We start from the raw sequence: 143,823 nt of genomic DNA, 5'->3' as shown, positions 1-143,823 counted from the left end.
TGACATGCCCCACATACCCCCCAAGCCGCGCGCACACATACACACACACACACACACACACACACACACACAGTACATCCATATATCCATGTTGCACACATGTCTCATGCTCATACAGCACACATATACTCAATTCCATACACAGTAAATCTGTACACCCACCACACCACAATACCACAGGCTACAGTTCCCTATATGTGTACACGCAACCACATACATAGAACATTCATGCACACTCTACATGTCCTAACCCCACTCCACTCCCAGCCACAGGATACTGGGCAGACTGTATAGGAGACTCCTCCGGGGAACTCAGACCCTGAAAAACATAATGGATAAACACTTCCCGGGGCTTCCCTACCTGGGTCCATGCAGACACCCCTGGGACAGGACTGCTGGGCATATTCCTTCCCAGGGGTTGTCCTGTCACAACAGCACAAGAAGAGTGTCTGAAACCTCAGGGAAGTGTCGCTGGACTGTCCTGACCCTAGGAGAGCAGCGCTGAGTTGCTGTCAGGAGCTGTGAGGGGATCCCTGGCTTCTGTGGGCTGCAGGCATCCCCTGGAAGTGTTGCCGCAGTCTCTGCCTTCACCTTCATGTGGTGTTTTCCTTGTGTGCCGGTCTCTGTGTTCCAATCCCTCCTCCCTGTGCTGACATCATCACACTGGGTTAAAGGCTCCTTCTTCCTGTGTATGCCTCCGTGCCAACACAGCTGCCAGATGCTATCTGCACATAAGGCCATCACCCTCTGGGGTCCTGGCAGTTATAATTTCAACATAGAGATGGAAGGCATACAGTCCAACCCCTAAAACAGGGCCATGCTCCCATTTCTGGGCTCTGTTGCCTTGTTGGATCTTGGAATCTGTGCTTTGGAGTAGATCTTTGTGACCAGGACTTATGAGCAGGTCAGGGGCTCAGCTATCAGGAGGCTAAAGACAAGCTGGTCCCAGGCTCCCGAGTAACACAGAAGTGAGTCACAATACAGCTTTCTAATAGCCAGAGTACCATGGGTCCCAGACACGTTCATGTTTATGGCTCCTTGCAGCCTCAGAGGTGGCCACGTTGAGAGTCAGGACTTCAGGACTTCTTATCCTCTTATCCAAGAACTAACTTGTGCATTCTGTGAAGGTGGCTGTCACTAAAGGGCCCTTGGCCAAGAACAGACTTTCGATCAACCTGGCATGGTCAGATGCATTTGAAGGGGATGGTTTGATGTCTTGGTGGGTGTTATCTATCACACAGTGATGGAACTAGGGTGGGAGGTGTAGCTCCCATGACATACCCGGGATGGTTTTCCTGTAGTAAGAAATGTCCCCGCCTTTTAAACATTTTGCTACACAGGGCATAGTTAACCATAGTCACCCCTCTGGGAAGTAGAACATCAGAACTATTCTTCCCATCTGTGATGTTTATCTATTGAACAAACCCCATGTCTTCCTTTTTGCCTTTCCACTCTTTGAGAATAACTCTCCTGTACTTCTAGAAGACCTTATAAGTCTGCCTCTGTCTCTCTGTCTCTCTGTCTCTCTCTCCCCAGGGTGTGTGTGTGTGTGTGTGTGTGTGTGTTATTGGTTATTGAACCCAGGCCTTGGCATTTGTCTTTCTGAGTCTGACTTACCTTAGTTAACACAAAGTGCCTTCCAGGTTAATCTGTGATGTCCAAAATGACGGGATTCCATTATTTTTCTGGCTGAATAGTATTCTATTGGGTAAGTGAACCTGATTTCTTTTACCCAGTGATTTATTGTTGGGCCCACATCTAGGGTATTGTGAAGAGTGTGGCAACAAGTGTGGCTAGGAAGGTGTGTGCACAGGGTGGAAACCACAGTGTCCTAAAGCTGTACAGTTCCACTTAAAATGGATGAAACAGATTCTCATCTGTGTCTCACCCACTGTAACCAGTGTTACTGCATCTGTTCAAAATCAGGGTCTCATAGTTGAGCTACTGTCGACGAGTTTAGGATACTCACTCCCTCGGGCGCTGACGGGTCCTAGTGCTCAGGTTCTGTGCAGTGTGGAAGAATCAGTCTCCTCCTGGCTGCCTTCAGATCAGGATGTAGATCAGTTCCTTCTCCAGCACTGTGTCTGCCTGCACACTGCCATGCTTCCCGCCATGATGATATGGACTGACCCTCTGAACCTGTAAGCCAGCCCCAATTAAATGTTGTCCTTTATAAGAGTTGCCTTGGTCATGGTGTCTCTTCACAGCAGTGAAACCCTAAGACATAAAGCTTAAAGAAAGCGTCTTCCCCTTGTCTGAACCCCTGTTTCCCAGGAGCTAGTTTGGTGCTAGAATCAACATCTTGGCCAAGTCTGAGGCCTCTTGGTCCAGCAGGGCCTTAGCCAGGCTATGTACTGAGTCTTGTCTATAGATCTATGTGCTCCGCCTGCTTCTGACTCAGCTTTTCAAATATGCCTTAGTGTAAAGAGTGTACAAGAGCAATGTAAATACCTCCGTAACGTGAGCTGTTTGGCATGATGAGCACGGATGAAGTCATTTGGCTTTGTTACAAGTTGACCTATGAGGATAGAGAGATGGCTTCATGGTGAAGGACATTTGTTGTTTTTCTAGAGGATCCAAGTTCAATTCCCAGCACCCCACAGTGCCTCCACAGGTTGATCTATGGCCTTCCACACTCATATTTTGAAGTACTGTCTCTTGGAGCTCAGAATGCACCTACACTCAGACAGGGGCTTATAAAGAGGTGGCTAAGTTAAAATCATTCTGTTTAGCTGGCCCTGATCCAACTCTATTGTCGATCTTGGATATGAAAATTGGGAGACATCAGCGATGTGTGTACAGAGGAAAGATCTCGTGAAGACACCTTGGGCAGGAAGCTGTCCACAAGCCATGGAAAGAGGTCTTAGATGAAGGCCACCAAACCACTGGCCTCATCCTGAACTTCCTGAATCTCTGAACTTAGAAGGAATATATCTCTGTTGTCTGTGTCACCCAGTCTGTGGTATTTCACTGTAAAAGCTCAAGCCAGCTGAGAGTCAACAAAAGAGGCGATCAACTTGTGAAGACTGCCGACCCTCTGTCCCACTGTGGCCCCTGTGGCCAGCTCAACGCTACTTGGCATTAATACTCGAGAGTACTGAGATGCTCGCCATTGGTTGGTGTATTTTTTTTGCAGAGATCACAACTGACCATCAGCCACCCACTCTGCCCTGCCTCTAAGTGTGGGCGCCACAGCTTCTTCAGCTGATGCGATCTTTTGTCTCATGATGAACAGGTCCTGAGTTGGAATCCAGGATGCCACCTCTGATTGGCTAGGATGTTAGAACCTGTGCCGGATAGTTTTAACTTAGAACCATCTGGAAAGAGAGTCTAGCTTGAGAAACTTCCTAGATACAGTTGACTTGTGAGCATGTCTGAGGGGGACTGTCTTGACTGTTAATTGAGGTGGGAAGACCCACCCTGAATGTGGGTGGCCCACTTCAAGGGCTGGCCTTGAACGATGCGGGTGAGGAGAGTTAGCTGAACACATGCAGACAGGCGGCATGGGTGAGTTCATCTCTCTCTCCTCTCACTGGGGACGGGATGTGAGCAGCTTCTTCAGTTCTTGCCTTGCTTCTTCTCAACAGTGGACTCTGACCTGGAAGAAGCTGACTAAACCCTCTCCTCCCTGTGGTGCTTCTTCTGCTCAGGCTGTTTTCTCACAGCAACAGAAATGAAATCAGAGCAGAGCCTGAAAGCAATGCCGGGCTTACGTGCTTGGCTTCAGTGAGATGCCGTGCTCTGCTGCCCACAATATACTCCATCAGATGGACCCTGAGTATATGGAGCATAGATGCGCGGCAGCCAAAATACCCACAAAGTCCCTCTTCAGGACTGGGAGGGAGAGAGCAGAGCTGGAAATGAACTCAGAAGAGCAGAAAAGTAAGAGAATGGACTTGGGTGTTAAACAGTGGGTTTGGGTCAGGGCAGCTTTCAGCACTGGGAATCATGACCTTTCTGAGCCTCAGTTTATTCCTATGTAACCCTGGGATGTCAAGCCCATTTCACACGACAAGAGGATAATAATAATAAATAATAATTATTATAATGATGATGATGATAAATAGTACATCACCCTTCTTTTTCTTCAGAACTGTTCCTAGCACTGTTATGGCAGCCATATATGACTCCCCGCCCAGATGTGGTCTGGCCAGACTGACCTTCCCACTTCTCACTTTGTAGTACAGACATGAAGCCAGCTTTTGACACATGCATCCTGATGGAGTTCTCAAGACGCCGGTGCTTTTAAAAGGCTTCTCTGCTCCAAGCTTACGCTTCTAACTGTTGTCTTCTCCACAAGTGTGCTGTCTCTCCAGCATTCAAAATAAACATAAAAGCTGTGCCTTGTTGTGTGAACACAAAGTCCTTCCTAGCGCTAGGCCCCAGAAATACATGTGAGGAAAGAAGTTAGGAAGCAGGTAAAGGGGCTGGAGAGGTGGCTCAGCAGTTAAGAGCACTGACTGCTCTTCTGAAGGTCCTGAGTTCAAATCCCAGCAACCACATGGTGGCTCACAACCATCCATAAGAAGATCTGACCCCTTGTTCTGGAGTATCTGAAGACAGCTACAGTGTACTTATATTAAGTAAACAAACAAACAAACAAATCTTTAAAAAAAAGAAGCAGGTAAAGTGAAAGAGTTGGGGTTTGCACTGGGGTTTGAGGGAGATGGAGTGGGGGTTAGGGATGGTTCAGGCCCCCATTTGACTAGTTATAGGCCAGTGATGAGCTTGTTCCGGGATTTACTGCTGTGTAAGTGATACTGGATGGGAAACAGCCCAGTGCGCCCCAGGGTGTGAGCAATGTGGACCCTAGGCAGCAGGCCAGGCTCTTCTGTAAGGTCACACACTGCTTCTCTGCCTGTCATAGAGAAACTCTGATGTTTGTAGTGACCCTGAGGTCACAGAACTCCATCAACCATCAGGCAAAGGTTGGATGCCATTAACAGATTTGCATTGTAAAGAATGTTTTGTTGTGTTCTAATTCTTGGAAACATAGGGATGGATGAAGGACAGAAATTGTTTATCAGCCACGATTTTAAGAGTGAAATGCAGGGCTGGAGAGATAACTCAGAGGTTAGGAGCACTGACTGCTCGTCCGGAGGACCCGAGTTCAAATCCCAGCACCCACATGGCAACTCACAACTGTCTAACTCCAGTTCCAGGAGTTCTGAAAACCCTCCTAGAGACTTACATGCAGGCAAGATATCAATGCACATAAAATAACAAAAATAAATCATGTTTTTTTTTAAAGTGACATTCTCTGTTCCTAGATCTACCAGAGCAGCCTCCTGCTACCTGTTAACACAGGCTAGTGTGGTTGGAAAGTATAACCCATATCTTTCCCTCCCTTCCTTCCTTCCTTCCTTCCTTCCTTCCTTCCTTCCTTCCTTCCTTCCTTCCTCCCTCCCTCCCTCCCTCCCTCCCTCCCTCCCTTCCTTCCTTCCTTCCTCCCTCCCTCCCTTCCTTCATCCTTTTCTCCCTTGCTCTGTCTTCTTCCCCACCCTCTACCTCCCTTCTCTTTCTCCCTTGTTATTTCTCTTCTCCCTCTTTCTTCTTTATCTCTTCCTTCCTCCCTTTTCTGTCTCTCTTCATCTGCGTTCTTCCTTCTCTTTTTCTCTACCCATTCCCCCCTTTTCCTCTGTCCCTTCTCCCCACTCCAGATAGGATACAAATAAGTGTACAGACAGTTTTGGAAAACACTGCTTTTTGCATAAACACAAAGACTGCAGATGAACCCAGGAGAGTGTGAAGAGTAGAAATTCCCAGAAGGCAGGTTTCCCTCCAGCTGCCTCCTTGTTGTTACATCATCTGGATCCCATAGGTTACGGATCACATCTGCTCTGGGGCAGGATGCTCCTAAAATGACTCATTTTCCTAGGCAAGGTTTTTGTGTGACCTGTTGATGCGCTTGAGTTAGTTACATGAGTGGTGTGGAGACAAGAGGAGGGGAGGGCTGGTGGGAGCAGTCCTTTGGGAAATGGAGAGAGGTGGGCTTCGACTGCTGGACCCCTGCTATTTATCAGACATGGATCGAGAGAGGAAGACCCAGTGGAACAGAGTGGACACGGGCTCATGTCTCATGGTGTCAATATAGCATGTGATTTCTGAGACCGTTCTAGGTCAAAATAGCAAACATTTGGAGAAATGTAAAGGTTAGTTAAAGCACAAGCTATGTGGAGAACTACTTCCTTAATCCCATACCTATTCATTGCCTCAATATTTGCTGGTCACTTACCTTGGGCAGCTTATGAGACTTGGGCTAAAGACACAGCCAAGCCTCATCTCTTCCCCTGAGAGGTTTAAGTCTAGGCTGTGGACGCAGACATTGCAGGTCATGTGTCTGATCTCCTAGATGCAGGCAGGCTCAGGGGAAGAAGAGACATGCTTAGGTAGAGGGGCAGGCAGGCTCAGGGGAAGAAGAGACATGCTCAGGTAGAGGGTCTGTGTAAGGATTACAGAGAAGGGGGTATTGACATCATCCAAGAAGAACAAATGGAAAGTCACTAGAAGACACAGGGGAGCGGGGAGCTCAGGCCAGAAGGGAAGAGAGGACACGCAGAGCCGGAGATGCAGGTAGGAGGTGGCTGCTGAGTGAGGGAGGCCTGATGGGAAGCGCTCCCTGGCATGCATTGCCTGCAGAGCTGTGCTTTAATCCAGTCTGAGCTACAATGGGGGCCATGTTCAGAAAATAGCTGACTAAAATTTACATTTGAGGTTCCTGGCCTTTGTGTGTTACCTCAGAGCATCACAGGGATGCCCATTAGCTGAACAATGGGGCCTCTTTCAGGGCATGCCCAGAATGTGTCAGGTTTCAGGAGTCTCAGATTAGAGTGTTCTGGCCTCTAAATGGATTGATTTTGGATTTGCCAATAAAGCCAAGAGCCTGAACTCCACTCATAAAAGCGAAATGAAAAACTTTAAAACGCAAACACGTGGTAAGGCAGTGAGGCCTATAGAAGCCAGAGGGCTCCTGTCCACAAACCATCCTGGTTGACAACAACAGACTAAATATTAATCTAATGAGCAGGGAGATTTGTAACGGTTGCTCTTTTAAAGATATTACTTTTAGTCTCCATGGAGAAAAGAGAAACAGAAAGGATTTGCTTGTAGCGCTCTTTCTTTCTTTAACATGTTCTGTTCTCCTATTCTCTTTTCAAATTGGTAACCTGGATAACCATGCTCAGGTGGGCCAAAGAAGTGGAGCAGAGAAACCCAAGAGACAGATGAAGAGGACAAAACAACGGGTGTGTGTGTGTGTGTGTGTGTGTGTGTAACTGTCTGTATTGTGTATTCTAAAAATATTTATTTTTACTTTATAGTTGTGAGTATTTTGTCTATGTGTATTTAAGTGTACCATGTGGTGCATGCATGCAGTGCCCACAGAGGCCAGAAGAGGGTGTCAGATCTCTTGGAATTGGGGTTACAGATGGTTGTGAGCTGCCATGTGGGCGCTGGGAATGGAACCTGGGTCCTACAAGAACAACATGCTCTTAATTGCTGAGCCGTTTCTCCAGGGTGGGAAGGCAGGAGAAGGAGGTGGAGATGCAGGGAGAGGGAGAAGAACAGGGAGGCAAACAGACAGAGAGGAAGAGACTCTCATGTAGATCATACTGGCCTGGTAGTTACTGTGTAACTAAAGATGACGTTGAACTCCCAATTCTCTTTGATTCCATTTCCCAAGAATTTCACAGGTAGTATAGGTGTCTGTCACTGTAGTCCTGGTCTATCCTTGCAATGGTTTGACCTGTAAACCTTACAGCCTTAGTCTTGAATTTGGCAGTGTCAGATTTCCTTGAAGAAATGTTTGAAAACGGCACATTCTCAGCTCCACCTAGAGCCATCTCTGGATACTCTATTTACCAAGGTGTAAGATGGAAACACAAAGGCGTTTCCTAGAGTTGTGGAGGGGACCTGGGTGCTCCGCTTGGCTGAAGCACTGACTTGGTTGGCTTTCACTTGTATTCCCAAGGACCCTCCCTGTTCAGTGCTAATCCTGGCTCTGGACTCCGTGTGGCCCTGGAGAGCTGATTGTGTTATTTCCTTGGCTGCTGCTGCTGTTTGGTGTGGGAGTTGGAGCTTAGGGGAGGGGCTTAGAAAGAATTTCTGTCTTGATCCCCAGCACTCAGGAGGCAGTCAGGCAGATCTCTGTGAATTTGAGGCCAGGCTGGTCTAAATAGACAATCATGGTATAATGTGTCTTAAAAAAGAAGAAAAGAAAAGAAAAGAAAAATGAAAAAAAAGAATGTTGTGGAAGGAATTTGGAGATGGCGGCACTCTCGGTGGCTCAGTAGAGTCTTTGCTGAGCAGCCCTTGGACCACAGAGCTCATGTCTCTCCAGCCTTACTGCCCTCTCCCCCCTCCGTGCCCCCCCAAGATGCATGAAGCATACAGAAGGCGTAGGAACCACTTAGAAGGGAGCTGCAATGCAACTTTAACCCTGGTACTTTTCCACTCCACTCCATCCTTCTGTCTGTACTTCTGGAACTCCAAGCATCTGCTTCCACGTGATTTCCCCGAATGTTGGTCCTCTCTGCAGGGGCTCTAAGGCATCAGCAGCAGACAGCGTGCATGCGACACTGTAGACTGTAGAGATCACGGCAAAGATGCTTTTCTCTCTGAGTCATCCCTATCTCCCGTTCTCATGTTGCCGGCCTTCAGTGACTGGTGATGATGCCCAAACCTGCTGCCTGCCTCTCAGTCTTCCTGTCGCCTGCAGAAACTAGTTATTTGTTTTACAATGGTGTTCTCCCCTTCCAATCTGATTTTAAAACAAAGATGGCTCTGGCACAAGAAGCTATCCCGCCTCCCTAAGGTACTGGCTGCTGTTTGAGCAGAGCTGTGCTTCTGCTTCCTCTGCCCCTGCTCTCCTGCAGGGGCGGGGCGGGGCGGGGCGGAGGGGACTTCTTCTATCTGGTCACTCTTTCAGAACTGACTTGCTGAACTCTTCCAGTCAAGTTCAAAGTCTCTTCAAAGTCTCCACCAGTGTATTTAAGGTTTACCTGTGAGACCAAGGCAGGCTCTGCATCTCTTCCAGTCTTGTCAGGATCTTTTATTTCTGGGGCTACTCTGGGGTGCAGATATCTGATACCCACTCTGTGTTAGGGCTAAAGGACACGATACATTTGTTTTGTTCTGCTGATACATTTATTTGGTTCTCTTGAAACAATTCGTGACTAAGCCTTGGAATGAACCTCAGCCTGGGACCCTTAGCTCTATCTATCTAACTGCTTTACTATCTCTGGGGTGTATCACGTCTCCACCTTTTGGCTAAGATCAAGTGTACTATCTCCAGGGTGTGAATCTCTTTCCCATGATTTCAGGTGTTTCTTCGCCGTTTCTTTTCTTTCTTTCTTTCTTTCTTTCTTTCTTTCTTTCTTTCTTTCTTTCTTTCTTTCTTTCTTTCTTTCTTCCTTCCTTCCTTCCTTTCTTTCTTTCTTTCTTTCTTTCTTTTTTTTTTTTTTTTTTTTTTGAGTCAGGGTTTCTCTGTGTAGTCCTGGCTGTCCTGGTACTCACTCTGTAGACCAGGCTGGCCTCGAACTCAGAAATCCGCCTGCCTCTGCCTCCCAAGTGCTGGGATTACAGGTGTGCGCCACCACTGCCCGGCTCTTCGCCGTTTCTTGATCCAGGCAGTAGGAGTCCCTTTGAGGCTGCACATGTCTCTCACTCACCTCCTGTTTGCTCACTCTTCCTTGGTCCATACAACTTTCTGTTATTACCTTTAACGGGGAGAGATGATCCCACTGATATGGGATATGATCCTCATATATTTCTATATGTCCTTTTACATTTTCTGTCTGTTCTGCAATTCCTCTTGTTTGGATGCTGGTATTTCCATTGTTTTCTTAAAAAATTTCTCTCTCTCTCTCTCTCTCTCTCTCTCTCTCTCTCTCTCTCTGTGTGTGTGTGTGTGTGTGTGTGTGTGTGTGATATGTGCAGGTGCCAGCAGAGGCCAGAACAGAGTGTCAGATCCCCCTGGAACTGGAGTTACAGGCAGTTGTGAGCTACCCAAAGTGGGCGCTGGGATCCACACTCAGGTCCTCGGCAAGAACACTGAGCCACACCTCATCAATATCTACATGTCACTGAGAATCCCCCTGTGCGCTTTCTTCATGGGTTCTCAAATCTCACCTTTTTTGTGACTCATTATAAACTCTTATACTTTTATTTCTCCCCCAACTCTACTTTTATATTATTAGGCTCAACTGAATAAAGAGAAGAAAGGTGGTGAGCCTCAACAGGGTGTGTCCATTTAGTCTCAGCGACCAGTACCCCTTGAGGATGAAGCACCCTCCCTTAGATGATGCTGAGGGTGCACATGGACTGTGTCACCCACCAACCCCAGAGCCGGGCAGAGCTGGGCAGAGCTTGCAGAAACTACTCAGTCCCTTCTTATGCTCTTCAAGGCACCACTGCAAGGGGGATCCTGGGATTCCTTGATTTTACCACCACACCAATCGTATGGGGTATTATTGCAGAATTCTGAAGGGAAGGAATGCTGTTCCTTGTCTCAGTGGGCTGGCTGGGAAAGGGACGAAGCTCAAGCTGATATCTCTACTCTGTTCTCCAAAGCAGCTCCACATGCTGCCCCCCCTGCCCCCACCCACTGCCACCTTCACCATCTCCACAGGCCCAGCTGCTCATCTAGGGCCTGCAGGGTCCCCTTTGGTTGCTGGAATTTGATGGAGAGGGTATCGGTTTGTATAAACCATACAACTTAGCAGGAACTGGAACACCAGTGCATACTTAGCAACCCTGTTGCGTTGGTTAAGGTCCTGTGAAGAGACGGAACTTAAATGTGTTTGTCTGTGTGCTCTTAGAAGCTGGCAGGCCTGAAGGTGGCAGAGGGAGGCACAGCCAGGGATCTCAGGAGAGCCAACAGTTTGAGTTTAATCTTCTGTCGCACCAAGAAGACTCAACAACACAAGAGAAATCTGAACATAGTCTGCTAGAAAATTCTCTCTCAGTAACGGGAAGAAGTTAAGGCCTCTGACTATTTGGATACCGTCCATCATGAAGGTTAGTGAGCTTTGCTCAAAGCCTGCCAATCTACATGCTAATTGCACCCCGTAACCACCCAGAACAGTATTTGACCACACATCTGGACACGCTGTAGCCCACCCAGGTCAATGCATCAAATTAAGAGCCATCACACCTGCTATTTCAGGTATTGTCTGAGGTCCAACCCCGACCTCCCCTGAGAACTCATTAGAAATGCAGAATCTTGGGACCACTCCAGAACCCTCAGTTAAACAAGGCTTACATATTACAGTAAGCCAAGTCCTTCATCTCACGGAGCCAGGGAGTCACGGTGCTCAAATGAAGACTTTGGATCACTCCAGCCTGAATCCTTAAAAAAAACCAATAAACACCGTCTGCGTCCATCCCAGCTGATTGAAACCGAGTCCTCAGGATGGGCGTGGCCCAAGGCATCCATAAACACGCTCAAAAGAACTCCCCTGTGGGTCCATGGTCCCCTGGACATCTGGTAGAGTGTTTCTCAAATGGTATCCCATGTCCACATCATATGGAAGGCTGGCGAAAGCTCAGGGACTGGTTCTGGCTGGGCACTCTATTTCTAACATACATCACTGAAGCCGTTGTTCCAGAATCCCTCTTGGTTTTGCTTGGTGAGAGGCTACTGGGGCAGGAGATGGGGAAAGTCCTTGGTGGTAGTTCTGAGTTTCCCAGATCCCTGCAAACTGGGAGGACGTCTCCAGCTTGCTCTGACCAGGGTAAAGGGTAAATCTGTTAGTGTGGAACCAAAACATGATACTGTTTCAACCTTTTGCCACTATGCTGAAGTATCTGAAGTATCGGACTCAGACCACTGACAAAGAAAATGAGGTTTAAGTTACAGTGGTAGTGTGTTCTGGGCATGGCCTGACCATGCTGTCTTGCATTAAAGCAACTGTGACCACTCTCACAGGGTAGGGCCTCCTAACATTACCTGTGGAAGGAGGAGGATGGGAGGAGAGTGGACTCTCGATTGGGACTCTAACCACTGCTCCTTCCTGCCCCAGCTGCATGTGGTCTTGGGGAAAGCTGCAGTGTGGAAGCTTGGGCAGGGTTGGGACATTAATGCTGCTGATTTTACCCAGACTGGGGTGCCACATGCTCCCTCCCCTCCCGTCCCCTCCCCCATTTGGTCCTGGAGCGGAAGGATGGGAAGGATGGGAATGGAATGTTGAGCACAGACATGAGTACAGAGAAGCTGGGGTCGGGGGAGTGTGGAGCTCGGATGGGGCCCACACCCACCATCGCAGAAACCTGCAGCCGAGCGGGCTATGTATGCGCTATCTCGGGCTGTAAACATCTGTGAGGAGGAAGCGATGCTTTCGTCCAGTGATAAAAACGTCTGTAAATACTCATGCTTGGAAGACTTTCCTAATATCAAAATCGACCCAACTCAGGAAAGGCTTTGCCGATTTCCCACGGGTCCGTGGTCATGGCTGTACCCACGCCTAGAATGCACATTCCCTCACTCACTGTGCCTTCTCTGATTCCCTACACTCGGGCGGTTTCTTTTCACTGTTGTAGCTGCCTGAGAGTCACCCACGCTCCTGTAAGAAAGCCTGTCAAACTCTTTGGTCCTCTGGTTTAATTTCTTTTCCTGCTGTTGTGATACCATGCTTTGGCAAGAGTAACCTAGGGGAGACGGGGTTAGTCTCACTCAGAGTTTAACATCGAGGTGGGGAGGTCAGGACAGCAGGGGCTGGAAGCAGCGCTGACGTCACATCCACACAGTCAGAGAACGCGCGCGCGCGCACTAGTGCTCAGTTCTACACTCTGTAAAGATGGCCCTTCCCACACCAGAACATAACTGCAATAATGCTTCACAATTCTAGATTCTGTCAAGCTGATACTTGACACTGACCATGCCAGTTCATCAAGCAGGGCTTAGAAGGAATCTCTTTTTATCAGAAGGTGTGCTATGTCGGTGAGTAGCCATCTCAGTGTATCTGCCCTGGATAAAGAAATGGAACAGAGGTTCAAGGACAGGGTACCTGCCTGAATCAGCCTAGCCCCGTGAAGGGCCTCAGGGAAGAGGGCAGAAGTTCATGGCTGTTTTATTGCAGGCTGGGAAGCTAGGTGAGAAGTAGGGAGAGAGGAAGAGCAGAGGCAGCTGGGGCGGGCGGGGCTTGCTCCGGGAGGGAGCAGGGACGTTCAGCGTCATTACGTCATTACCATTACGTCATTACGGATATGTCCATATCCTGTTGGCTGATGCTCCCATCAAGTTTTCCGTGGCTCCGAACTCCCGAACTCCCGTTAATGCTCTCACAGCATCTCCTCCCCTTCCCCTGTTGCTTCCTCCGACCATGCTGGCCGCCTCCTTTTCATTCATCTCACAGCCTATAAGTTGTCTCTCCCCGAAAGGAGCTCCTCCCAGCTTTGCCAGTAGAGTCTCTGTCCCAAAGCCTTTAATGTTTTCCCAGCGGTGGTGACTCTGAGGGGTATCTATCATACTGATGTCTGTCCCCTCGGGCCCACCATGAAGTTATACTCTACAAGAGCCAATCCTTCAGTCACTCGATTTTCTGTGGCGCGCAGACCTTTGATCTGCGAGCACAGGAAGCAAAGGACATCACTTTCTCCGGACTTCGCTCCGTTTGTTCATTTACCGAAGCGCTTCTCGTTCCTCTCTTCCAACCAAAATGTACCTGGAAACAAACATAACACGGAGAAACATAAAAAATCAAGACACCTTTGACAGAAATAGCAAGGGCTCGGCGGGATTCTGGTTTTACCTTTGTAGGGCAGCTATGAGACCCTGAGCTGGGAATATTCACCCATCAGATATAAGGGCTCTGGGCATGCTCAGAAGTCCTTCAGTGGCAAGATGGAGAGAGGCAGCGGCTGAGCTTGTGGATCAGGGAGCTCCTGGCCTGGTCTGCCTTCTCCCTTCATTACCATACCTCCAGGGTTCCCACTAGGTGTTGGCAGAGTTACTCACGTTACAGGCTGCCACACAGGGAGATCTGAGACCTTCAGCAGAGCAGGTCAGGGCCGATGGGCATCGAAGAGAGCCAGGGACCAAGCAGGTTGTGCCAGGGAAGGTTGAGAACAAGGTGGCCCTCCACTGAGTTTCCAAGCCATTCTGTGACAGTGCTGCTGAAGGATCGGATGGCCTCCCAGATGCAGGGCTGCCTGACGCGACTCATCACAGCGAGCACCGTGGAGGGTCAGCGTCACGCACCCTGTGCAGTCAGCTGTGTTATTAGCACTCAGTCCTCACCAGGTGAGCCACGGGCTCCTCCAGGTGGTCTTGCCGTGGGTGGGGGCAGAGGTTGGCATCTGCATGGCATCATTTGGAACATACATTCAGGCTCTGCTTTTCACCAGAGATGTAAATTTCCACTCAAAAGTATAGAATATGCACTGTAGCAGAGCCATGGTCGAGGCTTTTTGATGGGAAAAGGGTCTTACAATATTTTTGTGCATTCTAGGAAGAGGAGAACACCAAAGACAGACAAGGATTGTTTGGTACAGTGTGTGTGTGTGTGTGTGTGTGTATGTATGTATGTGTGTTTGTGTGTGTGTATTGTGATTTTGGCTTTACAAGAGGGTCCCAGTATGGACTGGTTTGGAGTTTGATGGGAGGGTATCGGGCATGCATCATTCTTTTCTCTGGGTTGATTTGATTCAGTAGGTGGGAGTTGTATGTCTGTTCTACACCAGCTGCTGTGTCAGGTTCTGAGGCGCTGTAGTGGACAGCACGCAGATCTGGTCCTTACTTATCTGGTAAAGGACACAGAGCAGAGCCCTTTCACTGCACCTGGAGAGCAGTGAGAGGCAGCCAGCTCTTTCCTAGCCAGGGATTTGGAGTTCAGAGACCATGCTCAGCTTTCCTTTCTTCTTTTTTAAATAAATCAATCTCTCTTTCTTTCTTCCTTTTATGTATATGAGTACATTGTAGCTGAACAGATGGTTTTGAGCCTTCATGTGGTTGCTGGGGATTGAGTTTAGGACCTCTGCTCGCTCTGGTCAACCCTGCTCGCTCTGGTCAACCCTGCTCACTCAGTCCTTGCTTGTTCCTGCTCAAAGATTTATGTATTATTATAACTAAGCACACTGTAGCTGTCTTCAGACACACCAGAAGAGGGCATCAGATCTCATTACCTGATGGTTGTGAGCCACCATGTCGTTGCTGGGATTTGAACCCAGGACGTTTGGAAGAGCAGTCAGTGCTCTTAACCGCCGAGCCACCTCTCCGGCCCCATGTTCAGCTTTCTAAGCTACCTACCAGCTTTCTCACAGACATTTGACTTGTAGACAATGAATTCAGTTTTCTTTTTGGTGCTGTAGTCTAAGCCCAGGACCTCAAGCATGCGCACCATCCCCAAGTGGTCCCCACCACCTGCTCCAGCTACTCACGCCATTTTCCTTGTAGGCATATGTCTGCACGCGTGTTCTTATACGTACGGGCATGTAAGTGCACTTGTATGCTGGGGCTACAGGACGTCTCCAGCTGTCATTCGGCAGGTTCCTTCCGCCTTACTGTTTAAGACAGCGTCTCTCATTAGATTACTAATTAGGCTATCCTGGCCTGGCCAGTGCACCCAGGGCTCTACCTGTCCTCACTTCCTAAGCACTAGGATTCCAGGTGAGCACCAGCATCCTTGACTTTTTATGTGGATCCTGAGGATCTAACTCTGGTCCTCTGCTTCCCAAATGTATTTCCAGTTGCACCATCTTCTCAGCCCCAGTTACTCATCTTTAAGCCTTAGTTTCCTCATCTCACACACGACGGAATGATCCCTACCCTGTCTGTGTCATAGACAAGGATTCGGTGAAAGGTGTTATCTGAAAGCCTCTTCTGAGCTTGCAAGGAGACTTGCGAGTTGCTATGGGTGTACGTACCACCAACAGCTTGGCTTTTGGGTTTCTATCAATGACATCCCGAGAGTCAGTATAACCTCGTGACGTTAGTTGTCATCAACAGAACCTTGTGACATTAGTTGTCATCAACAGAACGTGGAAATCTGAAGAAAGAAACCAACAGACATGGCTGGGGTAGGTGGTGGGGATGATCACTCAGAGATGAGAATTTCCCAAGCAGGCTCAAGGTCCTGGGCTCAGTCTCCACACCCAAAAGAAAACTGAATTAATTGTCTACAAGCTAAATGTCTGTGTGAAAGCTGGTGGGCTGGAAATCTGAACTTGGTCTCTGAACTTCAAATTCCTTGTCCTAGCTAGGAAACAGCTGGCTGCCTCTCAACTGGCCTCGAGACGCCACAGAAGAGGTTCTTATTTACACCCTTTACCAGATGATTAAGGTCCAGATCTGCATCCTTAGCTACCTATGTGTTTATAATGTATGGTCCCTCTCCAGTTGGTCTCTGTAATCTGTAGTCTATATATGATGGAAATGGGCTCACACAGTGTGGGGCTGGTCTCCCTGCACTCTGATCTACCTGCAAGCTGAGGACCTGGAAAACTTTCTCCAGATCCAGAGGCCTTTGATATGTGCTGGGGAGGATGGTAGTGTAAGTTGCAGAGTTTGAAGGTTTGAGAACCAGGAGCTAAATGTCCAAGAGTAGATGCAGCAGGACTGAGCACGAGAGGAGAGTACAGTCTCCCCTTTCCTCTGCACTGTGTCCTGTCCAGGCCCTCAGCACTGGACCACACTGTCCACACAGAGAATGATCTGCTAAATCTGGTCTATAGATTCTATTTCTCCCCTCTCTCTCTCCCCCTAGATCCACCCCTCCCTTGAAAACACCCTCTCAAAGCAATCTAGGAATAATGTTTTACCAGCCAACTGGGCTTCCCTTGGCTGAGTCATATTGATCCCGTGAACTTAATCACCACAGGGAGATTCCCAGTGGTTCCTCAGAGGCCATGTTTTTATTGCAGAATGTTAGATATTTTTCTTTCTTTCTTTCTTTCTTTCTTTCTTTCTTTCTTTCTTTCTTTCTTTCTCTCTCTCTCTCTCTCTCTCTCTCTCTCTCTCTCTCTCTTTTCTTTCTTTCTTTCTTTCTTTCTGTTTTTTGAAAAGAGAAAGGGTTTCTCTGTGTAGTTCCTACTGTCCTGGAACTCACTCTGTACACCAGGCTGGCCTCGAACTCAGAAATCTGCCTGCCTCTGCCTCCCAAATGCTGGGATTAAAGGCGTGCACCACCAATGCCAGGCAGAATGTTAGATATTTGATACAAAAAAACAGCAGAAACATAAAAACACAGCCTATAGAATTTGTGCAGGGTTGTGGTAAATCTCCAACCCAAATATGCCCCAGCAAGGAAAAGACAACTCAAATATGAACACGAGCTGTTCGCCTAGATTGGGCAGATCTCCCACTACACTGCCGTCTTTCCCATCTATGAGGCCCTTTATAACAAGCCACGGGCTTCCCTTTCTCCTCTCTCCCTGTCCCCAAACCTTCTTCTCCTCCTGCCCATCCTCTCTCTCTCTCCTTCTCACTCTAAACCCTCCCCTGCCCAGTCACCTGCTCTGGCCGTTATTTATGAATTTAGGTGGGAAGCGGGTTTACAGGAATTCACCTGAGTGCTGGTTCACTTTGCTCCTTATTCGAAGCCCCTCACAGGAGAACGGAATTAGCATCAAATACAATTAGCCCCAGGCTATCCGCAACAGTGCAGCTTGGATTATATGTTTAAGGTCCCACCAAGGGAGGCTCTAGCAGGGCTGAGCATGGCTCTGGAAGGTCGTGGCTTTCCCCTCTGCCTTGCTATAAAATCCTTAGCTAAAGTCCCTGAAGCTAGTCCCCAAGTTCTCTTCCCTTATTTGGCCTCTTCCTCCTCCTGAGGCTGACTACCACGGTCCAGCGTCTAGCAATCAAAAGTCCACTTTGGCTCACCTAATTAACATGCACAATTAAAATTAAACACCTCGCTGGGCAGTGGTGGCGCACGTCTGTGATCCCAGCACTCTGGGAGGCAGAGGCAGATGGATTTCTGAGTTCGAGGCCAGCTTGGTCTTACAGAGTGAGCTCCAGGACAGCCAGGGCTACACAGAGAAACCCTGTCTCGAAAAAAAAAAATGCAAAACAAACAAACAAACAAAAAAATTAAACACCTCATCCTAATGTGGGGTTTCCTCTTTTTTTTTTGTTATAAACCACAATTTTTGGGGGGCTGGAGAGATGGCTCAGGGGTTAAGAGCACTGACTGCTCTTCTGAAGGTTCTGAGTTCAAATCCCAGCAACCACATGGTGGCTCAGAACCATCTGATTAATCTGATGGAATCTGATGTCTTCTTCTGGGGTGTCTGCAGTGTGTGCACATACATAAAATAAATCAATAAATCTTTTAAAAACCCACAATTTTTCTATGCACCATGCCTATCTCCTCTCTATTCAGAGGCCGTCTGTTGTTCCTCAGGGGTAGATGTCCTTTATCCCGATCCCCTCCCCTTCTCCCTCATCCTCTGTCTCCTGTCTTTGTCTCTTACTCCCTGCCCTTTGTTCCTCTGGGGTCAATAAATCTCCATTGTACTGAGGACTTGGTCTTGGGGTGTCCTGTGCCAACTCCGAGGCCCTTACAACCACTCGGATTAATGCCTGAGAGATTCAACTCAAACGGGAGAAAGGGTTATTTCAGTCCATGGTTTCTGACAATGGCTACCTGACCTGTTTCTTTGGGTCTAGAGCATGACAGTGCAGCACACTGGGGGTACATGGTAGATGAAGCTGTGGTGGGGTGGAGACGAGGACGAGGAGAAGGTAGGATTCCAATAATCTCTTCAGGGGCATATTTCCAAAGGCCTGGTTTCTTCCCACTAGGCCCCTCCTCATCAAGGGTCTACTACTTGGTAGAAACCACAGGCTGGGAACTTTGACATACTTTGGAGGATATTCAAGATTGAAACTAGCAGGTTGGCTGTGGTTCCCTTCCTAGAGGGTCTAGTGGGATGGTCTGCCATCACGCCAGGGAGACAGACACAGTGTCTGATCTAATTTTTCATATGTTGCTGTTGAAGACTTCTGTGCTGCCTATGACCTGGGATTGGTCAATTCGGGAGTTTTACTAGTTGGCCCATACCGAGGCAGGCCCGACAGTTACTACCCCGATTCTACAAGTGGGGTTGCCAGTGACAATATAAAAGACAGACAAAGAAGCCTTTCTTTCTCCAAGTGTGTCTGCGCAGTGAGGTCATACCGTCCAGGAGTGACACAAACTGGCCTTTTCATTTAGCAAAATAAAATGTCCGCCTGCTTCCACCGCGCTGGGCAAGTCTAAGCCAGAATCTTGTTTATAAAGGTTTTTGTTTGATTTGCCACCCCCAAGACTTCCCCCGCCCCTGCTATGCCTGGCGTCAGGCTGGACAAGAAGAAAGGAGAGAGTGGCCAGGCAGATATGGCCACGTGACGGGCCCTGCAGAGCTGCATCCACGGCATTTATATTAAATAACCCTAGGAAGAGGTGAAATTTAGATGACAGCAGGCATCTGTACCTCTGGGGAGTTTGTTCCTGTTTTCATGAATACAAACAATGCACGGTCATCTCTCTTTTCAGGGCTGTGTTTTCTCGTTAAACACTACTGCACCACACTCGACCAGGACTAGATATTCCGGACAGGATTTGGCAGACCTCAATCACAAGTGCTTCAATATTGGCTTCCAGAAACCCATGCCACACTTGGCTCTGACTTTCGAACCTTGTCCAGGCACCAAGCAGGAAGATGCCTCTGGCTGAGGCCCGGGGCAGGGTGCCACACTTTGGAAAACTCTTAAAGGATCTCTTCAGGAGCCTGGTTGGAGAGGCAGAGTAATTCCGATGACCTTCCCTCCTGGGACGAGGGCACAAGGTCAAAGGGCAAGAGGGGTTTCAGGTGTCCTGATAGTGTCACACAAGCAGAGGCACCAAGGGACCTTTGTGCACAGACCAGGGATGGGGTGGCTTTGGTTTTGTCCTACCAACCTCCCCCTTCTCTCTAACCAGGTCCACTAACTACTGTATAACTTGCAACACTCCTTACATTCAATGGAACATTTGCTTTAAGGTAAAAAATATACTCATGACCACAGGTTGGACCCTGTCTCACTTGGCATGTCACAAAACATGGTTCAGAAACTCCTCATCCCTCAACCAGAAACTGGGAAATCCATTTCCACGGGAGATTCTGGACACATACACAGGTACCAGACTTAACGGTGGGCGCTATTATTACACTTCCAGCAAAGCCCAGTACACCCCCCCCCCCACCCCGACCATGAGCTACTAGATATAGAAAGTCCACACGTACATGTAAGTTGTCTTAGCAGTTATGATGACAAATAAGGTGATGGTTTGTATATGCTTGGCCCAGAGCTTGGCACCATTAGGAGGTGTGGCCTTGTTGGAGTAGGTGTGGCTGTGTTAGAGTAGGTGTGGCCTTGTTGGAGTAGGTGTGGCCTTGTTGGAGTAGGTGTGGCCTTGTTGGAGTAGGTGCATCACTGTGGGCATGGGCTTTAAGACCCTCATCCTAGCTCCTGGAAGCCAGTCTTTCTCCTAGTGGCCTTCAGATGAGGATGTAGAACTCTCAGCTCCTCCTGCACCATGCCTTTCTGAATGCCTCCATGCTCCTGCCTTGATGATAATGGACTGACCCTCTGAACTTGTAAGCCAGCCCCAGTTAAATGTTCTTTATAAGAGTTGCCTTGGTCATGGTGTCTGCTCACAGCAGTAAAGCCCGTCTAAGACAGCTGGTGTGCTTGGCAACATGTTTAACTGTGTGCCACTTTAGGAAAACCTTGAACCATGAAAGGTAAGGAGTGTGCTGGACCTTTGCTTCTTGATGTGGCTATCTTGCCTCTTTGGAGTTGTGAGTTATTTGCTCAAGAACAGCATTCCTAAGAAGTTCCGTGTGTCTTCGGTGGGAAGAATTTGTCCTTTCATGAGAGTTATTCCAACCTGCTGATAAAAAGAAAAGGAACAAAGCTATAAAAAGAAAATAACATGAAACTGGAGACGTGTGTGTGTGTGTGTGTGTGTGTGTGTGTGTGTGTGTGTGAGCACGCATGCATGTGTGTATATGTGTATAGGTCAGATGTCAGCTGTCAGCTTCTGCTTCCTCGTTGTTCCTCAGGATACCTTCAACCCTGTTTTTTTGTTTTGTTTTGTTTTTTTTTTGTTTGTTTTTGGTTTTGGTTTTTTGGATTTGGTTTTTTTAAGACAGGGTTTCTCTGTGTAGCCCTGGCTGTCCTGGAACTCACTCTGTAGACCAGGCTGGCCTCGAACACAGAAATCCACCTGCCTCTGCCTCCTAGAGTGCTGGGATTACAGGTGTGCGCCACCACTGCCCGGCTCAACCCTGTTTTTGAGACAGGATCTCTACTCACCTGGAATTTGGCTGGCTGGACAGTTATCCCCAGGGATCTTTCTGTCTCTGTCTCTGCCTCTGCATTGCTGGGTTGATAAATATATACCGCCGGGCCGGCTTTGTTTTTACGAGGGGTTCTGGGGAGTACACTGAGCATCCATGCTTGTAGAGTGAGCAATTTGCTGACTGAGGCATCACCTTAACTGTTGTAAGGTATTTCCTATCCATTCACATTGAGGCAGCGAGAGGCCAATGATTGGAGGGGAGAGAGGAGGGGGAGCTAGGGAGAGAGAGGGACAGAGGGCCTCAGGAGGAGAGAGGGAGAGACACAGACATCCAGATGGCTTCAGACATATTTCTGGTGTTTTGGAGAGGTTAGAAATATTGGGATAAAAGTTTATCATTGTAAATTGGCATTATGTAATTGGGAGTTTTATGTACATAAATATATTTGGTTAACTAATCAAGTTTGAGAGTCATGCTTTACCGGGTACTTGGAAGGAGTGGGTGCTGGGCAGAAGTGTGGGACTCCCACCCTTTACAGAGTCTATGGCGGAGACAGGAAACACAGCTGGGATGCTGTGAGAGCTAGCTGGGAGAGATTGGCTCAGCGGCGACAGTGAGAGCAGCCCTGAGTGGGGCCCGCTGGGACTTGGTGCGGAGGCCTGGCGGGGCGGTACTATTATATTACATAATTGCCGCTGTATTAACCCCTTTACACAAAGCAACGCCTCCCCCCAAACCACTTCATACACGAATCCTGGGTGACGAGACCAGTGTGCTGAAGATTATGCTCACTGTTATGCTACAGTGTGCAAACAGCTTTGCCCCGCACACTCCTGTTAGTAAGTAAGGAGATCTGAGTCCCTGCTCCTCAAAGAACACGTTTTCTAGGATTTACAAGATATGTCAATCTAAAATGATGTTTCTTTTCTTTTTCCTTTTTTCCTTTTTTTTTTTTTTTTTTTTTTTTTTTGAGACAGGGTTTCTCTGTGTAGCCCTGGCTGTCCTGGAACTTTCTCTGTAGACCAGGCTGGCCTCGAACTTAGAAATGCACCAGCCTCTGCCTCCCAAGTGCTGGGATTAAAGGTATGAGCCACCCCTGCCCAGAGCATTGATGTTAGAGCTACATTGGAAAGACCTGTACAGAATGCTAATGGTTTTCTGTTAAACTTGGGTGGGGCAAACTCCTTATGCTAAGATGAAGTGAAATTTTTATTTTTATATTACTTTTATATATTTTTTGAGAATTTCATACATGAATATTATATTTATATCATTTTTGTTCTTCTCTCTCCTCGTCCAACTCCTCCTATGCCCCTGCTCCCTCTCAAAGTCATGACCTGGTTTTTGATTATTATTCATATACACCACATACACACACACACACACACACACACACACACATCCCCTCCCCCATACACCCTGCTGACTCATTTCTCAAATGTACCCGTGTTTAAGGCTGGCTCTTGGGGGCGGCCTGGATAGCCTGCCGTTGGGCTCATCCCTGAAGAAGACTGATTCTCCATCTCTTAGAAGCCTGCAGCTCTTTATCTAGGGGTGAGGCCTTGTGAGCTTTTCCTCACTCTGCCGTGTCGACAGGCATTGTCACATTGTCACTGTGTAGGTGTCCTTTAGGACAGCATTGTCTTTAGAGATTGGCAAGCTTTCAGGTTCTGCTAGTTCTCTGGGGTCCAGTGGCCGAGGCACAGGAGTCCCTGTCAGTCTAGGGCTGTCCTTCTCACCTCTTTTCACAGTAGCCACCTTGAGAACAGGCAGCTTGCACCCAGGTGCACAGACTCGTGCTTCCTCTCTCCGGTGTTCAGTCCACAGCAAGGGCGCCCCTTACTCAACAGCAGGCACATTCTGCCGTGGGTCAAGACACCTTGCTTCACGGGGAGACATCTTGTGTTGTTTCCAGCACTGACTGGGATCACATAGCCCCTCCCCTCCTCACCCAGGGTGTCAGTGGCTACTCCCGTGGCCATGGCGTCTCTTGGGCAGCACGGAGCATGTGCTCTTCGCCATTACAGTGAGTTTCTGACAGGTGGTGGCTGGGAAAGAGATATTCAGTGTCATCTTGACATAGCAGCCTGCCTAGAAGGTGCCATAAAAGAACTAATTTTTTATTTTCTAACTAAAATATAATTGCAAAATTTCCCCCTTCCCTTTCTTCCCTTTTCTACCCTTCTCATACCCCAACTCCCACACACCCTGTGGCCTCTTGAATTCATGCCCTCCTTTCCTTAATTGTCATTGAGGAATGAAGTATTTAGAGAAATCTAAATCTGTGTTCTGGGCCATGGTCACTCATATCATTGGGTATAAACTCCAGAATAAACTTTCATTCTTTCTTCAAGTTCAATATTAAATAGTCTGAGATAAAAATATACGTTGAATGAAAGAATTTTAAAATGCTTAAGGGGCTAAAACACCAAAACAAACAAAACCAGATGATATAAAAGCCTCAATATGCCAAAAAACTAGGATGTGTGGAACAGCTGGAACATGGAACCCTGGAGTGTGAAACACTGGAATGTGAAGCAACTGAAATGTGGAACACTGGAATATGGAACCCTGGAGTGTGGAACACTGGAATGTGGAACACCTGGCATGTGGGACACTGGAATGTGGGACACTGGAATGTGGGACACTGGAATGTGGGACACTGGCATGTGGGACACTGGAATGTGGGACACTGGAATGTGGGACACTGGCATGTGGGACACTGGCATGTGGAACACTGGAATGTGGGACACTGGCATGTGGGACACTGAAATGTGGGACACTGGAATGTGGAACACTGGAGTGTGGGACACTGGCATGTGGGACACTGGCATGTGGGACACTGGAATGTGGGACACTGGAGTGTGGAACACTGGCATGTGGGACACTGGAATGTGGGACACTGGCATGTGGGACACTGGCATGTGGGACACTGGCATGTGGGACACTGGAATGTGGGACACTGGCATGTGGGACACTGGAATGTGGGACACTGGAATGTGGGACACTGGAATGTGGGACACTGGCATGTGGGACACTGGCATGTGGGACACTGGAATGTGGGACACTGAAATGTGGAACACTGGCATGTGGAACACTGGCATGTGGGACATTGGCATGTGGAACATTGGAATGTGGAACACCTGGCATGTGGGACACTGGAATGTGGAACACTGGCATGTGGGACACTGGAATGTGGGACACTGAAATGTGGAACACTGGAATGTGGAACACTGGCATGTGGGACACTGGCATGTGGGACACTGGAATGTGGGACACTGGAATGTGGGACACTGGCATGTGGGACACTGGCATGTGGGACACTGGAATGTGGGACACTGGAATGTGGGACACTGGCATGTGGGACACTGGCATGTGGAACACTGGAATGTGGGACACTGGAATGTGGGACACTGGCATGTGGGAGACTGGCATGTGGGACACTGGAATGTGGGTCACTGGAATGTGGGACACTGGCATGTGGGACACTGGCATGTGGAACACTGGAATGTGGGACACTGGAATGTGGGACACTGGCATGTGGGAGACTGGCATGTGGGACACTGGAATGTGGGACACTGGAATGTGGGACACTGGCATGTGGGACACTGGAATGTGGGACACTGGCATGTGGGACACTGGAATGTGGAACACTGGAATGTGGGACACTGGAATGTGGGACACTGGAATGTGGAACACTGGCGTGTGGGACACTGGAATGTGGGACACTGGAATGTGGGACACTGGCATGTGGGACACTGGAATGTGGAACACTGGCGTGTGGGACACTGGAATGTGGGACACTGGAATGTGGGACACTGGCATGTGGGACACTGGCATGTGGGACACTGGCATGTGGGAGACTGAAATGTGGAACACTGGAATGTGGAACACTGGAATGTGGAACACTGGAATGTGGGACACTGGCATGTGGGACACTGGAATGTGGGACACTGGCATGTGGGACACTGGAATAGGGAACCCTGGAGTGTGGGACACTGGCATGTGGGAGACTGGAATGTGGAACACTGGAGTGTGGAACACTGGAATGTGGGACACTGGCATGTGGGAGACTGAAATGTGGAACACTGGAGTGTGGAACACTGGAATGTGGAACACTGGAATGTGGGACACTGGCATGTGGGACACTGGAATGTGGGACACTGGCATGTGGGACACTGGAGTGTGGAACACTGGAATGTGGAACACTGGAATGTGGGACACTGGCATGTGGGACACTGGAGTGTGGTACACTGGCATGTGGGACACTGGAGTGTGGGACACTGGCATGTGGGAGACTGGAATGTGGAACACTGGAATGTGGGACACTGGCATGTGGGAGACTGAAATGTGGAACACTGGAATGTGGGACACTGGAATGTGGGACACTGGCATGTGGGACACTGGAATGTGGGACACTGGCATGTGGGACACTGGAGTGTGGAACACTGGAATGTGGGACACTGGAATGTGGGACACTGGCATGTGGGACACTGGAATGTGGGACACTGGCATGTGGGACACTGGAATGTGGGACACTGGCATGTGGAACACTGGAATAGGGAACCCTGGAGTGTGGGACACTGGAATGTGGGACACTGGCATGTGGAACACTGGAATGTGGAACAACTACCACAATGGAAAGATGTTTGATAGCTTCTTATAAAGTCTCCCCACAGAACCCAGCTACATGCACCTATAAGTTTGCCCAGATGAACCAAAAAATGCTTAAATAGGCTCATGAATATTTAGAACGGCTTTATTCCTCACTTCTAAAATGCTTTCCAGCAGATGACTGGGTAAATGAACAGTAGTACACGTAATATTATTCAATGATAAACAACAACAACAAAGACTATCAAGTCACAGAAGGACACAGAGGAGCCATGAATATACATCGTCAAGTGAAAGAAGTCAGTGAGAAAGGCTACGAGCTGTGTGCTCCAACCATGTGATGCTCTGCAGAAAAGAAAGCTATTGGTACTTGATAAAGATCTGCGGGCGCTGGAGAGGTGCTCAGGGGCTATGAGCACGTGTTCCTGCCATGGACCCAGGTTTGATTCCCAGCACCCACATGGTAACTAACAACCATTTGTAACTCCAGTTCCAGGAGATCCAAAATCCTCTTATGGCCTCCCCAGTCACCAAGCATGCATGTGGCATGTGTACATACATGCAGGCAAAATACTTATACACATAAGACAATAAAACAAATAAAAGTAAACAAAACAGTGATTGCCAAGGGTTCAGGAGAAAAGAGGGTAAGATAAATAGGCATGTCCATATGATATGATACCCTGTCCATATGATATGATACCATGTTCATGTGATATGATACCCTGTCCATGTGATATGATACCATGTCCATGTGATATGATACTATGTCCATGTGATATGATACCCTATCCATATGATATGATACCCTGTATGTGATATGATACCATGTCCATGTGATATGATACCCTGTCCATATGATATGATACCCTGTATGTGATATGATACCATGTCCATATGATATGATGCCATGTCCATGTGATATGATGCCATGTCCATGTGATATGATACCCTGTCCATATGATATGATACCCTGTATGTGATATGATACCATGTCCATGTGATATGATACCCTGTCCATATGATATGATACCCTGTATGTGATATGATACCATGTCCATATGATATGATACCATGTCCATGTAATATGATGCCATGTCCATATGATATGATACCCTGTCCATGTGATATGATACCCTGTCCATGTGATATGACACCATGTCCATGTGATATGATACTATGTCCATGTGATATGATACCCTATCATATGATATGATACCCTGTCTGTGATATGATACCATGTTCATGCGATGTAATACCATGTCCATGATATGACACCCTTTCCATATGATATGATACCCTGTCCATGTGATATGATACCATGTCCATGTGATATGACACCATGAGAGTGGACACATGCCATTGAACATTTGTCAAAGACCACAGGAGGTACAACACCAGAATGAGCTCTGATGTAAACTGTAGACTTCATACTAAAATATCAGTGTTGGTTCCTTGATGCTAACACAGGTTCCATATCCACACAAAGGATTAATAATGGAGAGGAATAATGAAGGCAACAGGGGGAGCTGATGGGGACATTCTAGACTTTCTGCAAACCTAAAATTGCTCTAGACAAATAACTCACTAAAAAATGGGAGTGGTTAAGGTCCTTGTTCCCTGACGAATGGCCACTGTCTGGGCCTTTGGGTTACTAGCCAAAGAGAAGGCAGTCTAGAGGGGCCCAGTCCCCAGGGAAGGTCAGACCTGGTCACCCTTGATGTTAACTGTCTGCCTTCCCACAGCATCTCCGCCATAGCACACCAGGTGGCTCTTGGGCTTGTGTAGGCAATGGCCAGGAACATCTTGTTCTGTTAGCAACTGCAGTGTTTACTTTCCTCTCTGCTGTGACAAAATACTTGGTGGGAAGCAACTTAAGGGAAGAATATTATTTTGTCTTACAGTAAGGGAGTTCAGTACAATATGGGTGTGGAAGGGGAAGGCATGGCTGCAGGAACTTTGGGCTACTTGTCCACGTCTGGGTGGATGAAGGTGCAGGTGCTCCCCTTCCTGCATTGTGCTGTCTTGGCCCCCAGCCCATCCGGATGACTTGGGTCTTCCATCCTTAGTAAATCTGTCTGGAAATATACTCATAGACACACCCAAAACCATACCTCATTGATACTTGTGTTTTCCTTAATTCAATCCAATTGCCAGTTGAAATTAACAACCATGCCAAGTGTAAATTCTATCCTCTTCCATGGCAAGAGGAAGGCACACCATGTCCTAACAGAACTGGGAATCCCAGGCTCTTGAGGAGTGCTTTGGGCCACAGTAGGATGGGCCCCGCACCGAGCCTTGCTCTAACGGGGTAAATCTGTCATGGGGGGGGGGTGTTTCTCTTCAGATGACAATGAGGCCTTCATTTCTGTGTGGTGTTGATATACTTCCGACTCCTATCCGCTCCTCTTCTCTTCCTGCTTCTCCCCCTGCGCCCCCCTCCCCCGGACTCTTTATTTTTCTTTTGTAATTCTGAAGACTAAACTCAGGGCCTGGTGTGTATTAGGTGAGGGCTTGTCATGAGGCTATATTCCAGGCCAGCAGTTCTTCCAGTCTTAAAACTTGCCTACTGGTTCATCGATGATGCTACAGGGTTGCCTGAAGCACAACACACCTAATGTTAGATTTTGTGCAATGGTTATGAAGTTGGTTCTGGGCTCCCCTTACAGCCAGATGTGACTCTGTGGTTCTGACCAATGAGAGGAAAGCAGGTATTGCTGGAAGTGGTTTCCAAGAAAACTCCTTAAGAGGGGGATGGGCATGAGGAGGGAGGTGGGAGTGTGTGTTAGGGAGGAGAGGTGTTTATGTAGGGGATTGTGTGTTAGGAGGGAGGGTTGTGTTAGGAGAGCATGGAGGAATGTGTTAGGGAGGAGGGAAGGGATTAGCAGATACCCCTTTGCATTAGTCAGGGTTCTCTAGAGTCACAGAACATATGGGTAGTCTCTATATAGTTAAGGAATTTGTTGATGACTTACAGTCTGTAGTTTAACTCCCCAACAATGGTCAGCAGCAATTGTGGATGGAAGTCCAAGGATCTAGCCTTTGCTCAGTCCCATGAGGCAAGCAGGCAAGGAAGAATGAGTGAGTCTTCTTTCTTCCCATGTCCTTATGTAGGTCTCCAGCAGAGAGTGTGGGCCAGATTAAAGGCGTGTGACACTGTGCCTTTAATCCCAGATGATCTTGAACTTGGAGATTTCCTTATCTTAATCTTCTGGATTTCACAGCCACTATGCTTCAAGATCTCCACGCCAAGATCCAGGTTAGAAACTTATATCTTAGCCTCCAGATTAGGATCATAAGTGAGCCTTTCAATTCTGGATTGTAATTCATTCCAGATATAGTCAAGTTGACAACTAGGAATGGCCACTACACCCTTGTTGTCTGTCCTTCATCTTCTGACCAGACTGTTGACTCCATGCTGGAGGTAGAGACTGTTTTATAGTCACGAGATGACTGTCAGCAGGAAGGGTTGCACATGAAGAGTTGGGAAGCAGATGCTGGAAGAAATACAGCGTCCTGCGGCCACTGCACGGATCTCCATGGCTCACCACTAGACTTCTTTAGATGAGAAAAATGAAGCCCCTCATTTGCTGATGTCTGTGCTTGAAGTGCTTCTGTTGCCCGAGTCAAAGCCAGAGTCGGACTTCACCAGAGGCATTTTATGTGTATGCTAAGCGTCAAGACCTGAGCTGCAAGTTCTGGAAACACAGTGGTGTACTGTGCTACGTGTTCTGAACCTATCCTTTCGCCTGCCTTGCCTTTAGATGCTACAGCTGTGACATGGAGTGAATAAGAACACCAACCACTGTTCTTTGAGGAGAACTTGAGGGAATATGTTCTCAGTGCCAACAGCACAGCACCTGCCACACACTAAGGACTAGGTGGGTGACAACACAGCACTGACCAGCCTTCCCCAGAGGCGTCCGTGCGTAGGCATGCTCAGGGGCTGAAGACTGCTGTCTTGGACACTGAGTATCGTAAAACTGCAACTTCTTTGTCACCAAAAAATGAAGGCCAAAATCAAGTGGATCTGCACAGGGCCAACTTAGATTGTCAACCCCTTATTAGAGATCTATAACCACTGTAGGAAAACCACCCCATCTAACATATAGATGCTTATGGGGAAGGGGAACCAGACAGATGGGTGGAGGACTTAGGAAACTTTGGATTTTTGTTGCTAAGGTATCCTGCACCAGTTGACACACCAGAATCTCACCTGAAAATCTCTAGACAGGCCAGACTATGAAACTTTCCTGTCCCCCAAGATGCCCATTTCAAATGTCCTCGCCTCTCCTCAGAACGTCCCCTCCTCATTCCCAGTTGATGACATCATTTCTGGGTTTAGTGAGGAAACAGGAACATTCTGAAGAGAATGGTTTCATTTCCCCACACCACCCCTTTGATCTGTCTTCCTTTTCCTGAGGAGGGCATTGTCTCTGCTGGTCCCTGGGACCCACATCCTTTGCCTCTCTGGAATGTCACTTCTCTTTCTTCTCGATCGTTCTTCATGCCCTGGCATCCTAAAACTGCTGCCAGCTCCACCCTTCTGCCTCTCCAGTTCCGTGCCCCTGCCTTGAACCCCTCTGCCTTACCATTTCCCCTCCCTCCCTGCCCTTGCACTGGCTTTCCCTGCTCTGGCCTGCTTTGTCCCATAGAAACTGTTCCCATCAAGGCCACCAACAACTTATTTGTTGCCACACACAATAGCTAACTCTTTGTTTTTGGCCTACTCCGACTTCTAGCTGTGTGCCACCCAGATAATTGCTTTCTTTAAAATTGTTTCCAATTTGCTTCTGCAGTGTGGGAACTGACAAGCATCCTGATGGCGTGGGAGCTTCGTGAGGATCGGGGCTTTATTTTGTTGGTAGCTAGAATACTGCCTGCCACACACTGAAATCCCAGGATATGTTTATCTAATAAATGGAATCGGCATCACGTATGATGGGAAGTTGTGAGCTTCAGATTCGTGGGATTTATAATCACCAAGGAGACATATCCCTGGTGTGTCTGACATTTCAAAAAAGGATTAGCCTCAGGGGAAGACTCTCCCTTAGAATGGGCAGGACATTCTAATTGCTGGCCCAAGCACAAAAAGGACCAAGGAAAGAGCAACTGTGCGCTGCCCACCTTCACTTCCGGGTACACAGCCTTTACTTCCGGGTGCGCCACCTTCACTTCCGGGTACACCGCCTTTACTTCTGGGTGCGCCACCTTCACTTCCTGTGCATCCATTGCTGTAGCTACTATCCTCTGCAGCCGTCAGTCTTCAGCTTCTTCAGCCTTCCAACATGGACTCAGTTCCCAGGGAGCTCCAGACCCTTCAGTGCCAGGCTGCAACTACAGAACCACCAGCCCTGTAAGCTGAGCGCGCCCGGATATGTAGATAGACAGGTGGATGGACAGACAGTTCTATAGACTTTATTGGTTCTGTTCCTCTGGAATATGCTGCCTAATACATCAAAAACCCAGCAAAGAACAGCCCACAGACTAAATCTGGCCCCTGTCTATATTGTAAATAAAGCTTTATTGGAACACAACTATGCTCACTAGTTCATAGAATGTTTGAGGCCGACGTTACAGCAGAGTTCAGCAGCACATCAGAGACTGTATGACTCACAAAGTTTAAAATAGCTGCTACCTGGACTTCTACATAAAGAGTCAGAAAACCCCTGATTTAGAAAATTGCTTTGACTTTGAACCTGTGCTGTGTATGTCAGACTCTTCCTGGCCCCAGGAGAGATGCTCAAGTTTCTAGCACCTTTCTCTTGAGCCTGAGAACTGACCCGTGTGACCGGATAGAGTGAGAGTCACATGACTATCTGGAGTCCACATGAACATGAGTTCCCATTGAAGGTCTTGAGCTTCACGACCTTGAAAACTCGAGGGAAACATGGCTGTACAGCCACCAACTGCTTTTCTAGGTGTTCCATGTGATAATAGTGGTGGTCTCCTTCCAACTGGCTGAAAGGTGTCTCACAAATATTTTACTTGCTTTTAAATTCATCATAACCACACTCCTCACAGCACAGATACCAAAGTCCAAGAATGTGCAAGTCCTTCTTATAAAATGAAGTCATAATTTGCATGTAACCTAGATACCCCTCCATGTATTTTAAATTGCCTTTACATTGTTTTTAATATCTAAAGCTATGTGGGTGGTCATAATATTATACTGTTTAGAGAAGAATAACAAGAAAAAATTTGTACATGTTCGGTACGGGTGCAGTTTTTGGAGTGTGTGCATTAATTAGGTCTGTGTGTATGGGTATGGTGTGCGAATGCCACACTGTGCAGATCAGAGGACAGTGTAGGTGGTGGTCCTCACCTTCTGCCTTGTTTGAGGCAGGGTGTGCCACTTAGGGCTCAGTGTTATGTGAACCAGGATAGTTCAGGGCTTCTCCTGTCTCTCCTCCTACCTTCCTGTGTGGGTACAGTAGTTTCAGATGTGTCCTACTGCAGCCAGCCTTCATGGGACCTGGAAACTTGAACTTGGGACCTGGGGACTTGAACTTGAGTTCTCAGGCCTGCACAGCAAGCTTCTCAGCACCAGATACAGCTCAAGTTGATTTTTAAAGATTCAGTGTATGTGTGAGTGTGTGCGTGCGTGCGTGCGTGCGTGCGTGTGTGCATATGTGCATGTATGCCTACATGTGTGTGAGTGCGTGTGTGCATGTGAGTGCATGTGCGTGTGTGTGTGTGTGTGTGCGCGCGCGTGTGCGTGTGCGTGTGTGTGTGTGTGTGTGTGTGTATGTGCCCTGGAGCTGGAGTTACATGAAGCCGTGAGCCACCCAGTGTGGGTGCTGGGAACCGAACTCTGGCCCTCTGCAAGAGCACTCCATGCTTTTCCTGACTGAGCCAGCTCTCCAGCCCCATCACTGATGCAACTTCACAAACAAAACCAAAAGTCTTTTAAGCCGTGGTCGGTTGGATCCATGGACATGGAGGGCTGACTACATATAGCCTCATTTGACAGATGAGAGAGAAGCTGGAAGCATTAGGAAGAACTAGGAAAGGCTCCTCTTCCTATCTGAGTCAAGCACTAACACCAAGGCAGGCTCTGGCCACACCCCTTGCTCCCCACCTGATGAGGAAGCACACAGTTCCCTACACTTGGGTCCATGATCACCCGAAAGGATGGTTCAGCACAGCCCTCTGGGTTAGCCTCCAGGAAACAAGTTACTTCCTGGAGTTCTTTACTCACATTTGGTTTTTGTTGTTGTTGTTTTGTTTTTTTTCTTTTGTTTTGTTTTTTTTTTGCTTGTGACACTGAGGCCAAGGGGATACCTTTCTGGGAAGTACACACCTAACCTAAAAAATTTTGCTTTTATTAGGTGCTATGGTGGCACACGCCTTTAATTCTAGCACTTGGGGAGCAGAAGTAGGCAGCTGGCTGGGAGTTTGTGAACAGCTTGTTTTATAGAGTTTTATAGCCAGGGTTAGGTGGAGAGACCCTGCCTCAATTGTCCCCCCAGAGACATTTCTGAAAAGGAGCAGTAGTGTGCCATTTCCCCTTCTGAAGTTTGTTTTCCAGGGTGTCTGTCTTTCATCTTGTTGAGTATATCTTAAGAAAACTATCTAGCTTTTATTTCTAAGTGAAAATTTTCTATATTTCTCAAAAACAGAAAGGAAAAACTACCGCAGAAAATGTTTCTTTTCTCTGTTCTGTATTGCAAGTAATTGTCATGGATAAAGTCCCCACCTCCTAAAGGTGCCCAAGCATTCGCGTTCTTTGAATCAGAGGAATGGAGGGAAATGGACGTTTCTAGGGCCCGGTGAGACTGGAGCGGGGATGCAGGCTGCGCATATCGCGAGGAGCAGTAGTGAGATGCAGGAGTTCCTAACTCCCTGAGAAAACTTCTTCCCCGCAAGAAAAACAAGTCTATTTTGTTTATTTTTTGTCTCTCCTTTCAGGATAGAGAGCCACTGAAGGGCGCAAAGCGTCCAAACTGACTTTTGCTGTCTGTGCATCCATTCCACAAACTGCTTTCATCCAAATAGTTAACTCTGCCTTACTGTCTCTCCCTGCCTGAGGACCCGGGGTGGAGGTCGGAAGCAAGCCACCGACACAAAAGCCACAGAGCAGCAGTTCCGCTTGCTCGGAGGTGCTTATGGAGACAGAAACTCGAGAAAACAAAGGGACCAAGTATGTGAACTCGCAAACCCTCCTCACGTGCTGTTTGGTTGGTGGGCGGCAAGAGCAGCATTTAGTTCCGCAGTGGGCGTTTTTTTATGGCGCCCAGTGACAAAGAGCCAAAGAGTTTAAGAACCCATGAGCCCAAAGTGGAAAACTACCAAGTTCTGTCCAGATACTCCTGCCGCCAGCCCAGCGTCACCTCACTGAGTGAGCACAGCCACAGCCGGGCTCAAGCCGGCAATGCTCGGCAATGCTCGCAGCACCCGGCAGCTCTGGTGGGGTCATCCATCTGCTCGCCCTGTGACCCAGCCCGGCGCCACACAAGGTAGCATTTGTTCCTCAGTTTTCACATACTTGGCTCCTTTTGTTTCAGCTGACTGACAAATTATCAAGTGTGGGTTCGCCAGTGGATGGAGATTTCAATTATTGCTAAAAGCCCTCAGCTTCCAGGAACCCCACATTGTAAAATTAGCATATGGAGGGGTTAACACCAGCTCCCAGCACCAGAGAAGAAAGCCATTCAATTGATCTCGGCTCTGTGATTGTCTGAGAGGATCAGCTAAATGTGTGCTGGCGCTCGCTCGGAGGAGAGCATCAAATGTCTTGAAAAAAAGCTTCAAAATGCTGGCGAACTGTGGACCAGCTGCATCAGACCTTCTAAAAGGCCTCACCTGGGGCTCAATTGGTCACCACTTTCTGCAGTGATGAATCCATACAACCCAGGGTGGAGCAGTTAAAACCTAACACACACAGAGACACACACAGACACACACAGACATACACACACACACACAGACACACAGACACACACAGAGACACACACACACACAGACACACACACACAGACACACACACACAGACACACACACACACACAGACACACACACAGACACACACACAGACACACACACATACAGACACACACACACACACACAGACAGACACACACACACACACACACACAGACACACACACACACACACACACACACACACACACGGCAGCCAGAATAGCAGTGGCTTACACATCGGTGAAGGAAGGCAGGAGAGCTCTCTGGAAAGCTTACTGCTTGTGGAGATGTGAGAACCAGGGTTGAAAGTCTGTCAGTGACCAACCTGACTGAGGAGGCCTTGAGGTCGATGAGCTTGCCTCTCTCAGGCAGGACAGTGGGGGAGAGCGAGCCTCATGAAGCACATCACCGTCTCTGTAGGCACCATACAGTTTTATATGTCAAATGACCTAAGTTGCCAATGGATGTGTTTGCTCAACAAACATACACTAAGCATCCCAAAGGAGCAGGACGTATTTAGTGACAGACCACGTTCCTCCCCCCCCCCCCCAAACTTACAGTTTATACTGACAACAGGAAAGTTTCTCCGTTGCATGGTAAATGGTAGTGAGGGTAGGTAGAGGCCTCATAAAAGTTCAGAGGATTGTTCTGACCCTGGGCTTGGGAAATTCTCCCAAGATGTCTTGGAAGGTGTAATTTTCTATCGACTTCTGCTCAGTGAGGTCTCCCAGGCTCCCCTTACAGAGGCTCCACCCTCCTCTGCAATCCACCTTTCCTTCTAATGCAGTGTATATAGTATGTATCACTTGCCCTACATATTGGCTTGTTTGTACATCGTGTTTGTCTCCCTCAACCAAAACCTTAGCTCAGAAGGTTAGGAGACATCTTTTTCTGTTTCTTTTCTTCAGTTTCTTCAGTGGCTGCCATGTTCCCTGGTACAGAGTAGAAGGCACTCAACATATCTGTCAGATGAACGGGTATGAAATGCAAGTTTGATTGACAGGCGGGAGGACAGGAAGGAAGGTTCTAAAGGAAGAGGATCATAGACAAAGGTCAGGAGTCAAAGTGTAAGTGGGTGGTGGCCTTGGCTAGGGTGGTGACGCGTGGGTGGAACATGGAGCGATGGACGGAGGAGGCTGCGTGCATCCTGAAGGGGCGTAAAGGCTACGTTGGCACATCTGACTTTTATTCTGAGGTCATAAGGACATTCAAATAACCAACTATGGAAGGGAAGGCAAGACCTGGTTTCTTCACAAAAGGGGAAGTTGTGTTCATGTCCAGGTGAGCAGACAGTCCTCGATAGTGATTGGCAGGGAGGACGAGGAAGAGACAAGGCTCTGTGAGGCAGAGGCAGATTCAAGGAGCATCATGGGTAATGGTGCAGTTCATGAAGGTGAGCCCGTGGGGATAAGAATGTCGAGTGTTTAGTTGGACCGTCCCGTCTGTCCCGTGTTAATTCCTTTCCTCATCCCTGAAACACAATAACCGACCAAAGCAACTGGAGGACGGGGGTGGGTGGGGGGGTGGGGGGTGGGGTTGCTCTAGCTCAAGGCCGGAGGGAAGCCCTCATGGCGGGGCGTGACGACAGCTGAGAGGTTGCTCATCAGATTTCACACATAGTCAGAAGGCCAAGGGATGCGTGCTTCCCCTCAGTTACCATTTTCCTTTTGTTCAAGCTAAGACCCCAGTGCGTCAAGTCAAACAACACAGATTAAGGAAGGTCTTCCCACCCCAGTTAATCTAGATTAAGTAGTCTAGATAATCTCTTACAGATATGCCCAGAGATTTGTCTCTTACAGTGCTATTAAATCCTATCGACTTAACAATCAAAATAAACCATCACATAACCAAATGTTTTGTGAGTGTGTAGGTGGGTCAGCCTGGTACATGAAGCCACAGGAACATGTAGCTTTCCAGAAAACACTACTGCCTTCTTGTACCGATGTTTTGTCTTCCTGCGATAAAACGCCAGAGGCAGCCGCCTCAGCAGAGGGGAGAGGTGATTCCGACCCACATCCCTGGCAGTTCAAAGGCATGGTGTGGGTTCAGTTCTGGTGCCGATCTCATCGCAGCTGGTGGAGCCTAGATCACAGAGGGCACCAAGCCGAGCCAGATGGCGCTGAGCTCGCTTCCCTCTGAGAACACCCTACAATAGCCCAAAGACCTGCCCTAGCCCCTCCCACCATCTTAAAATGCCTACTGCCTTTCCTTTGGCCCCCTGGAAACCAAGCCTCCAATCATCATGGACTCTTGGGAGATACCCAACCACAACTGGGTGCTTTGGAATTGTCCAGATAATTGAGAAAAGGGTATGCCCGGGAAAACCCCATTAAAAACTTTTGATAGATGCATAAGCAAGACGGAGGGAAGACTAAGGAAGAAAATAGGCAAGTTTTAGAGCTATCGAGGAAGACCAGGGTAGCTCAAGAAGAAAGGGGCGTGCCAGGGCCCTTCATTAAAACAGCTATGCTGAGTGCAGGTTATCTCCCCCGAGGACTGGTCTATGTCATGCTCTTGGCTGTCTGTGAGGGTGTCCCTAACTGGAAAAAGGTCGCTACAGATATAGCCAGGTGTACAGGAGGCCATGATGAGCCCATATGATGACTCACGCTCTTATAGGAAGTTGGACACAGCTTCATACACAGAGGCTAGGGCTGGGGCTCAGGTGGAAAGGTGACATGCATATATGTGCATATATTTTATATATAGTGTGTAATGTGTATAAGTATAATGTATATGTGCGTGTACAAAGGTTTTAAAGATAAATGGAAGAGCCGAGTGAAGAGAGGCAGAGACTGAAGCTCTAACACCAAGTCTAGGATTGCCAAGTCAAGGAGACTGGCAACATCCGAGAAACGGTCTTAGTCTCGGCCCATGCAGGGAGCCTCGTCCTTCAGGCTGTGCCCAGACTTCTGCAACCCTCTCCCCCAGCCCCAAGCTGTGCCACAATGACTGTTGATGGTTTCGAGCCACCTAGTTTGGGGTCATTTATTATCATAGCCCCAAGAAACTAATCCAGGAAGATAAAGTGTTCACAGATTTTGCAACAAGGAAGTCACAAGAGGCCCTGTTGAAAGGAGCCTCAGTTTCACTGCGCCCCAGGCAGGAGAGGGCAAAGGGCTGAGGAGGGAAAGGAGGTGGAGCTCAGGCAGCGCTCCCAAGCCAGAGAAGATCCAGAACTGTGCCGAGTAGGTGCGGTCGATTTACAAAAGCTAATTAACGCGTTCACCACCTGGCGAGGTTATGGTTTCTTGTGCATGGCTGGCGAGGACGCTGAGGTCAGCTCCTTTAACAAATTTAGAGTTCATTATACAGTTTTATTAGGCAGCCACCATGCTGGGCGTGCTCCGGGAGCCGGGAGCCGGGAGCCGTTTATCAAGTTTGACTGAAATGTTGTCTCTACTGATCATGTCTTTCCATCACAGTCTCCTCCTTCCCCTCCCCAAGATTCTAAGAACTGCTCTTCCGCTCTCTGCTTCTCTGACCACATATCTAAGTGAGATCACTCATTGCTTATCTGGGCTGGCTTACCTCACTTAGCACACCGGGTCCATCCATATTGTCCGAAATGTCAGGATCCCTTCTTTTAAAAAGCCTGAACAGCATTCTATAGACACACGTAAGCATACACATATGTTCTCTCTCTCTCTCTCTCTCTCTCTCTCTCTCACACACACACACACACACACACACACATGTATACACTGTTGTGTTCATCCCTTTATCTGTCAGTTGATGTTGTATTCGTTATTTCCTGCTGTGATAAAATACTCTGGCAGAAAGCAACTCAAGGAAGGAAAGGTTGATTTTGGCTCACAGCTGAGGTACAGCTTGTCATGGTGGGGAAGCACGGCTGCAGGAGCGTGGGGCAGCTGGTCTCAGTGTATGGACTGTCAGGAGTGGGAATGCTACCCACAGGTCTCTTCCCACCTCAGGTAACCTCATCTACATAGTCTCTCCCAGACAGTCCAGTCCCAGGCTGGTCTCCAAGGTAGGTGAATCTAGAACCTGTCAAGTGGATGGCCACAGACATTGGGGTTAATTCCGCAGCTTGGCTATATCAGATGTTGTCACACCAGAGCACAGATATCTTTTACACAGTGATCTCATTTCTCTTGAATATATGCCCAGGAATATGGGATTTCTGGATCACACAGTAGTTCCATTTTTGGTGTTTAGATGATTCTCCACTCATTCAGAAATCACAAGCTTAACACCTTTCCCCCCTCAACTACTCATCTCACGTAGACATTTTATTTTAGGTAGAAAGATAGGAAAATATCTGGTTTCTTGCCTGAGTTTCAGAAAATCCAACTTGTTTGATGCCCCACCCCAGGAAGTTGTAGTTGTGCTGGTTAGTTTTAACTGCTGACTTGCTCCAAGCTAGAATTAGCCTGGAAGAGAGTCTTTTTTAAAAAAGATTTATTTATTTTTATTTATATGAGTACACTGTCGCTGTCCTCAGACACTCCAGAAGAGTGCATTGGACCCCATTACAGATGGTTGTGAGTCACCATGTGGTTGCTGGGAATTGAACTAAGGACCTCTGGCAGAGCAGCAGTCTTAACCACTGAGCCATCTCTCCAGTCCTGGAAGAGAGTCTTAATGAGGAATTATCTAGATCAAATTGGCCTGTACGCTCATCCATAGGAAGTTGTCTTGACTGTTAATTGGTGGAGAGAGAGAGAGACGCTTCACAGAGTGGGCAGCGCCATCCCCTGAACAAGATTTCTGAACAGTAGCAGACAGGAGGAAGCCAGCGGAGCCTAGGAAGCTCTTGACTGTCGATTGAGAAGACAAGCTGCTCAAGTCCCAGACTTGATTTCCCTGAAATAATAGACTATAATTTGGACTTAAGCCAAATAAATCATTTTTTGCAAGGAGGGGATCGGGTTATTTGTCATAGCAACAGAAATGAAACTAGGACAGGAATCAAGAGACGTTTTGTCCCAGAGTTAGGGTGAGGCCAAATATTTGCAAAAAAAGTTTACCTTCTGTAAGGAACAGCTCAGAATATCCCTGTGCTGATTCACATCAGTCAGCCATGACTGACGACAGTCCTAAGGCCTTATCAATACTTCACCTATCATGATGCTTTACACCCTAACTGATCAATACTCACACAGAGCCTTCACCCACAAGCTTGTGCCCTCCGCAGGAGATGTTATAACCTACTCAGGAACAGTGGGAGACAGTTGTCTTTATTTTCAACCACACTGTATTCAATACACAGGTGGGACAGCAGTGAGTGAGTTCTCAGCACTGGAGAGAAAAAAGAAAGAAAACCAGGAGTTCAAAGCTATCCTTAACAACATAGCAAGATTTCAGGTGGGCCTGGGCTGCACACGATACTATTAGTAAAACAAAAATAAAAAGAGTAACAAAAAATGACAACCCCCCTAAACAAACGGTCAGTTCACTTCCTGTCTATAACAGGCACATGTTAAGTGGCAGATTCCTGTCGTAGATTATGCAGACCAGGCCATACCTTAGGCTCTAACTGGTGGACATGTGAATACCCAAGTCTTACGGTAAGCACACTTAGGAAGGTGAATCCACTGCCAGTAAATTGTGCAATGCACACCGTAAACTATATTTGGATCCGTCCGTTTTGTTAAGCTCATGGAGGGACTCCTTCTGTTAGGATAGGCAGATCAGAACCTATCTCTTCCAGTGTGACTCGCACACACTTGAAGCATACAGACCCACAGATGCAAAGAAAGATACGTTCCTCCATGTTGCAGATGAAGTAACTCTTTTCAGTTATACTGGAGGGTGGCTTGAAACTTAACCTTACTCTAAGCTAATACACCAGTCTTGTCATGACCAACTCTCTTTCTAGTCTAGGTAACCTCTCTTACAGTTGACCTGGGAGGCCCAATTTCCAAACAAGGCAACACAGGACAATGTACTCCCGTGAAAACAGGGTTTCTGTGGGACTTAAGGACTCTTGCTCTCAGATGAAGCCCTGTGTCTGACTTTCGGGTTTGGGACTTAAAACCACTCCAAACATACCCTGGCCTCAGGTTCCTCGTTTGTACAAATGGAGCAGACGGGAAGGTTCTGAGGAGGGTCTGGGCTCTGGATTCTATGCCATGGATGTTTTGTCTCTGCCCTTCTCTCTGTCTTGATTACGTGTTGCAGTATTCTCTTCCTAAATAACTCAAGAAAGAGCAAAGGTGTGTGTGAAGATGGTTAGTACTCCACTATTTCCCCCTGCTGTCCTAGCTTTAACTGTCAACTCCACATAGAGTCATCTGAGAAGAGAGTCTCCACTGGGGCATCACCCAGATCAGGTTGAATTGTGGGCATGCCTGTGAGAGAATTGCCTTGATTGTTAACGGATGCAAGAGGGCCCAGCCCACTGTGGGTGGCACCATTCCCTAGGCAGATGGTCTGGGCCATAAGAAAGGTAGGTGACCATGAACCTGGGAGACTACCTAGTCAGCTGCCTAGCAAGCCTGCTTTCCAGTTCTTTGAGTTTTTGGCCAGCTTCTCTCAGTGATGGGCTGTGATCTGGAAACGCAAGGCAACCCAGTCCTTTCTTCCCCAAGCCGCTTTTGGTCAGAACATACTTTATCAAAGCATAGTGACAGAACTGAAGCTAGAACTCATGGTGAGGTATACTGAGGGTGGAAACAGATCAAATGTCCAAGGGGAAGGAGGGGCTTAGTAAATTATGGTAAATCAGTTATCTCAGTCAAATGTTATTCAGAAACCAAGGGGGATGTTTATGAAGACTCTCTGGCAAATTGGAAACAGTTTTCTTAATGGAAAAGACAGAAGATAAAGGATCTTTTTATTGTGATCATATCTACACAGAAAATATTGAAGAACACGTACAAATTTAGAAGGGGTGACTGAGATGGAAACAGTCGATACAAAAACACGTGGGGATTTTCTTCCTTCTGGAGACAAGGTCATGGGTTTCTCATTGCGTGCTTCATCTTGTAAATTATCCAAGGTAGGCTAATGGCTTTGGGGTCTGTAAATGCCACAAAGAGCAGGGACAGTTGACTCTATCTCTAGCAGGTTAAGTCTCAAGCCTCAAGCCTCCTCCTGTGTTTACAGTCCTTCTATGGACAGACAGATGAGGGAGGGAAATGAATGTGCCCTCCCCTACACTGGGCTTGGCGTCCCATCCCCTCCCCCCTCCTCTCCATGTTCTTCCTCCTCTCCATCTTTCTCCACCTCCTCTCCCCTCTCCCTTTCTTCTCCTTTCTCTTTCTTGTCCCCCCCCCTTTTCCTCAGCCTTCCTTATTTGACTTTTCCCCAAAACTACTTTTCCATAAAGGAAAAAATTCACATGCAATGAAATTCTCAGTGCAATATATACTTGCTGATTTCAGCAAACGTGCTCAACATTGTGCTCAGCCCTCCAGTCAAGACAAGCAAGACACAGAGTGTCTCTATAGCTCCAGAAAATTCTTACTGTCTCTTTCTGGTCTATCACCTGGTCCCAGGCAACACCTATAGTGAATTATACCAATATAGATTAGTTTTATCTACTCTAGAGTATCATATAAAGGGAATTGTAGAGATAGGCACTGGGGTCTTCTGTTTGTTTTGTTTTTAAATTGGTCTATCAGTTTAGCCCAGGTTTCTCTTGAACTTTTGATCCTCCTGCCTCTGTCTGAAGTGGAGGGACAACTAGCATGACCCTCCATACCCGACATCAGATATATTTCTTTTTCTATAGGCTTCTTTAGCTCAGTGTACTAGTTCTGGGGTCACCTGCGCTACCGTCGGGCGTCAGTAGCTCAATGCTTTTGACTCCTAGGTCGCATATTCCTGAGGTTGGCTTCTGACCCCAAAGATGTCCAGGTTTGAACCCCAGCAACCTACAGTTGTGTTCTGTCAAGGAACTTTGGAAGAGCAGCTGCATCAAGGGATCTGGGAGGGAAAGTTGGTTCAGGTTACTCACATGGATTTTAAGCACAATCCCAGGTACAAGAGAGGCAAGGGAGACTAGGGGAGTAGAGCAGGCAGACTTCCGATCTCAAGAACCACACGAGAACACAGGCGTGCCATGTCAAGTCGCCAGTCTGTGGGTATATATTAGTGACTTCATGGAGAGACTACCATTCCACTGTGTGGCTGTGGTACAGATCGCAGCTCCATTCACCTCTTCCTGATAAAGTTGGTAGGAAGATCTCTATTTGTTTAGTCAGGGTGGCTTTAAACTCTTTATATCGCTGAGGGTGACCTTGAACTTCTGGCCCTCCTGCCTCACCGTGATGCCAGAGTTATAGGCATGCACCATGATGCATGCATAGTTCATTAGGGTAGAGATTGAACCCAGGTCCTCATGCATGCCAGACAAGCACTCTACCAACTGAGCCACATCCCAGCCTTGCTGGGGAGATGCCACGGAAGTCCTTTTGTGGGTTTGCTTTCATTTCTCTTAGGTGAATGCATCTAGAAGTGGAATTGGTAGCACACAGTCCAGTTTTCTCAACTGTTGTACCATTTAATGCCCAAACTACAAACCCTGACCTTTTTTTAAAGATTTATTTATTTATTTATTATATGTAAGAGAAGAGGGCATCAGATCCCATTACAGATGGTTGTGAGCCACTATGTGGTTGCTGGGAATTGAACTCAGAACCTCTGGAAGAGCAGTCAGTGCTCTTAACCGCTGAGCCATCTCTCCAGCCCCCACGACCTTCTTTTTTTTTAAAAAAAAAAAAAAAAGGAAGAGGAAGCCTGGGGCCCTTCACCTCAGATAATAAGGACTGGTGGGGCTCAATTCCTTGCCCCTTCTAGATGATTCTAGAGGCTGATTGTACTTTCAGAGTCCTCAGCATGAACTCTAGTACATTTTCATGCCTGAGTGTGTTTCTCTTCTTCTGTAAAAGGGTCTCCCCTGCCAACCCCCGCCATTCTTTCTCTTCCCTCTGGTCCTGTGCTCTTTGCTAGTACGCACTGTGCTCTGTGGGTGGGTACCACGGCCTCCGTGAACCGGACAACCCAGGAGTCAGGAGACAGAGAGTCTAGACCTCAGGGTCCTACCAGGGACACGGAGTGGGGGCACAGGAACGCCCCAAGCTGAGTGCCTTGGGGGGGCAGTCAACCGTGTTATTCTGCAGTAAATGGAATTTTCTTGTCCCTCTAAGTAGAAAAGCACCTGCAGCTCAGAAGCCTCCCACCACAGTAGCTGATAAAACACTCGGAGGGAAGGAAGTGGGAGAAAAGGGGGTCCCAGGAGCCCACGTTTCTTGGGGGAACAGGGAACTGTTTTGTTAATCTTGCTCTTGCGTGCACAAGTACAATTGGAGGTCAGCATCAGGTCCTTCTGCCCTGGCTGTCCACCGTAATTTCTGAGACGGGTTCCCTTTCTGACCTGGAAGTATCTGGTTCAGCTAGACAGGCTGACCAGAAAGCCTGGTCTCTCTACCTTCCAAGCCCTGAGGCTACAGGCATGTGCCCATTCAGCCTGGCATTAAATATTTTTACTTATTTATGCTAGTGTAAGTGTGTGTGCTTGAGTGTGTGTGCACACACCATGCAAAGGAGACTTTTAGTTTCTTTGGAAAGTCAGTTATGGCAGATGGTGTTTTGCTGGGGCACACAGGTGAGAGGAGGTTGTCCTGAAGCAGACACAGGTGAGAGGATGTTGGATATAGCAAACACATGGAAGGACCCATGATGAAGGAGGATAAATGCGACCCCACAGACTGTGGGAGACCAGCACTGAGCCTTGGTTTGGTTTGCTCCGCCTCGCTATTCTTCACTAACATGCATGTAAGGGTTCGCCTTACATAGCATTGTTGAGCTCAACTTGTGGTTATGATGCTATTGAGAGAAGCTCGCCCAAGAACTGCTTGTGAGGTTCCTGCGGCAGCTCAGGTCGGTTGAGGAACCTGGCAGTTTCTTCAAGATTGAACTACAGCCGCCCAGCTCTGCTGAAAGGCCTGGCCTGGAGCTGCTGGTTCACGCCTGGTGTCTGCCTGCCCAGAAGACTGGTCTGCAGCTGCTGAGTCCTATGTGGTGTTTGCTACAGGACTGAACTGCTGCCCAAGAAAGTCAAGTTCGCCCCAAAGAACTACTGCTGAACAGGTCTACTTCCCCCATAGCCTAATAACTTTTATCTTCTACTATCTCTGTTGGGTGGTGGGCTAGAGGAGAGGTTAAACCCTTATTAAAAGCAGGTTGCAGGGCTGGAGAGATGGCTCAGTGGTTAAGAGCACTGACTGCTTGTCCTCAGTTCAAATCCCAGCAACCACAAGGTGGCTCACAACCATCTGTGATGAGATCAGATGCCCTCCTCTGGTATGTCTGAAGACAGCTACAGTGTACTTACATACTCATATATATAAAATAAATAAACAATTAAAAAATTTAAAAATAGGTTGCAAAATATTTTTGCCTACAACCATGTGTGTGCAGGAGTCAGAGAAAGTCAGAAGAGGGCGTCAGAACCTCTAGAACTGGAGTTACAGGCAGCTGTGAGCCACCATGTGGGAGCTAAGAGCCAAACCGGGTACTTGCATGATCAGCAAGTTCTCTTAACCCCCGAGCAATCTCTCCAGCTCCAAGAATGGCATTTAAAAAAAAGTTCTAGGGATAAAACGCAGATCCTCATGAACAACAACCTTTTAAAAACAGAGCCGTCTCCCCAGTCCTAATTAATTTGGCTTTTTTTTTTTTGACCTAAAGAAAACTGGCCCCTACTAATTAATTCTTATCCTAAAATCCCCAAGCTTTTCAAGACTAAGCCAAAGGACAAAGAGGTGGTTATTTCCACACACAATCAGTTTCGGCTTCCAGAATGGATCTGCGGTTTGAGGATCAGGTGGCCTAATCTATGAATCTTACTTATTCGGGCCATGAATCCTTAATCCAATGGGGGTACCTTCTTCTGACTTCCATGGATACCAGGCATGCATGTGGTGCACAGACATGCATGCAGACAAAGCACCACACATGGGAAATGTCTCCCATCTCTTGCCATTCACACAACCTGTATAGAAATACCTTGGACATCAAGTGAGCTCCCAAGCATCCCTCCTGACACAAGAGCCCACTGCAGTCTGAAATCCCGTGTGGGATGCTCATGTGGCCTGCTGGACATGCTCAGAATACTGAGAACTCAAGACTCCAGCTGTCACCGTGATCCTTAGAGCCAAGGAGAGCTGGCCTTTAACATGCCAGCTGTCCCCATCCCTTTACAAAGTCCTAGCTTGGCAACAGCTGTGTTGGCAGCGGCCTCCAGGCTCGCCCGGGGGGCCTGCATGGATGTTGGCCTGAAAACCCTCTTGGCATGCAGTGCTGCGTGTCCTTCTTCATGCCTTGTACTCAGGGTTGTTCTGGAATGTGAGCGCACATGCGGATGTGCACATGCTGGTACTCTGAGTTCTTAGGATAAGTTCTTCAATATGTAGGGTCCTCATGGGGGGAGGGCCAGTGCACTGCCAGGCAAGGGCAGCTTGAACAAGCTCCCAGCGTATGCCAAGGGAGAAACGAAAAGCGTGCGGGGACTTGGCATGAAGGCGCCACCCTTCAGGGTACAGGTGATCCTTTTCTCTTTGATTATCCTCCTGTGTTGGCTCACAATGCCAGCCATTCATAGTGCCAAGCACGGTGACACACGCTTGTGTCTTCGTCATGTCTTTGTCTTCTCACGATACCTGGAAGGGAAGTGGGGGAAAGGACAGCTTCTTCCAGGAGCCGCATTTCCTCTTCCCTTTCCAAGCTGAGCGTTGGGGTGAGAGCAAGGAGGCAGGCGTACAGGCATGCAATCAGGCTCTTCACCTGGGTCTGCGGCACAGAAGCCGGCAAACACCCCTCGGAAGCCGGAAGCCGCAGTGCACCAGGGTGTGGCAAAAAACAAGAACAGGGCGTTTGGAAGGGAGACAAGGGCAAACATGGAGTGTCTTCCCTCCCTGGAACGTGTCTCTCTCGGCTGGAAGGTGGAAGATGCTACTCACTACTTCCCAGGGCACTGATGCAGGCCCTTGTAGAGGAGGTATCTTGTTCACTGCTAAGGACTCTGTAAGCACAGGGGATTGGCAGAAGAGGGCATTCAGTGAGCATGTTAGCAGCTAGCAAGCTGGGGCTCCCCACGGGAGAGGCACACAGTGTCTGCTGAAGAGGTGGAACCTTCTACCTGCTGGGAAAGTCGGACCTAATGGGGAAGTTCCTCCTAGTTTGCTTTCCATTGCTATGATAAACATCTTGGAAAGCAGCGTGGGGAGGAGAAGGTTTTTTGGTTTACACTTCTCATCACAGCCAATCATAGATGAAGCCAGGCAGTGACTTGGCAGAGCAGGAGCAGAGGTAGGAGCCATGGAGGGGTGCCGCTTACTGGCTTGCTCTCCATGGCTTGTTCAGTGTTTTCTTATACAACCCAGGACTACCTGCCCAGAGGTGGCACACCCACAGTGGGCTCTGTCAGAACATGTCGGTCTTAATCAAGAATGTGTTCCAGACTTGCCCATAGGCCAGTCTGTTGGAGTCAGTCTCTCAACTGAGGTTCCCACTTCTCAGATGATTCTGGCTTGTGCCAAGTTGACAAAACTCTTACCAGCACGAAATCTGTAGGGAAACTGTACCCAGTAAAAGGGTGTACTTCGTTGGAAAGTTATATCCTGGGAAATGTTGGTACCCTGGAAAGAGAATGGTGCCCAGGGGAGGTTGGTACCCTACGGAAGAGATGGTACTCATGGGGTAGGTTGGTACCCAGGGGAAGAGATGGTACTCATGGGGGAGGTTGGTACCCTAGGGAAGAGATGGTACTCATGGGGGAGGTTGGTACCCAAGGGAAGAGATGGTACCCATGGGGGAAGTTGGTACCCAGGGAAGAGATGGTACTCATGGGGGAGGTTGGTACCCAGGGAAGAGATGGTACTCATGGGGGTGGTTGGTACCCAGGGAAGAGATGGTACTCATGGGGCATGTTGGTACCCAGGGAAGAGATGGTCCTCATAGGGGGAGATTGGTACCCAGGGAAGAGATGGTACTCATGGGGGAGGTTGGTACCCAAGGGAAGAGATGGTACCCATGGGGGAGGTTGGTACCCAGGGAAGAGATGGTACCCATGGGGGAGGTTGGTACCCAGGGAAGAGATGGTACTCATGGGGGGAGGTTGGTACCCAGGGAAGAGATGGTACCCATGGGGGTGGTTGGTACCCAGGGAAGAGATGGTACCCATGGGGGGAGGTTGGTACCCAGGGAAGAGATGGTACCCATGGGGGAGGTTGGTACCCAGGGAAGAGATGGTACTCATGGGGGGAGGTTGGTACCCAGGGAAGAGATGGTACTCATGGGGGAGGTTGGTACCCAGGGAAGAGATGGTACCCATGGGGGAGGTTGGTACCCAAGGAAGAGATGGTACCCATGGGGGTGGTTGGTACCCAGGGAAGAGATGGTACCCATGGGGGAGGTTGGTACCCAATAGGTAGTATATGGGCCTTGGAGAGGCTTGTCACTTGACTTGGGTTGTGAAGGCCTAACGGGAGAAGTCTAACAAGAAAGAGATAGATTGTGTGGCTCTTCACATTTAAATAAAAAAGCAGCAGTATACCCCAAGCCTTCAGTGCCCTGCCCACAGTTAGGAGTTTTAGAGCATCCATTTGTCCACATTGGCTTTCAATTTCTGCCAAGGAACACTAGTTAAAATTCAAGACAACATTGCTGGATCAAACTGTTCTCATATTTCTCCGCTGGAAATACCTATAATTCCTCAAGACAATGTTTCAATTTACCACATGTCTAGTCACATGCTGAAGTGTAATAAACCCCTGCATCCTCTTCCGGCCTCCCACTCCCAGTGTTTGGAAGATCAGAGGACACACGTGGACTTTCAATCAGGACAGACAGCCCTTCTTTTGTTTCCTGCACCTCCATCTGTGCTGGAGTTAGGGGCTATGGTCAACCTCAGGTACTAGCTATGTGGGAGGCATCATGAGAAAGAAGCAGACAAGTTATAGGAGAATAAGTCTCTGGTAGCTTTCGTCCCCAGCAGACATGTCCCGTGGCCTGTGAGCCAGTTTGTATCTGGATCTGTTCATTCTCCCATTGAGCTTTCCTGACCCACTCCTGACCTGCTGTGTGCCCAAATTTGTGTCTGTGGTCGGGGCCACTCTTTGGAAGGTACATTTCAACCTGTAGAGCCTGTACTGTACTGTCACACAGGTTGCCAAAGAGCTGATATGCAGACACTTCCCAGCCTCTTTAAGGGCCTGTGCCCAATCTTATGGGCCAGTAGCTATTTTCACACCTACTGTTAAGGGTTGTGATTTATGTTTGTGGGGTAATATGTCCCTCTGCCATGTGTGATGGTGTGTACCATGCCTTCCTGTCTGGAGATGCCCCCTGTCTTCTGCTGGTTCTTTCAGGATGAAGGCATACTTACCTACTGGGTTTGAGTGACTGAGAAAACCAGGTTTAGAAAAGACATGCATTGGAATGACACCAAGATCAGAGGAGTATCTGCAGTCTTCTTGGTCCTGAGAACAATTCAATTCAATTCAATAAAATCAACAGATGTTTGGCTTTAACAAAAGAGGAATCTGTAAAATAAGAGAGAGGTCATCTAGCCTGTATCACTTCAATAGAGTAGCTTCATTCTCTTTGATATCTGGGGTGGTTTTGTCTATTTGCAGAGTCTTAAGGATATATTGGAGGCCAAATTGAGAAAGGTTGTTGTCTGTTTTCTTTGCTATAACAAGAACACCTGAGGCTGGGCTGTGTACAGAGAAAATAGGTTTATTTGGCTTAGAGTTTTGGAGGCTCAAAGTCAAAAATTGGGTGTCTGTGGGGGAATAGCTAAGTGGAAGAAGTTTGGCAGCAAAGTGGGGTGTCTCTGTGCCCTCAACCTTGAGTAAGAACCTCTTGGCAGAGAGCATCATGGTCAAAGTTCAGGAGAGAGCGCATAGCTGGGGGATGGCTCAGTGAGTAAAGAACATGAGGTTCTGAGTTCAAATCCCTGTACCCACATGAAGGTTCTGAGTTCAAATCCCTGTACCTACATGAAGGTTCTGAGTTCAAATCCCTGTACCCACATGAAGGTTCTGAGTTCAATTCTCTGTACCCACATGAACAGCGAGGCACAGAGATGCTCACTTGTGATTCCAGTGCTTGGGAGGCAGAGGCAGGGAATCCCTGGAGCTCTCTGAATAGCCATTCTGCCCTACTTGGTGTTTCAAAGAAGGTGGACAGCATTCCTGGGGATGACACTTGAGGCTGTACTCCAACTTCTTAAGGCACATGTCTATGTGTGTACAGACCACACACATGCACATACATTAAAAATAAAGTTTAAAGGAAACCATGCCTAAGAAATGAGTAAACAGAATAAAGAAACCTGTATGTAGAAAATTCGTAGGCATCATACACACACACACACACACACATCAGTTGCTTTGCACATGCTGATGATGAGCATTGTCAACATGATATCAAGACAAATGATTTCCATTTGCAATGGCTCCCTCGACCATCTGAGAGATGAATTCAGCAAAAGGAGTGAATGGCTGGCCGTCTGTCTGAGAACAAGACAAATTAAAGGGGCCTGACCCAAAACCAGAGGGACAGCTGTGGCCGAGGCTGGAAGGTGCGAGCACTCGTTACACTGATGTTCAGGTCCAACAGAATCCCTGTGGAAGATCCAGGTTCCATTTTGGGTTTTACAGAAATTGATGAGGTGGTCTTACAGCTCCTATGGAAGCACAAGGGACCCCACCCTAGCTAAAATAGCCCTGCAAAAGAAGAAAGAAGCTAGCAGGCTCCCATATACTCACATGGAGTCGGAGACAGTTGCGAGCCACCTGATGTGGGTGCTGGGAACTGAACTTCAGTTCTCTGGAAGAGTTACAGATGCTGTCAACTGCTGAGCCATCTCTCTAGTCCCCTACTTTATTATTATTTTTATTTTTCTGAGACAGGGTTTCTCTGTATAGCCCTGGCTGTCCTGGAACTCACCCTGTAGACCTGGCTGGCCTCAAACTCAGAAATCCGCCTGCCTCTGCCTCTGCCTCCCAGAGTGCTGGGATTACAGGTGTGCGCCACCACCGCCCAGCACTTTTAATTTTTAAAATTAGGTTACAAGGTGAATTGTTCATGTGAGCTTTCACACTTAGTTCATTTCGATTGGTTCTTCCTGCCCCTTGTATCACCCTGCCCCCATCTCCCTGTAACCCCGCATCTCCCTCCCCCCTTCCTCCACCCTCCTATCTCCCTGCCCTCACCCCACATCTCCCTGACTCCCTGCATCTCCCTGCCCCCTTCACCTCCCTGCCCCCCATCTCCCTGCCCCCTTCACCTCCCTGCCCCCCATCTCCCTGCCCCCTTTTACTCCTCCCCTTGGCCCCCCGCATTCCCCTCTTCTGTTTCATTCTGTTGTTGGCCTGGTTCCCTTCAGCTTTATCTGCACAGTGGAGCTAACTGTGTCTAACCTTGGCGTTAGCGGGAAGCTTAAATAAGATACATTGTATTGTTTGAAACATTGCTTCTATCAGAGTAAGCCCTGACATGCTGGTCATTATCATTACTGATGTATAGACTTTTGATGTTTTAATTCTGCTTCTGTTTTTCACCTGGTTGGAGTATATCCCTGGGCGAGAGTCTCAGAAAGAGCGGATGAGTCTCACTCTCCCTCCCAGCATCTGCTATTTTTACCTTTGGTCATCGTGTTGGGTCCCTGGTGAACGTTCGGTGCATATCGGTTATCATACTTAGATCACGCAAAAGTTTCCCTTTCTTGTCATTTTAATTCAGTCTAAATTTTTTTTCTGGATTAATCTTGAAACAACTTCTTTGGAAAGAACTTAGGTTGCATGTGATCTGACTGTTGGACCAACCAAACCTGTTTCTCTTTCATAACCACACCTGACTCACAGTTTGGCTAGGAACAGAACCCTGAGATCTCTTGGAAACAATGTTTCACCCTTGTAGGTTGGTGAGTATTTCCATGGCTGTCCACAATGCAAGGTCTTTATTCTGCAAGTGGGAAGAATTCTCTCCAGCCTTAGTACCAGCAGTTCTACTCCGACATGCTCTGGGGACCATCTTTGATATTGCTACCTCTTCTTGGGTGGGTCCTTGGATGCTAATATCCAAGTGTTTCTTCAGTACGGGCAAATTACATTATCTACTGGAGCATACCTTTCCCTTCCTCTAGTGGATTATGGCCTATTGTAACTCAGATAAGCGGCACACTTAGAGATCTCTCATGTTTCATATTTTGCTTTTAAGATGTCTGTGCCTTTGGTTTTCATTTTTGGAGATTTTGGCTCTTCTAGTTACTTAACACACCGAGTTCCCGAGTTACTCATTGAATTTCAGGGCTCCTGTTGAGAAATTATCTTAATGTACTTAAAAAAAAATGCAAGATATTGTCATCATGTTCATACTTTGCTTTGGGCATAAAATCTTCCCCTAGATCGGGGAAGGGGAGGATGAAAACTAGAATGTTTGGAAGTTTTCCCATGATCTTAGATGTTTTCTTCAAGTCTTTGTGTTAACCTCCCTCCCTGGCTCTCCTCATGGAGACCCTAGCATGCGCCCAGTGGGATAGATAGGACTCCTGGGGTTGCCTTGTAACTTACTACACATTGTTTGTGACTTCCAGTCTGTCACTTGTGATAAAGCACTGCAAGTTGTCACGTCCCAGGGAGAAGCAATCTTCACGCACATTTCCGTCCCATTGTGCTTATTTTTAAGTGGATTTTGACCTCACAGCTTCACTTTGACCACGTAAACACATTAAATCCACACCCTTATTTTTACGACAGAGGAGACCACAGTGGAATTGGCTGAGGTGAAAGGTGATGTTTTTTTTAAGGAGGGTTTCACCTGAGAGCATTTAGGTGCTCCCAGAGACCTGCTCCCGGCATGCTGGTCCATCATCTTATTTAAAAGCCTTTTTTTCATGTTAACTGATGTTGCCCCTGTTCAGGACTTGTTAGGCAGCCATATTGTTATTGTTGAGATTTCCTGGGTATAGCTTTCTGGTCCTATCTAGGAGACACAATCTCTCAGTAGACTCCCTGGTCCTCTGGCTTGTTATATAGTCTTTTCTGCTCCCTCTCCCTGAGCCTGAGGTATATGGTTACGCTGTTGATGTACCAGTCAGGACTGGGAACCCTACAGTGATGTTAACGTACCAATCCTTTTCCACTGCAAAAAGACACTTCTTTTTTGGGTTACATGCTAGTATGGATGGGGGGATTTCACAGGGTCCCATCCCTGGATGAGCTACAGTTAAGTAGCCATTAACTGGCTATCTACCAGTGGTCAGAATATATACATAAACAATGGCTGTGTATGTATTCATGCGTATGTATGTATGTGTATATATATATATATACATATATATATATGTGTGTGTGTGTGTGTGTGTATGTATTTATGTATGTATATAAACAATAATAAAGCAAAAGAGGCCATGAATTTGAGAGGAAGCGGGTATAAGAGGGGTTGGGTGGAGAAAGTTTTGTAATTATATTTCAATTAGAAATAAAATAAATTAATAAGCTTTTTTCTTACATTCTCATGTATGACATTTCAGTAATATTGAGTTTACATCTACTAAACCATTTCTCACTGAGTGTTGACTCTTTTTTACTTGAGTAATTATCTTCATCTAAACACATGTCTGTTTTGTCATTAATCCTAGAGCACGCAGTTTGGGTAGGGAGCCACAAAACAACAAAAGAAAGTGGAGTGGGGGGCAGTAGACTGCCTGGAAACTGGTAGCGATCTCAGAATATTATTTACAATTTTAACCATAGCCCGCTCAGGTCAGCAGGGCACCTTCTGGAAGTATTTATTGAAGAAATGTCAGTTGGCAAAAGAAGGGATGTTGACCTAACACAGTCGGAGAAAGAAAGAAGAAACTTCTAAAGCCTTCTGTGTGAAGCACAGGGTAGGGGTCCGGAAGGGAGCACACACTTGCAGAGTGTCACCACGCTGTGTAGTAAATACAATTCCAGAAGTAAACACAGGTGGCTGTGCCACAGAGGAAGAGCGGGGGAATTCAAAGGGGCAGAGGAAGGGTGTTAGGGGCTGGTGACAAAGCTGTAATGAGAACAAACAGCGCCCGTAGAGAGAACACAGAAGTATACACAGGACTGAGGAGGCAACCAGGCAATGGGCAACAGAGCGGGACAGGACACGGGAGTCCGACTGAGTGGGTAGCCATTGGGGAGCTGATGACCCATATGACCTGAGGTCCCAAATGACCTCAAGTATCATTGCCCAGTTCCTGTATCGCCTCCATCCTCACTGTAAACATCTGCTGCACGCGTGGATGCCTGTGTGGATTTGGAACGTGACGCTCCAGCAACGTTCATTCTAGGGCGCAACGTGGGGGTTACGACCGCTTTGGGAGTCAACCTTTTCACAGGCGCCACCTGAGGCCAACGGAAAACACAGATGTTTACATTAGGATTCATAACAGTAGCAAAATTCCAGTTGTGAAGTAGCAATGAAAATAATCTTAAGGGGTTGGGGTGGGGTCGGGGTCACCACAGCAGGAGGAATTGTGTCAAAGGGTCTCGGCATTAGGAAGGTTGAGAACCTCTAGTTTTAACAGGTTTTAAACAGTGTGACCATGTGATCGTATGTGGCTTCTGAAGGAGCCACAGAGGAGGATCGGGAAGCTCTGGGTCAGCACGTGAGTGGTGTGGAGACTGTAGGAGCACCTGTGCATCCCCACCCACCGACCCACCCAGTGAGGTGGCTGAGAGGAAGGGAAGGGTAGTAGGGCTGTGGGGTGGTGTCCTTCGGAAGGGTAGTCTCGTTGGAGTGTGCTCAAGGCCAGTTGTACACACTACTAGTCTGAGGACTGGGTGCTGGGTGGTGTCACTCATGGGCTGGAAGAAGTGTGACCAGTGTAGAGGGAAGACGCTATGCTCCCGGGAGTGCTCAGTCTGGGCTGCTTAGGAACATCCAGCTAGGAATATCTAGGGGGCAGTCACAGTGTGCTGGAACTGAGGAGGGAAGTGTGACTCAGGAGAGGAAAGGCTCTGGAGCTGGGTCTTGATGGCTAGTGAGACTGAACAATACAGGAAAGGAGACACCAGCACCTGTGCGGAGGTGGCCCTGGGAACAGGTAGAAGGGATGAGCCGCAGTGCCCCAAAGCACCTGGCTAGCAAGCGGTTGTCCTGGCTAGCAAGCGGTTGTCCTGGCTGGCAAGCGGTTGTCCTGGCTGGCAAGCGGTTGTCCTGGGCCTACTGTTATGGTTCGCATATGTAAAAGGTCCTTCATTTCACCTTGTGGGGTAAAAGAGTGACCAATGAGGCAGGCTGTTGGAAAGATGAGACTCAGACTAGAACAAGGTGGGACGACCACGGGCATACCGGATGCCAGCAATGAGGGCACAGACGTCCCTTCTTCCCTGGTGCCCGGTGAAGCGCAGGGCGAGAGGCCCCCAGGAGCAGGATGGGCACTCATGCTTCGAGTAACTTTCCGTGCTACCTCACCGCTTCTCTGCATTTTATGCCTCTGGGGTCCTGGCCTTCACCTGCCCTTGCCTGAAGTTCTCCACCCTGCTGGAACCTTCTGCAAGGCACCAAAGCATCCAGCAGTGTGGGGTGGTGCCCTTCGGTTGGCCCCTCTCTGCAGGAGGGCGAGCCCGGTGTAGACTCGTGACTCACTCTTGGCTCGGGCCCACACAGTGCAGGCATTTCCAGGCATTTCTGTTTCCTCTTCCTATATCTTCTGACCTTTCGCCTAGCCCCAGAGAAACTGTACCGCTGTTTACTAGATCCTGAGAAAGTTGCGGTTCTTGCTGCTCAGGCTTCCGTGTCACCTAGGTCTTAGGCCTATTCCGCACCTGTGGACCCTTTTTTGGAAGACAGGGGTGTCACCACAGGTTAGAAGATATTCATTAGTTAGGAAAGGGAAGAGACAAACGTGTGATCTTAGACATTCAAGCTTAAGAGGAGAACTAAGTATTTTTCACAGTGGCTTAAAAAAAAAAAAGCTATGAAGGTTGATTTAGGAATATAAACATTGGGGCTGGAGAGTGTATTCAGGAGATGAGAGCGCTGGTTTATCTTCAGGTGGTTGAGGTTCAGTTCCCAGCACCCAGAGAGGGTAGGTCTCAACCACCTCCAGTTCCAAGGGATCTGACACCCTCTGCAGGTCTCCAAGAGCAACCATACATATGCCTTACACACACACACACACACGCACCAAAATACAAATCTTTAAATAAAGAACAGAGTCATTCCTATAATTAGATAACAATTAGAAAAAAAATGTACAGTGTGATTACAATGACAGAAATAAATGTACCCATAGTTAGGTCTTGAAGATCTAGAAAGCCAATACTGGCTATGCTCAGACGGTAGCATATTATTTTACTTTATTTTTTCATTTTGTTAATTTTTTGTAATGCAGTTGTATTAGTCTTACAACAGAAGAATGTACATAATAAAATAACAGTAAGCTCAAATGACAAAGCCTAGTTCAACTGGCCAGGTCTTTTCTGGGATTTCCAAGCTCAAGGTTGACCCTGTCCTGGCCTTAGCTTACCTCCTAGTCCCTTCAACTCAGGGTTTATCAGTCTATCAGAAGGCTTAGGGCAGGGCCACTTCAGGAACCAGGCCCCTTCCCTCGGGTGGGGCAGGCAGGCCCCTGCTTGGGATGTTGGCTCTTAAAATCCAAGGAAACAATTAAATCAAGACTTTATAGCTTTTTACTCAGTAAGAGAACAGGGAGGCTCCCAGACAGCACTGAAGGGCTGTTTCCCACAGTGTGCCCCTGAACCCAGGGTAGGGATTTTGAGGGTGTGAGCATCTGTTTCTCAAGGTCATTCTGGGATCAGCAGGCCACAAGGAAGCCATGGCATGGGGACTGGAGGTAAGTTAGAGTCAGATGGGCCAGATGATCCCATTTAGGAGATGAAGTGAAACAGACAGCCCTGGTTTTTACAGCTTGGTCTGTCTCCTTGTCTGTGCACAGAGAATACAGGGCCTCTCTTGGGCAAGTCCCCCCTGCCCCCATCTCCTTGCACAGAGGTAGGTGGACAGTTTATAGACTCTGGAATGATCCTTCACATGCATGGGTGAAGAAATACCTTTGCCTCAGGGATAATGGCAGAACGATCCTCAGGTCTCAGATGTGTGGATGTGAGGTTGCCTACATCTCTGGATGGTTTGAGAACAAAATCCTGGAATATCCCAAACCCCAGCCCTCATCCTTTATTTTATTTTCCCGACGAGCCCTTCCCAGAGGATGGGAGGGGCAGTGAATGAGAGCGCCCGACTATACCTGGGCACAGGTCCTTAGTGGTCCCGTCCACACCTCCTCTTAGGAAAGGATCAGATGTTGCTTATTGGAGTTAACTCTTCAGGTGGAGTTCTGGCTAGCAGAAGATAACAGTCCAGACAGAACCCCTTAAGTCTCATCTGCTGATTTCATTCCCACTCCAACCCCTAGAGTGTTGCTAAGTCTCCAGAGAAAAGTCTGTTTTCTCTAGCTGTGGAAAGAGCCAACATTTGGGAGAAGAGTTAGGCAGATGGAGCTGGAGAGATGGCTTAGCTGTAACATACTTGCCTTGCAAGCGTGAGGTCCCGAGACCCCAAAACCTACATAAAAACTACAGGACATGTGGCATACACTTGTAATCCCAGCACCTGAAGAGGGGAGGAATGGAGACAGCTGGATCTCTGGGCTTGCTGAACGGTCAGCCTAGCCGAGGCTATGCACCAACCTCAGGCTAGCAAGGGACCCTACGTCAAAAGCAATGAGCAGAGCTTGAAAATGACCACCAAAGTTGTCCTGTGACTTCCATATGCACAAACACACGTGTACAAGTGTGCCAGGACACACATGTATACCCAGGTACCCTCCCTCACCCTTACACACACACACACACACACAGACACACAGACACACACACAGACACACACACACACACACAAATGGGGGTTGATGATCTAAATTAATTCTTTTTTAACACGGGCCTCCACAGGGTCCCTTTGTGACACTAACAACAAGTGTCACTAAATGCATATAACAGGCAGGTGTCCTGGTGCTTTCCTTACATGGTGCACATGATATGTTCCAAGCCCGTGCCCTGGGTGTGTTACACATGAAGAAGCACAGAAGGACAAGCAGTTCCATTACTTACTTAGCCAAGATCACAGAATCATTGAATCTAGTCTGCCTTGCTTTCAGTCTCCAAGATCAACTGGGCTCCTCAGGGAAGGTCTTTCCTGGGAACCAGATACGTGCACCTCACCACTGTGTTCCTCCTCTGTGGAGGGGCCCACAGCAAGGGTCTGTCAGGAGATCACCACGGTAGTACCTCTCATATCTGTTCACTTCTCATTGGCTCACACGTTGCTACATCATCACAGATAGCAGAAAGGGAGTCTGGGAAATATAATCTGTGGTTGCGTGTGGTTATAAATCAAATCAAAACTTAGTAGAAGAAAAAGGGCGCTTGCTTTGGCAGCACATACTAAAATTGGAGCCACACGGAGATGCTTGGTGTGCCCCTGCCCAAGGATGACACCCAAATTTGTGAAGCATTTCATATTTTTAAAAGTTTACAAACAAACAAAAGAATCCACAATAGGAAGTAGTGGGCAGCTGTTTACTGTGGATTTTACAAGAATATCTTCTGCTAGATTTCTTAATGCTGCTGATTTCAGGAGTCCAGGTTTGCTGTGCCATGTTTTCAAAGACTGGTTCTAGTGAACCCAAAATGTTTAATCACTGTAAAATTGGATATTTAGGGGGTATGTCAAACTATGTCATACTTTACTATGACAAACTTTACTAAGTCAAACTTTAGTCATTTTTATTATTAATTAAAGAATAAAAAGGTGACTCATATTTTTGTACAGAAATCGTTAGATATCGATAAGATGCAGTTGGCGTGGTGGTATGTGCCTGTAAAATTCTGTCACTTAGGAAGTTGAAGCAGGGGGACTGTTGGTTTGGGTTAGCCTGGTAGTTTGAGCTAGCCTGGGAAACAATAGATTTCAATCAGCCTTGAGTACAGGAAAAAAAATAAGATGTGAGGTAAACACAAAGGCTTAGAAGGACTCAGGGTTTTTGAACATTTTAACTTTAACAATTTGAATATTTACCAGAACAAGTAAATGTAAACAGTCTTCTGCATCAACAAAGCCTCCCTTAGATATTGCAATTCCCCAAGTGACATGTGGAGGGCTGGCGCTCATTTGCTGTGCATGGGTATAACAGACTGCCTGAGGCTAGGCAGCTCATAAAACAGATTTAATGTTTCACTCTGTTGAAGATTCGTAAGTCCAAGATAAAGGAGTCAGGAAGGTGGGCTGTCTGGGAGGGTTTGGTCTCTGCTCCTGAAAACTGTGTCCTCAGGAGGGCAAGATGTGACATCCTTATAGGGTAGAAGGCAAAAGGGCCTAGCACAACACAGCCCTTGTGTGAAGCCATTTACAAAGAGCAGTGCAGGGCTGAGTGCTTGCCTAGCATGCAGGAGGACCTGCATTCAAAGCAGCAAAGTATCAACCAAGGGTGCTGGCGCCTGCAACTTCAGCACTTGAGAGGATGCTAAGTTTAAGTTCATTTTTTGTTCAAGGCTAGCATAGGCTACATGAGACCCTGTCTCTGAAACAACAAACAGCAGCAACAATAACAACAAAAACCAGAAGAAACTAAACCACCTAGTCCTATAAGGTGCCTAATGACCTACCTGCATCTTTAAAACTCAATCTAAATTTTGTAGAGGATGTATTCAAGCCACAGTAGAGCTTATGGTTTGGTTTCTCTTTTGACCAGAGAAGCCTGGTTAATACTTCATGAATTGACGTTGTAGTGACTATTCCTGGTTGTCAACTTGACTATATCTAGAATGAACTACAATCCAGAATTGGAAGGCTCACCTGTGATGCTCATCTGGAGGTTGAGAGATACACATTTCTGAACTGGATCTTGGTTTGGAGAGTTTGAGGCATAGTGGCTATGAATCCCAGAAGATTAAGACAGGAAGATCTCTGATCATCTGGGACAAAGCAAGTCCCAGATCCAGGCGTGGTGGCACACACCTTTAATCTGGGCACGCCTTCTGCTAGAGACCTAGATAGGACCTCGGAAAAAGAAAGTTTCACTCTCTTCTTCCCCTGCTTGCCTTGTGGCTCTGAAGAACTTCATTCACACCTGCTGCTGACCATTGTTGGGAGATGGACTACAGACTGTATGTCATCAACAAACTCCTTTATGATACAGAGACTACCCATACATTCTGTGACTCTAGAGAACCCTGATTAATACAAACATCTTCTTCTTAGTCTCCGTCTTCATCTTCTTTTCTCTCATCTTCATTATCTTTTCCTCTTCCTCCTCTTCCTCCTTCTCCTCTTCTTTTTCCTTCTTTGTTTTGAAACAGTGTCTGATATAACCCAGGCCAGTTTTAAATTTACTGTGTAACTGAAGGTGGACCTGATCTATTCATCCTCCTGCCCCCTACGCTCTGGTGCTGAGCCTTCAGGCACAGGCCAGCACATGGGGCTACATTTCTTGTTTTTGAGACAATTTGCTCTTACACCTGTTCTATGACCAAATTGTCTTCAAAGTCATGACCCTCCTGCCATAGCCTCTTGAATTCTGGGGAATGAGTCACCACTTTCAAGTCTACTTCATGTTCTTGTCTCAGCAGTTTAGGTCTTGAATGAACATGTTAAAAGAATACTCCACTGGACAGGATGGTGGGTGTCACTGTGAGGTTTTCCTCCATGGCTTTACCATTCTTTGATCAGGTTAACTTCCATTACTCTCACTTATCCTCCCTCTCTTCCATCCCACGACCCCCTGCTCTTTCCTAACAGTTCCCTTTTATAGTTTTAAAATTTAAATTCCACACCTGAAAGAGGAGTAACAACCTTCATCAGCTGTAACAGCCTTCACCAGGAGTAACAACCTTCATCAGCTGTAACAACCTTCATCAGCTGTAACAACCTTCATCAGCTGTAACAACCTTCACCAGGTATAACAGCCTTCATCAGCTGTAACAGCCTTCATCAGGTATAACAGCCTTCATCAGGTGTAACAGCCTTCATCAGCTGTAACAGCCTTCATCAGCTGTAACAGCCTTCATCAGCTGTAACAGCCTTCATCAGCTATAATGGCCTTCATCAGCTGTAATGGCCTTCATCAGCTGTAACACTGTAACAACCTTCCTGTGAGCAGTCCCACATATGTTAGACACCAATCTGGCTTCACACTATGTTAGGTTCATTCAGTGTATTAGTGACTTTTTGGTTGCTGTGATAAACACTGTAACCAAAATTGACTGATTAAAGAATTTCTGTTAGTTTAGGGAGAGGGGGGGAGGGAGGGAGGGAGGGAGGGAGGGAGAGAGAGAGAGAGAGAGAGAGAGAGAGAGAGAGAGAGAGAGAGAGAGTATAATAGTGGGGAGGCATGACTGACAGCTGGCTGCCAGAACAGAAGCTGAGAGATCATGGTCAAGGACAATCAGCAGCAGACAGAGCTAACTGGAAGTGCCACAAGGCTCTAAACTCACAATCTGCCCCCAGTGACATACTTCCTTCAGCAAGGCTGTACCTCCAAAGGCTTTATAGTCTCCCCAAACAGCTCCACCAATGGGGACCTAGTGTTTAAACACCTGAGCCCATGGGGGGCATTTCTCATTCCAACACTGCTCACCAACCTGAGCATTCAAACACCTGCTGGCAGAGCAGACGCCTGAGGAACATGAAGCCTAGGTGGAGCAGTGGAGTCGGAGGAACAGCATCGAGAGACCAGCGGGCATCTTCTCACATCCATCCTGTGGATCCTAGAAGGGACGCTAGGTGGTGGAGGAAGCACAGGTAATGGCAGCCTACAGATGAGGGGCCCTGGACCAGCTCAGTCAGACTCTTGCTGTGATGAAACACAATAACGAAAAACAAGTTGGAGAGGAAAGGGTTTATTTGACTCCACAGTTCATCACCAAAAGCAGTGAGGGCAGGAACTCAAGCAGGGCAGGAACCTACAGGCAGGGGTTGATACAGAAGCCAGGAAGGGATGCTGCTTATTGGCTTGCTCCCCATGGCTTGCTCAGCCTGCTTTCTTATAGAACCCAGGACCTGCAGCCTGGGGATGGTGCCCGGGGCTGAGCCAAAATGTGCTGGGTGCCCCCCCCCCACATCAATCACCAATTAAGAAAATGCCCTACAGGCTTGCCTAATCTTCCGAAGGCATCTTAATTAAGGTTCTCTCTCTCAAGTGACTTCAGCTCATGTCAAGTTGACATAAAACTATCCAGTACACTGACTCAATCTCTCAGAATTTTAGTGGGCTTTATTAGGGGGCAGTGGTTAAAATACAAAATGGCCTTAGCAGAATCATACACACTGCAGACAAAACTTCTGAGTAGTGCCTGCTGCTTGGGAAAATGTTTTGTAATTAGCTGGAAAAGCTGATGTTTTACATGCCATGACGGAACATTATAGGTCCAGGTCTTAACAAACACCACCCCCCCCACACACACATGCACATTTAGATTTGAGTCTAAAAGTCCAAGAATGTTCACGCCAGGGTTGTTTGTAATAATTATCTTCCCAGTAACTAACCTGTTGTCATCAACAGTAGAATTCATGCACAGTGCTTTGGTTGTACAATGCTGTATCAAGAGAGAAAATGAACTAGGGTCAACGGATGAAACTCATCAATCTAATGTTGTGGAAGAGAACAAGACAGACAACATTGGGAACAAGCAGGGACATGCTGTTGCTTAGCAACATGTATACAAAAGATAATGCTATGAAGAAAAGCAAGAAAAGGGTCAGGGGAGAGGTGGTATTTCTACAGAGGTGTGGAAAGGGTGATTAGTTAAAGCTTCTTCTTCTAAGTACATGTGCTTTGTGCAATTTCTGCTTATATGACATAGTTCATAGTAAAAAGGAAAAAAAAAAACCAACCAGGAATAGGCCAGATGAAGGGAAGGATGTATACTACAGACAGAAGGCAAAAGTCAGCAGGGAATGGTCATGCAGAGCTATAGGAGTGCCAACGGGGTGGACCAGTGAGCTGGTGTGGTAAGGAGTGGCCAGAGGAGAGGCCCAGAGAGAAGGAAGAGCTATATTAGTCCTACAGAGGAATCTGGACTTTATCCCGAGGGCAGTGGGGAATCACTGCCATGGATAGTCTATGGAGAAACAGAATCAGACATGCACATTTAGAAGAAGCCTTTGCCCACATCTTGGGAGATGTGTCTTTTTGTCCTGGAGTGATGTGTGGAGTCTTCAGAGTGTACCTACTGTGGGTGACCTTTCCCCAGAGCTCTGCCTGCACCTGAGAGGCTGGGAGCTCAGAGCTTACAGTTAAGTAGCACTGCCCCCAAAGCCTTTGGACCAATGCTCAGTTCCTGCTAGTGCAGTAGTTGTATCTGGGGGACTTGTCTCCATTTAATCACAGGATCATTAATGACAGGGTCAGATTCTCCTCTCTAACATCAGCCAGGCTAATGTTTGATTGAAGAGAAACTGCCATCCCTGATCCCAGACACCATTTCATTTACATTCTGGATATTTTTGGAGCAAAGGAGGAAAAACAATAAAGGATTTGAGGGTCTCACAACACCTGACAACTGCTGAAAGTTAACCCTGTGCAGGACCCATCTCAGAACCTAATAGTCTAATAATACTGCATGTGATGTTCAGCTTATTGCTAAAATGACTTGTTCCATCTGCAATATTAGAGTAACATCTGGTCAGTGCAAAGTTTTCTCAGTGCTATGGGCTGCTTTATGTAAGTCGGGAACTACATTCCCTAGATATATCCTGCATCCAGTCTCAGGCTCTCAGTTCCAGATGAATTATACTGAGAGGTACCATCTGATTAGCTCCCGATTAGCTTGTCATTTTAATTGTACCCAAGGGATTTTTTTTTTCCTGGTCGTCTAGATAGCTGCTGCTATTGCTGCTAATGGATTTATTTTTTAAAATATAAACAACCTAAACACACACACACACACACACACGCCCCTCCTCCATACATTATGCATTGAAATAGTGTAGATTAACAATACATTCTAAACTTAAAAACAAGAAAATCTTCCTTATATCTGCTTTTGAGGGGGTTTGGCTTGTGGTATCTTTTCCACTGCAAAAGAGTATATAATCATCTACCTCTCTTGCTCTCTGTTGGAATTTTGTCTCCTACATACATTAAAAACAGTATTTTCATTATTTTGAAGTGTGTGTGTGTGTGTGTGTGTGTGTGTGTGTGTGTGTGTGTGCATGTTCCTGCAGAGGCCAGAAGAGAGCATCAAATGCCCTGCTGCTGGAGTTGAAAGGAGGTGGGAGCTGTCTCATGTCCCTGCTGGGACTTGAACTCAGAACCCGTGGAAGAGCAGGAGTGTTATCAACCACTGAGCCATCTTTCCAACCTCCTACTTTTTCCTTTTTTTTTTTCAACAAATCTGTTGTCTTGTTCCATAATAAAAGGGAAGTCCAATAAAGTTTGAACTATTTACTCAGAACAGTCCTTACCCGGAGCCAATGTGCACTGAAGAGCTATTGGGCCTAATCTGATGCCTGGAAGATTGATTCCTATGACTAATCCTGTGTTCAGCCCAGCCCGAACATAACGTTCCCCTGCTCACGCTAGAGCCTCTTCCAGACAGCAGCTGCCAGCAGAGGTGGGATGGCCCTCCCAGGGAGGTGATTCTCGGACATTGACCTCACCAAGAAGTGTGGAAGAATCTTTACCTGGCAGAGTTAGGGCGGCCTGCTGGTGATCATCCTCGAAAGTTTAGACTACTGTAATTGAGGAGGCCACTGTGGCGTATCAGAAGGCTGTACTCTTGCTGTAAGGATTCAAGGGCGAAAATCAGTAGACCGAATTGTGAAACGAGCCCTGTGAATTAAGAGAGAGGCGAGGACATCTCCAAGACAGGTGTGGCCGGAGCCAAACGCCTCAAACATCTGACACATCCCGCGTGTTACAGATCGGATGGATCGGCTGTCCTAACGCTGTCTTCAGCCCCACACAGCCCGGGGAGTGCCCACTCTGCCTGCCACAACAGCTCAGCGCCGCTCTCTGCACTTGGCATGCGTGCAGGTTCCAGCCCTCGCCTGCCTCCTCTCTTCGCCTGCAGTCTTAGAGCTCCTTGTGCAGAGCAGCCCTGCCGTTCATTGCCCCTCTTCAGTCTCACGGCTCCCGGGCTCCCTGGGAGGGAGGGTCCTCCTAGAGGGTCCTTTGTTTAGCGCCCCCTGGAGCCTGGGCAGATGCGGTTTACTCTTCTCAGGCTTCCCACAGCTGCTGACCTGTCATCCGTTTGCTAAATCTAAAAAGTACTTCCAGAGCGTTCTGGTTCTGGCTCTGGTGGAGAGAAAGCCGCTTTGTCCCTCTAGCATTATTGACATTAAACATCAAGGACCCTTGTGGGCCGACGACAAGCTGTTGGGGGACACTTTACAACATTGTTAGCCATGAAAAACCAACTTGGCAAGTGGAGACAGCGGAAGTGTTTTGCCTTTTAAAACCATAGTTTAAAAAATGTATTAAGTATCTCTTCACTAGAAAGTGATATTGTAAGAACGTCTCTTAAAGAGAACATCCCATTGCTTTTTCAAGGAGAAAAGATGTATTTTTATCTCTTTAAAAGGTGTCGGCCTCTCTCTGTCGGTCTCTTTCTCTGTCTCTCGTGTGTGATCTCTCTCAATCTCTGTCTCTCATGTGCAATCTCTCTCTTGCATTCCCTCCTCCTCCCTCCCCCCTCTCTCTCTCAGGCCAGAGGTGTTAGATTCCCCTGGAGTGAGTCAAACCTGATACACACACATGCTGGGAATTGAACTTGGGTCCTCTGCAAATGCTCTTGACAGTTGAGCCATCTCTCCAGCCCCAATTTTCCTTTCTGTAACAGAAGAGGGTGAAGTTAGGGAAATTATACTTTGAAGACCTTAGCATTTTCTTGGTTTGTTGTAGCAGAGTCAACAGTTTGAAGCCCTTCTCCCTCAAAATGTACTTAATCAAAAATTTTAAAGCAACTTGGAAACTGGCAGATAAACAGGAGACGTTCAAAGTGCTCACCAAACTCTTCCTGAGAGCACGCACACATTCATCCGGACAGGCAGCGACCAGTCTGTGCTCGCTGAGAAGAAAGAATCCCAGGTAAGCAGGCATGGCTAACAGGGAAGGGTAGGGAAGAGGGCGTGACGGTTGCGTGCAGTGGTTTAGGAATGACCAGAGGGGTCACAGGTAATACAGTCAAAGGCAAAGCAAGCATGAAATGCTGCGGCCTAAACTGGTCCATTGACTAACAAACACAAATGTACATTGAGCTGCACACAGGGCAGGGACAAAGGACTGGCACACAGGGCTGGCACACAGGATAGGTACACTGGGAAGGCACACAGGGCAGGGACACAGGGCAGGTACATAGGGCAGGCACAAAGGGCTGGCACACAGGATAGGTACACTGGGAAGGCACACAGGGCAGGGACACAGGGCAGGGACATAGGGCAGGCACAAAGGGCTGGCACACAGGATAGGTACACTGGGAAGGCACACAGGGCAGGGACACAGGGCAGGTACACTGGGCTGGCACACAGGGCAGGCACACAGGGCAGGGACACTGGGCTGGCACACAGGGCAGGGACACTGGGCTGGCACACAGGGCAGGCACTCTTAGTGCTTTAAGTGTAGGTTGTGGGAACAGAGGGCTGTGGAACAATCCTAGTTCCCAGTGAGGAAAGATTTGGGAAAGTGCATACAGTGTGCTGTTAATGGAAACTCCTTTTTCTGAAGGGGAAGATGACAGGTGTGGAGTGTTGCGGTAACAGATTATAACATGGTTTAGTTCTAGCACATGATCATTTGTCCGTTAACTGAAAAAATTTCTATTTCTTTGTTTTCTTTTCATTTTTAATTATCTGCATGCCTCTCCATCTTTCTGTCTCTGTCTCATCTCTGTCTCTGTCTGTCTCTCTGAGCACAGGGCCGGAGATTCCCCCCTGAAACTGGAGTTATAAGGAGTTGCATAGGTTCTGGGCTTGTGAACACACTGGGTTCACCAGCAGAATGACTTCTATATGGCTTACCTCTTCCCAGTAACATTCAGAACTCGCTGCTTTGCATACAGGAGGATCCTTCACCCTTTAGATTAATCCTCTGATGGAAGGAAGGCGAGAGCAAGCTGGTAAGCAAAGGTATCTTTGTTTTCTTTGAGTTGTGCCAGCCCAGGCCTTTATGATTTGGGATAATTTACCTTGTTTCCCTAAGAGATTCTTTATCTATGGACAGGAACTCGCTTGTTTTATACACTTCCCACCACCCACCCGCAATGCCGCAGTAGACGGGATCCTGGCAGGGAAGAGCAACTCCAAGTTCCTCCCAGCCAAATCCCAATGCACTTGAATTACAGGAACTCAGGATGCGGCCCCCTCATGCCTTTAATACTAGTGACCAGGACACTGGCTGCCTCTGTTGGAGAATAGCCACATTCAGGGACAGGGAGGGGAAAGGGACTGGGAAGAGACCATCAAGATGGCAGCCAGAATCCTGGGAAGCTTCTCCTGGACAGGAGGTGAGGAAACCCTGTAGTGACAGTCTGGGTAGACACAGACGCAGGGGCAGAGTAGGTTTGGCTACTGTTGGAGAGATGTGGTTGGAAGGAAGGGGAGGAATGTGAAGTTGAGAGGGCAGCTGGGCTAAGAAAAGTGAAAACAGACCTGCAGGGGTTGGAGGGGAGCCGGGAGAAGGCTTCGGGAGAAGGGAGTTTAGGACAGTTGCTGGAGGGGCGACTACAGCCACTGGAATACTAACGACTGTACTAGAATCCAGCTAGGTTAAGTGTGCAAGTCCAGAATCCTGTCTGATCTGGGGCAAGTGATGGAAGCCCTGTTAGGCCTCATTTTCTTCCCGTGTAATGGTAGTAGTTAAGATCCCCATTTTTACGGTAAGGCATGAATATTAAAACATGCAAAACACTTCCTGACTCACAACGAATGCCAAAATGTTAGGTCTGCTAATGATGATGATAATGATGATGCTCAGCTCTCTTGAGAACTACGGTAGAAACCTCAGGGTCAAATCTCTCCTTACACAGTAATAAAAGACGAGACGGCAAAGTGATAAAGTTGACCAGAGAGCACCCTGGATCTCAGCTTCTGTCTTCATTCTCCTTACTACTCCTCACAAGATTTTACCTGAAAATTAGCCAAAATATTTGGCCAATAAAATCTTACATATCTACTGTATTAGCTTCCTCACCCCCAAGATCCTAAAAGATATATTTTTTTTAAGATCAATAAATTAAATACTATAGAAATGGCTTATCATTCCACATGCTTACCAAATAGTATATATAGTTTAGAATTATTTTGAAAAATTTTAATTAGCAGTCTAAGTTGAAAGATGCTAAATTTGCATCTGCATCAATTTAAAAAAAAATATGTACTTATATGTAAAATATGTAAGAACACTATAGCTGTCTTCAGACACACCAGAAGAGGGAGTCAGATCCCATTACGGATGGGGGTGAGCCACCATGTGGTTGCTGGGATTTGAACACAGGTCCTCTGGAAAGCAGTCAGTGCTCTTAACCGCATCATCGTCAATTTGAAGAATAAAATTAACCGAGCCATAGCCACTTATTTAAAACTCTGAAAAGGGAGGGGGACTTAGGATAGCTAATTTCTTTTTCACTTTAAGCAATGAGATGAGTCTGTAGGTGGCCAACAGCCTGGGAGGACTGTAGGGTGCTGCCTGCCCTGAGGTAGTGTTCAGTGGTGCTAATTTCCTCACCCCATTTGTCTAGTGAGCCTGGACTTTGCTCTTCCCTGGCTATCAGGGAAAACCTGTGGTGCTTCCAAGAGAAGGCAGTCCAGGCTGGTCAGCTCAGGGTGTTGCTTGGTGTTTGGTTTTCTCAGTCATGTGAGGCTCATATCTTCACATTCCTAAACTCGGCCATGGGATTGACATGGGAAGGACAGCTGAGTTGGGATGTCAGATCTGGAACTCACTTCTCAAAGTCCAGAAATTCTTTCTTCCTTCTGTTTCTTTGTAGCATGCTGCGTAAAAACAAAAATAAACCAACCAACCACTACCACCACCACAACAAAAAAACCCAACAACAACCAAAACAAAAAACCCCAACCAATCAGTAGGTGGGTTGGTAGTTTGAAGGGCACAGGTTATGGACAAGAGAAAGGAAAATGTTAAAAAACCCTGGTGTTGTAGGTTGTATTCAAAACCATAATCTTTTGTGGAGACTGGTCTGAGGAGGAGATGACAAAGATACTTTCCCTTTGTGCTTTACAAAGATATCTAATGCCACTGAGTAAGACCAGCATTTTGGCCTGTAAGATGGGGCATGGGGTGAGGTTCATAAGTGTAGGCAGTGAAACTATTCTTCAGACATTCTGGACACAATTTTTCTTTCTACGTGTTTGTGTATGACCTTGGACTAATTAAATTATCCTTGCATGTTTATGTTTGCTAATACCTAAAATAGGATGTGTAGTACGATTTGCTTCACAGAGCTAATGTGAGAACAACAGCCTCAGTGTCGTGCATGATGCAGACAGTAAGCCCTCAATAAATTACCATGTTATTAGAGTACTTTAAAGTTACAAGAAATTAAACTTAAAGACCCTATAAGCTGGGGCAAAGCGGGAGCAGAAGACAACCATTGCAGTGGGATTAGCACCTTCCAGAGCTAAGAAAAAGCATCTACTCTAGGGGCAGAAGAAGGGGAGGGAAGTCCTGAGTCCGCTCTCTGTGTGCCTCTGGGTGGGTGTGTGCGTGCGTTATGGAATGGGGTGTGTGTGTGTGTGTGTGTGCACGCACGCACGCGCTCCCGTGTCCGCGAGGGAGTGCTGGACCTGGAACACTCTAAGCAGCCCCTTCTTACTCCTGTGCTCCAGGGAACATTTAGGTTCCTTTACCTGAAAAGCAAGGGTAATATTTAAAGAATAACTGGCGAGAGTCGAAGCATTAACCTGCTTCTGCGTCAGGGTAGGCACACACAACAAATGCCTACATAGCCCTTCAGTTCCAGGCTTGTTTCTTTGCGGCTTGGTGCAGCAGTCACTCCTTAGTACCCCGCCTTTCTCCCTGGAGACGCGGGCGAGGGGCGCACACCAGCCAGACTGCAGCGCACCGCACCGCGGCGCACGCGCACACGCTCGCCTAGCACCCAGGAAGGGGGGGTGGGGGAACGGGGAGGCCTGGAAAGTTCCACTGGGTTCCAGAGCCCAAGGTTGGTTGGCGCGGAGGCGGCGGGGAGTGGGTGCGTGCCGAGCGAGGATACGGCCTCCCACGGGCTGCTCGAGACCGTGTCCACGCTCTGCAGGTTCGGGGACACAGACACGACCGGAAAGGGTAGGCAAGGCACCCGCAGAGGTGCAAGTGCAGGCGCCCTCCGGGAGAGGGGCGGTGCGGTGTCGGGTGGGCGGGCCGCTCGGTGGGCGGGGCGAGCCGTCTGCGCAGCTGCCGGAGCCTTTAAACCGGGCCTCGCGGGGTCGCACCGTGCTTTCGCCGCCCGGGAACGAACTGGCCGTTTCTTCCCCCCCTTCGTCTTCCTCTGCGCCCCGCGTCCCCGCCCTCGCGACCCCGGCTCTCCTGGATTCAGCGCCGCCATCCCGGGCGATGCCCCGCTACGAGTTGGCTTTGATTCTGAAAGCCATGCGGCGGGTAAGTGACCTTCCCTCAGACCGAGTTCCCGCGCGGGCTCGCCCCGCCGCCTCTAGGCCTCCCAGTCCCGCGTGCCCTGCCTACTGGACACCGGGCCCCCTTGCGCGGTCCGCGGGAGGTCGCGGGCGCCAAGGGGGCGCGCGTGGGTCGGGCGCTCGGCGCGGCCGCGTGCGCGCGGGAGGCGGGGGGTGTGTGCCCGCGCGTGTGCGCGGTCGCGGGAGGGGGTGTGCCAAGCACGCAGCGGGCCAGGGGGCGGGGCGGGCCTCGGACCCCGGTTCTACGGAGTCCGATGGAAGGACTGCGGGAGGACACACACGCGAGAACCCAGGCCGGACCCGCTCTGCGCCCACGCGTCGAGAAGCTGCTCACCGTCCCCGCCGGCCGCTCGTCCCGATCGCCTGCCCTCAGCGTCCGCGATCAGTACAGCCTTCCTCCAAAGCCCGCCAGTGCCGGCTGTGTGCCCACGCACTTGTCACCACAGTCACACTAAAAAAAAAAAAAAAAATCTTTTGACCTTTCTTTTTCTGACTCCAGCGGAAATCCTGCTCCGGGTACCCTTAGCCCAGTTTTATTCATCCAAGTCGTGGCCTTGCTTGTGCTTTCCGAAGATATGTCTTCCCCCAGCTTTTGATTGATCGTGAGGTAGGGACTTTCAGGTTTGGAGGGATGCTAAACCACCAGCAGCCTGGTCACGGACTGCGGTCGGTCGGTCGGTCGGTCGGCGGTGGAGGCAGCTACCTTCGTTCTCTGTTCTGAGTCAGGCACTTCTCCGTCGTCGCTGAAATCCCCAATCTTCTGAGAGAATTCGGTAATGTAGTGTGCTTTCATGCACTCTCCTTCCATAGCAGGTACAATTTAAAACAAAACAAAAGCAACCGTTGTGTTGTGCCTTTTCTGAACTTTGGGAGCAGCTTTCTTTTAGCCCTGGGCATGTATATAGGCTTTGGGTCAATTTCAAGTAGTAGCTTTAGGTTGAATCTCCTTAAGCCAAGGGTCATGGGCTAGGCTCCGTTGAACTGCTAACAATCTCACAGCAGGAGGAGATTGTTAGGTGTGCCTTGTGTAAGGCTGGCTTGGAAAGGACACCAGGGCCACCTGATGGTCCAGAAGCCTGTGTCCCCAAGCTTCCTGACTCCCTGGCTCCCTCGGGGAGATCGATGCATTGTCTCACCTCTTGGTAATGTGCTTTATCTACCGTCCTTCTTGTTTGGATTTTACAGCATTAAAAAGAAGAGGAGCAGCAGATGGGTCTGGGTTACAAAAGTATTACAAAGGGACTCTTTCTGATTAAGTGGAAATGGCTTCAGCCTCCTTTTTAGGTGATGTTAGAAACTGAAAAAATGTGACCACCAAGATTCCCTTTCACCTTGTCTTAGGTGTGAGGTAACAGTGACCCTTTGGACTCCTTTGAATGAGAGACTGACTCCTGCTTAGCTCGACTGCACAGTATATTGGCTAAATGTATTTTACCATCATGTGGATATGTGTTCACTCTGACTCAAAAGTGTGGTATAACGTGCTCAAAAGCTTTGCCTGAGAGTAGGGTCAGAGCACCTTAGAGAGGAGGGAAGAGGGGCGCTTAATCGTAGTGTGGAAGATGTGTTGAGATCCTTATAGGCCCAAAGAAACTAGATAAAATGACAAACCTCATTTTTTAGTTTTGACTTTGAGAAGGTCGTAAACAAGTAACGATGTGCAGAGTCTAGACAATTTTGTTTGCTTTCAGATTTAGAAAATTGAATTCTTACAGGTGAATACTTACAGGTGTAAAGGGAAACCACACCTTGTTTTAATAGAAATGCCACCATGGCTTGCACACCTACCTACAGCAGGAAAGCCTGGACAGTTCCAGCCTGGGACAGTGGCTTCTGTAGCAAGCAGGGAGGCATTCTGAGATGCATGCTGGACCCTGATGGGGCACCCTTTCATGGGATGGTGCTCCCCCGCCCTTCCCTTCGCTCCTCCAAGCATCTCCTGTTCTAGAACTGAGAGTAAGCAAGCTTTGAAGCAGAAAGGGGAGTTGAGAGACTGTCGTCTCCTGGAGACTCTGTCTCCCACTGTTGTGCTCGTTTTTCCGGTGCCTACAAAACAGTCTTAGTCTTCCCTATTGTGACTCTTTATTTTACTGTACTTCATGTGAACTTCAACTTACTACAATTGAGCTTTTAGAGTTTAAAGATTCATGTCAGCATGGCATAGTGCCTTTGTAGCAGATTGCCTGTGAGAGTTCTTAGGCTGAGACCTCAGGATAGAAGTTCTAAAAATTCTAGGGCTGTCTCCACAGTGTGTAGTTAGAGTTGATTCTCACGAGCCCTTGTTTTTGATGCATTTCGAGGTTTGTGTGTTCACAGGTTCAGACCACAGTCCTCAAGATGTGCATTTGGATTTTAATGCTATTACACAGTTGTAACTTTGTATTCTCTAGCATAAAAATCAAGATGAAAAATGTGGCTACTTCTGGAGTACGGTAGATGTGCTGTTGGGCTCTGAGGGTGCTGAGGAGCCAGCGGAAAGGTAGTTGCTTAGGACCGACAGCCTTAGGTGTATGCATGGAAGAGCTGCTGACGCTGGCTTTGGAGGTGCCCCTTCCTGGACTTCCAGTAGCTCCAGGACAGAAAACAGGAAGGACACAGCTGCAGAGGGCACACCAAGCCGCAGATCCGAGCAGCCACTTGTCGCAAGGATTGCCTGTGGGGTGGTGAGTGCGGTCTGCTCTCCTCCTCTACTTGGGAGGACCTCTGAGGTGTATTTGGGGCTGGGTGAGGCTGAGAATACTTGAGGAGTTGCTTCTCTTGAGCTCTTGGACTTCACTTTGCAGTTTTTACTTTCAGATAGGGGAAAGAGCTGTGGATTCACTTTGATAAAGCCATACCCAGCCCTAAAGGATTTCATAGTTTTTTTGTTTATGTTTTTTAATACTTGAAATGGATGTAGAAGAAGAATCTGTACAGTAGGTAAATGTAACTATTCTTTGCTTACAAAGTTCAGAGCACTTTGTTGGGTCTTACCCTTTTGGTCAGATGATTGGTCACTATTGGGATAGATTTGTGACAGCCATGAGGAAATACTTTTCTTGAAATCATGTCATTATTACTCAAGAATGTGGTTGCTGGGAATTGAACTCATGACTTCTAGAAGAGCAGTCAGTGTCAGTGTTCTTCACCACTGAGCCATTTCTTAAGCCCAGGGGTAGTAGCTCCTTTTAATATTTCATTTAAGAAGGCTGCTTTGTTAAACCATCAGATTTGTTGTAAAACATGTAATTATCTTTGTTTAGGGAAATCAAATGTAAGGAATTAACCAAATAAACGTCTGACAGGTTATTAATTTGTATAAAAGGAAGCATGCTGGGCAGCCACTTGGCCCTCTTGTTCTTCCATTGCTCTAGAGCAGGGTCTGCACACTGGCTCACCTGCCACTCACCTTTCTCCATGTTCTAAGAAACGGCTTTACATTGAATTGTTGAGAAAAATGAGCTATAGTCTGTGGCTCTGTGGAAATGAGAAAAGTGAGGTATTGACGTATGACCCTGTTAGGTTTTTATCTAGTTCTTTACAGGATGGACACTGGCCAGGCGCAACATTTCTCTTAGCTTTTGATGACTTTGCTGTGTTGTGACCTTCTCCCACTGTGACCCTTCCCTCTTCTGCAGTGTCTCACATTTGACACATAGGTGATGTGTACTGGCTTTCCCCTCTGCTTGCTGGTGCTTAGCTAACACCTGGGCATCACCAGCTCAGTATGACTCAAAACTGAATGGATTGTGGTTCCCAGAATCACAAGTTTAGTGTGTGTAACTTCTGTTTTCTGTTGCAGAGGTCTCAGGCATACATGCTTTCTACCTTAGATGAGCATTCTTTGATTCTTGCAGTTTTTAGTGGTTTCTTCTGATGCTGAGGAGAGTTATTCACTGAGAATAGTTAGTATTCATAATTTATTGGAGTGCAAAGTTAGTTTTTGAAATATTTTAACAAATCTGAGGTGAATTTTCAGAAGGAAATAGTATTGTGTACATTGGGTATCTGGTAGTTCATGCTGGTTGATAGTATGAGCATCTGGTGAGTTAGTGTATACTCATTTCACAGAGGATAGTGAAATGTGGCATCGTGGTGGCCTCTGGTACAATTCCAACCTATTCTTTTCTAACACCGTTACTTAGTTTCCTGTGTTCTTCACTCAGCATACTGAATAATGAAACTGTGCATCTCTGTGTCCACCATTCCCTTTTATTTCCTTCATGGACTGCATTGCTCCTCTATGGAATCTCTCCCCTTTCCACATTACCACACTACTTCCATGAAATCCTTCAAGTTAGACATGGTATTCCCAATGTGTGCACTGTGTTTTATCATCCATGGGTTATTTTCTACTTTGTACTAATAGCAAAAATATGTGTCTTACCTGCTGCGTTAGATTGTTGTTCTTTAGTGTCAGCTGTGTTTCAGTCTTGTCTTCTCCTGCACTCTGCATAACAAGTGTTCACTAGCTGCCTTTGAGGATTACTACTATCCCTGTAGAGTAGTTCTTAATAGAATATAGCATGATGACCTTCTGTGCCATATCAAGTCAGTGAGCTTTCCTGGGACTGTGTGTTGTATGCTGCCCAAAAGTTCCACTGATTTCCAAGATAATTTTGTGGTTAAAAAGGTTTTCTTTTTATAGTACTTTGCATATCATATATATAAATGGAGTAAAATAAATGCAAACCTTATTCAGAAAACCAAATTGGAGTCTTTGGAATGAATTGGTTCAAAGTGAGTGGTTAAAATGGTGCCTATAGATTATACCGAGAAGTGCTCAAGTATCAGAGCTCAGGAGAAGGAGGGACATGGCCTCAGAGTCTGTGTACTGTGGGTAACCAAGCTCAGGAGAAGGAGGGACATGGGCTCAGTCTGTGTACTGTGTAGGTAACCAAGCTCAGGAGAAGGAGGGACATGGGCTCAGTCTGTGTACTGTGTAGGTAACCAAGCTCAGGAGAAGGAGGGACATGGGCTCAGTCTGTGTACTGTGTAGGTAACCAAGCTCAGGAGAAGGAGGGACATGGGCTCAGTCTGTGTACTGTGTAGGTAACCAAGCTCAGGAGAAGGCGGGACATGGGCTCAGTCTGTGTACTGTGTAGGTAACCAAGCTCAGGAGGAAGAGGGACATGGGCTCAGTCTGTGTACTGTGTAGGTAACCAAGCTCAGGAGAAGGAGGGACATGGGCTCAGTCTGTGTACTGTGTGGGTAACCAAGCTCAGGAGAAGGAGGGACATGGGCTCAGTCTGTGTACTTGTAGATTGCTTTATAGAAGCTTTCTACTGTCAGGAAACAGGCTGGGAATTGTACATGCTGTCTTTGTAGATATGGCTGGCACAACTTGAACAAAGAGATTGTCATCATCTCCATTCTCCAAGGGTTTGGTCTCATGTTAAGGTTAACCAATAAATATACAGTTTATGTGTTAAAACATTTAAGGTATGTAAGGATGGTTTGTGATCAGATGGGGTGACTGGGTATGAAGAGACCTTCTTCAGCATGTACGTTGATTCTGTTTTCTAAATGAGCAAACAGACATACAATTCCAAATAAAGAGATTGGTTGCTATGGTAGAATCAGTAAGAACTGTCAGTGAGGAGACCTGGAAGGCATTTTAGAGGCTGATAGAACTTGTTTTAGAGCATGCACTTCCTAGGATTTTTGAGTATTTTGGACCCCCAGTTTCTCATTTCTGAATGAGGGTGATCCTTATTGGAAGGTCTTTGAAGGGGAAGTGGATGTATAGTGAGCCTCCAGAATAGCTTCTGACTGCATTACCTCATCTTCCATTGATCCTTTACTGTTGAAACTTCCCAAGGTAAACTTAATATGCTTATTGTATCAACATCCAACACTGAACACAGTTCTCGCTCAGCTGATTGCTCCAGTGATCACTGTGCCTGTGACCTGGGCTCACCACCCATTTTCTCTCTTGCTTCCTTGTAGAAATCAGGTTTTATAGGAAATCTGGTTTTCAAAGTCTTGGCACCATGAGCCAAATGAGGTGTGTCTAGATCAGCTAGAGCACTCATCTTGTAACTTTCGAGTTAGTTAATTAGATTTAAGTGGCCGTTTCAAACCTCTTTGGGCGTTCATATAGTCAAAGTCCACCTTTTATTTGTTGTTGGTTTATAATGGACTAATTACCTACTCAGTAAACATGAAACATACTCAGTTCATAAAAATTAATAATAAGAAAAGCCAGACCAAAGAACCCTGGCATTTCCCAGTTTCAGATTGTGGGATTATGTGAGGCCTTTTAGGCTGAAGTGCGCATGAGAGGCTTTAGAGGTCACATGGCCAAGCAGAGCCTGCAGTGAGCTGTGAGGAATGGCAGCTACAGCTTACACTTTCTCGATTGTTGGATTATCTTAAGCACACTTAGCCTTATTTTTTGTTTCTCCTTTGTCTTTTTGCCTCCCTGTCCAGGTAGAGTTTCCACTGTGTTAACCAGACTGGCTTAGTACTCAGTATATAACCCAGACTGGGCCATTCCTCCTGCCTTGGCCCCTGAACACTGGTTTGACAGGGGTAAGCCACCCTGCCCTGCTCATCAGGTCTGCTTGATTTGCACCCATTTTATTAATTTCTTAGGGATTAGATATAGTGCTTCCAGGCAGTGATACTTTGTCTGGAAAATAACATTTTTGGCCAGGGCATACTTAGGAAGATGGTAATCATTAACCTGTAATCCTCGGAATATAGCATTAGGAAAAACAGTGAGCTCTTTTCTTAGTCAAGACTGGAGACTAAATTTTTATTTGAGGCTAGGCTCTGTGTTTCTGTAGAGTAGGAACCATGTTAGTATCTCAACTAATCTTTTCTTTTTGTCTTTTCTCCTTTTACTTCCACTCCAGATACCTGACATCAAATTGCAGATTTGAAACCTCAGATCCAGGTTCTTGTGAGCATGCCTTCTGGCTATGTTTCAGTTGACTTGTTTGGCTCTCCTTTGCCCTAGTCATTTCTTTTGTGATTACAGTGTCCCTGCTAAGGAAGTCTTTACTCAGTTTTTGAATACTTAAGAGATTGGTGCTTAGGTAAGAACTTAAGGAAAATTGGAAGTGAAAGCATAAATGTAACCAAGGTCTCCTGGAGTCCTAGGCTTCAGAACTGGCCCTTAGCTGCCTTCCTGCCATATCAACGGGAGTCTGTTTTGACTTTGTTTACATTTCACTTTTGGAAAATGTTCTCCTTGACATCTATTCTGGCCATTACATTCTTTCATCTCCTCAGGTGCAGCAGTGGGAGCCAGGTTGCTGTGTATGTAGCCCAGAGTGTAGTGCTGTGGATGCATGCTCAGTGGCTGGGAAGAGGCTGCCACCAGGGATGTGCAGTTCTGGGTTGTGTTAGAAGAGTACAGAAATGACTAACGGCTCCGTAAGTGCATTACAGATAGAAAACATCCAGTGGGTACTGGTTTTGATTCAGTTTTAAGGTGAGTTTCAGTAGGTGAGTTAAAAGTTCAATTTGAGCATAGGCTATTTGCTTGGTGATGTTTCCTAGCATAGAAGTACTTTTGCTCCTCTGTTTGCCTTTTAAATTGCTTGACCTTGTTAAGTCAGTGATCCAGTCTAGGTTAATTTGATTGTGTTTCTTTGATTGGTGCACTGCTTGCCTGCTGATATGTTAGCTGTCTCAAGAGAGCACCTGTATGGAGTTTGTGATCTCCATACTGTAAGTCATGAAGGTTCTGACAGGGACAGCCCAAGCCTGAGGTCTTGGAGCACTTCTGGCTTCTGGTCTCACAACAATGCCACTTTCATGTGTGCACCAAGTAAGTTTTTATTTTTGTTTTTTGTTCTTGTTTTTTTTTCCCCTAATTCAGTCTATATGAGAAAAATAAAGTGACGAATCTTGAGACTTTCTCCTAATACCATTTTTTGTTGTTTATAAATATTTTATCTGACTAGGATGAAATCACTGGAAGTTACTTCTAAAGTTTCCAAGATCTGGTCTTCTGATATCCAAAGGAAAACAGTTCTGAAACTTTGTCTGGATTTTTAACTCCTTTTCTTGTCTTACCTGAAGTAGAAGAGGAAAGCCTCCTGCCTTCATCGTTTGTAGACGCATGCTTGTTTTGTGCTCATTTATTCAGGATACGGTTCAATTATTGTTTCTGGTCTTAGTTTTGCTTCTTGAAAAAAATTCTCTTTTCCTTGGGGGAGGTTAGGACACAGCTAAACTGGCTTTCATAGGAGGCATTGGCTGCTTAGGAGAGTTAGAGACTGGTTTATCACAAAGATGCTGTGGTTACAGTGGCTGTCTCATTACATGGGAAAAGAGAAGCTATGTAGTAACTGTTCTAGAACAGGTTTTCTAGAAACATAAAACAGAAACCAGGTAGGTTGAACACACACATTCACACCCACACCTGTACTCCCGGGAGGGCAAGCTGACCAGGTTGAGTTTTCCTGCTTTAAGCTGTGTGGTTGTTAGCCTTAGAGAAGGCTAGCTGCTCAGGCTGTAGTACTGCCTGGCCTCAGTGGTTACTGACGTAGAGGCTGTGTGTGCTTTTCCTTCACTTTGGATTCTTCAGCATCTTGAAGATCAGTGTGCTTTACATTATGGAGGAGGAGGAGGGTTCAGCATCACACAGCTCAGCCAGGCCAAGACTGTCAGTCTGAAGTGGGAGCCGTGCCTTTATTGATTACATCTAATAGTATTGTAGTTTAGTCAAAGTGCTTTTGTGCTGAAGAATGTAGTTTACATCTATTGGGTACCAATAGGTGCCAGTACTACCATGCATTTTAGAAATGCTGTGGTTAATAAACAGTCTCAGTGTTCATGGTGTTCTAGTTCAGGTTCTAGCAGGAGACACACTAGCAAAGGTGTGTATAAAGAAACATGAATGGAAAAGAGGAACAGAATGCACTACATTCCATTGCAGTCAGGTGAGATGGAAACTCAGTAGATGAGCTGAGGCCGGTACCTGGAACATAATAAGGTCTTGATGGAGTTGCAGTAATACATTTTCAGTTCAGATGGTGATAACTACTGCTCTTACTTCTTACAGAAACCTCACTTGAAAGAGTTGACAGCACAGAATTATTTAGTGCTTTTCCCCCTTCACCTTGGCTCTCCTGTTATTTCAGCTATTCCCGAACTTGTGGCCAAGAAAACCTTGAACTTGTTTCTCTCCTGGGTCCGCCTCCCAAGTGTAGCATGATCCACCATATGTGGTTTATACTGTCCTGGGGATTGAACATGGGCCTTCCTGCATGCTTCCTAATGAGCTGTGTCCTCAGCATCTCTACAATTCTGTAATGTGATGACCTGGCTGATGTTGCCTTGGGGTGTGTATTCCCACATTTTATAGTGTGAGAAAGTTTAGGCATACATTAGTATCATCACTCAGCTCTAACAGACCCACTGACACATTAGTCTTAGGGTGTATCTACTTTTGTTACCTGTTTTTGAAGTGTATTGTATACTTTCCTTAATGCTTAAAATTTTAAACTGTTGAACAGTTGATTTGATAGTCTACTGCATAGTTTTCATCACAAGTTGTTAGAAATTATATGTCTTTGTCTAAGATCTGAGTGATGTACATCTTAATACCAGTTAGGAGTAAGAGCTTCTCAAGTGCAGTACAGGCATAGCATTAGAAATTGGTATAATATTCAGTTTACACTGAAATTTACTTAATTTTAGTTTTAAAAAAATCTAGTAGTAAATCAAGGATCTTGCTTTAGGTGTTGTTTGGGTTCCTTGGACAGTTCTATAACCTTTTCAAGAATGCCATTGGTGCTTTGCAGAATCCCCACATCACTTAGGGCTTTCTGTAATTCTTTCTTGTGGTTAGAGGCAGATTAGATACTCTAGTAGGACTTTTCACAGGGATGTCAAAGCATTGTGTTGGGAGCTGTGCCAGTATCCCTTGTTGGGGATATTAAGCAGTTACCTGGTTTTGGTGACACACCTTAGATAACTCCATGGTAAATGGTGCCTCCTTTCCTTTTATAATAAGTGGCATATGTAACAAGAAACCTGGAACTGGACACTTTGTTCTTTAGCAGTTATCTACTGACTTTCATATTTGAATCAGTTACTGCTGGAAGACTTTAGATTAAAAGCAAAGATGAGTGCACTACTTCTCCTGTAACCAGGAGAGTTTTACTGTGTAGGTCTTTAAAAACAGCCTCCGTGACATCTGGTGGTGTCTCTTTCCTGTCCTTTACTCCAATCTGAATTTGAACAAGTTATACTTTCTTATTGGTCACATGCTGAGAATAATAGTGAATCCACTGTCTCTGCACAGTGCTTTTTTGAGTTTAAGTCCAGATATTTTCTGGAAGATAGTGGGTAGGAATTTGAGTACTTGAGGCTGTACATTTGTGGAATACTGTGGAGTGATGGTCATGCAGCATTCCATTATAAGACTGACTTATCAGTGAATGCATGTATCAATCATTTTAAAATTCACCACCAGCTTTTGTCCTAAGGGTTTTATTTTAGCACGGGGTGCCATTACTGTAGGTGCATTACTGTGTAGGGCAGTGTAGGCTGTAAATGTTGTTTCTCTGTTCTTGCATCAATTAGATGGATTTTTCTTGATACATATTCATTTCTACTTGCCTCTGTGTGTGTTTCCCTGAGGAATACTACAAAAGTATGCAATTCTGTACCCACAGAGAGGGTGTTCCTGTACTTGGGTGATCCTTGACGGTCCTCAGTTCTCGGTTGTTTTTAGTCTTACTGGGGATCAACCCCAAGACCCTGTACATGCTAGGTAAGTGCTGTACAACTGACCTGCATTTCCAGCTCCTCAGTTTCTTACCTATAAATTGGGGACAATTGCATCTGCTCCTTGAGTTTTTGTGAGGATCGGAGGAGTTTCTCCATGTACTTACTGTATGTAACAGTACTGCTTGTTGTTTGGTCAGGACTGGTACAAGACTCTTTTTATCTGGGCTGTAACTTGGTAAGTGTTTACCTAGTGTGTGGGAGGTTCAGGAGTAAGTACCCAACACTAATGATTCTTATAGTCAGTGAAGCAACTCAGATCTATGGGAGAGGTGGAGAAGGTAAAAGTTCTGTATAAGTTAGCAGCAACAGGAAGCTTGCTTGGGCTGGTATTTGTGTGGCCTGAGTTTAGGGAGTTGCTGCTTGCCTTCTTTCAGAGTGTGTGGGAGCAGTCATCTGAGGAGAGACAAACGTAGAGCTACACAAGTAGCAGTAAGTGTGAAACATGCTCCAAAGTGGATTTAGGACAGTAAGGGGCTGCTGGGAGGCGCAGGAGGAGCAGGTGGCGTCCCCAGATACCTATCTACTCAACAAAGGCCTTTCTTTTTCTTGCATGTAGAATGACTGGCCGTCATTCTACTTAAACTTTATTTGTAGCTGCTTGAAATTGAGGAAAGGAAGGACACTGTTCCTTCTAGACCTCTTAAATCTGTCATCTCAAGCTGCTTAAGGAGCTGTTCTTGATGATTGTGCAGGAGATCTGAACTTGAGCAATTTCAGTGCAGTACTTGTGAATGAAACACTGTGTAGAAGATACTGGAGGGCTTGCTCAGGGTGGTGTTCGGTTGCCGGTCGTGGGATGTATATTGGATGGTGATGTGGAAGGAGGGCAGACTGGAGGGGTTGAGGTGGACAGGAGACAGACATGGAAATGGAGAGTAGGCCGGTCTTGAGTGTGGGATCACATAGGGTCTTGTACGTGTTAGGTGACACGAACATGGAGCTACATGGACCTCAGTCTTTTTGTTTCTAATGTCATTTTCTCTACATATTCACTTATATGTGACTGCACTTAAATACTTGAGTTGGATTTTGTTATATGTTCTTTGTTCATATTCGCAGTGTGTCTACCATGAGGATGTTCTGGCCACTCAAAATTGTTTCTTTTGAGCTGGTCTTTACACAGCCCGGGCTGGCCTCAAACTTGTGATTCTTCTGCTTCAGCCTTTCCAGAATTATAGGGATGTACTAGCATACCTAGCTTGCAAACAAATTTTTAAACATGTATAATGTGTGGAGGTTTTTGTTTTTTGTTTTTAAATCTATCATTAGTATTTTTGCCTGTCAGCACAGAAAGACCTTTTCTTTGAAGGCAGTACGTATTGCATTATAGTTAGGGGCAGAAGCAATATAGACACTGATGTGATACAAATTCTATCTTACACACAGCTGGATTCTGGGGCAATTAACTCTTGGTTTTCTCATGTATAAAATGATCACTGTAACTCATGACGATCATGAGGTTTTTAAAATTTCAGTTTTAACTCATTTATAGCATTGTCTTTAACTGTACTCATGATTAGCTGAAATTCCGTGTCAGTTGTATTAAGAAAACTTGTTTTGCTTTTAAGTGTCTCTGGTAAACTGTATTATATCTGCATTCTGCCTCTTTAAAAGTAAAATTAGAAGACAGCCACGTGAGTACTTAATACTTTACATTAAGAATCATTAATTATTCCCTTCTTAGACTTTTCATTATTGGACTTGAAAATGTATGAGAAGTCTAAGATGACATAAGTTTTGGTGTTTCCTCAAATGAGTGATGAAAGTTGATGGAGTGGTAGGGAACCTCTTAAAGACATTTGCAAGTGAATTGTCTAATTTTATCCACTTGTTCTGTATGTGAAGAACATTTATGAAGGCCCTAAAACCCCTTGCCTGCAGCCGACAGGAAAATCTGAAAGGGCAGAGTCATCATTCCCGGTCTGTTCGGCTGGACAGAGTGAATTGAGGCAAGCCACCACCCTGAGGTTGGGGGCAGTATTAAGGACGTTAATCCACCTTGGTTGTGCCCCTATGATCTAGGCAGTGGCTGCATATCACACTTGACATTCACAGAGATATATTGTCATTAAGAAGTGACAGATCTTCAAGCCCTGCCCTTCAGAGAGTTACTATTTCCTGCTGTAATAAAGGACATGTGCCTCTGTCCGGGCAGCCCATACTTACTGCATTGCTGGATCACACAATCTGGTGTTAATTGTGCTATCTGTGGCTTGGTGGTGGACACAAAGGAAACCTTAGGGGGATGCTCATGGGACACTGAAGTGATCACAAGAGACTTCCAGAAGTCTCTCTTGTGACCCTTGAATTACCAGGTGTTGAGTATTTTTCATTTCTATTACTAGACAGTATTGATTTGCTAGGCCTACCACTGACAGTGCTGGGGCCCTGTGCAAGTTATCCCAAAGCTAAGGACAGTGCAGTTGGTCATTTTTAGGGTCAACATGATCTATGCCAGCGGTTCTCAGACTTCCTAATGTTGTGATCCTTAATACAGTTCCTCACGTTGTGGTGACCCCAACCATAAATTGTTTCGATGCTGTTTCATAACTGATTTTGCTACTGTTACAGAACATAATGTAGATATCTGATATGCAGGATAGTCTTAGGTGACCCCTGTGAAATGATTGTTTGGCCCTGCCCCCCCCCCCCAAGGGTCACAACCCATAGGTTGAGAACCACTACTTGATGCTTTGTCAGTGAACATATATCTTGAAATTGCAACAGGAGCCCAGGGTTTTATGACATGTGGCATTTATTTATTTATTTATTTATTTTGCTATATGCATTCTGGATTTTGATTGTTACAAATAATTTTCTGGTTTGGTATATTAAAAAATAGTCACCCTAGACAGTAGAAATGAGATTTAGTGTTTACCTAGCTGTTTTCATAATTGTGCTTTTAACACCTAAAGGAGTTCATAGTTGATTTAAGTTGGGTCTCACCATTTCTTCTTTCTTGTTGGTCAGACACAGACAGTACCATGTGCATTTCTCTTCTGTCTTTGGATGTAGTCCATTTAAATGCATGACCAACAAATCTGCATTCTGACTTAGTGTGAAACTACCAGTAATGTATCACCCATGATATTAGTGGGGAAAGTCCTGCTACATGAAAACACCCTTGTGTTTGAAATTAGCATGACTCTGCTTATCATGGGGGGGGATGGGGGGGCATTTGTGTATACTCCAGTTATTTCTGTTCTGGAAATGTTTTTCTTTTTTTAAAAATAAGGTTATATCAAAGAAAACTAAATTGTAAAAGAAGGCTTATGAAGATAAAACAAAGTTTAAAATGTTCCATGTCAGATGGAGATGCTTCCATATATATCCTTTGTAAAGGAACTCTGGACCTTCCTTGCTTATGGTGCTTTTGTTGAAGAATTGTTCTCTTCTTAAACATAAAAAAAATGTACAAAAATTATTGTATATTTTATTTAAGACTCCACCCCTCACTTAAAGAAATGTGAAATAGTCTTGAGAGGCCGAAATTCAGGGCTATGGTAATGTCTGTTTGTGACTGACACTTGAAGTGTACTATCATTGTACTGTAGTATGTATCTTTGTACAATTGGAGTTGACCTGTTTTGGTTACTATTTTCTATTTTGATATCTTTAGAAAGTCTTAATCCCTGTATGTACTTTAAGTTAGAAAACTCTAAAAACTACCTTTAGGCTATTGCAGTGTCCAGTGAGAAGCTGCTGTCAGCAGTGGCTTTGGAAGGACCCAAAGAAAGACAGAGTCAAACACACTTTTTTTTTTTTTTTTTTTTGAGACACTCTCAGAGTAGCCCACACAGGCCAGGGACTGAAGCAGTCCTTTGCCTCAGCATCCTGAGTGCTGGGATTAAGGCATGTCCCTGTGTCCAGCCTTAAGGCAGCTCTGAGCTCAAATTTGACTGCTCTATTTTCTCTGATGGCAGATCTAAAGAAGTTAGGACTCAGACCTTGTATGGGAATTTCAGCCAGGTGGAATATTCTATACAAAGCAGAATGTGACTTAGCTGACGCCATGAGTCCTATGTGACAGAGAAAGTGATGGTCCTGCACTGATTTCTAGTGATAGAAACAGGAAGTCTCCTTTGCTTTTGAGTACTTTGTCTCTGAACACATAAGCTGCTACATCAACAGTGCTCAGAACTGGTTCCCCTCCTCTCCAAACAAAGGTTCTGAATGTGTTCTCATCCTTTAGAAAACATGCTAAACGTCTTTTGTTTTTTTTTAAATTCTAAACTCCCATTCTTTATTTTTCTTTTATGATTTATTGCACACATACACACACACACACACACACACACACACATACTGTAGCTGTCTCCAGACACACCAGGAGAGAGCATCAGATCCCATTACGGATGGTTGTGAGCTGCCGCCATGTGGTTGCTGGGACTTGAGCTCAGGACCTCTGGAAGAGCAGAGGTGCTCTTATCCGCTGAGCCATCTCTCCAGCTCCCCATGCTCAGCTTCTACCAAGAAGAGGTCTATGTGAAGGTCCTTGGAACCAGCAGGGGTTTAGCTTTGCATGTCAACAGGTGACAAGGCAACATTGGTCCGTGTGTCAAAGGGGGTCCCAACTATAGGCAGCTTCATGATTGACCTCTCCACTGTGACAGACGATGGCCTCTCAACTATAGGCAGTCTCATGACTGACCTCTTCACTGTGACAGACGATGGCCTCTCAACTATAGGCAGTCTCATGATTGACCTCTCCACTGTGACAGACGGTGGCCTCTCAACTATAGGCAGTCTCATGATTGACCTCTCCACTGTGACAGACGATGACCTCTCAACTATAGGCAGTCTCATGACTGACCTCTTTACTGTGACTGAGGATGGCCCTTTTCTACATTGAAACATTTAAAGCTATCCTTTCAAATCAATAGGTTGGTTAGTCATCTTAGATCTTACTAAACTTTTGGAGGGTTCTTCCTAAATAATTGCAAAGGTGTTTTTGTTTTTATTTATTTTTGTTAAGCCTAAAGATTTGGAGACTTAAGAAAGCAGTTATAAAATATCTTCAAGATTTGGCAAGTATGAAGTAATGATACAAATTTATACTTAAGTTGATTTTTTGTTTCTTGCTTTTGCTTTTAGCAATCTCTTATCACTGACATGGCTTTCAGGAGGCAGGATTTTAATGTGGAATTTTTTATTTGCAGGTTTTTTATGTGGTGTAATTACTGTGTGCTGTGTAAGAGTGCTGAGATGATAGAGGGCTGTTCTTTAGGGAGTGGTGTGGGTCAGACCTGAGGAGTGTGCAGGGCTCTGGTCTTTAGAAAATGACTCTCTCTTCCTGGTGAGAGTGTGCTCAAGTTTTTTGTTTTTGTTTTTTATTGGTTATTTTATTTATTTAGTGTATTCAAGTTTTTAACAGTACGGTTTTATTTCAGGCTGCTTTGAGAAAAGATGACCTTATTTTTGTTTATGGCTCCTAAGTTTACTCTTAATTTTTAAAAGCAAAATGCCTAGATTTATAGAAGCAATGTTTTTTTTTTTTTCAAGCATGGGAAACTTTATTTTGAGGTTTCTTTTATAGTAAGCACAGTCACTTAGATGTTAACACATAGCGATATTACTTTTAATAATACCAGTATTCATAATGATCTGTCAGCTGTTTTTATAATTATTGAAGATTTAGGATTTGTTTCTTTACTAATTGGAGAACTATCAGCTTTATAATTTGATTTTAGTTACATTTAAATGTGTTTTACAGAGTGATCATCTTAATTCAGAACTGAAAATGTCAGATGTATTTATTGAAGATGATTTAATGGTTGACAATTGTTTTGGTTCAGGTTTGGAAGAAGAGTAACAAACTATTCATTCTTCCAGAACATCATCTCCCCTTTTTTTTTTTTCATTCAAGAAGAAAGAATTAGATATATCACAGCATTGGAAATATTCTATAAGATCAAACCTTGAGTGCAATGCTTTTCTCTTCTTAGATTTTGTTTTGGAATTATTACCTGAAAAAGGGAAGAAGGGGAAGATGTTACTTCTAAAGTTTTCTCTCTATTCCTTCCCACACCTCCCTAGCAGAAAAGTGTCATGAGGGCAGTGTGCATTGTGGGAAGTTGTGTGTTGTAGCACTTTTGTGTAGGGTATCTTGTTTCTCACTAGCCATTTATAATTCTAGGTTTCCTTTTGACAAACACTGTAGGAACATTTAACTTCTCAGGCAGATGCTAACAACTAGTAAATGTACCTGCATCTAGGACTTTAGGTAGCCATAATGTTAGTCCCCTTCCCCCAGTACTACAAGGATTTATAGTATTTGAAATCCTGATTTTTTTTCCCAGAATCAGATTTGTTTTGACTTGTTAGGAAAATTTAGTGTCCCTATGCTCCCTTAGGGTGCTTTAAGTTTTCCATACCTGTTCTGAGCTGAGACTGCTACAGTGAGACAAGAAAGGATTATTTACATGGTTGGCAGATGCAACTGATAACTCTTTAGTTTTTAGCTCAAAATGATGGCTGCTATGTCTATCCTCTGTGACAGTATTGACTGTGCTTTGCTGTAGTTATTTATTAAAGTGTATTATAAATGTGTTTTTCTTTTTATAACAAATGTTGCGCCATGTTTGCTCGATTGAAAGTTTCCTCATCGCTCGGTGAGACGCTCCTCTAATTCAATCTTTGTCTTTTGTCTTTGCTGCCTTGCAGGGTTGGTACAATAGGCTTCACTAGACTTAGCTGCAACTCAGAATTTCTCCTCCAGCACCTGAGTAAATGCTGATGGTCTTGTGGAGAGTGGATTAAGAGTACAAGCTAAGTTCTCAATCCCAATTGAGAAGCGGAGGAAATTTAAACTGTCTCCTTCCAAGTTTATCACAGCCACCACCATCAAGACAGCAAACCAAAGGACAAAGACTTTGAACTGCTGTGTTGCTCTGTGTAGTCCAGTGCACGCATGGTTTACAGACTTGGCTGGGGTTACTAATAAGTAAATAAAAATCTGGACGCTTCTGTCATTCGGACATTTCATTCACAAGTTACCAGAATGAGGGCTGTACTGGAGACAGCAGACATTGCCGTAGTGGCCCTGTATTTTATCCTGGTCATGTGCATTGGTTTTTTTGCCATGTGGAAATCTAATAGAAGCACTGTGAGTGGATACTTCCTGGCCGGGCGCTCTATGACCTGGGTGGCAATTGGTGCCTCTCTGTTTGTGAGTAATATTGGGAGTGAACACTTCATTGGGCTGGCAGGATCTGGAGCAGCAAGTGGATTTGCAGTGGGCGCATGGGAGTTCAATGCCTTACTGCTCTTGCAACTTCTGGGATGGGTTTTCATCCCTATTTACATCCGGTCAGGGGTATATACCATGCCTGAATACTTGTCCAAGAGATTCGGTGGCCATAGGATTCAGGTCTATTTTGCAGCCTTGTCTCTGCTTCTCTATATCTTCACCAAGCTCTCAGTGGATCTGTATTCAGGTGCCCTCTTTATCCAGGAGTCCTTGGGTTGGAACCTTTATGTGTCTGTCATCCTGCTCATTGGCATGACTGCTCTGCTGACTGTCACCGGAGGCCTTGTTGCAGTAATCTACACAGACACTCTCCAGGCTGTGCTCATGATCATTGGGGCACTCACACTTATGGTTATTAGCATGGTAAATATTGGAGGGTTTGAGGAAGTTAAGAGAAGGTACATGTTGGCCTCACCCGATATTGCTTCCATTTTGTTGAAGTACAACCTTTCCAACACAAATTCTTGTATGGTCAATCCTAAGGTGAATGCCCTAAAAATGTTGAGAGATCCAACAGATGAAGATGTTCCATGGCCTGGATTCATTCTTGGGCAGACCCCAGCCTCGGTTTGGTACTGGTGTGCTGACCAAGTCATCGTGCAGAGGGTTCTAGCAGCCAAAAACATTGCTCATGCTAAAGGCTCTACTCTAATGGCTGGCTTCTTGAAGCTTCTACCAATGTTTATCATAGTTGTACCAGGAATGATTTCCAGGATACTGTTTGCTAACGAGATAGCTTGCATCAACCCAGAACACTGCATGAAAGTGTGTGGAAGCAGAGCTGGGTGCTCCAATATTGCTTACCCACGTCTGGTGATGACATTGGTTCCTGTGGGCCTTCGGGGCCTGATGATGGCCGTGATGATTGCAGCTCTGATGAGTGACTTGGACTCCATCTTTAACAGCGCAAGTACCATATTCACCCTCGATGTGTACAAACTTATCCGCAAGAGTGCAAGCTCTCGAGAACTAATGATTGTGGGTAGGATATTTGTGGCTTTTATGGTTGTCATCAGCATAGCATGGGTGCCGATTATTGTGGAGATGCAAGGGGGCCAAATGTACCTTTACATCCAGGAGGTGGCAGATTATCTGACCCCTCCTGTGGCAGCCCTCTTCCTTCTGGCAATTTTCTGGAACCGCTGCAATGAGCAAGGGGCTTTCTATGGTGGAATGGCAGGCTTTGTTCTTGGAGCTGTCCGCTTGGTACTGGCTTTTACCTACCGTGCTCCTGAGTGTGACCAACCTGACAACAGGCCGGCCTTCATCAAAGACATTCACTATATGTATGTGGCTACAGCATTATTTTGGATCACTGGACTCATTACTGTAATTGTTAGTCTTCTCACACCACCTCCCACAAAGGATCAGATTCGTACTACTACCTTTTGGTCAAAGAAGATCCTGGTGACAAAGGAGAGCTGCTCTCAGAAAGACGAACCATACAAAATGCAAGAGAAGAGTATTCTGCAGTGCAGTGAGAATAGTGAAGTCATCAGCCACACTATTCCCAATGGGAAGTCTGAAGACAGCATTAAGGGACTCCAGCCTGAAGATGTTAATCTGCTGGTGACATGCCGAGAAGAGGGCAACCAAGTGGCTTCTGTGGGTCATTCAGAGGCAGAAACGCCAGTAGATGCTTATGCCAATGGGCAAGCAGCCCTCATGGGTGAGAGAGAGAGAGAGAAAGAAACAGAAAACAGAAGCCGGTATTGGAAGTTCATAGACTGGTTTTGTGGCTTTAAAAGTAAAAGCCTTAGCAAGAGGAGTCTCAGAGACTTGATGGATGAGGAGGCTGTTTGTTTGCAAATGTTAGAAGAGACTCCACAGGTTAAAGTGATACTAAATGTCGGACTGTTTGCTGTGTGTTCGCTTGGCATTTTCATGTTTGTTTATTTCTCCGTATGAACCTAAGGATATGTGGAGACACTTAAGAGAAAATGCTGGTCTTTGAAAACACAAAAATGTAACTGTTGCACCTCTCAGGCACTGTTTACGCTGAAGGTTTTAGCCAAATTCTACTTAGCAGAAAAATCATCTATTTGCAAGACTATTTTCCCAGAGATGAAGGAAAAGTAAATCTTCAACTTATATGAAACAAAGCAAAATGTATTGTGCAAAAAAAAAAAAAAAAAAAAAAAATAAAATGTGGTTTTAGAGTTTTCTGTACCAAAGTAAGGAGAGACCAATTATTCTCATGCACCACTTAGGACAGGACATGTGCTAAGGTGTCATGAGTAAAGTGTCTACATTGCCAAGTCTTGGTAGACCTTATGCTGAAGTAAATTTGCTCATTTATAAGGTTTTTGTCTACTATAGTTAAAAGATTGAACTCATAGAGCCGGTATGACTAGTTAAGTCCCGAAAGTCTGATGTGTTGTATAGTACTGATTTGAGGACAGCTTTGTGTGTGTGCTTGGTTGTTAGCGTGAGTATGGATTCTGCTTGCCAAGAGAAAGGAAGAGTGTTTTCCTGCAGGCCTGTATGGAGATGTTAGCAACCAGTTTGGAGCAGACTTTGTTCCCATCCCCTCCCTCTACTTTTTTTCCTACTTAAACTGAACGATACTCAACTGATTACCAGTCTGTCTATAATTTTGCTTTTAATTAGGGGGGGAAGTAAATACTGCTGATGATCCCCACATTTATTGACCAGATAAGGATATTTTAAAATATAGTTTGAGAATTGCCAGCTACCATGCAATTACTGATAAATTTAGTGCTAAGTAGATGATGAATCATTTTTCTACCTGCTTTCTAGCTGCTTCCTTGTCATTTTGTAACATTTCTTATTTGCCAAATGCCTTCCCAAATGGGTCCAGCTGTAAGATGTCCCAGTATGGTGGAGGAGAGTCAGCACCACTTGTGTGCTGGGTTTGGCACTTGCTTCGTTTGTGAAACATTTGTCTAATACTGGTATCTATCATACTGCATTTTTTAATAAGTTCTCTTTCTTGTTTCTGTCTTTTTTGAAGATTTGTTGTGTGTATACATCTATGCCATTCTAGTCAGCTAGCATATGAGTATGTTTCATTACAAACTGAATGTCAGTCATAGAACACTCAGCAGTCTTACTGCTGATGAGTGTGGATTTTCTGTAGGATGGCCAGGTGTTCCTAGGTTGCCATGAGCAGGGAATTTAGGGTTTAGCAGTGTGCTTGTGGGGGATATCACACTTGGGGAGAACTTGTGATATCAACCTTATCTTAGCTTGGTATCCAGTTGCAACATCCATGGGCAGTAGATCTTTTTTATAGACTGCTTCTCCTATTGAAGGTAGTGCAGAAGAAATTTAAGAAAAATTCTAAGGATGATGTGTGTAGTCCTGTGTCTTCAACACTGCCTCTTCTCCACTAGAGATGACGAAAGCAAATTCTGTACCTACTTTCTTTAAGCTGATAACTTTTTAAATTGCATGACTTTTATTAAGCCTTGTACTTAAGGAGAATTACTACTTTTATAGATCATTTTATAGCTTTTCAATCAAACTCAGTCCTGATAACTAAAACAAAACAAAACTTTTTTTTCTTTTTGTAATGCATCAACGTGTTTGCAGATGATGGACTTCCTGAGTCCAGTGCTCAGGTTAGGGACTGTCACACAGTCTTCCTATCTTCTGGAGGGTTTCTGAGGGACTGAGTCTGTAAATGGAAAAAGTCATCTCTGTATGAACAGGATGCATTTCTGAAGAACTTAGAGTGCCTTGTACAATTTTTCTCTCAGTTTCTATTTTGGGATTTATAACCTGGAGCCAAGTAGATAGGGCCCATCCTTCTCTGGACTGGGAAATTAAGAAGTCAGTTTTCAGATGTGGACTCAGTTGCCTGTGTGTTTAGATGGATACCTGTGCTTTGTGTCTGTCTTCTCTTAAACAGTTCTTTTTGAGATAACCTTTCAGGCTTTGAGAAAGTTACAGAATCTTGGGTTGTCCAAATTTGGATTAAATTGCAGGAATTAACATTTCCTTTGAACACATTCCTATGCAAGTTAGCAGAGATGGACACATCCTTGTATGTATAGCATAAGTAAGTGAGTAGGAGCTATTTATATGAATTTCTCCCTTTTATTTAGTGCCGAGTCCTAATAATTTGGAATGCTAGAGTCCTCTTACCCCCTTTTTGTTGACTTATAGTAAGGTACATAATATATACCATCATGTGTCTGTCTGTGTGTAAATAGCTGTAGGTCGAGTTTAGCGAACTAATGTTCATAAATAAGGAATGACTTAGCATATGCATTAGATGTTTATTCTTACCAGTGTGGACATCAGTTTATTTAGTCTGAAGTTTCTAAAGCTCGTCTTCCTTATTGCTTCCCAGTGATAGATAATGTGCTTGACTATGTGGTGGCAGCCTCATTTCAGGGGACCAGGCTTCATGGGTCATTACAGTGATTGTTCCTGGAATGATACATGGCTGGAGACTAGCAAAATGGTCATCCTTCACATGCATGTGAGCCCTAAAAGATGGTGTGAGTCTGTAGACACTTACACATGTATTTTTGTGTTTGTCCAAGCTAAGCTTTGGAATTGACCAAGATTGAGAAGTAGTTGTCCTCTGAGTGAAAGCCAAGCTTATAGATGCTTTGTCTTCCCAGGCAATTTTTGTTTGGATCTAGATAGATAGAAGGGCTTTTTCTTTTCTTTTCTCTTCTCTTCTTTTCTTTTCTTTTGTTTCCTTTCCTTTCCTTCCCCCCCCCTCCCTCCCTCCCTCCATTTTTTTGCCACTGACCTGGAGAAAGATTGATGGCTCCTCTGTGGGATTTCAGGTTTCTTTTTCTCTCAGAAGATTGTGTCCAGCCATCCAATAAACAGCTGGGCTGATCTCTCCCAGCTGTTCTTTCTAGGAAGTGATTGCTTTTGTTTTTAGAGAGGCATCGAGTAATAGCACTCCAGGGCTTCCTTTTCACCAGCTCAAAGGATCCATTATCTTGCACAAAGAGGCTGACCTGGGTAGTCTGTCCATGACTTACAGGTGTCACCATAAGAAATGATCAGAGATCTTTCACTCTGTGAAACTTCCCATTTAAGAATAGACCAGTGGAGTTATGAGTCCTCTGAGTATGAGGTTAGAAACTTTGTCCAGGGACGTTAAGAATTCTTAAATTCCTACATCAGGAGTTTTTCTTATTCTAGGTGCATGATCTCCTCTCCAAATATTGTTTAGTGTAATCTACAGGTGAGCCTTATTTTCCACCAAATAAATAAGTGTTGTCATTACTCACTAAAGAATTAGGTCTAATTTGGGTGATAGTGTAGTATTAAGATGGCTTCCTCCTTCATGCCTTATTCCCTTTCACAGCTCCGTTTAGAGGTGTAAGTAGAAAGGGACCATATAGGTTTCTAGTAGTAATACCTTGCCATTCTCTAGGTTTACATTGACAGATTTGCACAAGACCATTCCTGTTGAATTATGTGACTGTAGAGCCTTGCTTGTGTGCAGATGTTTTAAGAAGTAATAATGAAAGCAAAGTTTCGAGATGTGACAAATCCCCGTGTGATCCAGATGTGAGGAGCTTGTTATCTTTAGCAGCAGGGGCTGGAGAGTTAGCTCATTGGTTGAGAGTACTGCTCTTCCCAAGGACCTGGGTTCAGTTCCTAGCATCCACATGGCAGTTCATAACTTTGTAATTACAGTTTCAGAAGATCTGACTCCCTCACAGACATCCATGGAGGCAGAACACAATGTACATAAATGAAACAAAACAAAACTGTAAAGGTATACAGTCACATTCTTTAAATTCCAGATTTTGAAGCACCTGGGCTGTCCGCTGGTATAAGCCCCTCTCCAGGGAGTAAAGTCCAGCCTGCAAACTCCTAGTTTAATGTTGTGCAGGAAGAATAGATTTGTTAGTACAATAGAGGCTACTGTGGCTGATACCTAGTATTGATGGTTTAGTAAAATGGCGCTCTTAGGCTTCGCTATCGGTAGGCTTGCTCATCTCCTAAGCAGAGTCTCCAAGTGCTGTTCTGGGTCTCTTGTCTCCATTGCTCCATAGCCTGCTCCTTATGAAGTATTTTCTGACCTCTTGAGTAGTGCTTGGTTTATCTCACATGCTGTCTTGATGTACAAGTCTTCCTTTGCCCCAGTATTGAGGACTTAAAACGAATAATGAGTTAAACAGCTAACTTTTAAACCTATTAAACCTACAGTAGCTAAGAATGTTATTGAGAATAAATGTTTCCAGCATAACATTCTTAGATTTATCTTTGTTAATAATAAAACAGTCAGTAGTGAGTTTTCCCAGACGTCCCTTTGAGATGACGGTGGCACATGATGCAGAAAGAATGATTTTTTTGCCATGAGGGTGAAGGTTTGAGTTAGTTGCTATAATGAGAAACACTTGTACCATTAAGGCACAAGGCTGGTGCATAAGCAGTTATGGGCTGAGACCTTCTCATGAAGACCATCTCTTGATTTGCTACTGTCCTGTTACACCGTCCTGCACACTGTAGCTGCTCAGCAGCTGCTTTGACTCCTAGGAGTGAAGTGAGCAGAGAGGTTCTGTGTAAGAACTCGAACATCACTAGTGCCAAGTCCTTTCCTTAGTCATGGGTGTCAGCTAAAGTTCTCACTCTCCTGTGCTGACACCAAGGCTTTGCTACTGACTGATCTTGTAACAGTGTTGTGAAATTGATCATGTTTGTCTCCACTCCTTTGTAAAAGGTAAAGATTAGTTTGGAGTGTAAGCCACTCATTTTTTGGCGGCCAGCAGCTGCTGGCCAGTAGCCTTTCGCTCAGAAACAAAGAAAAGATGTGCTGTGTGTGTGTCTTTACTCTTCAGCAGTGCATCCTGCATGTTCTTCCGATGGTCTGCTTCCTCTGTGTGTGCCAGGAGCAGGGCTCCGTGCTGGTCCGCCCTCCCCCAACCCTTGTTTCACTCCCAGGCAGTGTGTGTCTAGTGAAATGCTTGTGATTTTCCCGACAACACAAGTTGACCGTATACCCACGGCATAAATAGATGAATTCACCCTACTTTCCTAGTGCTGCTAGATACATAAATTTATATATAAGTAACATATACATTTAATGTTCAATTTCTCAATATAGCCTAGGCTTCTGAAAATAGAATGCCATTAGTAACTGTTGTGTGGATGTGTGGGATGAGTGTGTGCATTCCTGTGCATGTGTGTAAATTGGAGACAAATTGGACTCATTGAAATCTCTAACTGGCAGCTGCTGGTATACGAGGTTTCCTGTAGTGTAACCAAGTGTTGAGGTTTGTGTTTGGGCTGGTGCCTTCCTTCTGCTTGCCAGTGTTGGTGCACTAGCTACTTTGCACTTGTCCCTTTCTCAGCAGTAAGTAGTCTGTTTCTAAACTTGTAACTAGTGAAGGAAACTAGTACAAAGGACACATTTATATACTTTTATACAGTCTTTTGGTTCAAGGAATCAAGGCAGTTGAGTATCTGTATTGTAGCTAAATGTTATTTATTCATCTTTAATTCCTTTTATATGTATAATTAAAATTTAAAGTTACATTATAAATTTGTGTCTATTTTAAACAACTTCAATATAGATTTGTTAAGGACATCTGAGGAACGGTAGTTCATATTTCCATGTGTGAGGAGAGGCTAAAGGTCCATAGAAAGCACAAAACTCTTCACAAGTGTGTGTTTCCACTTGTGAAAAGCACAAACTTAATCACATTCTTACTAACCCACAAGTGCCAGTCATAAGCCCACCCAGTCTTTATCCAGAACTGTTAGGAAGACCAAAGCCCAGAAAGCCTAGGTGGTGAGCTTGCTGCCACAGCCCAGTCCACGGTGAGATCACTCTGTCTGTGTAGCTTTGATGGAGAGAGCAATTGGTTATATTTGGGGGTTACAGGGGAAAATGAGGCCTGGACACAGATACACAATCTGAAACTGAAACAGAGACAGTCAAATTTCTGGTGGACAGAGTAGGTGACAGTTTTGTAAGTGTAGTAATTTGAACAGTTAAAAAAAAAATCTCATCTAGAAGAAATATTTATTACCTGCCAACAGTGCTCTAAAGACATGAAAATATTCACATTAAATAGTGCAAGTACTATTTTGATTTATATAGTTTATATGAGATGACGTTACCTTTGTTTTCTTTATGTGCCTGACTACTTTTTAGTAGAAAGTTGGACTCTGTATTCTGAACATCACACTGTTCCTGGACAGATTCAACATGACACTGCTTTTCACAGTGGCACTAAAACTTTTCAATCCATTCCGTGAACTCCTAGACTGGAAAGCTGTAGGTGTGCGCACAGAAATGAAGAAGGCATTTCTTCCCACTCAGCATCCATCACCTTCCCCTTGGTTTCCTCACCGCCAAATAGTCCCATGTTTACTGGGAGTGAGATTGAGCCGTGTTGACTTCTGTCTACATTTTAAGATACAGCTCTCAGAAAAGAGAGTGCCTCTTCTATTTGGGTACTTTTCTTCTTAGGGAGAGGTTTGGTAACCTCTAACAAAGATCTTAGATGGCATAGACCAGTGTTGCTGTGTGTGTGTGAGTGTGTGTGTGTGAGAGAGAGAAAGAGAGAGATCAACAAGGTCTTGGTATGTGATATGTCTTAGAAGAGTTCACTTGAACACTGATGGAGAGATTTTTCCCTCCAGCAAAAAGCTAGGCATGTGTACCCATAACAGAATTTTGCAGTGGGTAACCTTGAGGTTACAGTGTGGGGGTGGGAGCTGAGGGGAGGAGCGTGTGAGGACTGTCCTTGGCTTAGCAATATGTGATAGTGTAGAACAGTTAACCTTTTAGGCCTAAAGACTGTGTATTCTGTACCTTTAAGAGTTTATTACAACGTTATGAAATACTTGTTAAAATTTCTTTGGCAGAAATGTTTTTCATTTATAAGTTCATGAACAACTGCTTTAGTTAGACTAAGTGAAATGTAGTTATAGCAGTGTAAATATGTATAATTTCCTAATTTCACTGTGAGATTTCAGACATTTGAGTGGCAAACAGATCACCAAGTCTTTAGCTGATGGACTTGTCTGTGGGGTTAGTAAGATGTAAAAGCTTTATTTTTTTTTAATAGCTGCAAACTGTGGTAGTGTCTGATGATGGTATGGAGCCATTACTTCCCCACCTGCCCGCCTGCCCTCGCTCCCCCTCCCTCTCTCCCTCCCTCCTTTCCTCATTGGTCGGTCTTGCTTCAGTCTGTGAGGGCCTGCAATGGTGAGACCCAGCAGGCCTTGCCCGGCCCTTGCCTGGCTGCCTTTGTCTAGAGCTGTTGTTAATCACCTTGTGGACTCTTAGGCTTTTCTGCTTTGCTTTGCTTGTTGTTGTTGTTTTCGTTCTTTTCCTTTTTTGACAAGATGGATATCAAAAATAGTTGCTGTGCAAAAGTTAGTAGTCTTCTTCAAGAAGAAAACAATTCCTTTTCTAATAATATCATGTGAAATTGCTTCATTCATTCCTTTATTTTAAAGCCAAATGTCAGCAGAATACTGCTGTTTTTATCTAAATAATTTTGATATGTAAGTATTAATGCATTTAAAAAGATGTCTGCGCTGAGAAATACTTCCCCAGTGTACTGCTTGTGAAAACTTTGCTCAGATTTCTGGCTAATACAGCAGTCAGTATTACTGGGACTGTGTATTATATACATGTGTTATTTTAGTCTGGTATTGTTGTAGACCAAGTCTGGTTATAATAGAGTAGATTAATACCAATTTGTTATCAGTTAATTTTTAATTACTTCCAGTTTATTCTGTCCTCAGACTCTTTCGGTTTCAAATTCCACTAATCGGGTCCATTTCATTGTGTAAGGCTTTAGATTCAAAGAAAATAGAATTTGGTGGTTATTTCCATCTTGAAAGGAAAACAATTAAAATTATAGATTTAAAATTGTTAATTATCTGTGACAATTTTAACTTGTCTATACTGTATACAACTGATTTTTAAAACTGTAGACATGTATGATCTTGGTTTACTGTGTTAAGTGTTGCTGTTGTTTAAAAATGGGGAACAACCCGAAGCAGATGTGCTTGGAGAGCTGCTGGCTTTCATTCTAACACAGACTCTGTTCTTTGTGTACGCGTGTTATTTTGCCAGCTGCTACATTAGCCTGCAGAAGTATTTGAAAATTTAAGATGAATATATTTCTTGCAAAGTCCGTTCCTTTCTGTGGTATTTTGTCCTGTAACTGAAGTGTAGTAATTATTTTATGGAAATGTTAGAACTTCTGTACCAACTTTGAATAAAATGAAAAATTTACATTTCTGTGCCTCAGTGTGAATATCTGTCCCAAACCCAGTGTTCTGTGTCTCAGTTAAACACGTCATACTCTACTTAAGTTCTTGCTGACGTGGCTCTTGAGTGCTTTCAGAAATCCCCCATGCTGGCGTTGAGATATTAACCATTGTGAACGATGACACAGAGAGTGGCTAAGGTTACGTCTATGTAAACCATGGAATAAGAATATTGTTGGATTTTCCCTTATAACTTCAAAATCACGTCAAGTTACAGATGCTTGGAGAAGACAAGGGAGTCTGGGATGCCTCCCCTCCTGACGCTGCCCTGCCCCTTTGCCTGCAGAAGCACAGCTGCTTGCTCACACACGCCCTTTAGTTCTTGGTGCCTTTTCATGGCAATCATAATTAGCATAGAAAGCCAGAAGTTAACATTGAGTGGTTTGAGTCCAAAGACTGCAGGTGTTGTTGGTTAACAGCATTAAAGAGAAGTCTTATAGAGGTCTGGTGTTGCATTTAGCTTTGTGCCTTTTGTTTCCCTTAATATGGGACAAATTCCTCTTCCCCACCCCCATGTTTTGAGGTCAGTGAGTGTGAATGCCTCACAACTTGGGATCATTTTATTTCCTAATGATTAGATCTAGAGTGTACATTTGGGAAGATAATACAACATAATGGTAATATGTTCTCAGAACTTACATTAGTGGTCTGTTGTGTTATCCCATTATGGTTGAAATTAATCTTGATATTTTTGGTCAAGGTAGTATCTTTATATCTCCGCTGTCAAGCTATTTTTTCTTTTGTTAGTTTGTGAAGTAATTTAAGGCCCTGAAAGCACTTACTTTTCTCCATCAGATGGAACCCATGGTTTTGAGCATCCACTTATAATTTTTGTTTAAGTTGTAACTGACAGTACAAAATGGTTATTTTCCTCATCAGAGTGAACTCTAGATTAATTTATTCAATAAGCCAGAGGCCATTGTTGTTGATGATGTGTTTCCAGATTTAGCTAATGGGATCTTCGGGAAAGTTTTTGTCTTCTTTTGACATGGTTCCGTCAGTGTTTGAAGTACCTATTTCTAGTATACCAAAGTGTACTAGGTTCATCGTGTTCTTTCTCTGTCCCAGTTGGGTCAGGCATTTGGTAGAAAATGGTCTGCGTGTGCTCGCTCATTGCTGTAGAGATGGTGCATCTTACCCTATGATATAGAGGGCAGGGGGCTTCAATTCTTTTTAATGTATCAATTTGTGTGAATGGTGGTTGTGTGTGTGTGTGTGTGTGTGTGTATAAAGCTGACATTCAGTATTCTCCTCAGTTGTTGGAGCTTGCTAACTGTAGTTAGCCGTCTTGTTCTTGGGATCTTCTGACTCTGCTTCCACCAGTGTTGGGATTATAGATGGCCACAGTGCCTGTCCAGCTTTTACATGAGTTCTGGGAATTTGAACTACAGTGATGGGTAATATTAACCCTCTTGTTACATTTAACTCTAAACTCTGTAAAATTGAAAGGCTTTTTAATGGCCTGTTTAGTGTTTAATTGAATATAGAATTCTAAGTTGGAAAACTAGAAGCTAGAAAGTAGTGGAAATTTGGAAGCCTAATAAGATATTTTCTTAGCTTGTATGTCTCATGTTCCAAAATGTCATAATTAAAAGCTTTGCTGAAAGCCTCCGGGCTCTGCCTGTGGCCGGCCGCACAGCCCTGGGGAGGGGAGGGGTCTGCTCTCTTGGGCCTCCCAGTGCCTGCTTGGGCCTCTGCACTGACTTTCTCAGTCTTTCTCCTCTGCTCAGAGGAGTTTCTGAAGTGTACCTTCCAGCTGACCAGTGGACAAACAAGCTTAAGTAACTTGTCAGGTTTCATTTGATGAGCTCTTCTGTGCCTCAGCGTGTGACAGCCCCTCTTTATCTCCTGGACCTGCCTGGACCCTGGACTCCAGACGGCTTCTTTCCGTTCATGTTGGGGTCTTCCACAGAAGGCTTTTCTTGCTGTGAGACCATCGGCTCTCTGCTTGTGCTTTATAAGGTGAACAACAGTTAACGTGCTCTGTGGGTACATTCTTGTCAGCTGCAGTATTTGGCTTCCATGGCCTCCTCCTTAGGGGAAATTCTGCAGCGTGTTTAGAAAAAGCCGGATTGACTACAGAAAGTTTTGAACTGAAGGGTGTGGCTGGAGATGCAGCTCTGGGAACTACCATAGTGTGAGGTTCTGCACTCTGTCCTTAGCAGCTCCCCGCCCCCCTGGGGGTGCGGAAAGGACCGTGGGGAGCCACCATTCTGAGAACACGGTTCCGGTTCTTAGCCTTTTGGTATGGCACCCTGTTTGGAGCAGCACTTGTCCTGCCTCTGGCGGGTCCCCTCCAAACCTGCACGTGCGTCTCGGCATCCACCAGTTCTGCGTGCTTTCCTTTCTGACTTAGCCCCCAGTCTCAGGGGCTGCTCCTCCGTACTGTAGGTTTCCCAGCTCTTCCCTCAGCTGATGTGTGTGCGCATGAGTGTGTGTGCGTGCGTGTGCTTTGTCATGCATGCTGCGATAAAGCTGAAAAAGTTCTTCTTAGAAGCTTTAGTGGGTTTTCTAGAGACTAGATACTAGCATTGACTATTCCGACTTCCTGGTGTGTCTCGGTGCCTGCTCTTGTGTTTAGCCTTTGAAAGTTGAAATTAGAGCCATTGTCCTGAAAGAATTCTTCCCTGAAAGAATGCTAGCCACCAACAGCATAGCTGGTGTTTACAATTCTGCTTACATATGACTGTGAAGCCTTGATGTTTCAAAGGTATGGTAGTAAATCCTGCCTGTCAAACCATTTTATTATGATATTTGACCTGCTTAGTACATAAGACAGCACAGATGTAGTGTGGTAAAAATGAGTACCATTTTTCACTAGATCCTACAAAGTGCTGGTAAATACTAATTCCCCTTGGCAGGTTCCTGTGAACCCATTTTTGTCAACTGATCATTTTCCCTGTTTCTGTCTAAGACACCACATTTAGTATATAGCAGGTGTGTTAGGACTCAGCTTGAGGCCAACAGCATCACCACTCACACCCATGTGCCATGCAACTGACATGTTCCTGGAGGCCCATTGTTGCCTGCACGCTGTTATTATTATACTTAAGTTTCTTTTGTTTTTTAAACAGTAATATCTTCTGTGAAAACATACATGTACAAAAGCAAGCAACAACAAAGAGCCCCACATCAGTGTGGTGCTAAATAGACTGCAAGATGGACGCTTGTCTATAGCGTGAGCCAGCACAGTGTGGGCCATTGCCCTGCTCTGCTTCTGCTAGACGTGTGTGCAGCAGGTGAGTGACCCTTATTTTTCACCACCTTGTATATGTGGATGTCTGCAAATGGCTTTTAAAAGCGCTAGGAATATGGATTTGGGGGTTTAAATGCATTTTTGAAAATAATTACTTTCATTGGGAAGCAGGCATACTCATCTGTCCATTCATCTATTCATCTGTCCATCCATCCACCCATCTACCCATCCACCCATTCGTCCATCCATCCTTCCATCTGTCTATCCACTCATCTGCCCGTCCATCCATCCATCAACTTACCCACCCACCCACTCACCCATCAGTAAGAGAACACTGTTCGTCTCTCTGCCCTAAAAATGTTTATTCCACTCCCAGAAAGTCCTGTTTAGGGAGTTTATCTAAAGATCCCATTACTTAGGTTTTCACTCAAAGTTCCTATCTGAAATGTTATTTTTTTCCATCCTTTACTGAAATAAATGTACTCATAAGTTTTAAAATGTGGTGTGATGTATTCTACTCTCTGGAACACGGTCTTCATTTGTTTTCTGCTGCTATAACAAAGTAAGAGACAATACTTTGTGAAGAACAGACGTTCCTTTGAGTCATGGTTATGGTAACTGGGAAGTTCATGAACCTGGTGCTAGCATCCCTCACTGTCACCTCCTAGTCCAGCATGTTGAGGACCTTGTTGAGTTATAACAGGACATCAGGCAGTGTTGAAGTCAGAGTATGACGGGGCTGCTCCTATGCTAAACCTCTCACCAGTGTATCAGTCATCCCCCAGTGGCCCTGTTCCAAATATCTTTAGCATAAAGATACTTGCAAGGACTGTGTTTCTCACAAATGCAACTTGGGAGATATATTTGTCCTTCGCAGGTGTACAGCTCAGGACACGAATTTTCAGATCCATTGTCACATTGTTACCTTAGGAATTTTTTTGTTTTTAATGAAGATGGGATATAGAGTAGTCCTGAGTGGCCTTGAACTCAAATCAGCCTGAGTTCTGGGATTGAAGGCATGGGCCAAGAACCCTGGGAAGATGCTTTATCACCTTCGTCCTGGTATGTCCCAGACGTCTAGGCAGATGTGGCTTATTTTTCACAAATCTCTGACTTGGCTTTTATACTCGAGATCTGACACCGTTAATGTTAGCTGACAGTGATGAGAAAGAAGCAACACGTGTCCCTGCACACATGGACACAGGTGTGTACAAACATACCTACGTACATGGACACAGGTGTGTGCACGTGTCCCTGTACACATGGACACAGGTGTGTACAAACATACCTACGTACATGGACACAGGTGTGTGCACGTGTACCTGCACACATGGACACAGGTGTTTGCACATGTACGTGTCACAGAGAAAAGTATGTGCAACAAATGGAGACTGCTGCTCTTTGATTTGTTCCCCTCCAGTCCCAGTGAAAATCACTGTTACACTGTGGCAGACTCCCTATAGCCGTGCCAAAAGGTGTGCAAAACTTAGGGTTTGCTAATTTTGTATTAATAGGTTCTCAGCCTTTGAATTGTTGTAGCTCTAAATTCCCTGCATGCTTTAGGATCTGAGCATCTGTAAGGTTCGTTGTTTATCCCATCCCAAGATGCTCTGGAGACCTAGAGCAGTGACTGAGTGACCACCCCTTGCTGTCCTAGCCCGCCTGGCCTCTTTGTTGCCCGTGCTCTCCATGTCTGGTTTTGAGTAAGGATGTGCATTTGCTTTATTGTGCACTTCTGCCTTTCAAAAGTTAGGATATGTTTCTTTGCAGCAAAGATTTTCTTTGTTATTTCTTATGTTTTCTGACCATGTAATCCTTTCCTCCTTTCTAGTATCAAATAGTGAGCAATTTTCCACTTCTTGACTCTCTGACATGTATTCATCAGATGCGTGTTGAGCCATCTGATGCACGTGTGCGTGCGTGTGCATGCGTGTGTGCGTGCGTGTGTGTGTGCACGTGTGTGTGTGTGTGTGTGTGTGTGTATGATGTGTAGGATGGCATGTATGGACAACCTGGCAGCGTCAGTCCTCTCCTACCTTTATGTGGGTTCTGCTCAGCTCCAAGGATGTGAGGGTAAGATGTGGACTGGAAGAGGTTTGGTTTAGGAGAAGGTACTTCCAAATGAACGAAGGTACATAGGAATGCTCTCAGGATTAGTGAGGAAAGAAACACTTCTCATACGTAGCTGAATCTCAAGGGACAACTTTGTTCCGAAAATTTTTGTTTTTTAAAACAGGTGTTTTTATGACCTTTGTGTGTCTGCCCTGCTCTTGAGGTAGAAGAACCAATGAAGTGTCTTTGTCCCATCACTCGAGCTTCCGCACTGCTGCTACGCTTGTTGACAGCTCTTGTCCGCTCTTGCTCAGCAGGATGCGCCAAAGCCTGTTTCTGATTCATATAGTCTCAGTCTTAAAAAACAAAGAGCACTTCTTGATACAGTCCCCTAACTGATATTCTTCATTGCCATTTAGAACACCTAAACATCTGACGTTTATAGGATGCACAGACCCTAACTAGAATTTCTTTGTGAGCCTTTGTCTTTGCTGTTGAAATTCTTTGTTGCTTTGAGAGCTTCCATAGCCTCCCTGGCACTCCGTGCTGTCCTGTACTTTGAAGAGGCTGGGCTAGGCAGCGAAGGACGGCTAAGTAGCCCAGAGACAGCAACCAGCAGCCCGCTCCTCAGGCTCCACCTGACCCCTGCTCTCACGGCCTATTTTGGGAGCTGTGGCATTTCACTTTCTTGCTGCCATAGTAACCAGATGTCTGCCTGTCGTCTCCCACCCTTTATTCATCTGGACGGGGATGGCGAAGATAGACAAAGATCCTGGATTTGTGGAGTGTTCTTAGAATAGTAAACACGAGCACTTGAGTTTTGGTCTTGTTTCCTGATGAAGAAGTAGAAGCCACCTGCTGGGACTGCTGTTCATATTGCTCTCCGGAGGGCTGTAGTGTTAGCACAGGGAAAAGATGATTTACTCCTTAGACACAGAAAAGATCTCTATGTCTAAATGAGGCCACCCGGACCCCAAAAGACCTGTGTTCTCCTTCATGCAGATCCTAGTCTATGACATGTACATTTGTGTACATGTATGTTGACAGACAGCTGTAAGTGGGTATAGTGTAATGCAGAAAGGACCAAGGGAAGGTAACAGGTGTTACGGAAGGACAGAATGCAGGCAAAGAGATAGTCATGGTAGAGAATCTAAAGCTAGCTTTTTTTTTTCTAGTTCTACTTTTTATTCCTAATGGCTGTATCATTTCATGGTGGGTAAGTGAATATAAATGAAAGTGAAAGTGTGAAAGTCCTGAGTGAGGCCCCATCCTTCAGAAGGCCATCCTGACTGTAGAGGCCCATCCTTCAGAAGGCCATCCTGACTGCAGAGACCCATCCTTCAGAAGGCCATCCTGACTATAAGAGGCCCATCCTTCAGAAGGCCATCCTGACTATAAGAGGCCCATCCTTCAGAAGGCCATCCTGACTGTAGAGACCCATCCTTCAGAAGGCCATCCTGACTGCAGAGACCCATCCTTCAGAAGGCCATCCTGACTGCAGAGACCCATCCTTCAGAAGGCCATCCTGACTATAAGAGGCCCATCCTTCAGAAGGCCATCCTGACTATAAGAGGCCCCATCCTTCAGAAGGCCATCCTGACTGCAGAGACCCATCCTTCAGAAGGCCATCCTGACTGCAGAGGCCCATCCTTCAGAAGGCCATCCTGACTGTAGAGGCCCATCCTTCAGAAGGCCATCCTGACTATAAGAGGCCCCATCCTTCAGAAGGCCATCCTGACTGTAGAGGCCCATCCTTCAGAAGGCCATCCTGACTGTAGAGGCCCATCCTTCAGAAGGCCATCCTGACTGTAGAGGCCCATCCTTCAGAAGGCCATCCTGACTGTAGAGGCCCCATCCTTCAGAAGGCCATCCTGACTGTAGAGACCCATCCTTCAGAAGGCCATCCTGACTGTAGAGGCCCATCCTTCAGAAGGCCATCCTGACTGTAGAGGCCCATCCTTCAGAAGGCCATCCTGACTGTAGAGGCCCATCCTTCAGAAGGCCATCCTGACTGTAGAGGCCCCATCCTTCAGAAGGCCATCCTGACTGTAGAGACCCATCCTTCAGAAGGCCATCCTGACTGTAGAGGCCCCATCCTTCAGAAGGCCATCCTGACTGTAGAGGCCCATCCTTCAGAAGGCCATCCTGACTGTAGAGGCCCATCCTTCAGAAGGCCATCCTGACTGTAGAGGCCCCATCCTTCAGAAGGCCATCCTGACTGTAGAGGCCCATCCTTCAGAAGGCCATCCTGACTGCAGAGACCCATCCTTCAGAAGGCCATCCTGACTGTAGAGGCCCATCCTTCAGAAGGCCATCCTGACTGTAGAGACCCATCCTTCAGAAGGCCATCCTGACTGCAGAGACCCATCCTTCAGAAGGCCATCCTGACTGTAGAGGCCCATCCTTCAGAAGGCCATCCTGACTGTAGAGGCCCCATCCTTCAGAAGGCCATCCTGACTGTAGAGGCCCATCCTTCAGAAGGCCATCCTGACTGCAGAGGCCCATCCTTCAGAAGGCCATCCTGACTGCAGAGACCCATCCTTCAGAAGGCCATCCTGACTGCAGAGACCCATCCTTCAGAAGGCCATCCTGACTGTAGAGGCCCATCCTTCAGAAAGCCATCCTGACTGTAGAAGTCCTCAATGCGTAGGGAATGGATTGGGCAAGGGTTTGTTTAAGTGGCTACCATAACTTAGCAATGTGACATTTCCCTTTGTGAGTTGATTACAATAAAGTGAAAAAGTCTTTGGGGTTTTCAGGATGTTTCAGAAGGTAAAGGTGGTCTGGGTGAGCCAGGGGACCTGAGTGAGATCCCTAGAACCCACATAAAGGTAGGAGAGGACTGCGTTGCAAGGTTGTCCACACAATCATCCATACACACATGCGCACACACGCGCACACACACACACACACAGTAAGCACAGAGTAACAGTAAATGAAGAAGCACTAAGTAGAGCCTCCATGTGACACAGTAACCCACTTCTGGGCTGAATCTGATGGACAAACTCAGCGGATTCCAGAGAAACTCCCCAGGTGTTACAGCAGTGCTCACTACCGACGAGGCCCAGCATCTTCCTGAGAGGCCATTGGAGGCTGAGTGGATGATAGAGAACATGCAGAAATACAAACTGAAATACTCAGACATACTCATATCACCTGCTTCAAAAAGGATGACTCTGAACAGTAGACTGCATGCCATATGCAGGCACAGGAGGACAAAACTGCAGGAGCTTACTTCTGAAGAAGCTAAATAAGTCAGAGGTAGAGAGAGCAGACTGGTTACCACAGACTGGAGATCCACATAAGTTAGTACTGGATACAACCAGCAGGAGGGGAGTGGGTTATTAACCAAAGCAGCTAAGTGGGTACCTGAGAGACTTGGCCACTCTGCAGAGCGGGAGGATGGCTTTTGTGTTCCCAGCACAGAGTAATGTCTAGGTGTGGGGAAGATGGATTAAGCTAATGAACTCTGCTGGGTTGCTCTCCAGAAAGCTTACACTTTTACCAGGATTGTAGGTAAGTTCTGAAGAAACTGAAACTATAGACAGAAGAGCTGGGAGTAGAACACAACTCCGCGACTTCTGCACTGACTTCCCCACATTGCCGCTCGCCCACTTCACAGGCGCCCAGATCCAGACCTGCTCTGAGCATTGTGGCTGCTCTGTTTCAGGGCTGGCTGAACTTTGCTTTCTCTAGCCTACCACCTAACAGGTGGCTGTCTCTTCCTCTGAGCTGTCAGTGATGTTTCTTCTCATGTGAGTTTTGCCTGTGCTTTAATCAGCCACATGTCAGTGACTGTTCATCCCTGCCTGTAGCATGCTTTAACAGGAGTCTGCGTCCCACCCTGGTCTGTCTCTTGGGGGTAGATTCATAGTGAGCAACTGAAACATACGTGCCTGTGGAAGGAAACTTTGACAAGTGTTTCCAGATAAATATTTTGAGCCATAAGAAATGGTATTTGGTTTGCTTCTGATTTCCTCCAAATGACAGTCTCAAAAGTCTTGACTTCCATTTCTGGTACCAGGGAATTTGGCATACTCCTGAAAATCTGTGCTCCATTGCTTATAACATCCTCTCTTCTATAGCTCACTCCTTGTAAGTCATGTTCAAGTGACATGGTGAAGGTTGGTGGGTGCTTTGCCAAGAACTGTTACTGTTACTGTAAATAATTTTCACTTTTGCAGAGTGACCATTTGGTATGCCTGCTCTGTGAATCCTGCAGAATTTAATCAGTGCCATCTGTAGTCTGTTGCATTTACTAGGACGACTGTCAGAGCATTGAGTTTGTTACTGCAGTCAGCATCCTCAAGAGTAACTAGCATCAACTTACCAGTTAATAGTTGCAGACTAACTTCATTAGAACATAAGAGCCAACTATCTGTTGCCTTAAACACCCTTGACTGGGAAAGGTATCAGGAAACTAAGTCAAAGGATAAAACTCAACGCACCCAGAAAATGGAGATTGGAAAGAAGATGGCATAGCTAATCTCATACCAGAACTAGTCAGAAGAGAAAAACTACTTCTGATAGAACAGTTGTAAATATTGATGGGCTCTGTTACAGTAATGACAGGAGACTTTAATACTCCACTCTTACTTTCATACTTCTGAGGTCTTCAAAACTCAGCAAACAGAATTAAACCATATCGCAGGACAGTTGGAATTAACGAGTGTTTACAGAACAGTCTATCCAACAGATAAGAAAACATGTTCTTTTCAGTGCTCTGTGAAGCTATCTATCAAACTTTTAAGGTAGACCAACAGCAGTACTTCTCAACCTGTTCTACAGAATAGAAAGTGAACATTTTTACTGTAAAGCTGGTTTTACCCTGATACCAACACCATGTAGGAACAGAACAAAGAGAAACAGTGCAGACCGTTTTCTCTGATGAACATAAATGTAAACGTTTTCAACAAAACATTTACAAGCTGAATTCAAGAACACTTCAAGAAGGAAAATAAAACCTACATCACTACCAAGTTTGTTTCTCTCCAAGGTTGTAGGATGGTGCATATGTGTATCTATGATGATGCAAAAAAGGCCTTTACCAAAGTTTTGGCAGTTCTGGGCAAATGAGAAACAGAAGGAACATCATCAGCATGGTAGACTGTGTGCCGTGAGTGCATAGTCAACATTGCACTAGCAGGAGAAAACAGTGTTTCTTACACACTCTGAAATGAGGCAGATTTTCCCTGACGTACTTGAGCTCTTACCCAGAGCAGCAGGAAAGAGCAGAAGATGAGGACTACAGGAGACCTGACCTACCTTGCTGCCTTGTTTGTGCACGGCACAGTCTATGTCTTAAGGCACTCTGTGCACTCCAGGAAACTCTGAGAGCTGATGTGTTCTTTAGGAAAGTATCAGGATGCAGAATCAGTGGTCTCTCTGTACCATAGTGAACTTGCTAGCAAAGTGCCCATTCTTTATACATACCAATAACAACAAAAACTGTAGGAATAAGCCAGCTACATAGATTGAACTTGAAAGGCATCAAAGAAAGAAATTGAAGGCAATGGTAGAAGATGGCAGATTTTTCTGTGCCTATGAATCAACAGGATTAATGTGGCAAAGACTGGGCATGTTACTGAGAGTAGGTTATGGGTTCAGTGCAGCCGCTAACAAAGTTAAATACATACAACTAGGAGAAAAGAATTCTGAAATCCACGGGGAAGAGAAACTGCCTACCCAGCTGAGTCAGTCCTAAGAGAAAGCTCACTTCTGGAAGTCCCACAGTGCCTGAGTCAGAATTACACTGCGGAGCCATAGTGATGCAGACAGACGCGTGCACTCTGTGGGACCGAATGGAGAACCTAGACATAAGCCCACGTGGCTACAACAAGCTACTTGTTAACACAGGCATGAAAAACATACTGGAAAAGTGGTAACTGCTTCAAAAAAATTTTACCTGGGAAAGCTGGTTATCCAGCATGTAAAAGAATGAAATCAGATCCCTATCTTTAATCTTGCACACACAAAAAAAATCAATTCAAAGTAGATAAGAGACCTTAATAATAAACCATGAGCTGCTGAGGGGGATGCTAGGGAAAGCACATCAGAATACAGGGTCAGGCAAGAACATTTTTGGAAAAAAGACTCATAGCACAGGAAGTAAGCCCAAGAATTTGCAAGTGGGATTCCATGAAATGAAAAGGAATAGGATCTCTCAGCATAGTACAAAGACAGGCTACAGAATGGGAGACGATCTCTAACAGCTATGCGTCAGATGGGTCTGATGTTTAGAATGTATAAAGAACAGAAATTAAACCCCAAACCCCCAGCTTTGTAATCAGCAAGTGAGCCAGTAAACAAACACAGATGACTAGTACACATTTCAAGATGTGTTTAGCATCTTTAGTTATCAGGTGAAGCTTAGAACTATGGGAAAGGGAGAAGAGGTGTGGTGAATACATAGATAACTTGTATCATTGCTGTTATAGAATACACACAGATCAACTGTACAAGCTTAGGAGTTAGCACACTTGCCAGGCACGCTGGCTCAGGCACGCTGGCTCAGTCCTGTAGCCCCAGCATTTTGGGAGGCTGAGGCAGAGAATTGCCAAAAATTTGAGGCCAGCTGGGGCTACCTAGTAAGTTTTAGACTAGCCTAGACTATACAGAGTGAGGTCCTATCTCAAAACAAAAGACAAGCTAAAAATCATACACAGCACTTTTTAGTTGAGAGTGTCAGGAGAATTATAAAGGCAAAATATTAATTTCTGACTGACTGCGCGCACGCACTCTGTGTGACAGAACAATGTGGTCATTCCTAGCCAGGACTTGTTGCTCATACATCGAGCTCAGGTGTCACCAGGAGTCTGCGCAATGCCCAGAATGAGGCTGACCACCACAAGCAGGTCCTTTCTGTACTCTGCCATAGCAGGTCGATTGTTGGTTGTCAGGTTTCTCAGCACGTGTACTACACGGAACACCTGATGTATCCTAGTTGACTGTTGAGGTTAATCAGTGAGACTTCTGGAGTTTGGATAATCGAGTTTAGTTTTGGATTTTGGGCTTCAGGTACAGGGGGCATGGAAACCAACAAACCTGCTGTTGCTCAAGGCTCTACTGTAGGGCAGAATGCTGCATTAACATCAATCCTGATAAGCACCAGCGTTTTTACCAGTAGTGGATACTTTAGCACCACACAGGGTCATATGTTGCAGGCTGTGAATTAGGTTAGGGATGAGTAGCGAGTTAGGAACTGGTTCTGAGCCTGTGGCAAGTCGAGGCTGACAGTGGTCACCAGCCTGCCGGCCTGTTTGCTGGGAAGTCACTTTTTTTACTCAGTCACTGACTAGACTGTGAACATGGTACCTTTTGGGGTGACTGGACTAAAGCCCCCGCTGGCTTCCTCATCTTCATAGTGGAGACCAGAGGTTGGCGACATCGTAATTATCAGGTTTGGGGCCATCCGGTCTGTCATAACTACAAATCTGCTCTAAGCACAAACAACCATAAACACTTCAGATGCGTGAGTTGGCAGTGTTCCCATAAAACCTAATTTGCCAAAACCAAGCTTGAGGCCCTGTCTTTGGGAGTCTGCTTTATTTTGAGGTAAGGTATATAAAAAATACTGAGCAACCTTCATAACCAAACATCTTTTGTTTCTCTTGCAGTTTCTTTTTAAAAGTTATGTCTATTTAATGTGCACGAGCGCAGGCTCACGTGCCACGGTGTGCATTTAGAGGGTAACTGTTGTGAGCCAGGCCTCCATCTACCGTGGGTCCCAGAGATTAAGTGCAGGTCGGGTACTGAGTGCTCCTAGCCACTGAGCAATGCACCAGCCTCAGGCGTTCTTTAAACGACTATTTTGAAATTACAGCAAAACAAGTAAGTCTCTCAGCAGCTCAGGCCTTGATCTGGACACAAAGTGAAAGAATGGGTTTTGTTTTAAGCTGACTTCATGTTAGGGAGCTGTTTTCTTTTTTGATAGATATGATAAAATCCTTTCTTAAGAATATCTCTTTATGTTTTTATGGTATGTGCATGTGTATACACTCGTATGTGAGGGAGGGTGCACTCCCCTGTGTATGCGTGCATTTGTGTGTGTGTGTGTACTTACCTGTGCTTATGGGGGGGGGGGGTTGGGGGTGAGAACACAGGTTTACTTCAGATATCTTTCAAGTTTTACCTGCCACCTTCGTTTTTGAGACTTGGCCTCATGCCAGACCTGTGCTCAGAGTTTGGCTAGCCTGGCTGGCCAGGAGCCCTGGGATCTGCACACATCCACACAAGTGCACCCCCCCCCCTCCCCAATGCACATGTCTATATCAAGACCACTGTCCTTTTCTGCTATCTGGTCCCTTTACATGTCTTTGTTAAACTCTATTATTAGATTATTAGCTCCATGAGGGTATAGGTTGGACCCTTTGTCCTTTGGGATTCAAGCCCTTTTCCCCTTAGCTGTGGCTGCTACATTAGTCAGGTGCTGTGCCTGCAGGCTCATCTGGGATTTCTATCTGAGTCACAGTATAGAAGAATGGGCAGTGATTGGCACTGGTCGAGCCTGCTGGGGCTCCTGAGAGAAGCCATTTGTAGTTGTGCCTCCCAGATCCATGGAGCCGCGCTGGCCCCTGAACTGTCTTTCCTTTGTACCTGTGAGCTGTCTTATAGCTTCAGTGCCTTTGCTCCATTGCATTTTGTTTAAGTTAGCTAAAACCAGTTTCACTTGCTTTTATCCAGAGACCTCTAGCAGAATGGACTTAATCATTCCAATTTTCATATTGATTGTGACTTTTTTCTTTTTCTCTTTAAAAATGAAAACATAAAACAGCCAGAGACTGCTGCTGCTTTGAAGCGTACACTAGAATCCCTGATGGACCGAGGGGCCATAGTGAGGAACTTGGAAAACCTGGGTGAGCGCACACTCCCATACAGGATCTCCAGTCATAGCCAGCAGCACAGCCGCGGAGGGTAAGTTTCTCCATGAAATGGATTCAGTGTGGGCTTGGGAAAGAACACTAAGCATCTTAGAAATTGTCACAGTGCCGCTGCCATCAGGTCCCAGGTGTGCTGGGTGTCCTTCCGGTATCACTTACAAAAGCAGTGCTGTGTCTCAGATTGGGATGTTACACTGACCATACCAGGTGGGTCAGAACAGAAGCCCTGAGCGGAGTGACGGCCTATAGGCTCCTGCTGGGGGTGGGGGGGGTGTCGTCTCAGCTTCAGAATTCCTCGGCTTACACATACATAGGCAAAGGAGGTTTCTTTGGCCTGGAGCTGGACCAGGTGCACAGAGAGAAGTGGTCTGGCCACTCCCCACAGCGCTCAGTTTTCTGAGGTGTGTTCTGTGCAGGCCTCTCTCTCACGCAGTGCTCCGTGCCCTGTGCAGTCGCCAGCGTCCCTGGCCACCCTCAGCGATTGACTTCAGCCTCACGTTCGCGTTGTCTTGGGGACATCATCAGGGCCCCGCGCCAGGGCGCTGCTTTATCCTTGTGGTTTCACAGTGTGTGCAGCACACTGGAGTGGCCCGGAGGTCACGCACTGCAGACCCCGTCAATGCGTCCCCTTGGGTTGTGTTCAGTGTCTTGTGAGGCCTTGCCAGACTGCCTGAGTGTTGCTAGGAAACAGAGAGTGCTAGTGGCTGGGCTTCTCCCACAGTCATAATAACAAGGATGGAGTGTGTGTGTTGGGGGGGGGGGAGATGGAGAGGGAGGGCAGGAGGGAGAGGGGAGGAAGGGACAGAAGGAGGGAAGAGCCCCTAGTAAAGGAGAGGCTTTGCAGTTCACTACTGTGTGCACTGTGAGCAGGGCACCACGAGGAAGAGCTCAGGTTTTAGGCTTGTGTTGCTGAGAATAGTCAGTACCTGCATTTATCTGTAGAAGGTCCTATTTCCAAAGTGCTCTGTCTGAATACTAATTTACAGAGATGCGGAACAAACAAACACTGGTTGTGTGACATCAGTTCATGTAGGGGCCTTATATGACCTTTCTCTCTCTAGACACATTGTCATATCAACGTGAGGAGCCATTCAGTAAGAAGTGCTTGTCTGTTCTCCCTTCCCCCCCCCATCTCTGTGTGTGTGTGTGTGCACGCCACAGAGAGCATGTGTAGAAGTCAGGGGACAACTCTTGACAGTTGGATCTCTCTTGCTACCTTGTAGGATCTAGGACTTGAACTCAAGTGGTCAGGATTGTTTGCAGGCTTCTCCATCTCCTGAGCCACCTTGCTGACCCGAGCTGACACTTCACTTCTGTATGGTGATGAATTGTTTCCTCCGTGTTTTCTGTTAAATGAGCCAGTGAGGTCTAGCATACTTAGAATTGCCCGAGTAGAGGTTTCCTGTTGTCTGCCTTAGGGAGTTTGAGGCCAGTTGGACTCTTCAGAGTCATTACACTTACCCTCCTTGTAATAGGCAGTTTCTCCATTTAACAGATAGCTTGTATGTATTGTGGGTGATCAAGAAGTCTTACACACATGATATATGAAGAAAGTGCACTGGAAATGGCCAAGAAACAAGATCGGCTTGTCGGTGACATGCTTAGCATTTAAGGATTTGGTTCATCAGCAGCCCTGAAGGTTGTGATGTGTTACTCAGTTTGGCCAAGGCCTGGATTCTCTGTGCAGGAGTCAGTGTGTGCCATTAATTAAATAAGCCTGTATGTCCTCCAGGACCCACATCGACACGCTGTCATGCTGTGTGTTCTTGGCCGGGGCATCCACAGGTCAAGTTGCCAGTGCCACAGCTGTCAGTTGATGGGATGTCTTGGCTTGTGCTCGCTAGGTAGCAGCAAGGGGAGTTTGGATAGAGATGCTCTCACTGCAGGGGGAGTGCCAGACCCAGGTCAGAGTTCACCACACGGCTGCTTCTCAGTAGGACCGAGCAGTGCACTGCCGGTCCTCAGATCCTCCCCAGTTGGCCCCTTGCTGCCCCAGAGGCCAAGGAGGCTGAAGGAAGAGAGAAAGGAGAGAGATGTTCAGGTGGGGAAAGGTTTCAGTTGGAGGGGTGAGCTAGACTGTCTCCCAGATAAGGTAGGTACACTTTGAAAATGGTTTTGATATTATTATTTATTCATAATGCCAGGTCTATAACCAGTTTATGTCAAAAAGAAAAGTGTAATTATTGTACATACTGACTAGGCCAGGTCCTTAAGAAGCAGGTATGTTCTGGAGACAGCCTGCAAATCTGTCACCTGAACTTGCTTGCTCACGACAGCACCTTGGTGGTGAAATTCCCAGGCCAGTCAGCAGATCAAGTCCTCCCTGCATCCAAGGGCTGTGGAACTGTGGGGGTTGTTCATGCTCGGCTGAGGATCATCTAAAACTTTTAAAAAGATGTTCTTGTGTGTTCCACCTGGCTCCAAATGGAGCATGCTCTGGTCACCCTTGTCAGGGATGGAGACAAGGTTCAGACCCTGGTAGCTCTTATGTGTATGATTTTTCTGTGTACCTAAGGGCAGCCATGCTGTAGGTCCGCTGGCTGCAGGTCATGATCTTGTAACAGCAGGCTTGAACAGACCCTTCGGCCTCTTACGACCTGCATCAGCTTTCCAGTGGAAGCCCTGGCTTCGGTCACCACCTGTTGTCACAGGCAGTGCCTGGAAGCCATTAGAGTCCAAGCTAGAGCTGCTGTTCTCAGACAAGCTGGCAGTGTTCTTCCCCTGGGCTTGCGCTGTCCTACTCAGGCTGTGCATGCTCTCCCCTTGTGCTGCCAACTCACCTCGGACTTGTATGTGGTGGAGAGGGCACCTTTGGGTATCCCTTGTTGTCACACCGACAGAGGGAGCAACAGGAGTCGATGTTCTGCCATCCCTTTCTAAAAAGGGCTAGCATCTCCCGGGCCTAGTGATACCCTACTGCAGACAGGGCAGCTGCTCTCACACCAGGGCTGCACACCGTTTGAAGCTCTTTGTACTAGGTGCTGGAGGGAGGACAGCCTAACTTGTGTGCCTCAGGGGGCCTCTGACTGGGCTTCCTTCCGTGTCCATAAGTCTGGTCACTGCTCATGGCGAAGCTCTGCTGGCTGTGTGCAGGACACCCTTGTGCTGACAGCTCAGCGGAGTGACCAGGGGAACCAACTCTTTGGTGAAGGAGTGGAATTTTACTGACTGCTCCCGAGTGTGTCGACAGCTTACTTAGTCCGAGAGCGCTGGCGCCCTCTCTAGAGGAGATGGAGTCTCCTCTGTAGTTTTCCTGCTAGTTAACATTTCTGTCTTCTTATGTTTTTCTGCCAGCATCAAGTCAGGGCCTGCGCCATGGCTCCATTTCTCTGTGTAGATGCTCTGCAGCTTGCTTTGGGGTGGAGATGTTGTATCCTTGGAAGTTTCTTTTAAGTGGCATTTCCCCCTAGATTTGTAGAATTATCCATTTTTAAACTGCATGAGAACCAACAGATGGGTAGAAAAAGAAGTGGAGTTTGTTTGTAGGCAGTCTTTGGCATTAAGGTGGATAATCCACTGCCTCTGTGGAGTCTGAAATCAGAGCGGTTTAACTAACACAGTCTAGGAACAGGCATCCACACAGATCGACTCTTGTCTTCAAACAAACGGGTTCCAAGATGCTCTGGTGCTGCAGAGCCCTCCTACCCCTCCCAACTCCCCCCCCCCACACACACACACACTGAGAGCCACTGAGCATTTCAGTGGAAAATTCCACTGTGTGCCAGTGGGAAGGGGAGGGGTGTCTGAGAGGGACAGTGACAAAGAACATAACTCCAGTTTAAGCAAGCTCTTTTTGTGGGATTCAGACAAGTGGAGTTTGAAAGAATGTGGCCTTTCTCTCTAAGAACACCACCAGGACTTGTACCTTTCTCCAATACCTCTGGCTGGGGCAGGGGCTGGGGCCTGGGGGCTGGGGCCTGGGGCTGGGGCCTGGGGGCTGGGGCTGGGGACTCAGCCCTGGGCAGTGACATAGCCTTGTGTCAGATTCTGACCTTGTGGTGCTGAAGCGCAGGGGCTAGCTTTTAGAGGAGTGGCAGATCTGGAAGCTGGTTTCCCTGGGAGAGGATGTCTGTGCAGGGAGTCAGCTTCAGAGCATTGTCCCCGGTATTGGGCATGGCCTGCTCTCTGAGGCCATTTCCCTGGGCCTTTTCAGATCTCTGGAGCCCTGGCCCTTGTAGTGAAGAGTTTGGTGGTGTTAAAGTGTCTTAAGTTCAGAGGAGGGCAAGTTGCCACCTGCACTGTTTGTGCAGAAGCAGTCCACCACTCTCTGGCTTTTGAACATTGCGTCTGTAATGAGATGTGCAATACTGTTGTGAACCTATTTTGGCCCCACCTCTCCTTGTGTGGAGGCAGTGAGCACCTCACTTCCACCTCTGTGGTGTTAGTGTGCAGCTCAGCAGAGGAGGGAGAAGTGTGGGGACTTCAGGGAACAGCTCTGCAGTTAGAACCACATGCAGAAAATACTGCTGGGCTGTGTTCAAGGCTGCCTAGACTGCTTACGCTGCCTGGCTGCCTGCTGTGTGCTGTTTTCTCTGTGTACAGCGTGTGCTTAAAAAGGTTGCTTTGTGTGCTGTAATTAGACTTTTAGATTATCACACTGATTTTTTCCCCCAAAATAATCTGTCCACTTACTAGTTCAGTTAATGGTTAAAATAAAAATGGGAAAAGGAAAGTAATTAGAGTGTTTTCCTGTTATGTTTTATTGGGATGTCCTTGTTCAGGCCTGTCGGGCGGTTGCAGGGAGTCATAGTTGTAAGTGGTTCTCCATGAGTAAGGAACGCACGGTGGCGTGGGTGGAGGAGGGAGAGGGTCCGCCTTCCGAGCTTTGTTTCTGCTTAAGTTGCTGAGCTCAGCAGTTGTTCCGTTGTGGGGCTACAGTCCCGAAAGCCAGTGAGGTGCAGTCTGATGTCCTCTGAGGCCCTGGTCTCTCTTTTGGCCTTATCCATGTCTCCTCTGGATCTGGCTGTGGAGCCTGCAGGAGGTGGTAGGGAGCTGATAGCAGAGCTGCCTTCTCAGCACAGGTCTCGGTTTTATGTCTTCATAGGATGTCAGGAGAAAGACAGCATGCGCCTTCTGAACCTCCACTCTCCAGGGACGGAGGCGACACAGCTGTACCCGGGGCTAGGGCTCTCTCAGCACTCTGTCTGGGCCCACAACGGAGTGTGTGTGGCAGTGGCCTGGAAGGAGTGGGGAGGGGCGGGGGCTTACGGAAGTTGTAGAAGCCTGGACTAAGCACCAAACTGTGGAGACTTTAAAATGTCAGGATTGTTCTAAGAGGCCGCCACCTGTGCTTCCAAAGGACTGTTCTGAGAGGCTGCCGCCTGTGCTTCTGGTTTCAGTCTTCTGAGGTTTGTCTGCAATGAACTTTTGCCTAAGTTTATTTAGATAAGTAGTTAAGAAAGACAGGATACTGTGGAAGCAACCAGGAACCCTGCAGCTCTTTGTTCTGTGTGAGAAGCCATGTGGATAGACTGGGTCACTCAAATACACAGCTTGAGTATGCCTGCACCTCAAGGAGGAGGAAGAGGAGGAAGAGGAAGACGAAATGGTGGTGGTGGTGTGGCTTTCAGGGAGAGGTGAGTGCAGTATATCTGCCCATCTCTGAGCTACTTTTCCCCTTCTCTGTTGGGTGTTTCCTTTTCATGGAAATTTCCGTAGTGTAATGGGAGCCAGGAGAGTAGAAACAGTCTCTGCCCACATCAGCCCTGGGCACAGACCAGGAAAGTGATAAGCTGGAAATGACAGTCACATGCTGTGCTGTGGGCACAGACCCACTTGCACTTTGCCCAGAGCTCTTGTTTGGGTTTGGTTGCCAATGGACTGGAAGGCTGGTGGGAGTGAGTTAAAGGGTAAAGGTCACAGGGTTTGATGACAATGGAGACTCCCAGAAGCCAATTCTGAAGACCCCCAAGCCTGTGCTTTACCCTTAGAGATGAGGTGTTTCTGGGAGCTGCGGTCTAAGGCCCTGGCTTTCTGGTTGTCTTTTCCTCAAATGAAGGGATTGGGCTATGTTTTCCTGTCTTATCAGTTACAGCCTGTAATTCTGTGACTCTTCGGTCCCAAAGTTGTCAGTGGCTTCACATGTGTCTGGGAGTGGGAAGGCCTGCTATACCTGTGTGATCCTCACTGCGGGCGCACACATGGCAGGGGCGTGAGCTAAGGACGCTATAGAAGCCTGCTCCTGAGCTTCTGTTCTTCTTGACCTTAGGCTGTGAAGTTGAGACTGTAGAAGCTGTCCTCTAGAAAAGGAGGCTGGGCTGGGTGGTGGTGGCGCAGGCCTTTAATCCCAGCACTCTGAGAGGAAGAGGCAGGCGGATTTCTGAGTTCGAGGCCAGCCTGGTCTACAGAGTGAGATCCAGGGCAGCCAGGGCTACACAGAGAAACCCTGTCTCAAAAAACCCAAATCCAAAAAAACCAAAGAGAGGGGGGGGGGGGAAGAAAAGAAAAGAAAAGAAAGGAGGCTGGGCCCAGGCTGGTGCTCAGCTTCTTGTCCTCCCCTTCCATTGCCGCAGCCGACACAGGGTCCAACTGCCCTCCAGCCGTTTCCTCAGGAGATGTTGAAGAGGTGTGAAGGCATTTTAGAAATCAAAATGCATAAGACCCTTCTTTTCAAGGTCAGAGCTGGGAGGTTTCTGGAACACCTGGCTCTGGCTTCCATCCTAGGTGTTCTTTCTGTTCTTACTACAGAATGCTGCTTTGCATGTGTGTTCGGATGGTTTGGTAAGCAGTGACCAGGAAGACTGCAGCCATTGGCTGGAAGATGGTTGAGTTGGCTGTTGGCTTCTGTAAACATACTTTCTCTTACACTGTCAAGATTTTTCTGCCTATAGGCATGCTTGAGAAATCTGAGGCAGTTGAGTGGAAGGTGGAAGAGAGCACTACCTTCTGTTTATTGTGGCTAAAACTGAGCTGTCTCAGAACTGGTATTAAATAAGTTGACTCTGGACTGTAGGAAGGGTAGAACTTAGAACTTACAGAGGCAAGGCTTGGGGCACCATAGGGCAGACAGTGGTGCTGATGCCTTACTGGGCCAGGATGCAGAACAAATCAGTCCCTCTTGTCCCCTGCCAGCGCAGGGCTGTGCATGGATGAAAGTAGGAGACACAAGGCAAAGGGAAACATTAAAAGGCCTCTTGGAGTGGGTATGCTCAGGAGATGCTGCTGTTAACCTGGCGTGGCAGGGGTGTGATTGGAAAATATTTTGATAAATACTGAGTAAAAGAACGAATGGACAATAGGAAGAAAGAAATGCTGACGACTGTGTTGGATTAAAGCATTCCACCCACCCACCCCCAAAAAGCCAAAATGAAATGAATGAGTAAAAGATACTGGCCATTAGCGTGGAGGAGGTGCTTTGAGACAGTTCCCACTGAACGTTCTAGACTCTGCTTCCTAGCCTTGCTTCAGGTAAGTAACCATGATTTGGAGTTGAACAAATAAGCACTTCATAAATTGGATGGTTACAACCCTTTAATTTTGTGTGTGTGTGTTGGGTCAAAATAAATGAAATTAAGCCTTGGAGAGAGAGTGTGGGGAGGTTGGTGCGTTGCCCCCATGGCCACCACAAGCAGTCACCTCTTCAGTGAGTTGCAGCCCCAAGAAGCTATTCGAGTGGTGTGGTGGTCTGAATGAGAAATGTCTCACATAGGCGCCTGTATTTGAGTATTGAGTGTCAGGTTGGTGCTGTGGGAACGTTTAGGAAGTGCCTGACTGTGGTGGGCTTTGCGGGCTAACTCGCTGGTTTTAAGTTGTATCTTATTGGTTGACTTTTAAGTGTATTTTCTTATACTTTATCATAGTCTGCCTACCTTTGGTCTGCTCCATTTACAACTTTTTAAATTGAGACTTATTTTTGTTTTAGATTACTTTGCTTTTATTTTTAATTAAAATTTGAGAGTTCTCTGTATGCTAGATTCAGGTATTTTATTAGAGATAGAATTAGCAAATCCTGACTCCAGCTTGCGTTCTTACTTACGGAATCGTCTTTGACATTGCTGTCTCCTTTGCTGTGCTTCCCTGTTATTAATTGTACTTCTGTGCTGTCTGATGGATCTCAGCTTAATCCCAAGGTCAGAAAGGCTTTTTTTCTTTTTTTAGAAATTTAATGTTTGGTTTCAGTCTGTTCCATATTTTGAATTAATTTCCTGTGTGGTACCCAAGTATGGAACAATGTGTACCTTTTCAAGCATTAAGGACACAGAATTGATGAACCACTGCTTTTTGAAAAGAGTTTCCTCTTCTGCCCTGTCTTTGCACCTTGTAAAAAAGAATCAGTTATACTCATCTGCATGGGTGTGTGTAGTCACACTGTGTGCATGGGTCCCTGTAGTCATACTGTCTGCATGGGTCTGTGTGGTCATGGTGTCTGCACGGGTCTGTGTGGTCATGCTGTCTGTATCACTATTGCTTTTTAAGTCTTGAGAAGAGGTGGTGTTTATTACTCAGCTTTATACTCTATCAAAGTTGTTTGCTGTTATGCATTCTTTGTATTTCTATTTGAAGTTGAAAATTGATTTGTTGGTCTTTTATTTGAGTTGTTGAAACTGAATCAGATTGGAGAGAATGGCCATCTAAATTATTGAAAAAATCTTACCCATTGTCAGACTAAATAACAGAAAGGTTCTCTGTTATAATCTTTATTTAGAATAAGAAAACTTTGCATTGGGAATATAGATGCCATAATAAATGTATATAACACGGTCAGTGTTCAAGAAGGTTAAAGCAAGAGGCTTTAAAGTCAAAAAGGATACCTTTTTTAAAGGCTCCTAGATAGAATGTTTACTGAGGAGGCTGAGGCAGGAGTATCAGTCTGATTCTTCTGTTGTCTTTTCTTGCCTTATTGCTCTGTCACGCATCTCCAGTACAGTATTAAAGAGGGACATCTTTGTTCTCTGTTTGAGGTTGGGGATATCCAGAGTTGGTGAAATGCTATTGTTGTAGGATTTTTAGAAAGTCATCTCTATGCATAGCTTCTTGGAACTTTTTCTCAGAAATTGCCATGAGATATTGTTAACTTCTTTACTTATGGTTACTGAAAGTGTCATAGTTTTCTCCTTGTTCATCAGTGCAGTGAGTTCTATTGGCGGGCTGTTTTAATATTAATTTAGGGTTGCATTCTTTGGATACACTGAACTTGGATGTGGAAGCAGTGTTCTTACCGATTACTGGTGGGTTTGTGCATTGTTGTTTTCATCTTCTCTGTTTTCTCCCTTGTGGTATTTGTTTTTGGTTTTGTTATAAGGTGATATTAGCCCCATAAACACGTTGAGATGTGTTTTCCAACTTTTCCTGAGTTTGTGTTAGAATTGGTGTTTTTCCTTCAACATTTAGTATAATTCACCAGTGAATCCTTCTAGTCTCTTTATGGGGATGTTTGTAGCCACAGGTTTAACTTTTCATGGATACAGGACTGTGACATGACCTGCTTCTTCTAGAATGAACTTTGATAGGGTTTTTTTTTTTTTTCAGTGACTTTGACTCTTACCTGAAATGTCAAACCCATTAACAAAAGTTATCCACATTGTTTCCCAGTATCCTGTATTCACAGACTTTGCAGTCATTCTACCTTTGTTGCTCTCAGTATTGGTGTGTCCTAGTGAGCCGCCTGGCGAGCGAGCGGCATGCTAATTTTAGTGATACAGTAAATTAGCGTTTGGTTTCATTCATGTTCTGTTTTCCCTGTTTGTTTAGAAACATCTCCTCAACCGCTTTACTTCCCTCAGCCCAGCTTAACTTGCTCCTTTTCCATTTTCTAAGGTGGACGCTGACAGCGTTTGGTCAGGAACTTACCTGGTCTTCCCTGCATGGGGGTCGGTACCATCCATTCCTACCATGTGCTGTTTTAGTGAGTTTTCCAAGAATTTGTTATGTTTTTAGTTTTACTCAATTTAAAGTACTTTGTCTTTTCTCCTTTGATTTCTTTGACGCACTGATCCACTGTTTAAGTGTTTTAAAATGCTTTATCATTGTATCAGTTACACCTGATTATGGGTTTCATCGTGACAGTTTCATACATGCACATGTGTTTTGATCGCAGTCACCTCTCCTTACCCCTCCTATCCGCCTCTCTCTCCTCGTTTCTTTTCTTCACTGCTAGCCCCTCAGTGTTTGTGTCTTTTCTGTTTGTTGGTTGGTGCCCTAGTGAGTTCATCTGGTTGTGTACAGGAGTGCGGCTGGGGTTGTGTATGCATAAGCCTGTATACATGTAACAGCCTCATAGGAAGCACCTTCTTGCACTGTGCGGCAGGGGCTCACCGCCAGGGAGGAGTGAGGAGGACAGTGAACACGTGTCCACCATGCTAGTGGGGAAGCTATGCTCTGTCAGAGCGGGGCAGTGAGGGAGACAGCGGAGGCGTGGCTGTGGGCTGAGGCTGCTCTGTCGGAGGTGCTGGGGCCCTCTGAGACTACAGACAGGAGACATAGGGGGAGCACTGAGGGGAGCAGCATCAGCGGGACTGCTCTTTGAGAGTTGGGAGAACACAGGCTAGAAAGAAGGATGCTAGCCAGCTAGATCCTGGCCAGGCCTCGCAGTGCCCTGCTCACGGTCTCTAACTGCACTGCCAGATCAAGCTGTACAATGGAGACCTAACCTCTGCCCCTGCCCTCTGGGTCTCGGAGATATGATCTCTCTACAGAGCCATAGCTGGCTGCGTAAGTCAATGTAGAGGCCAGCTGGCTTTGACTTGAAGTGATGCCCCTACCTTTGTGTCCTGAATCTGGTGTGCACTGTTACACTTGGCTGCTTTTGAGTGTGGACAGCAGGGGTAGGCCGTGGACAGTCCTTGTGATGTTGTCCAGCAAGGTGTTGGTAAGGTTTTGCCACATGCTGTCTGTCATACCATTTGTCATCAGGCTGACATGAATAATTAATGTTACACTGTCAGTCAGTTCTTGTTCCTACAGGTGAGCTCCAGGGGTGTCTCTTCCCTTTGTCCTTTTCCTTACTGTGGAAAGTGACTGGCCGAAGGTCTGACTGTTTCTCTTAGGTGTACAAGCCACTAGTAAAGTCCTTGGGAAATTAGAAGACCATCTACTAAATATTTCTACAAGAAGAATTAGTAGGTGATAGAAAATCCATTCTTGTTGATAGGGTAGAAAATTCTACGTACACAATCTCACAACTGTTTTGTTATTTCCTGCTGTGCCTAGTGTCACAGCCTTCTTGTTGCTGTGAAGGTGGTTCTGATTAATTAGTACAGGGGTGTAATGGTAGGTGCAGTCTGGAAGGACACTGAGTTTGCCCCCTTGCACTTGCAGCTGAGTGTGAGTGTGTGAATAGTGACCTCTGTCTGGGAGAGGAAAGGTCACACCACTGACCGAAGCAGTTGTGTTATCCTTCAGATACAGGAATTCACCCATTTCTGTCTTGTTGCAGGTATTTCTTGGTGGATTTTTATGCCCCAACGAGTGCTGTGGAAAACATATTGGAACACTTGGCGCGAGACATTGATGTGATTAGGCCTAATATTGTGAAACACCCTCTGACTCAGGAAGTAAAAGAGTGTGACGGCATAGTTCCAGTCCCACTTGAAGAAAAATTGTATTCAACAAAGAAGAGAAAGAAGTGAGAAGATTCCCCAGACTTTGTAATTCTAAGTGCACTGTGGGTGCTGCTGATAGGTTATTGTCTAGGATGCTTTAGCACATGACCATTTTGCTCCAGGAGGTGGGAACTGCTGTCAAGTCCTGCCCTGCCATCTCTGCGGAGATTTCATCTTCGTGTGATCTGTCGGGCATGGGGTGTCTACAGTCCCACTGCAGCATTTCTATATGGAACACAGAACAGACTAATAAACATGACGTCATCAACTCTGACTGTGGTATTGCTTCTCCCCCTTCCCCAGCACAGCGTACCCCCAAAGCTGGCAGCTCCAGTCGTGCTGTGATACCCACCCCAGACTGTTATGAGCACCCTGAAGTTTGGGATCTGGGTGAGTTTGTTGCTGGACTACTGGGCAGTCTACAGAATTTGTGCTTTCTTCTGTCTGTGACAGTGATCTTCGAGGAGGCCATGAGTGTTGGGGCTGTTGGACCTGCACATTGTCTCAATGCTGGTTTCTGCCCCCTGTCCACTATCCCTCAGCCTTTGAAGAAGGCAGTAGATGTTGTCCACTAGGCTTTTCCCAGGGAATATTAGTATAGAGTAATCATAATCTCCCATCCTTGCCCTCCCTGGAGCTAGTGAAAGGAGTGGCCGCCAGACTTCTCAGATGCTCCCTGTTCAGGGTTCATCATCGTCACAGGTGACAGCTGCTGCTGCTAAGAGCTTGGGGCTGGCTGTGTTGGTTTATCCAACTCAGTTGTCTTACCGCAGGTAGAGGAAGGACAAGGGCATAGCCCTGTGTGTGAAACCCAGTGCCCAGCCAGGGCTTCCTCTGCAGAGCTTCCTGTCTCTGCATGGGCTGTTCATGTGTTACTGCCCGTGTTCACCAGCTTCAACGTCTTCCAAGCAAAAGTTATAAAAACTTTTTCAGAAGAGCAGCAGCTCAGGGGTGGAGAGATGGCTAGAGGTAAAGAGCATTGGCTGCTTTTCCAGCGGACCCAGATCCAGTTCCCAGCACCCAGCTGTCAGCTCACAACCTTCTGAAAGTCTAGTCCTTCCTCTGGTTTGGTGCCCTCTTCTGGCCTCAGTGGGCATTGCATGCATGTGGCACACAGGCACGTGCAGGCAAAACATCCAGACACACAAAATAAAAATAAGGCAAAATTTTAAAAAGCAATAGATCAGAATCCATGACTAGAAATAAAAGGGATGGAGTAGAGATTATCTGGGGAAATACACCACTTCCTGTTCAGTTTGAATTTCCTAAAACTGCAGCGGTTGGCAGGGCTCGCAAGAGCCCACCTTCAGCCGCCGGACAGCTTGCACTCCATGCACTGTTACTTGGGTGTCCTCATGCTCGGTTTATGAAGTCCATGTTGCAGGACATGTGCACATGCATGCTGACCTCACCTAATCTTTCCAGGCCTTCAAAGGGAATGTTGTTATTCAAGCTTTTGGATGAAGAAGCTTGACATGGATTTACCTGGACCCGGTTCCCACGCGGTTCCCACACTGGGGCTCTGCTTCTGGTCTGTCTTGCAGCACTGATGCTGGCTTTGCCTCTCACATTTTTGTTGCTGGGGGTTAGCGTCTGTTCTCTTGGCCCAAGTGTGACACTTCTGATTTCTTTTCTGCTCCTCCTCAACCCTCGGAAGACACCACTGGGTGTTCATGGGCAGGCAAGTATTCAGAGCCCCGTGGCACAGTTAGAGTGTTAGGAAGGAGACTGGCTAAGTCATTGTCCCTCTGTCCTGAGTAATGCACTACAGTGGGCCCATGCGTGTCTGGAGTTGAGCACATGCCAGTGATTTCCAGGTTGTGTGTTTTCTGTCAGGTAAATGTCCGCTCTTCCTTGGCTGGTGGCATCCTGAGGGAGTTCTCTGCTGCTTTAGTGACAAAAGTCTTAAGCACAGTAAGCGTGAGGGCCCTCCTTAGAGCTCACAATCAAGGGACACAGGACATACCAACAGCTGGCACAGGGTGAGCGTGCCTGCCAGCAGAGACCCAAGTCATGAGTGCCAGAGCAGAACTGGGGGGAAGGGGCATGATAAGACATCAAGAGAGCTAGATGTGGAAGTCTGGAGAATTCTGAGAAGTAAACTTGAAGAAGTGGGTGGTTATGTCAGGAACCTGGACTGCAGAAGTCTGAGAGCTTCTTAAGGCCCGAGCCCCTGTGGATTCACATCCGCAGAAGGGCATTTTCTTAGATTTGTAATCTTGACCATCTGGTCTACTTTGGACAGGGTCATCTTTACTGATAATCTTGGCTCAATCCAACTACCCTTCATAACCCATGATTCTCAGTCTCAGCAGATTCTGAGACAGTTAAGGTCGAGAGGCTAGACCAGTTAATAATACTTGACACTTTTCCTGGTGGCCTCGACTTTCCATTGTCCAAAGTTCTGCTTTCTCCTACATCTGCAGAACTGAGAGGTCCTGAGAGGCAGCCGACCTCAGGTCCTGCAATAGCAGTGCTTTGTCAGTGGTCCATCGATACTGACTGGAGTTCATGAGGTGCTCCTACAGAGGTGGGTGGTCCATGGAAGTGGAGGCACAAGATTCCTCTGCGTCAAACCTTAGGGGAGATGTCCTCAACACGCCTCCAAGGTTACGGTTGTTTTAGCAAGCCTTCCATGAAACATCAGTAGACGTCTGTGGTGATGGAGATAGGGGTGCTTAGGGCCTCAGCCGTGTTTGCCCTTCTGGGTCTAGCTGAGGGTATAGGTTAGGCATTGGCTCTGTCCATCTGAGGTCTGTGTGGTCAGCCTGAGCTCAGTGTGAGGTTGTTCCTTTCCCCTCCTCAGCGGTGAAGCCAGTCTTGCAGTGCTGCACACAAGGCATGAGGTTCAAAGAAAATACCCTCATCTGAAGCCACACGGGAGGATCTGGGAGTGAGAGCCCTACTGCTCGATTCCCAAGGCCATTTTTGGCTTGAACACCCTTCTGGAGGCAGACCCTGCTGGCCTGCAGCCCAGTCTCCTACTGTGGGTGACCTCTCCTGGGCCCTTCTTGTCCCACACCCAGACTCGGCTCCGGGCTCCTTCAGAGATTTTCATTGCAGGTCATCAGAGGGGTTTCTAAAGGCCAGGCCTCTTTTTAGCTTCTTGGCTCTCTGTACTTTCTCCTCTGCACATTGCTCCAGGGGTGTATTTGTATTTATACAGCACGCAGCGCTGTGTAGGATAACAGGGGTGCACTGGGCAGTGCCACCAACCCCAGGCCCTCAGAGGTAGGAGAGGAGGTGGAAACACTCAGTACTGAAAATCACGGGCCATAATAAAAACAATAGTTGGGATTCAAACCAAGCACTGAGGGAGTGGGCCCAGGACGTTTGCTGGCAGAGATGGCATCTCCTTGGCACAGGGACAAGCAGCACAGAGTGGAGCACTGCTTGGGAAGCTGGGGAGCTGGTAACGTCACCGTGTATTTTGGGAGTTCCCAGCATAGGTATGGTAGATGGAACTGATAGTGCTGGAGCCAAAGGCTGCCTGCCACTGGAGACCAGACTGGCACTGGCTAGAGTCCAGGCCGCCTCTGGGGTGATACCCTTTAGCTTTTGGCTTCCTAAAGGATCATTTGGGATAGCCAAGAGGGAAGGCCGAGCCTACTGACTTGTAGAAGGTATGCCTTCTGACAGAGCAACTCTGTACTGGCTGTTTGCTTGTGTGAGGTAAATGATACCCCAGATTTAGCAGGGGTAAGGTGGGGCTAAGGCGAGGTTGTCTGGTAGTCACAAGAGGTAGTGAGGCTTATCAGGAAGTAACTGCTTGCTGGGTGGCCCCAGCTGAACAGAGCATCCCTTGAAGCAGGTGTGGGAGCATCTGAGAAGCACAGGGCGTTCCTTTTTGTGTGTGGTCAGGACTACTGCCATTCCTGCTAAAGGACTAGCAGAATTAGCCCATCTGTGGAGGCCTTGTAACTGCCTCTCGCCGCCCATCTTCTGCCCCGGGGGATGAGACAGGAGACACGTTTCCATGGTGATTTTGTAGCATTCTTGGTGGCTTTGAAAAAATATTCAGAAATGAAGCAAGCATAGAATTTTCAGTTGGAGGCCCGCTACAAGGCCCCGCCCCCTCATCGCAGGAGTGTGGCCCCGGCTCTGCCCCACCCCTCAGTTTATCATTGTCTCTCAGCTTTGTGTTCTCTGCCAAAACAGCAGCCTGCTCAAGTCTGTCCCTGTCTACTCTGCCCAGGGCTAGCCTCGGCTGACTGGGCGCTCCCGTGGCAGGTGGGATGAGGAGGCAGGGTGTGCTGACAGGATTTCTCGGGTCTGTGGTTTACCTCCTGTTCTAACAACAGTTGCTTGCGGACCCTGGCTCCTTTGTGGGCTTCCTGACTGACTCTCCCATACTTCGCTTTTGTGTTGGAGTGTTCTGTCTCTCCTCAAGTCAGAATCTCACCAGCCCCTGGTTTTAAATACCTACACTGTTAAGTTCCATTCTGATTTTGTCTATACTTGGGATTCTCTCTGGGCTCCCCACGACCTCTCCAGCACCCTGTGGGCGTAGTCCCCTACATCCTAGCAGGCATCCTGAATTCCTCTGTCCACAGGGCCTGCCCACCCTGCAGGAGACATCCTAGATTCCATGCTCTCCTTCTCATCGACAGTCTACTCCAACTGAAGCCTACTGTCTCACCTTCACAACAGCCAGAGTCTAACCACCGGCTACCTCCAGCTACCACCGGTCACTTCCGGCCACCACCAGCCACCACCAGCCACCCCCACTGTCACAACCAGGGCCTAACTGCATCTTCCTTTCTGAGGACCATAGCAGAACCTCGGAGCAGTTGATATTCTGGGCCCACTAGAACAGAGGTCCTTAGCCCACAACAGACAACTTCCTGTTGTGGAGTTCTTCACTCCCTGAGGTGCCTTTTCTTGGCAGGGACTTGAGTCAGCTTTGGAGGGGCTACTGAATTCCACCTCTCTAACCTTCGAGACTGCTTAGAGGGCTGGTTGTGAGGGCTGTTTTATAGTGAATTTGTTCATAACAATGGTGACTGACATGCTGTGTATGGAAGGAGAGCCTTCTCTGAACAGCAGCTGGATGTCTGCTAGGCCTTCCTGTGTTTTTGGGGTATGGTGTGGGTGGGGGCTTACAAAACTAAATCCTCAATAGTTAAGGATCTTTAAGGCATAAAATCGTAAGTCCAAAATGTTGAATGCTGTTCCCCGGACACTAATTCTTTCTGAGGAAAATGGTGATGGACTGTTAAATTTTTCTTCTATTGCTAACAGTTTCTGACTTTAAAAAATAGTGACTACATGTTTAAAAAAAAAGAAAAAAAGAAAAATCAGATAAGAAAAAATGTTTGGTAACAATGAAGAAACAATATGAGGGGCTATCCCAGCAAATCACCCTGCATTACAGATGCTCAAGCGGCTGCGTCTGTTTCGACAGTGCTGATGTAATTAGACAGACAGTAGGCCTGGTTTGTGATGTCATCATCCCTGGGCCCTTACTGTGTTCTTTCTGGGCTCCCAAGGGATTCTCAGCAAAGCAGATCTGATAATAAAATTAAGCTGATAGCCATTTGGATTACTTAGTTTTAACAAATTATGGCTCAAAAGACCTCTCTGAGTAAATACAGCCTTTTCCATGGAGACGCTGATCAGTTGTTAGTCATCTCCACACAGTAGACTGGGAAGGAATGGCCCTACGCTGATGGAGAGCCAGCAGGCTGAGGACCCGTGTAGGTGGATATGCCTGTCAGTGTACAGAGGCTGTACACGGGAGACGCCTTCGGCTCCACGCCAGCTGGCTAGATGGTTCCTTGAAGTTCTGACTCCGTGATATCTTGATGAAAGTGTAAATTCACCTCATCCATTCATGAACAACCTGTCCTGGAACTTGTTCTGTTTTCTTAGCCAGGACTGGCCTGGGGGCTGCTAGCCACCTGTGTGGGAGCACAGCCAGAATCACACTCCTGTTGCTGTGTCATGCTGTGTGAAATCCTGCCAAGTGACAATCATTTTGGGAGTCATCTTGAGCCCAATGGGTATGTATGTATGTATGTATGTACGTATGTATATATCTGTCTATCATCTATGTTTCTATCTCTCCTGTGTATCAAATAGGATTGGAGGAATTTTAGATAATTAGTATAGAATTTTCTATGTTGAGGGATTATTAAGAGAACTTACCCATGGCTTGGGATTGGCTCCGTTAGAGGTTTGCTTAGCGTGTGTTTGGTCCTAGGGTCAGCCTTAGTACTGCTTAAACTGGGCATAGTGGTACAGCCTGTCTGGCCAGGCTTGGGGAGGTAGAGACAGGAGAGTCAGGAGTTCAACACGATCCTTGAGAGAGATCCTTGAGAGAGATCCTTGAGAGCGACAGAGAAAGTTTGAGACTTGGGCTACATGAGACCTTCATGAAGTTAACATGCTTTGGGTCTGAAAACTGTAAAACAACAAAGAAGACTTAGCTGAAACTTAGAAATAAGGCAAAAGGTTATGTCTTCCCAGTGATCTGCTGGGACATTGGCAGGCTTGACCAAGAATAACTTCATTCTAGAGAACAAACCTGCCATATATATATATAATTATATATATATGTTATGTATGTGTGTGTAAAATATGTGTGTATATATACGTGTATATATAATATATAATATATATTATATGTGTGTGTGTATATATATATGATATATAATATATGTGTGTGTATATACACATACATGCTTGACTCTACTTTGTAAGGGTTGGTAAGCCTAGATGCAGTAAATATGCTAACTTGTTGATTTCTGTTTTTAAAGAAAGACAACCAGGAAGGTTTTGTCTGTTTCCTTTGCAGGGGGAGGCCCATTTTCTCTCTGATCTGGCAGTCACTTTACCATCGCTTTGTTTGCGAATGCTTATAAATTCCCATGAATGGTCGTAAAATCCCATGAATGCTAGTTGAGCCTTCGCGGCCACCCCGCTTGAACAGCCAGAGCTTTGAGACAGGGCATGGGTTTTACTGCTACAGGATGAGGCAGGACCCTGCTGCTGCTCTGAGGAAGATGACTCAGGTCTCAAGAAAGCCGTGTCTAGCCCTGGTTGTCCTAGAACTCACTCTGTAGACCAGGCTGGCCTCGAACTCAGAAATCTGCCAGCCTCTGCCTCCCAGAGTGCTGGGATTACAGGAGTGCGCCACCACCACCTGGCTCTAGAGGAGTTTGGAGGGTTCTAAGCGCTGTTAAAATTGGGATTCTGAACCAAGATCCCTGCTGGATTTGCATGTCAAAGTGGAGAAACATGTTTCAGAGGCAGAGAAATACAAGGGAAGAGAAAGTTCTGGAAACTGTAGGAGAAACTGCCCAGGTGGGTATGAGGTAGACAGAGAGTGGTTGGGAGCCACAGAGGCCATCTGTGGCGGACACTGAACTGTTCCCTGGTGGTGACATGTGCTTGGGGGTGGCCACAGTAGCACCTGGTCCTGAGAGGCCTGTGAGGAGGAGGGAAGCTTGGAGGGAAGCCAGGCCTCAGCTATGGCCTGAGCTAGAAGTCAAAGGACGGGACAGCCAGTGGAATGAGGAGAAGGCTTGGCAAAGTGGAGTGAGGAGGACTGCTGAGCACAGGAGCTAACGGTTCGGTCCCACCCAGTGGCCCGCGTGGTAGAAGCATGAGTATGCAGAGACAGCCGGGAGACGCCAAATCACTGCAAAAATGACCCGGGTGACATGGCCGGAGGAACCAGGGGGTTTGCAAGGAAGAGGTACAGACACTAGCTTGTGTGGTATGGTCATCTGGCACACAACTCCAGAACTCTTAGGTAACACACACACACACCCCTTTCTCTTACCAAGGTCATAGAGAGAAGACACCGGAGAATAGTCTCACCTCAAGCCATAGGGAGCATTACACTGCCAGAAGCAAGCAGGGCCCTCTTCACCCCAGAGGGATAAATGCTGCTGCTTCCTCACCCAGTTGCTAACCTGGCCCTGTGTGAACCTGGCTGTTGCATTACACCCCACTATAGGACCCTGACTTCAGGACTGCTCTGAAGAGTGTGTGGACTGTACCACACACACACACACACACACACACACCATACATGCTGCTTCCCTGTAGCAGTTGGGTATGGAGGAAATAGCTTGTGACCCACTCTGTACAATGGCAAATCTGAACTGGGCTTGACATTAGAAAGAACTGCCCATGTGCACCTTGTCATCTTAGGGAACTAAGAGTCAATATAAGAGTAGAATGCTAACCCTAGCGGTGTGAGAGGCAGTTTCCATGTGATCCCAGGACTTGGAAACCAGCCCCGGGGAGTATAGTGGGACCCGGTCCCGTATAATTAAAGCATAGCCAACCTTGGCATAGCTGTAGATCCTGGTCTTGTGTCACATTGATGACACCCTCTGTACTGGCTGGTTTTGTGTGTCAACTTGACACAGGCTGGAGTTATCACAGAGAAAGGAGCTTCAGTTGAGGAAATGCTTCCATGAGATCCAGCTGTGGGGCATTTTCTCAGTTAGTGATTAAGGGGGCAGGGCCCCTTGTGGGTGGTGCCATCCCTGGGCTGGTGGTCTTGGGTTCTATAAGAAAGCAAGCTGAGCAAGCCAGGGGAAGCAAGCCAGTAAGGAACATCCCTCCATGGCCTCTGCATCAGCTCCTGCTTCCTGACCTGCTTGAGTTCCAGTCCTGACTTCCTTTGGTGATGAACAGCAGTGTGGAAGTGTAAGCTGGATTAACCCTTTCCTACCCAACTTGCTTCTTGGTCATGATGTTTGTGCAGGAATAGAGAGACCCTGACTAAGACAGCCTCCAAGGCGGTAGGGCACGGTTGTCCAGGCTTCTGGAGAGAACTGTGTTCATAAGATTCACTCTGCATTTTTGCTTTTCCTCAGCAGAGCAGCTGAAGATGTTACCTGGCTTCAGAGTTTGGTGGACACTTTGCTCATGGCCTCCCAGGGCGCATCTCCGTTGCTCTGACCTTGCTTTCTCGGGTCTAGAAAGAGCACGGGGCAAGTCTCTCCCTTTGGAGTCAAGCAGGTCCCTTCGCCACTCAGCCAGGCTTGTGAATGGCGCGTGCTTCCTCGAAGAAGCTTGCTGTCATGCCCCGAGTCCTCAGGTTTGAACCGCCCTTTAAACTGTCTTCTTACTGCATTCGTGCATGGCGGCAGGCCATGGGGTGTGTTCCTCAGAATCCATTTGCTGCTGGACGTTTGCAGTGTTGCTTGAATGTCATATGGTGGACTTGCACAATCCAAGATGGCTACACGGGATAATTAATCTTACCGGCCACTCTCTTCTGTGCCATCTGTCACTGACCAAACGTGACTCATAACTGTACTTAAATATAGGCTTATGCCTGTACCTATGTCTCTGAGAGAAAAAATGGAATCACATAAGAGGGCCCAGCCCCTTCCCAAATTGTGTCCAATTCAGGGCACAGGCTTTGATCACGCTACATTGCATCTACTTCAGTTGGGCAGATGAAAGGGAAGCAGATCTTGTCTGACCCTGACTGCTCTCTGGGGAGGGTGTGGATGCTCGCTTCTTTCCTATCATCTCTTCTCTCTCCGGTTGCTCTAGAAAGCATACTACCCACATAGAGAAACCAGGAGCCTAAGCACCCTGCTGGTGTGAATGCGCGGCGACATAGCAGCTGTTGAGAGCAGGCTGGCGGGCATGAAATCTGTTACCCATCCTGCGGCTTCCGTCCTGGGAGAACTGAAAGGCACCCGCCCAGAAGCCTGTATGTGAGAGTCTGTGCAGCCTGCTCCTGATAGCCAGAAGCAGAGACAACCTGCCCCTCAGCTGACAGACAGACAGACAGTTATCTGATGACCTAGCCATTTGACGGTAGGCAGGAGTTCAAGGCCAGCCTCAGCTACACAGCAAGACCCTATCTCAAAACACAAAGGACCAGAGAAATAGCTCAGTAGCTGAAAACACTAGCCATCCAATCCTGATGGTCAGGGTTCGATCCTCAGACTCCGCCTAAAAAGCCAGATGCAGTCGCACACATCTGCAATGCCACTGTTCTACGGTGAGACCGGAGATGGAGTCACAGGAACAATCTGGAAGCTCCAGGGACGCATAGCCTGGAGTTTGCAATACATCAGCAGCAAGATCAAAGGGCTCTTGCTTCGACAAGGCAGAAGGTGAGAGCAGATTCCTGGAAGTTGACCTCTGACCTCCACATGCACAGTGTAGCACATGTGCTCCCAGGCACACACACGTGCACACATACACTCTGACTACTAATAACAAATAAAAACTTTAAAGCAAAACCCCTGATTAATGAATTAAAGAGGGATGCAGTGCCGAAACATACTGTAACATTTAAACATGTAACATGCTACATTTTGTTACATGTGCACATATACACTCTGACTGCTAATAACAAAAACTTTAAAAACAAAATCCCTGGTTAATGAACTAAAGAGGAATGTAGTACCAGAACATGTTGTAACATGTAAACATATAGCATGTTGTCACATATGTAGACCTCAAAAATATAGCCGTAGAAAGAATCCAGTTCCCAAAAGAGCACATATTGCATAATTTCATTTATATGAAACATACCAGAGATGAATCCATAGGCAGAAGGGAGATCCGTTCTGTGGTGATGGAACCGGTTTGAATTCAGTTGTGGTGACAGCTGCCCCACAGTGACAATAAGCAAAAGAACTATATAATACAAGCTGTGGACAGTCTGGCTCTGGGTTGTAGCTCAGCAGAACTGTTGTTGTTGTTGTTGTTGTTGTTTTAAGAGAAAGGTTATAGAAACCCGGGTGCTGACGTGGAAGTGACAGAAGATGTGGAAATGACCTCAGCCTGTTTGGGGGCTTGATTTAGATTTCCCTGGAAGTTCGTGTTGTATGACACTGAAACAAGTCAGAACCTCCCGCTTGGGATCTTAAGGAGATGGTATGGGCCTGTGGTGCCACCTAGAATGTACCTTGGGCTGGCTGCACCTGACCGTCTGAGGATTGATAGAGCGGATTCTAGGGTGGACCTATGAATCTTCATCTCCTGGAATGCCACGCTCGTGAAGCCACATTGACATAGGAAAGAAAACAAAACAAAACAAAACAAAACAGCAACAAAAGGACACCCACAGCTCCTCCCTGACTAGACCCAAGGCGTTAGCTTATGATACTTTTATTCCAAGTCACTGACTCACTCGGAATTTTAGCAAGAGTTTTAAACCTAAAAAGAAAAATTTGCCTTTAGAGAAGTCTTTTTCCCTTCCCACTTTTCATCAAGGACCCTATTTGTGGTTACATGCGGGATAACGATATCCCCGCCCCCAGGGTGGCTTCAGTTTGGAGCAGAGCTGTACACCACGGTCTGGTTTGGATCCTTCAGATCAACTTGTCTCCTAGCACTTTAGGAGAAAGTTTTAGGCTGGGGGAATGGGTATTAATTAGTGGCACTTGCGACTTGTGTTGATTGTGGATGGTGTACCTACAAACCAGCCAGCCCTGAACCCCGCTGATGAGGAGCAGCTCAGTACAGACCTTGCTTCAGACAGCAGGCACCCCTGGTACTGTTGCCAGTCTGAGCAGTCCCAGGGCAAGTCCAGTTTCTAGTGGCCATGTTGATGGGCTTGAAGTGTAGTTTATCTTCTGCCCTTCTTGATGATCTCCCAGAGTCATGCCCTTCCCTCTCTGCACCGACAGGTCATCCCTGGGTTAACATTGCTGTGAGCCTGCTAGTGACACTCACCTTTGCACCTGGTGTGCTGGCTAATTTTGAAGCCAACCGATTGGGTTGGGAAGTCCCTATGATGGTGAGGTACACCGGTGGGTATGTCTTGAGAGTATCTTTAGAGGAGGAGCTGAGGGGGGAAGACACACAGCACCCTGCAAATCAGGGTCCTGGACTGAATAAAAGAGTAACTGGTGACGAGCAGACTGAGTGCTGCTGCTGCTACCTCCTCTCCCTGCTGCCTCTTCCCTGAGCTGTTCAGCTCCCTGCTTTATGATTGGTCCATACGTGAGTAAGTAGCCTCCATAGCTGTGATGGTTTGAATAAGAATGTCCTCTGTAGGCTCATATATTTGAATGCTTTGTCACCACCAAACAGCCAAGTGGCACTATTTGAAAGGATTAGAAAGATTAAGAGGAAGTGTGTCACCTTGTTGGAGAAAGTATTTGTGCTGGCAGGTTTCGTGTCACCTTGACACTGGCTGGAGTTATCACAGAGAAAGAAGCTTCAGTTGAGGAAATGCCTCCATGAGATCCAGCTGTGGAGCATTTTCTCAATTAGTGGTGAGTGGAGGGAGTTGTGGGGGGCAGGGAGGTTGTGGGTGGTGCCATCCCTGGCCTGGTTGTCTTGGGTTCTACAAGAAAGCAAGCTGAGCAAGCCAGAGGAAGCAAACCAGTAAGAAACCTCCCTTCATGGCCTCTGCATCAGCCCCTGCTTCCTGACCTGCTTGAGTTCCAGTCCTGACTTCCTTTAGTGATGAACAGCAGTGTGGAAATGCAAGCTGAATAAACCTTTTCCTCCCCAACTTGCTTCTTGGTTGTGATGTTTGTGCAGGAAAGTATGCCACTAGGGGTGGGCTTTGAGGTTTCAAAAGCCCATGCCAGGCCTTGGTGCTCTCTCTGCCCCTGCCCCTGCCCCTGCCTCTGCCCCTACCCCTGCCTCAGGAGGTAGTGCTCGGCTCCTGCTCCGGCACCTGCCTGGATACTGCCATGCTACCTGCCATGACAAGAATGAATTGAACCTCTGAATAAACAGTGACCAAGCAATCCCTAAGGACTGCTTCTGCCTTCATGTGTTCCCCAACCTGATGGCTGATGGCCCCAGAATACCATGAGCCAAAATTAACTTTCTCCAATAAGTTGCTTCTTGTATTTTGTCACAGCAATAAGAAAAATAGCTAATTCAGAACATTGGTACCAGGAGTGGGGTTGCCACTTTGATAAACCATCCTTGTGGTTCTTAGGTCTTTAGAACAAGTTTGTAGGAATCATGTGGAAGTTTCTGGAGATGTAAGTTACAGAAGTCCTAGAATTCTGGGCTTGATGGGAAATTCTGGTGGGAGTTCAGGATCCTAGATACCAATAGAAATGTGGGCAGTGGAAGCCAGGCTCATGAAATTTCAGAGGGGAACAAGGATTGTACCGGGAACTGTGCTGGAAGCCATTCATGTAACACTGGCAAAGATTCTACCTGTATTCTGCCCATGTTTTAAAATTCTGAGTGAGACTGATTGGAGAAACAATAGACAAAGTTGTCTGGTGGTGGGAGTTTCAAGTCAGTATAACATGCAGGGCATGGCATGGCTGTCACCGGCTGTTTTTAATAAGGCTTTTGGTGAAAATTTGAAGCAAAAATAGAGCCAGGAAAGGGCATGGACACTATTAAAATTGTTGGCAACAAGGAAGCCATAATTGTTAAAGACTTTATTTAACATTAAATGTGCTGTTAAAGAGACACTTTGCACCGAGGCAATAGGAACAGTGCTTTGAGTGGAAGACCTCAGAGTTAACCGTGCAAACTCACTTGAAAAGAGAATTCTCAAACTAAGACAGCATCTAGGGCACTCTGTTCAAATCTGGGGAGACATGATTTACACTCATCCAGGAAAGCACACAGAGGCCACTGCAGCTGCTGTTGTTCTGAGGGAGCCAGATATGTAGAGTGGGTGCTGGCTCTGCAGGTGTAAAAGATACAAGGGCGAGGGGATGAGGAAGCTTTGCGCCAAGGTTCCAGAAAGCCCAGGCCACATTTATCAGGGTCACACACATTTCTGGAGTTTCTGAGCATGAAGATGAAGTAAGTCTACTCTTGTAGTGGAGACTTCAGGAGGTTGCAGTCTCAGGGGCCATGAAACTCTGAGGAGAGCTGCAGTCACAGAATGGAGCCAGCCTAAGAGAATGGCCACATGCATAGCTCATGACAGAACTGGAGGTGGGGATTCCTGAGCTTGGGGTCTGAGGAGAACCCGGAAGTGAAAGAGGAGGAGGAGACAAGGAAGACACCATGGGGTAGGTGAGTCATGACCACGGGGGCTGGCCAGATGAAGTTAGGAGCAGCCCAGACAGAACATGGCAAATTTGGGGAAATAGATTCTAATAGCTTAGAGGGTAAATGTCTGCCCAGCTCCAGTGCTGATTAAGGCTTATTATAATAATAAAAGTTGTGTCTCTTTATCTGAGAACTGAATGATCAAAGGCAGAGTAGAAGCCCCTGATCAAGATTAAATGATTTCTACAACACTTTAGGTTTTGAAGTGTTGAAACTTTGAAGAATATAAGGCTATTTAAAGTTAGACTGGAGGTATTTTGCATTATGAGAAGGCCATACACTTATGGGGGGCCAGGGGGTGTAGTGTTACAGTTTAGATGTGAAATATTCCCCAATAGACATGTGTTTGTATGTTTGGTTCTCAGATGGTGGCACTGTTTAGGGGTGCGTCTTCAGAGTTACAGTTCAGCCCTGCTTCAGACCTGACCATCTGCTTCTTGTTCCACCAAGACATGATGAGACAAGTAGACCCAGCCACATGCTCCCACTGCCACAGATGATACACTCTGCCATGGAGCCACAGGGCTCCCACTGCCACATGCTCCCACTGCCACAGATACACTCTGCCACAGAGCCACAGTGTTCCCACTGCCACAGATACACACTGCCACAGATACACATTGCCATGGATCCACACTGCTCCCACTACCATAGAGCCACACTGCCACAGATCTACACTGCCATGTATCCACACCATTCCCACTGCCACAGAGCCACACTGCCACAGAGCCACACTGCCACTGAGCCACATTGCCACTGAGCCACACTGCCACAGAGACACTGCCACCTTCCCCTGTTAAGTGTTCAAGCCCGCATTTTGTCGCTGTAGTGAGAAGAACAATGCACATCTTGGGTATGTTTGGGCCACATAAAGTAAGACACTGTAGTCTGGAAGGCTAAAATAATAGAGGCTTATTTCCTAGTGGCCAAAGGTGGAGATGTGTGTATATGTGTGTGCATGTATGTGTATGTGTATATGTGTGTGAGTATGTGTATGTATGTGTGTATATGTATGTGTATGTGTGTGTGTGTATGCATGTGTATATGTGTGAGTATGTGCATGTATGTATGTGTATGTATGTGTGTATGTGTGTATATATGTATGTGTATGTGTGTATATGTGTGTATGTGTGTGTGTGTGTGTGTGTATGTGTGTGTGTGTGTTTGTGTGTGTGTGTGTGTGTTGTTTCTGAGCCCTAAGCCAGGTCTGGGTCTTGCAAAACAGACTTGGAAGTCAACGGCTTGGGTTCTCACCTGGAGCAGCTTGGCGAGAGTCTTAACTCATGGTATGGCCTTGAACTTGACATTAGCCAACAAATACAGGGAGATTTTCTGTGTGCATATAAAGAGGTGTATTGATAAGGTGGATTGCCTTGTAAAATCTTGGGGGCTAACAAGTCTTAAGACCTGCTGGGTGGTGTGAGCAGTGAACATGGTGTCCAGCAGGCACCTGATGGGGTTTCCAGGCTCAAAACAAAAAAGAAAAAAACCAGGCAGAGAAATATAGATAGTAGAAGAAAGAGCCAGTTTATAAAGAAGTAGAACTTCTAAGACAGTGACCAGAGCAAGGAGGAGGCTAGAAGCTCCCCGGTAGCACGCTCGAAGGGCTGGAGCTTTTACAGGCCACTTGCACAGGGATCACATTCCCTGTGTTGGCGCATCACAGGCTGATCCTGTGTGTCCTACCTGCTACCTGTCAGCTCTTTCTGGTTTTTCTCTCTGCCAGCCGGTTTCCTTCCCTTGTTAATCTCAGTCTTTCTTGCTAGATTTTTCTGGGCCCCATACTCCACCCTGCTCTCCTACCACAGTAGGAGGCAAGCAAAGAAGACGGCCTGTTGATCTAGGCAGGACTAAGCCATCCTGACAGTTCATGGCCGTATAGGTTTCTCTTCCAAGTCCCATTACAGCACGCGGGCGGTCGCTGTGAACACTGTTCTGGTTGCTAACATGGACCTGAGGAACCTGAGGAAGCTGAGGAACCCAGGTCCCAATCAGCCCTTGATATCTGGAGCATAAGATCTCTCAGGAAAATTCAGAGAAAGGAACATTCCTTGTGAAGAGAGAAGCCAAAGGCACAAGAGGGAGGTGTGCTGGCTGGTTTGATGTCAACGTGACACAAGCTAAAGTCATCTGGGGGGAGGGCAGCAGGATCTCTATGAGTTTGAGCCAACCTGGTCTACAGATGAGTTCCAGGAGTTACATAGAAAAATCCTGTCTCAAAAAACCAAAAAAGAAAAAAAAAGAAATAGAAAGAAGCTGGGCGGTGGTGGCACATGCCTTTAATCCCAGTACTTGGGAAGCAGAGGCAGGCAGATTTCTGAGTTGGAGGCCAGCCTGGTCTACAGAGTGAGTTCCAGGACAGCCAGGGCTACACAGAGAAACCCTGCCTCAAACAAACAAACAAACAAACAAACAAACAAACAAAAGAAATAGAAAGAAAGGAAGAACAAGAGGAGAGGGAGAGGGAGAGAGAGTGCTTCCCTAAGATCGGGCTTTTTTTAAATTAGTGATTGATGGGGAAGGGCCCAGCCCACTGTGGGGGCCATCCCTGGGCTGGTGGTCTTGGGTTCTTTAAGAAAGCAGGCTAAGCAAGCCATAAGAATCCAGTCAGTGAGCAGCACCCTCCATGGCCTCTGCATCAGCTCCTGCCTCCAGGTTCCTGCCCTGCTTGAGTTCCTGTCCTGACTTCCTCCAATGATGAACAGATGTTTAAGTCAAATAAACCCTTTCCTCCCAAATTTTGCTTTTGGTCATGGCATTTCATCACCGCAGTAGTAACCATGACTAAGGCAGAAATTGGTACCAGGATTGTGAGATATTGCTGTGACAGATGTGACCACATTTGGGAAAGGGACTGTGGAAGCGCTTTGGGACTTTAGGTTGGAAGAGTCATTGAGCGTTGACAGCTCAGAGGGATGTTCTATAGATGCTTGGTAAATAGGAATGTTGAGAGCAGTGCAGAAGGCCTGGCTTGGATGTTTCAGAAGGAAGCAAAGACTCTATTGGGCCTTTTGTGTGACTCTGTCTGGCCAGCTGTGGCTGAAGAGTCCGTGATTAACAAGAGGCTGGTACCACTGAAGTGAAGCCTTCCAGTTACTGGGACAATTGATGCTGGTCAGCTGGAGCTGAGACTTTAGTGCTGATTAAGAAAAGACCAGCATCACTGAGGTGATGTCTTCTGGGAAGGGTTTGCTCAAGGTTAGCACACAGAAGCTGTGTTCCAGAGGCAGCAAAGGTTGTAGCTCAGCTGAGGCTTGGCACTGTGAGGCCAGGAGAGGCCATTGGTGAAGGTGCAGCCTCAGAGCAGTAGAAGGCCCAGGATTGAAGAGCCCATTGAGGACAGCTGAGACTTTGCACCATGAAGAGTGTCCAGGAGAGGCTATTGACCGAAGTGCAGCCCAGTGGCAGCAAAGAGCCCAGCATTTTAGAGATGCTGGTATCACAATACTCTTCTTGGAATGACCACCAAGAACAGCAGCAGTGGTGGTCCTGAGCTTAGAAGATAATCTGTGTGTGCTGCAGAGGGGAGAGTCAGGAAGTGGCCTAAGCCTTTGGAGGAGCCATGGACGTGAATAGACCCCAGACGTTGACCACTGAGTTATTTACAGTCAGATTTGGTTTGGATTTAATCTCATTGTGACTGTGCCTGATTCTTACCTCTTAAATTAAGAGAGTATTTAATTTTGATTTTATAGGAGCCCACAATTAAGAGAATTTGAACTTTTAAAAGAGATTTCAGATTTTTAAAGGAGACTGTGATACTTTTAAAGTTATTTATATTTTAAATTGTGATTTTAATATTAATATGCCATCTTGGGAAGAAATAAAGCGAAGGTTCTCACTGAAAAGTGATGTGTTTGTGTGTCAGGTTGACAAGGGGTCAGGTGTGCTGGCTACTTTTATGTCGACTTGATACAAGCTAGAGTTGTCTATGAGGGGCTAAACCTCAATTAAGCAAATGCCTCCGTAAGAACAGGCTGGAGGCAAGCCTGTCGGGCACTCTCTTAATTTCTTAATTAGGGCTGTGGTCATGGGTTCTACAATAAAGCAGGCTGAGCAAGCCATGAGAAGCAGGTCAGTAAGCAGCCTCCATGGCCTCTGCATCAGCTCCCGTCTCCAGGTTCCGGCCCTGTTTTAATTCCTGTCCTGACTACTTTCACTGAAGAACAGCAGTGTGGACATGTAAGCTGAATAAACCCTTTCCTCCCTGACTTGCTTTGGTCATGGTGTTTCATCTCAGCAGTAGAAAGCCTAAGACGAGTTGGCGCCAGCATAGTAGGTGTACTGGCTGTTTTTGTGTGTCAACTTGACACAGGCTGGAGTTATCACAGAGAAAGAAGCTTCAGTCGAGGAAATGCCTCCATGAGATCCAGCTGTAAGGCATTTTCTCAGTTGGTGATCAAGTGGGGAGGGCCCCTTGTGGGTGGTACCAACTCTGGGCTGGTGCTCTTGGGTTCTACAAGAAAGCAAGTTGAGCAAGCCAGGGGAAGCAAGCTAGTAAGGAACATCCCTCCATGGCCTCTGCATCAGCTCCTGTTTCCTGACCTGCTTGAGTTCCAGTCCTGACTTCCTTTAGTGATGAACTGCAACGTGGAAGTGTAAGCTCAATAAACCCTTTCCTCCCCAGTTTGCTTCTTGGTCATGATGTTTGTGCAGGAATAGAAACCCTGACTAAGACAGTAGGGTATTGACAGATGTGACCATTTTGGGGGGAGGATTGTAGAAGGACTTTGGAACTTTAGATTGGAAAAGCCATTTAGTGTTGAGAGCTACAGATGCTCTGTAGGAGCCTGGAGGGTAAGAAAGAAAGCAGAGGAATGCCTTGTGACATTCCAGAGGGAAGCTTGAGCGTCACCTAAACACTATCAGGGTCCTTCGTTATTTTGTGTTGAGATCTGTGGTTCTGGTTAGTTTGGGCTGAAGAATCGGCTGTACTGTTTTTCCTTGGCTTGCTACTGCATTTTGTGGTATCCATGGATCATGAGTTCAGAGACTGGATTTGCTAAAAAAGGCATCAACTCCTCTCTTGGGCCCGCGTGTAATTAAGAGCAGTATGAAAGCCTGGCTCTCTCCTACCTTGCGTCTGTCTCCTTCACAGTGGGTCACAGGCTCGCTCTGCGGTTGCCATGCAATTCACTCAAGATGCCTCGGTCTCACCTTAGAGGCTGAAGGTGATTTGGCTTTGGATTCCAGGATGGACAGTTCTTCAAAGGACAGATATCAGCAAAAGATTGGGGGAGGCCAGTGCCTTAGCACAACTCAAGTCCAAGATGCCCTGGATGGGCAGATGGACTATTGTTTTTTTCCTCCAGTAAAGAAAGAAAACCATTGCCCATAGACTGTGTTGAGTGCTGCCATGATGGTCTTGAAGTCTTCATAAGGCCATCACATCAGACATCTTTCAAACATCTTCCTTTCTTCCAAGGGTTTTGACGGCAAGTAGCAAGAAGTAATACAGTTTGCTCAGCTTGAAGGAACCTTCTCCGGAGTTCCCATCACTCTTGGTTGTCCTTTTGTGAGAGAATGTGGACTCACAACCATT

General features: G+C 46.4%; 3 protein-coding genes and 1 non-coding gene across 4 annotated transcripts; all 4 read left to right on the top strand.

Moving 5' to 3' along the window:
* Positions 1-24,505: 24,505 nt before the first annotated feature.
* On the top strand, positions 24,506-25,933 carry LOC127666289 (uncharacterized PPE family protein PPE54-like). Its single transcript, XM_052159094.1, has one exon. It carries the CDS (start codon positions 24,506-24,508, stop codon positions 25,931-25,933), a length of 1,428 nt encoding a protein of 475 aa, XP_052015054.1.
* Positions 25,934-58,202: 32,269 nt separating this feature from the next.
* On the top strand, positions 58,203-58,304 carry LOC127666449 (U6 spliceosomal RNA). The gene has a single exon (XR_007973642.1). It is a non-coding gene; the product is annotated as a U6 spliceosomal RNA (small nuclear RNA).
* An 8,935-nt stretch (positions 58,305-67,239) lies between these two features.
* On the top strand, positions 67,240-124,575 carry Mrps6 (mitochondrial ribosomal protein S6). The gene is made up of 4 exons (XM_052159093.1): positions 67,240-67,279; positions 70,049-70,389; positions 112,662-112,801; positions 124,142-124,575. Exons 1-4 carry the CDS (start codon positions 67,240-67,242, stop codon positions 124,332-124,334), a joined length of 714 nt encoding a protein of 237 aa, XP_052015053.1. The 3' UTR covers positions 124,335-124,575.
* Positions 70,297-98,605, top strand: Slc5a3 (solute carrier family 5 member 3). Its single transcript, XM_052157985.1, has 2 exons — positions 70,297-70,389; positions 87,819-98,605. Exon 2 carries the CDS (start codon positions 88,156-88,158, stop codon positions 90,310-90,312), a length of 2,157 nt encoding a protein of 718 aa, XP_052013945.1. The 5' UTR covers positions 70,297-70,389; positions 87,819-88,155; the 3' UTR covers positions 90,313-98,605.
* Positions 124,576-143,823: the final 19,248 nt, after the last annotated feature.

The sequence above is a fragment of the Apodemus sylvaticus genome, chromosome 15 (assembly GCF_947179515.1).
Source record: "Apodemus sylvaticus chromosome 15, mApoSyl1.1, whole genome shotgun sequence".
Classification (NCBI taxonomy): Eukaryota; Metazoa; Chordata; class Mammalia; order Rodentia; family Muridae; genus Apodemus; species Apodemus sylvaticus.
Note: the sequence above shows the minus strand (reverse complement) of the source record. Positions and strands in the feature narration are given on the sequence as shown.

Bases quoted from the DNA above. Each gene is read 5' to 3' on its own strand.
- LOC127666289 (XM_052159094.1), top strand. From the start codon at position 24,506: ATGTGGGACACTGGCATGTGGGACACTGGAATGTGGGACACTGGAATG.
- Mrps6 (XM_052159093.1), top strand. From the start codon at position 67,240: ATGGCAGCCAGAATCCTGGGAAGCTTCTCCTGGACAGGAG. The intron at 70,390-112,661 runs GTAAGTGACCTT...AACATAAAACAG, and splicing joins TTCTGAAAGCCATGCGGCGG to CCAGAGACTGCTGCTGCTTT. The intron at 112,802-124,141 runs GTAAGTTTCTCC...GTCTTGTTGCAG, and splicing joins CAGCAGCACAGCCGCGGAGG to GTATTTCTTGGTGGATTTTT.
- Slc5a3 (XM_052157985.1), top strand. From the start codon at position 88,156: ATGAGGGCTGTACTGGAGACAGCAGACATTGCCGTAGTGGCCCTGTAT.